The sequence below is a fragment of the Vipera berus genome (genome assembly GCF_964194415.1).
Source record: "Vipera berus genome assembly, chromosome: 10".
In the NCBI taxonomy this organism is placed as follows: domain Eukaryota; kingdom Metazoa; phylum Chordata; class Lepidosauria; order Squamata; family Viperidae; genus Vipera; species Vipera berus.
Window position 1 is genome coordinate 14526496 of NC_138213.1, and position 144179 is coordinate 14670674.

At 40.2% G+C, this 144179-nt stretch overlaps 2 protein-coding genes and 1 long non-coding RNA gene across 3 annotated transcripts; 2 read left to right on the forward strand and 1 right to left on the reverse strand.

Moving 5' to 3' along the window:
- Positions 1 to 8076: 8076 nt before the first annotated feature.
- MAF (MAF bZIP transcription factor) lies at positions 8077 to 28024 on the reverse strand (the record flags this gene model as incomplete). The annotated part of the gene is made up of 2 exons (XM_081335709.1): positions 25694 to 28024; positions 8077 to 8110 (listed from the first exon to the last, which is right to left on the reverse strand). Exons 1-2 carry the CDS (start codon positions 26875 to 26877, stop codon positions 8077 to 8079), a joined length of 1218 nt encoding a protein of 405 aa, XP_081191835.1. The 5' UTR covers positions 26878 to 28024.
- A 149-nt stretch (positions 28025 to 28173) lies between these two features.
- Positions 28174 to 43250, forward strand: LOC308672623 (uncharacterized protein; the record flags this gene model as incomplete). The annotated part of the gene is made up of 8 exons (XM_081335670.1): positions 28174 to 28246; positions 34947 to 35071; positions 35697 to 35827; positions 36718 to 36923; positions 37141 to 37207; positions 37797 to 37856; positions 42249 to 42266; positions 43093 to 43250. Exons 4-8 carry the CDS (start codon positions 36813 to 36815, stop codon positions 43248 to 43250), a joined length of 414 nt encoding a protein of 137 aa, XP_081191796.1. The 5' UTR covers positions 28174 to 28246; positions 34947 to 35071; positions 35697 to 35827; positions 36718 to 36812.
- Positions 43251 to 59633: 16383 nt separating this feature from the next.
- On the forward strand, positions 59634 to 64192 carry LOC308672657. The gene is made up of 3 exons (XR_014027465.1): positions 59634 to 60005; positions 63177 to 63273; positions 63930 to 64192. It is a non-coding gene; the product is annotated as an uncharacterized lncRNA (long non-coding RNA).
- Positions 64193 to 144179: the final 79987 nt, after the last annotated feature.

A 144179-nucleotide genomic window follows, 5' to 3' on the forward strand; every position in this document is an offset into this window, starting at 1 on the left:
TATTGTATTTACTAACTTATGAGAATCCAACCCAGGTTTGATCTAAAGTGTTGTTCTGAGTCAAATGCACCGAGATATACAACTGTCTTGTTTGGGCAAAGTTATTGCATTATGGATTAACAACATGTGTGCCCATGAATGTAAGAGAGATACACAGATTGGTCTGATCACACTATTCATTTCAACATATAGATAGACCCTGACTTATGATCACAACTTGAGACAGAACTTCCATTACTAAGCAACTCAGTCATTGTCATGTCTGGCTTTATGATCTTTTTGCCATGTTGTTAAGCGAATCACTGCTATTGTTAAGGGAATCACAGTGCCATTAAGTGAACTTGGCTTCCCCATTGACTTTGTTTATGAGAAGCCAACTGGGAAGATCATAAAGGATGATCACATCACCCCAGGATGTTGCTGGTTGCCAAATGTCCAAATTTTGATCATGTGTCCAAGGGAACACGACAGCAGTAAGTAAAAGGATTGGTTGTAAGTCACTGTTTTTTTAGGGCCATTGTAACTTCAAACGGTTTTTAAAGAAATGGCCATAGATAGAATAGAATAGAGCTGGAAGGTACCCTGGAGGTCATCTAGTCCAGCCCCCTGCTTGAGCAGGAGAAACTACACCATCTCGGAAAGGTGATTGTCTAGTCTTTTCTTAAAAACCTCTAGTGATTTCTGGTGGCAAGCTGTTACACTGGTTGATTGTCCTCACTGTCAGGAAGTTTCTCCTTAATTCCAGGTTGCTTCTCTCTTTGATCAGTTTCCAACCATTGTTTCTCGTCCCTTCCCTCTGGTGCTTTGGTGAACATCCCGGCTCCCTCTGCCTTGCGGCAGCCCTCAGATACTGCTATCATGTCTCCCCTAAGTTAAAAGCTACCTGTATCTGATAATAATTTAAGTCATCCTTTCAATTTTAATCCTTAATTTAGAAATTCAGTATTATCTTTAACTCAAAATCTCAAAACTGAATACTCGCATTGCTCTACTCTTTTCCCGACATTGCAACCCACGTGACAATTCATTATTATGTTTGATGTAGCCCTGTCCTGTAAAACATGGATGACTGGTTTTGTGCCAATATTTTCGAAGTAAAAGAAAACAAATCTAATTTTTTATTACTTTCTTCATCTTTTATCACATCACACTAATAACGGCTGAAATTGATCCTTTCCCCCTCACCCCCCCAAAAAATCTAAAGTATCAGCTACGCGATCTAAAAATTCCCTTCTTTTTAAAAAGTCATTTTGGTTGGAGAAGTTCAAGATGGGGAATTTTACCTACGAAAGCCCCAGGAGTATAAGAACTGGAGTTTTCATATCTCGGTTTATTATTCCTAATATTAGATTGAAACTTCCCCCACTTGTCGTTCTCTTTCTCAAATTCCCCACCTGACCTGATGTGTCTTTCCCCTGTTTCCACCTGTCAATCAGATTCGAGGCTGAAATTTGATTTCTCTCCCAACAATAACCTTATATGAAACATTACCATAAGGGTCAGCACAATTTGAACCTTTCTGTGCACGTTCATTAACACGTCCCAGGTCCAATATCTGTTTGTTTCCAAGTTACATGATTTTCTTTGCTGGAACCTCTTTGGCAACGCTTGCCGGTCAGCAATTGCTAAATCTGCTCTCAAAGGAGGAAGCAAAATGCCTTGGCCCCTTGTCTTCAAAAGGATTCTTTTCACGAGGGAAACTTTAGGATGGTAGGTCTTAGTGCTAAGGACTCCTCCCTTTCTAAAACATTAGAGAAATGTATGGATTTGGGTGAGGACAAACAATATATAATATAATGTGAGGGGTAGAAAAAAGATCAGTCAGTGCATCAATAAGATCTTCTGCACTCCCAGATTCAATGCTTATACATTTGACTAGACAACCCGTGTGCCCTGTTGGGTCATCATTTCTGAGATATTTCCTTACTTAAATGTAGAAACAGAAAAACCACAGGCGGTGGGGGGGGGAGGAAGCCGTGGGAGCAGGAGTGACTTCTGATTACCTGCCAATTTCCCCATTGAGTTTCCTTGAGGGAATCTGGCAGGAAGCAATGGAAATCCCCTCTCCTCTCCTCTCCTCTCCTCTCCTCTCCTCTCCTCTCCTCTCCTCTCCTCTCCTCTCCTCTCTTTGTCTAGGACTGCGGTGGTGAGCCTATGGGACGTGTGACACAGGTGGCACGCAGAGCCCTCTCTGTGGGCAAGTGCACGGTCACCCAAATCCTAGACCTTCAGCTATGTTTTATAAAACCTTTTCGCTTTAGGCCTCCGCCGCCATGTGCAAAAAAAAAAAAGGTCCAATCAATCAATTTCAACTTGCGGGGAAAAAATAAGATCTCACAAAGTTGGAATTGATTGATTGAACTTTTTTAGTCCCAACCAGTCTGCCGTTACCACCGCAGCCATGCCCACCCAATGGGCCATGCCCACCCAGCACCCGACGATACATAAGTGGGTTTTGGGTTGCAGTTTGGGCACTCGGTCTCTAAAAGGTTCGCCACCACTGGTCTAGGATAATGAAGAAGAGGCACACTATTGTCTTCCTCTGGAATGTCCTTTTTTGATTTCTCAGTCTTGGTAATGTTTTTGGAATTTCCTAGTGGTCTCCTTTCCAAGTACCAATCAGTCTGATCTTGCTTAGTGTTTTGAAATTGGGTGAGATCAGCTGGGTGAGAGCACTTAAGGCTGCTTGCATTAAAAAAAATGAATGCAATGTTTTTAAACATTTACAGGCTTATGTGGATCTTTTTGAATGGCACAGAGAAGGTACTATAGCAAAGATGAAGGGGAAAGTTAGTAAATTCAGTAGTTCTGGGAGGAACTATAGACTCTATAATTTTAAAGATATGCATCTAGTTCCTTCTGACCCCCATCATTAAACGTTAGAAAAGATTTAACAATTAAGATATAGGATATTTATATCACATATAGGATACTAAACATAAAAAAACATACTAAATAAATAACAGAAATAAAAATAAAGAATAAAGTTCTAAAGCCGTGATGGCGAACCTATGGCACGTGTGCCACAGGTGGCATGCAGAGCCCTCTCTGTGGGCACGTGTGCCATCGCCCCACTCCTGGGCCTTCAAGCTGGGTTTGATAAAACCTTTTCGCTTTAGGCCTCCACTGCAGTGTGCAAAAAAAAAGTTCAATCAATCAATTAATTTCAACTTCTCGCGGGAAAAAAAAGATCTTGCAAAGTTGGAATTGATTGATTGAACTTTTTAGTTCCACCCAGTCCGCTGTTACCACTGCAGCCACGCCCACCCAATGGGCCACGCCCACCTGGCACCTGAACGTACATAAGTGGGTTTTGGGTTACAGTTTGGGCATTCGGTCTCTAAAATGTTCGCCATCACTGTACTAAAGTATGCATGTGTGCTTCTTCCTGAGTAACCAGCAGCCCAGCAAGCCACATAACTATTTATTTAAAGAAAAACAGAAAACAGAATGTAAAAATCCAAGTAAAATCATATAGTGGAGGAGATGGAGAAAGAGAACTCTCTGTTTCTCTCCTTGTGTGTTTTCACACTGGGCCTGCCAAATTTTTCCTTCTAGAAGAGGAAGAGGAAGATGTAACAGCAACAACAATACTGCATCTGATTTTCAGTCTTGGGTAGAGCATACAGACAGACAGACTAACCCATAGGTTCCACAGGCTAAGAGCTGATTGATCTGGGGATCAAAAATACCCTTGAGAAATAAATGTTCCTTGCATGCAAAGTTCCTCTCTCTCTCTCTCTCTGTTTTTCTTTTGCTAGCATAAATCCACAAAAATTCAATACTATACATACATCTCTGTATTGGTAGAAACAGCAACTCCTGAATACACAATACACATGGGTAAACCGGCGGTGGGGCGGAGGGGGGAGGGTTCAGCTCACAATTAAGGTTGCAATCATTCAAATATATATCTGAAGTTATTACAATGGACACGTGGGAAAAGATCTGGGTGAGGAATGTAAAATTTACACAAGCTCAAAATTTAAGAGAGAACTTTTATAAAATGTTTTACTGTATAGATGGCATTTAGATCCTAAAAAGCTTGCAAGTATGTATCCGAACTATCAGCCCAAATGCTGGAGGTGTGGTGACGAAGATGCAACATATTTTCACATATGGTGGACTTGCAAAAAGGTTAAGGCCTTTTGGATAAAAATTTGGTGGAATATGCAGAAGATCTTCAAGCAAAAGATAAAGTTTTGTCCGCAATTCTTTCTGTTGGGTATAATTACAGAAACTACTGTTGTGGACACTAAGTTGATGTTGAATTTAATTACGGCAGCAAGACTCTTAATAGGTCAGTATTGGAAGAAGGAGGAACTGCCGACTATAGAAGAATGGACTTTAAAGGTTTCAGACCTGGCAGAGATGGCAAAGATATCGGCTTATTTGAAAGATCACTCGCAAGAACGTTACATTATGGAGTGGAGAAAATGGATTGAGTATATCCAGAACAAATACGGGACTAAAAAGTTTCATGTAGCATTTGAATAAGTCTTCCTTTTTTTTCTTTTTTCTTTTTTTATATTTAATAGTAATAGTGTTTGTAGTTATCCTATATGAGCTAGAGAGTGATAGATTTTAGAGTTTGTGGTTGTTAGCATTTGGATGTTTATGACTGTTTTTCTTCTTGTTTTTATACCCTGTACTTAGCTCTGGGAAGTCGGGGGGGGGGGGGAAGGGGGGAGGGGTAGGGAGGGATGGGTATGGGAGGGGGAGGGGGGATTGTTAAAGATAAAATGTATGTTAAAACTTTTCAATAATATATATATATATATATATATATATATATATATATATATATATATATATATATATATATATATATATATATATATATATCTGGAGGTCATCTCTCTCTCTCTCTCTCTCTCTCTCTCTCTCCATATTGATGCTCTCTATTATCCTTTCAAATAATTATCTCCCTTACATATTGCTTCACATGTATGTAATACTTTGTGGAGTTTCTCAGTCATCCAGGTCATGGTTGTCCGAAAGGTGCTTTTTCCAGAGGCAACTGGACTTGCTTTGCTTTTTCTTGAAGACATTTCGCTTCTCATCCAAGAAGCTTCTTCAGTTTTGGAGAACTGAAGAAGCTTCTTGGTTAAAAAGCGAAACTTCTTCAAGGAAAAACAAAGAAAGTCCAGTTGCCTCTTGAAAAAGCACTTTGGGGATAACACTTAGTCAGACAGCTTCCTGTATAGTCATCCCAAAGCAAAATACAAATAAGAGAAAGGGAGAAAAGGAGCTGAGGGATGATGATGTTGGGAAGGCAGCCAATATTTTAGGGCAAGGACCTGCCTTGAGGTCCTTGCCCTAAAATATTGGCTGCCTTCCCAACTGTATCTTGAGGGTACAGTCTAAAGTTAGTAAGCCACTTAATTAATATCTAGGCCAGGGGTAGGCAACCTTGGTTCTTTTATGACTCGTGGACTTCAACTCCCAGAATTCCTGAGCCAGCATGGAAACCATGGCTCAGCATGGAAACCTCCCTTTCTCATCAGCATGGCTGGCTCAGGAATTCTGGGAGTTGAAGTCCACGAGTCATAAAAGAGCCAAGGTTGCCTACCCCTGACCTAGGCATAACCTAGAATGCAAGTAGCTCTTTCTTCAACCTGTTAAATCTGCAACAGGAATATCCCAGTGACTGGATGCTGCCCTTTGACCAAGCTCTATGAATCAGGAGGAAAGGCACTGTATTAGACTTCCTTCCCAAGTAGGCCAAAGCAAGAGAAGCCGAACATTATCTGGGGAAGCAGAAAGACAAGCACAATCAAAATATTGCATGTAGACAACCCCCCTCATTAAACCTTAGAAAAGATTTCATGACTAAAATATAGGATAGGCAGTATATATCACATATAGGATGCAAATAAAGGTGGGATTAAAAAAAACCTGAATTTATTTATTTATTTATTTATTTATTTATTTATTTGTTTAGATTTATATACCACCCTTTTCCCGAAGGACTAAATAACAGAAATGAATGAATAAATAACAGAAATAAAATGAATAGTAAAAAAAAAATAAAGGACTAAAGAATGCATGTGTGCTTCTTCCTGAGTACCAACAGCCAGCAAGCTGGATTCTGGAATTACTTCCTACCACGGAAAGGGGGGAACAGAAGGAGAGAGAAAACACCAACCTTCATTTCAATATAGGGCACAGCAGTAAACTGAGCAACCCAGCTATTGAACGGAATTAGTGTTGTGATTCCGTGCCAGCCTGTGATCCCTGCAGCTGAGTCCAGGGAATCAGAGGAGGAGGAGGAGGGGCCTGGGAAGCCATCAGAGTCGGAGGAAGGCTCTGATGAGCCCCAGGACTTACAAACTGATGAAGAGGCTGACCCTTACACTCGTGCTCAGGCTGAGAACCAGCTGTGCTGGGAAGCTGAATCGGACTTGGAGGATGCACAGCTGGAGGACATTATAGACGCTCGTAAATGCAGACAGGCTACATGAGTAGGACAGAGGGAGGCAATGGGGTGGCTCAAAGGGAGGAGGAGAAGGCATTGAAAAGCCACGCCTTGGGGATGCATAACAAAAAGGGAATGTGTGGGCAGGGCTGGTTGCTGAAGGCAACCGTTTGCAAAGGACTCCAGTTTCAAGGGATTATGTTTTGTTTGCTTTGCCTGTGAACTATTTCCGGTTTGACTGGTGCTCCGTTTTGCTTTTGAATGTGTTCTGTTGCTTTTGCTTTTGGGACAATTATCAGGTCTGTAACTCAAATAAAAGGGGTTGGTTTTCCAGCCTACTTGTTAAAAGAGGGGTTTGTCTTTGTGAAGTAACAAAGAAGTATATAGGCTGGGACAGAACAATTAGGAACAACCTAATAATGATTCCACCATGCCTCTGGTTTGGATTGATCCTGGGCCACCTTCCTACAGATAGTTCTCAACTTACGACCATAACTGAGTCCAACATTTCCATCGTTAAGCAAGGCGGTTCTTAAGCTGCATTCTATGACCTTTTGGCCACTGTTTTTAAGCGAAACACTGCAGTTCTTAAGTGGACAACCGTTAAGCGAACTCTGGCTTCCCCCGTTGACTTTGCTTGTCAAAAGCCAGGTGGGAAGATTATGAATGGTGATCACATGATCCCGGGATGCTGCAACCGTCATAAGTACATGCCAGTTGCCAAGTGCCTGAATTTTGATCATGTGACCCATGGGGATGCTGCAACAGTTGTAAGGGTAAAAATTGCTCATAAGTTACTTTTTTCAGTGCTGTTGTAACTCCAAAGTCACCAAACAAACGATGGTAAGTTGAGGATTACTTATAGTTACTCTTCCTGCATTTTGCTGCCGTTCTGGGTCTTGGTGCAGTATTGCTTTTGCTGCAACATCATATGGGCCATGGGAGTTGACATATATGGTTAAATAAATAAAATTAAATTTCACATTATTCCCAGAGTTAATTCTGAAAGGTAACGTGTCTATACATGTGTGTATGTATGCCATCCTTACTTTTTATTTATTTATAGCAGACATGTCAAACACAAGGCCCGGGGGCCAGATCCGGCCCGCGAAGTGGTTTCATGCGGTCCGCGAAGCCATCCTGGAAACAGTGAGGGAACGGCCCCCACTGCCTTGGCCCTGGCCCAGAGACCCTCCTCCTGCCAGAGACCCTCAGATCTGTCCCACTCCTGCCCAGGCCCCCATAGGCACCCTTGATGCGAACGATGTAGAGCTGGCCACGCCCACCCAGTAGGCCACACGCACTCTAGCCATGCCCACCCAGTAGGCCACACCCACCCAGGCCACACCCACCTGGCCCCCTGAGGGCAACCGCAATGCTGATGCAGCCCTCAATGAAATTGAGTTTGACACCCCTGATTTATAGGGACTGTGTCACATACGACATTTGTAGAAGCTTGCAGATGTAACAGGATTTTTTTTTTTAGGGCATCTCTGAGAAACCAGCAAATTGATTGCATTAAAGTACAGAAAAAACATAAAGAGCTTCCCTTCCCCCACTGCTACACCCCCCCCCCCCGAGAAATAATACTAATAAGCAGAGGTTTGTAACAAAAATATAAAAGTATACCTTATCAGGCTCCAGGCAACAGGAAAGTCTCACATCACCGTTGTAGTCGATTCTCTTGGATACCTAATTTTGTAAAAAATAGATTGAAATAATAATAATTTAAAATGAACAATAATTTTTCAGACCAGAACATCCTAATTTTACCCAAAATAAATCCATCTTAAAACTGGCTATATTCTTAGATGCTGCCTTAATCATTCTTAGGTCCTTAGTTAGGACTTCAATTATTAGGTTTTCACCAGTCTTAGATTGTAACTTTCAGTATAGATTATCCAGACATCATCATAATAAATAAAATAAAAAGATGCATATAAAAGAAAAATAAATCCTGATTATTGTTGAATAAAAAATAAATCCTGATTCATTTAAAAAGAATCGAAACTAAACTTGGTTATTTTACACTCAGCAGAGCTCAGCTGCAGGGCAATCATTTTATTCCGTAGCAAACTTCATTCTTCCAGTGGGACTTCCTTAATGGCAAATATATTCAGCCTTGCAAATTTGGATTTCTGAATCTGTGTTTCAGAGAGGGAGGGAGGGAGCCACGGTTTTAAGTCACGCATACACAACCTCGCATTGAAAAGGAACTTTTCATTTATTTTATTTATTCCATTTCTATAGCTGTCCATCTCAATTCTCCGACTGAATTCCATCATCCCCAGTTACCAGCCCAACTGGATAGGAATTAGGCGTCTCTCATTTATTTTTGCCAAACACCAAATTGGAAAAGGCTACTATTAAAAACAAAACAAACCAAAACACAGGAATGGTACCCCCATTCATTGTGTTTTAATTAACAAAGATTTGGACATTCTTTACATAAACTGTCAAAACCTACAGATTTCTCTCTGAAATAAAGATAAAAAATAAAGATGAATGGAAGCATTGCTTTGGAAAGCTTGAGACAGAAAAACACAAGCAAAACAAAATATCACCCCAATCGTTTTCAAACACGAGGGCCACACAGATAAATTTTAGGTTTATTGTTTTTTTAAGGGTCATATCAGGTGGCGAAATATCTTTACCAAGTGACACAAAAGTTATGCAAAACGTCTAATTACATCTGTGCTTGTATGGCCTATTATTACTTTTCTCCTTTCCCAATAACAAAACGGCTATGTTAAACCGTTTCTCTTTTTTTACCATACTGTTTTTAATTGTAAAGGCTGGCCGAAGGCTGTAATAAAGATCTTTGATTGGAGATTAAAAAAGAAGCAACATTTATTTTAAAAAGCAGGGATTATCTGCAGGTATAAATAAGTCGAGAAGGCCACAATGGAGGGATTGGCATTCTACTTGGTTGGGTGTGCAGCCACTGTTTTGACTTTTTTGACCACATTTTGCAGAACATCCCGCCCACCCCCGCTGCTGCCAAAAAAATGAGCAAGGGAGAAGGGAAGCAGGTATACACTTTAATCCACGGGCCATAAAATGAAGCTTATTATCTTTTGCAAAGAATAAGCTACGCTGATGTAAAGGAGAGAAAGAACAAGAAAACCAGTGAGAAAACCAGGCTGGGGTGGGGGAGATGTACAGAATGACCTCCTGATAGAGTTTACAAGGATTTGTGAAGCAAACCAGAGATGGGAATAAAGCTAATGCACTCCTTTAAAACCCACACTGCATAACCTGTTTTACTCCAAAATAATCTTCCAGCCAAAACTGCTGTTCTGCAAAGAAACTAGGGATTGCAGCTGAAATCAGCATCTATTTAACGTTTCCCAATGAACTCAGTCACAAAACTGCTGTAAGCTGACCTAGCTGTAAATAAATCCAATTTGCGCAGTGTATAAGAGCAGAATGAGAAAAATCTACTTCTGGAGAGCATCTCTTGATTTTTTTAAAAAAAAATTAAAACCCAAACTGTACTGTTAGATCTAATTACCAAGTTTTTATTCAGCGCACGAAGATTGATTCTCTCCTTTAAAAAAATAACAACCTATCCGTGCATTTCTATATACAGACCTCTCTTAAACAGCAAAACTTCCTGGTTTAAAATATCTGAATGACTAATGAGAATCTCCAGGACTTTTTTTTTGTCTGCCTGCTTTATTTTTCATTTTAAGAAATGCAGTTTGGCGATACGGTCTCCTTAAATGTGATCTCTTGCATTTGGCTCAGGATCTTTTAAAGCAGATGATTCTTTCAGGCCTTGGGTGTCATTTCCCCCCCCCCCAAGGATGACCTTTGCTTTGATGCCAACTGGTAAATCCAGTGTATTATGGATGCATTTATTTGGAAGTGATAGGTATTCAGTTCTTACCACCGTTGTGTGAGGAGCATCCCATACATTGAAGTCAGCATCCTTTTATTATCTTTGGAGTATCAAGAGGATATTATTCCTATTCCAGCTTTACCACCACCACCACTCTAATGCTTATTCCTGCACGCGCAGCCAAGTTCAACAATTCAGTTAAAATTATTCAATGGTTGGGCATTAATAAACAGGAGTCCAGAAAGAGCCACCTCAACTCAACCTTAGAAAAAGCAGATTTATTAATTGAACACGACTGATTTATCCTTTTCTCTCCAGTGTCTCTTACCAATTTCACAGCATTGTTACATAAGCATATGATCAGAAAAGCCAGGAAAGTGTGCAGAAACTTCAATCTGGCATGTCACAAATGCCGTAGTTTAACAGATGTTACTTCTTGTGTTTCATATTCTCACTAAAAAAAAGATTTTACAATGAATTGTAACATTCATTTCACCCTTTTTATTTCTAAATTACAATATGTTACTTGATGGTTCAGAGTGAAACTGTATCCTTTTGTGCCAATGAAATAGTATCTCGAATTGCCAAGATGAAATTTAGGGCCAAGTCACTTCCACAAACACAGAATCCGGAGCAATTCTTCCACTAACAGAGAATACAGGCACTACTGAAACTCGGCTTAAATTGTCTATTGCGAATATTCAGTTAATGAACTACTTACTTCACAGTTCCATTTTTGTGATATGCTGTAAAACCTTAAGGTAATGGTCTGTTTGGGGGAAAGCATATCTATTAAATCCAAATTTTCATCCTATGCATCAATGCACATTATTTGTATAATGATATACAGATTGTGTAATTATTACAATTGACATAAATTGCCTGGACAATTTCAGATACATTGGATTTTGTCTAGCATTTTGGGGTGGACACAGGTAAGGAAATCCTCAACGTACGACCACAATTGAGCCCAAAATATGAGATGTTGGTAAGTGATATGTTGTTAACTGAATTCTGCACACTTTACCATCTTGCTTGCCACAGTTGTTACGTGAATCACTGCAGTTGTTAAATTAGTAAAATGAGTATAAAGTGAATCTGGGTTCCTCATCGACTTTGCTTGTCAGAAGATTGCCAAAGGTGATCACATGATCCTGGGAACTACAACTGTCATAAATATGAGCCAATGGCCAATCGTCTGAATTTTGATCATGTGGCCATGGGGATGCTACAACAGTTGTAAGTAGGAAAAATGGTCATAATTCACTTTCAGTGCTGTTGTAATTTTGAACAATCACCAAATGAATGGTTGTAAGTGAAGGACTACCTGAATAAATTGGATCTCTCTATCCAAAGTCTGGTAAATTAAATCCATTAAATCAAAGGCTTGTACATTTACAATGGCTGGTAATACAACCAAGAGATTGTAGCTGCAAAAATAAATTAGTTTGCTAATCTTTGAACATGTAAAAAAACAGGGGACAAAAATTTGTTATTGGAAGAGTTAATTTTGGCCTTATTAGCATAAAGGCATCAGGACCCTATGTTAAGTTTCAGTTAAGATGTATTGCTGAAACCTGTACACAAGAATCTAGTCAATGAGAGTCAGCACTAATTTGGTCCTAGATAAGAGTCAACAGAATTCAAGAGGAGTTGGACTTAAACCATCTGTGGGAAAATAGCAATTCTAGGCTGCATCCTCTCTTGACTCTGCTCCAAGGTTCTGCCTCTTCTTCTCTTACAGGCCTTAGAAATTATAGAGGGAATAAGGAATGGCCTTGAAGGATAGGATGAAGAGATGCCATCAAAGCAATGTTCAGATAAGTGGGGATTAAGCCCAGGCCAAGAACATAACTTGTGAAAAAGATCTCAGAAGCATTCTTTCCTAGTTCACTTGAAGATAGAGGGAGGGGGAAGCACATCCAGACTTGCATGATTCTGTTACTAGAGCTATTACTATAAAAAATAGCCCTGACCTAGATGGCATTGGGTTTCTTTATCTGGTCTACAGAACCATATTAAACAGACTACTATCTCAGATAGAAAAAATAAACTTACACCAGGACTTATTGATAGGTCTTGGGTTTTAATCAGAAACAATTAACTGCAAGCACCTGCAAGGATAGTTAAACTTCCTTCCAGCCTTCAGCCCAGTATTAAAAGATAGAACCCTTAGTGGATCGGGTCTAACCAAGTCATGACTAGCAATAGCACTTAGACCAGAGGTGTCAGACTGCCAGTCCATGGGCTGGATGCATCACAAGGAAACTGTGCCCACCCCATTGCTGGCAATGGGGAAAAAGTTCCGATACGTTGTGCGACGTATCTCATGACCTCAGGAGTTTGATATGTCTGATGTCGTCGACATATATACCACTTCAAGGTGCTTTACAGCACTCTCCAAGTGGTTTACAGAATCAACATATTGCCCGCAACAATCTGGGTCCTCATTTTACCAACTTTGAAAGGATGGAAGGTTGAGTCAATCTTGAGTTGGTCAGCATCGAACTCCTGTCCTACTACTAAAGGAAGGATTTCCTATGCTTCCTGCAGCACAGGAATTCCTTCCTTTAGAAGGACCTGCCCTCTTTACTCTACTGCAGGATCCAATCTGGATTGGTCACTGGGACCAGAGGTTTAGTCTTCTGAGCTTTTGGACTTGTGGCGGAGTCCATCCATCAGGGAACGTTTCTCTGGACAGAATTGAGAATGAAGTTCCCTGAGAAAGAGCTCCAGAATGAGTCCAAAAACTCAAAAGACTATACCTCTGATCCTGGTGACCAGCCCAGATTGGATCCTGCAACTTTATCCTGGGATACATATTTGCCTTCCTTCATGAGTTCCTCTACTAACTGGTTTCATTTTGCTGATTACTAGTTGGGTAGAGAAGAGGACCTCACTTGGCCAGTGTTAACCAGGTTTTTCCTGGTTAGTACTCCATGGAATCTTCAGAGCTATAGGCTAGGCTAGACAGGGCAAAGCCATTATATTGTCCCTAACAAAAATTGAATAGTCAGCAGGAGTTGAGCTTGTCTTAAACTTTAAAGAGACTTTGCTATTATTGGGAGGAATATACTCAACAGAGCTTCAAAAGGGATACACAGTTCTGTTTCCTCTTTTTTTGTAATTGTCAACCCAAGTAATATTTGTGTTGAAAAGCTGTTTGGTTTAGGTCCCTAAATTGTAGAAACTAACTTAAGAACAATTCAACTAATTTCTGGACTCAGTGAGGATTAGACTACAGCTCTCCCCTTTTAACAAATATAATTCACCGTCTTCTATAACACGGAAACTTTCATGTGCTTTGCTTGTTTACATTTGGCTTGGCGATCAAGGGCCAGTCTTATAATAAACCACGGTATATAGCACAGGAAGTTGTGTGAACTTAACCTGCTGGGGCTGAATCAAAAAGGGAGCATTAAAGAAACACAGATTAGCACCAACTGTGAACAGTGACCGACATTATCCCCCTGCCACTCATTTAAGTTTATTTATGCTAATTCACATCCATCAAAATTCATTTGAGGGGTGTAAAAATCCAGAGGAGGAGGAGCAATACCCTCGTGTTTGTTTTTTTTTACAAACATGTTAAAAATCGGTACAGAAGAAACAAAAAAATACCAGATATGTAGATCCATTAACCTCTTTGCCTATGGAGATTCTCAATCACCCAGGCCATTCAGGTCATCAGCCTGTTTATCTGAATTCATACATGCATAAGGAAATCACACGCACACGCACACAAACACACACAAACACACACACACACACACACACACACACACACACGGGCTGGATGGGTCTTGTTCCTAAGAATACCCCAATTCTTTTCAGCCTCTTAAGGGTCTGTCTAAAGTTTCCCGAAATTGCTATAGTACTCTTAAGGATTTATTTCAGGTAGTTCAAGTTGCTCTGCAGCCTCAAAACAAGTTTAAAAGCAGAGGAAGTGTATTTCGCGGCCGTGTGTGTGTGTGTGTGTGTGTGTGTGGGCATCTCTAGGCAAGCCCCTCCCCCCCCGCGGCGGGTGAAAAAACGCCCTGAATCTGGTTCAACCCGTGCCCTCCCCGCCCTTTCGCTCCAGAATGGCGCTGCGGATAAACTAGCCGGTCTCCGACTTAACTTCTGCTTTCTCGCGGAACTCCAGAGCCGCATGGCTGCTCCGGGTTTTATCCAGGGTCGCGGTTCCCTAAACCCAACAAACTTTCAGTGGAGCCGTAAAACAATTCCCAAGAAAGTCGGGGCTGCAATGCGGGTGGCTGCTTTGCGCTCAGCGCGCCTGCAAAGAAGGAGCCACTAAGATCCGCCCGCTGCGCGGACCTTTGCAGTTCGCCTCCAGTCTTCCTTGCCAGCCCCCTTCCTCGCGTCTGCCTGCCAGTGGCACCCCTGGTTCCCCCCCCCAAAAGATTAGCAAGGGTAGGGCGGCTAACGAGTCGGAAGTGAGGGTTGGTGGCGTGCGGCACCGGCCGCGCGATCCTCTGCGGTGCAGCCATTACACTGAATGCCGACTGTGGAGAAGCGGATGGGGAAGGGGGCTCTTCCCCCTTCGGTGGGTTGTTTTGGATCCTCCTCTGGCCAAAAGCAAAAGCGAAACGCGATCCTGAAGCCGAGCTTTGGTTTGATTAAGGATTGGGGTCTCTTATCTCTCGTGTTTTTTGGGGTTTTTTTGCATAGAGGCCCTGATCTGCACGCCCTTCTTGCCCGCTTTAGGTTAGTGGTGTTGGGAAAGGGAAGCTCCGAAAACCTATAAGTTCGGCCTTTCCAAAATCGGACGCTCTCCAAATGAACTACAAGTACCATCATCCTTACCAGGGAGACCATACTGGCTGGGAACTGTGGGAGTGGCATTCCCCAAACCCCTGCAGAAGATCCGTTTGGCGAGGTCTAATTTAGGACGAGCCCCCTTTAGAGATTTTTATTGACTCGCTCTCAAGCCGGTCCTGAGCGCATCTGGAGAAACTAGAAAATTTGGATATTTTGTACGTTTTTCTTCGCTCGACTTTGCCGCCTCCGAGGAAGATCCTCCAATTCAAACCACCCTGGGAGAAGCGAGTAAATCATGGAATATTTGTAATATGTTCATCGAGATCAATTTTGTCCTTTTATCTGGGATGAGGATCCCACCCAAGTAGAAAAATCTGCCTTCTCAAATCAGACATTTCTATCTAGCCGCTGGCGGGGGGGGAGGGGAGAGCGGTCAAGGGGGATCAAATTTTGCCTTGTTCGTATTTTGCTGGGAGGTGATACTTCACCATGAAAAATCTGGATGGAAAATCTGACACCAATGTTTAATGCCATTTCATTTTCTCGCTCTTTAAAATGTCAGCTGAAGGAAAGGCACGCCTTAGCTACATACATATGTGTGCACAAACACGCTCAGCGATGGAGAAAACACAAAGGCACTTTGTGTCTTTTCAAGCAAAGCTTTTCGGCCGAGGCGCCTTGCCCGCTTTTTCCAGGCCGTTGCTGCTCTGTGCTTCCCCAAATTTTACCTTCAGGATTTGCAGCTGGCTCCGAGTCCGGAGCGTGTAGTTCTCAACATGTGACAAGCCGGCCTAAAACTTTCAAACATCTGGAGGTGGAGAAGACTTGGCTGCTCGGGACACACACACACACAAACATACCCACAGAGAGAGGGGCGGGGGAAAACAGACCTTATAAGAAGAGAGTGTAAGTTTCTGGTATTATAACCAGAATGCGCTTCTGTCGCGTGTCCAGAGGCTGCATTCCAATCCTGAACGCACCTGTTGTAAAGCAACTTTCACTGAGTTTTCCAATAGACTTCGGATCAGGCCCTTTACGCTTAGTGTGACTTGCCTGAGAATTAACGGGTAATTCTAGAGATAACTGGACATGTGCGAAATAGATATGAAAAGATTCTGAAGTCCAGAAGTTTAGTGGACCTTCCCTGGAAAGTAACTTTCCCCGAATTGGCCCGTGAGATTAGGTCAACGCGCTTACTTTAGAGGCAAGTCTCGCTTTAGCCAGGAGGGCTTATCCCTGACAACTAATGAACTAACTAGCTGGCTTTCATACGCGGGGTAAATGGAGAGAGATTTATCTCCGAGCGAAATTTACTGTTGTTCCATTTTAAATATAACTAGCCCTGGGGAGTGGGAATGGATCAGATCGAACGCAGTGCGCGCCAAGCGATCCTATGCAACGTTCCTCGTGGCCAAGAAGATGCCCAATCCTAGGCAACGTCCCACACCAACCAGATCTTGAAATCGGCTTAGTTCTGCTGAAATTGCTGGCGGAGCAACGCGCGTGGTATAATTGCGTTGGCGTTAAGAGGCAGAGAGGTTGAGATTCTCGCGCTAAACGCCCCTTTTTCTACGCAGCGCCTGGGAAAGGAAGCCGGGCTGGAACTCACACAAGCTTGCTCCGGCGGAACCTCGGAGGGCGAACTGGTATCTACCGGCCAACGCTCCAAGCCCCAACCCTAGCCTGTTTTAGCGCTTGCTTAGTGCTCAGCCTAGTCCCCTCTCCCCTCTTTGACCGGAGCAAATGCATGCAAATAGATGGGCTCCCACTTTTTCACCTGGCCTGAGGGAGAAACGGAGTCGCAGAGGCTGGGGGGGGGGCTGTCCGCGTCTTTCGCACCTCCATACTCTGCCCCTGAGCCTATTTAACGGTTCTCGTTCTCTCTCTCTCTCTCTCTCTCTCTCTCTCTCTCTCTCTCTCTCTCTCTCTCTCTCTCTCTCTCTCTCTCTCTCTCTCTCTCTCTCTCTCTCTCTCTCTCTCTCTCTCTCTCTCTCTCTCTCTCTCTCACACACACACACACACACACACACACACACACACCACCACCCTCTCCGCCCGCCGACTTTGTGCGTTATTAAGCGCACCCCGGGCGCTGTTGGACATTTGCGGGAGGACCGTGCCAAGAGCCGAAAGTTTGATGTCCGCGCATAAATTCGACTTGGCAGAAGAGGGCACGAGATGAAAAAAAAAGAGGGGGGGAGTCTTCCCCCCAACCCCCCGCCGCCCACAAAAGCGAAGAGAAGACGGGAAAGTGCCATCTCCAAGTTAGGGAGGAGGTTCCGATAAATTGGGAACTGGGCTGTTTTCAAAGGTCCGGTTCCAACAGAGCGCCGAAGCTCTCCCGTGGGTCGTTTGTTTTAGGCTAAGCATCTCGTGTGAACCCATTCACTGGATCATGCTTGAAGAGTCATTAATGAGGGTCCTGACTAGCATTCGGATCACATTTATGTTAGCCCTGCGTTGAGGGTGTTCTGGAAAAGGGACGTTGTGGCGCCGGGGGTTGGGGAGGTGGGGAGGAGGTGGTGATGGTTTGCTTCGGAACGTGACTGTTTTTCGGGTGAAGGTGCATTAAGGAACAGGAACTCCGTGCTAAGCTCATTTGTAAGGGGTCCGTCCATAAACCACCCAGAAGCATAAACGGACCACACGGTCTAGCTTTGTACAACCGGGTGGACTAAAATGCGCGTGGCTGGTTTGGGGTTCAGAGTGTTGTGTGTGCGAAAGCCATATAGTCTCTGATTCAAAGTTCAATGATTCAGATGTTGGACAATGTCCAGGAAAACCTAGATTCAGATCCACCTTCAGCCAGCCAGGCTTCTTGGGTGACTGCCCAATTTATCCTACCCCACAGGGTTGGTTTGGGAAGAATCTGCCGAAGGGAGAACTAGCCTGAATTTCTAGAAGAAAGGTGGGGTAAGGAATCTAAATAAATAAACAGAGGGAGATTTTCCCCCCCCCTCTCCAGTTCTTTTTCTTAACGCAGAAAGGCATCCAAGGCCGGTGGATCGGAGCTGAACGGACACCCGAGCTTCGATTTTTCTCATGCCCAATTCATACGCCTCCTACTCGCTTCGCTTCACGCTTTGGTGAGGATGCGTGGGTACAGTCTCCCTGCGATGGGTGAAAGATCTGCCCGTGTGATTAAGGGAAGCGAGATCCTCCGATCCTAAACAGGAGAAGGAAAACAAATCTCACCCTTGCGCGGACTTTGAAGCCCGCGACGCCCCAGACCGCCTGCGCCAAGCGGTGTGAACCGCCCCACGCCCAAAACTTAAAACGCTCTGAAGGCGACGCGTTAAGGAGCTTGCTTAACATCGCCCTTCGGAGTAGACCACACCACAGGCTGGGTAGTCGAACCAGGAGCGTTGAGCAGGCTCTTTGCCCCGAAGAGGGAGGACTGAACGTGGCAAGTTCAGCTCCGAAGTCCTGCTTTCCTCGGCGGTGGTGTGGCTTTTCTCCGTATTGGGGAGGAAGAGGATGCTGACAGAGATGTTCTTGGCACAGCAGGGGTGAGGCCAGTTGCTTCGGGGGGGGCCCGTCCCTCTCTGTGGCCATCCTCTCAAAGACCGTTCTGCTTTGGGGAGAAATGTGGACTTTGGAAAACCTTTTTTCCCTTGGCTGGGAAAAATGCCTTAAAAATGAGCGTGGCCCTTTCAAATGAAAGCCAACCATTTGAGCAAAGCTCCTACAACTTTCTAACTGTCCCCAGGCCATTCTGAGAAATATAAAGGTTTCCTTTCCTTTCCTTTCTTACAAGAGCAGGCTTTTACATGAGTGTGAGTCAATACTGTACACTTTTGCTGTGCATAATCCTATCTGTGCGCCTTATTGGCTGCAACCAGAGAATGTGGCCGGTGGGCTAGATCTGATAGAAAGGATACTGGAAGACAAGCAAGAGTCTCCAGTCCTTGCACACGGGATGACTAATTCTTGGGTATGTCAAAGGAAGGAGCAAGGCAAAGGGGAAGAGGGCCTGGGGCCAGAAGTCCCAAGGAAGCTGGTGAAGGGGCCTTGCAGAAGCAGAGAAGAAAAGGTGAAGATGGAATTAGAAGTCTGCTCCACAGTTATAAATGAAGCCAGGAAGAGTTGGAAATAAGAAAAGAACTCTGGGAAAAGAGGATAAGTACTTAAGTTCTTTTGAAAAAAAAATAAAATAAAGACAAAATGCAGATAAGGTCCTTATTTGGTAACACAGGTTGAGTTGTAAAAACAAAAATAAAAGTTAGTAGGAAAGGAGAACATTCTGGAGGGGAACTGAGGAGAAGTCTGAATCCTCCTCCTCTTCCTCCTCCTCCTCCTCCCCCTCTCCCTCTACCTTATGAAAACCAGCATTTGATACACAGTGCTGTGTGGCTTACCTCTGAGTAAAAATGCCTAGGAGCACCCGGGTGGTTAAAAACACATAATTCAGATGGAGAAGGACAAAGGGGAAGAAGCTTCTCGGTACCCGCATACTGAACATCCATTGGTTCAGAAATAATTCCCACAAATGTTTGAAAACCATAGGATGTCAGCCAAGAAGAATTGGTCTGCTCTTCATATTTGTGTGTGTGTGTGTGTGTGTGTGTGTATGTGTATGTGTATGTGTATATGTATGTATGTATATGTGTTGGAGCACCCGGTCTACCAAATATAAAGCAGTCTGTTCTGTGTTTTCGCTCCAGTCTAGGAGCAACTTTTGCAGGCAGACGTCACTAGTGTGAACACTGTAAATTCAAAATTTTGTGACTGACAAAATTGGTCAGTCACAACATTTTGAATTTACATATGTACGTATGCATGTAGTGTCTATAAATGCCTATATGTATGTATATATTATGTATGTATATGTATGTGTGTGTATACACACACACTACACTACACACAAATATATGCTATACGTATTTATTATAATATAGGAGCACACACAAATTTAGATGCTGTGCTTTTCCCCACCGGCACTAACCCTCTACACACCCTGGTGACCTCTGTTCCCTCCTGGGTTGAGTTGCCTTCATCTCTTCCTCTGCTGATGGGGGAGGCAGGCTCATCCTTAGTTCAACCAGTTTTCCGGTTGCACTTTCTACAAGCAGCAAAGCAGCCTCAAGTAAAGAGTGTGTCAGCTGCTGAGGCTGGGAAGAGGAGCAAAGGAGACAGGAAACCAGGAGGGTAAATTTCAGGCCAGCTCATTTTTCCTATCCAGTCAAGGATGGGGGGGGGATCTTCCTGCAGTTCAGCCGTGGGGACAGGCCTGTAGAAAGAGGCGCATGCCTGTGCATGCACGCATCCAATCCAAGTCATAAAAAACTTGCATGGTGCAGGATGTGGTTAGCAAAAAAGCCTTCGATGATAAGGGCAAAGCAGAGAGATTAATCTCAATCTGCCCTTTGAGCTTTGTTTCTAGGGCCCTGGAACTTGGAGAAGAGGACTGCTGAACAAACCTGCAAGGAAAGGATCAGGCTGGAATGAGTCCTTCTGGCCAGACAGCAGTGTCAGGCACTGGAGGAAAAAAATAATAATGGGTGGAGGCCACTGTTCCATGCAGGGAGAGGATGGCGCTGGCAACAAAACATCATCAAAGGCTATGGCATTCTACTCACAAAATTGAGTTGATTTTTTTAGCTGCTGGATTCTGGGGAAAGCAGCGTGAACTGGGGAAGGGCTAGAGGGCATATTTTTATGACCTTCCCCAATCAGAACTCCCCTCTCCTTCACCTTCTTGAGGTACCTGCAGAGGTTTGGGTTACACTTTTGCACCAGCAGCCTTATCCTGCCAGCCCAAGCCTAACTCCCGGTGCCAGAGAGTCAGCAGAATCTAAAAAACCTCTCCTATTTTAGAAATGGGAACCAAGGCCTCCATTACAAATCTGCATTTTAAAAAAAAAGGGGAGAGAGAGAGAGAGAGAGAGAGAGAGCGAGAGAGAAAGGAAAGTTCTCTCTCTCTATTCTCCTTGTGAGAGGAAGGAACTGGGTGAGATCTTTCCTTCCTTTCACCTTTCTCCTTGAAAACTTTGCCCTGTGCTCAAGGTTGCCCATTCGAGGCCAAATGACAAAGCAAGCGCACTTTTCTATTTGCTTGCTTGACTTTCTTTTCTTTTCTTTTGGGTCATTTTCGGGAGAAACTGGCGGCTAGAAATTGGAATAGACGCCTCTGAGGCCAGCTTGATATTCAGAAGCAGCTTCGTAGTATAGGTTAAGCAAAACAAAGCTGGGCACTCTTCTGCAGAGAGACACCCAGCTCTTTCTTTGCACTACTATGCTAAGCAAGGCAGGGTTTCTGGAGAAGGGGAGGGGGGGGGCAACCTTTGGATATTGACCACGATTTTTATGCAAAGTGAACCTTAGCAAAGGCTGGGCTCGATGCAGAGCAGAGGTTCGTTTCTCTGCTTGCTCATCCTAGGGGGGGGGAGGGGGAGAGAAAGAGAAAAACTCAGAGCAAGCAGCAACCGCTAAGCAAAAAAACAAAAACAAAACACCAGTGCAATTTTGGAAAAGTGTAAACTTATGAAGTAGGGGAAGAGGAAGGGAGATACAAGGAAGGAGAAAGCCCTACTATCTTTATATAAGACAATCACTTTCGGATTTGGCCAATGGCAGGCCGTTTACCCACTGATTACATATTAACCTGTCTGGAGAATGTTGAAAGGAAACTATGCCCGATTTATATTGGAAGGTCAAGTTCTAAAGGACATGCCTATTACCAAGCAGGAAGAATGTGGCCCAGACTGTCAAAGGCAGGGGGGCGGGGGTGGGGGGATGGGGGGGTCCTCTGAACCTCTACGACCCCTTTCTCGTTTCCCAATCTCATAAACATGGGTTAGAGCTAAAAGAGGACTAGCTGCTGGTTCTCTTTCAGCTGGGTTGGCTGCAGGCTAGCTTCCTGTGCAGACAGAGCTAAAGTCAAAGCAAAAAGAATGAGAAATGAGATGCCTTTGCCCACCTTTGTACCAGACTGGGGGCATTGCTTTGTTTCAGAGCTTTAATGACCTTTGACCTTGTCCCTTTGACAGCCTTCAGAGTAGCATCTTGGAACCTCTAGAAATTGAGCTGTAAATTTAAAACAAGGTCTGGTTGGTTGTTGGTTGTTGTTGTTGTTTTTTTGACCTGCCCGCTTTTCACTAGTAAGATGCTAAATATATAAGATGCTAAAGTCTTAAAACTACATCCCTAAGAAGAAATTTGTTTCTCTCTCTCTCTCTCTCTCTCTCTCTCTCTCTCTCTCTCTCTCTCTCTCTCTCTCTCTCTCTCTCTCTCTCTCTCTCTCTCTCTCTCTCTCTCTCTCTCTTCTCCTGACTTGTTTTTTTGGGGGGATCTAGAAAGGGAATTTACTTCTCTCCTTGTATAAAATGGTATTATAGTCAAGTTATAGGAATGTTGCTGCCTTAATCATTTCATAGATTAAAGCAAAATTAGAGAAAGAAAGAAAAGCAAAAGAGTCCCAATCGGTTCGTTTTCTCCTTGAAAATAAGGTTTTGTGTTGTTTTTTTTAAAAAAAATATTGTATACATGCACTGCTTTTTTTTAAGTCTCCCTTCCTCTGAGGAAAAAAAAAATAAGTGGGACAAAATCTGGCTAGCAGAATGTCCCATACATAAATGAGAATAATACTTTCTTTTTGTTAAAAAAGAAAAAAAGAATTGAAACAGCTAAAGCTAAAATTAAGAAAGGTCAGCCTATGCTAGCCTGATGGAAGTTTTGACTTTTAAGCAGCCAGTCCTCATAGGCCTTACCTTGCTACAAGTTAAGGATTTCAGGGAAGAGGGAAGAATAGGAACCTGTTTCAAAGGAGGTTTACCATGGGTGTGTGTGTGTGCATGTGTAATTATGCAAGGGAAATTATGATTCTCTCTTCACAAATTTGAGATTCGTGGAATTTGTTTCACGATTCTTTGAATAGTTACAGCTTTAATCATCTGCCCTTGTAGCTTCAATCTAAAACAAATCAGTTATAACTAGTAATTCTTACAATATGTCTATATAGTGGACATAACGTCCTGGCTGCAAAATTCTTTACTTTCATTCCTTCAAAAAGCAGCTGAACTATTTGGAGAAGTGAGGGGGCTTGTTGTGTTTGAATGAGATTATTATTATTATTATTATTATTATTATTATTATTATTATTATTATTATTATTATTATTATTATTATTATTGAAATAATAATTAGTAAGAAACTCATAGGGCCCCTTTAAAATAATTACAAAACTTGGAAGAGTTAACACTGACAAATTAAGAAGTCTTTCCTTTTCATCTGCTTGGGAGAAAATGAAATAGGTTTTTTTTTAGAGAGCAGTTATATTTTACCTTATCAATTCTCAGCTCACACTTATTTAAATTATCTGCTCAGATTAACTTATCTAAACATCTGTCCCCCAAGATACTATGATTAAATATATACTTCAAAGCTATAAACTAATGAAACTCAGTACAGAATCAAAAATGCAGTTTATTATAGTAGAATATTCCTCCTTTTTGATATAACCATAGAAATGAAAAATGAAAGGAAAACACATAAGGAACATCACACATGATTAGTTGGTAACTTAAGATATAAAACAATTTTGCACAGCAAAATATGTCGAGGGGAAAAATAACTGACAAGATTTTTTTATATTTATTGTGGTATTTACTTTCCATTTTTTTTAAAAGACAGGAGTATCAGTCCCTGACAATAAAATTTGCTGATTAATGCCTTTAAAACTTTGTGAATTTGTGAAGTTACAGAAAATCCAGTTCTGCACCACAATACAACTGTAAAAAAATCTGCATTATTTAAAAAAACTGAGCAGTAATGCCATCTTTGTAAATGGTATTAGCATCCTAGACAAGTTTGCAATGGTTTATATTTTGCTTCAGGTTATATCTTAGTGCAATTCAGTCCCTAATATTTAAATCCCCTCCCAAAAAAAAACCCCAATGTTACATTTTGAACACAAAATAACCCTATTAATATAAACAGGGATACTCCCCTTTTAATACTTTGGTTTCCAAATACAGTTGGTGGCATAGCAAGATCTACACATACCCAACTTATAGTTAAGTTGCAATCACATGCTGCATAAGCTACTTTTTTTAAAAAAATGTCCCACTTTATATTCTACTCCTTTTAACATCACAACAGTGAACAATTTAGTGCACCATTTAAAAAAAGAGAGACCTACTTCTAAACAGACCTAACTTTTTTCAAATTATCTATAACATTCCTTTATCTGTTGCATACATTTGAACTGAACTAACAGACAATAAAAGCTTGAATTAAATTATATACCAGGATCCTATAGCATTGCACATTTGACAATGACCAAATGCAAAAAGGAACAAAAAAAGGGGGGGAGGGAGAAGGTAGATCATTCCAAAATAAATTTTAGACTGCTTTAAGCAACAATATCATGTAAAATCCAACAAATTGCAGCAATTTTTTTAGCATAAGTTTTAAAACTTCTTTCCAAAGTTCTTGTTTTCCTGTAATACTGTAATCACAATCCACTCTGCTGTTTTTGTTTTACACATGAGAGAGCGAGAAGAGATGTTTTTCAATTCATTAAAAAGAAGTCTGACGTTTGAGAGGGGGGGCCACTCAAAGCAGTTTCCAGAACAGATGCAAACTTGAATGGGTAAGGAAGACTCAAAAAGTTGCACTTTTTTGCTTTCAGTTCAAAAAAGTGGTGAAGAAATACAACTTAAAGAATGAATGACATGCCATTATATATATATCTCCAAAGTCCATATCCTAGCAAAAGGAAAAAAAAATCCGTACATGTCCAGCATGCAGGGCATTTATCAATATAATGTCTTTTTTTTTCCTCCCCATAGTCTTTTGAAATATTTATACAGTTAATTGATGCAAGACAAACTAGTAAGCGTAATAATGCATGAGATGAGGATGGGTTACTAAAAGCAGACTCAGTTCACTGTTTGGCAGCTTAAGGCCAAAGATCACATCATGAACACGTGAGAAGTTGATCAAGGCTCCATTGGGGCAGGTTGATATTCTCTAGGTTTAGTTCAACAACAGATGAAAATTCGGCAATCTGAAGTCTAAAATGTTCTTTAAATATTTCAGTAAAATGTCCTCGACATATGCCTGCATTCATAGGTATATGAACACAGGCATATCAATATGTATCTATCTATATCTAAAGTTCATACCCTACAGAAAGAATTCAGGGTGGCAAAATTCTTGTTTTGTATTTTGGATAGAGGAAAATTTAAAGAAAATGAAGTTTGAGCAAACTTCAGAGGAGTTGATGGAAGTTGGATTGAAGGCACAACACACACACACACACACAAGCTAATGGCTGGAGAGGGAGGGAAAGGTCAGGACCTTGTAAGGTTGACCCTCTGAGTCAGTCCATCTTAAAAAGTACCACCAAAAGTTGCATTGATTCTTTTAAACAGAATCTGATGATAACGGTGGCAAGTACTATTTGGATGGCCCAGGTTAACAATAATTAGCATGGGGACCAACTGACCGACCTCCTCCCCCCCATCCTCCAGCCTTAGGAACTTTTGCGCACGTGCCTACTCGCTCTGTGTGTGTGTGTGTGTGTGTGTGTGTGTGTGTGTTTTCGCGTGTGTGCTCTGAAGAGTGGCAAGGGGCTGTCAGGGCGAAGGGGGTTCGCGGGTCGGAGAATCGCAGGATGGGTAGGTTGGTGGGTAGGTGGGTAGGTGGGAGAGAAGACCACAACTCACATGAAAAATTCTGGAGAAGAGGGATTGTCGCTGCTGGATCCGTTTTCCCGGAACCCGCTGCTGACCAATTTCTCGTATTTTTCCTTGTAGGCGTCCCTCTCCCGGACCAGCCTGGAGATTTCCTGCTTCAGATGTTCCACTTGTTGGAGCAGCTGGTTCTTCTCGGATTCCAAGACGTGCCGCTGCTGGACCCGCTTGAAGCGGCAGGACTGCGCGTAGCCCCGGTTTTTCAGGGTCCGTCGTTTCTGTTTCAGCCGGATCACCTCTTCCTTGCTGACGCCCCGCAGCTGCCGGTTGAGTTCCCTCACCGACATGGTCACCAGCTGCTCGTCCGAGAAGCGGTCGTCGAAGTGCAAGCCGCCGCCGCCGCCCCCGTGGTGCTGGTGGTGGTGGAGACCCCCGCCGCCCACCCCGCCGCCGCCGCTGCCGCCACCGCTGCTGCTGGTGCTGCTGGCCGAAGACTGCACGCTGCCCGGCGGCTGCGGCTGCGGCTGATGGTGGTGGTGGTGGTGGCCCGCCGGGTGGTGGTGATGGTGGTGGTGGTAGTGGGGTGCGCCGCCGCCGCCGCCGCCGTTCTGCTGCTGCGCCGCCGCCGCCGCGATCACCGCCGACACAACGGCGGCAGCCGAGCCGATCTCGTCCGGCGGCATGGTTCCCCCCGAGCCGCCGCCGCCGCCGCCGCCTCCTCCTCCACCGCCGCCGCCTCCTCCACCGCCGCCGCCTCCTCCGCCGCCCACGGCCAGCTGCTGCCCTCTAGCATAGCCTTCGAAGCCGGCCGCCGCGGCCGCCGCGGCCGCCGCGCTCTGGAGCTGGTGGTGGCTGTTGTTGATCAGCGCTTCCACGGCGTCTTCCGGGCTGAAGCCCAAGGCCTCCGGGTTGAGCTGCTGCGGGTAGCCGGTCATCCAGTAATAGTCTTCCAAGTGAGTCTTTTGGTCACTGCCGCCGGAGCCCGGGCTGGGGGCCGAGAAGCTGGGCGAAGGGGGCACCGAGCTGCACGGCGTGCTCATCGGGGTGGAGGAGAGCGACCCCCCAGCGATCAAGCGGCCGCACTGGCTGATGATGCGGTCCGTCTCCACCGGCTCCTTTTTCACCTCGAACTTCATCAGATCGAAGTCATTAACATATTCCATGGCCAAGGGACTAGTGGGCAGGTCGGCGCTGTGCAGGGCCAGGTCCGAGGCCATCCTTTTGCCGCCACCGCCACCGCCGCCGCCCGTCCTCCAGAAAGGGTGAGCTCCCGGAGCCAGGGGGCTGCTCTGACTTGCCAACGGATGAGCCAGGTTGGCTGGTCGCCTCGCAGAAGTCGCGGGAAAGAAGCTGCCGTCCGGAGCTGCGCGCCGCTCCCTCGCCTCCGCCGACGCCTCCTCCTCCGCCGCCTGCCGCCTGAGCTCGCTCGCTCGCTCGCTCTGCCGGCGCCGAGGCGAGCCGGGATCAGCCGGCAGCAACAGCAGCAACAGCAGCAACAGCAGCAGCAGCAGCAGCGCCTGGCACCCGGGCTCGGGGGCTCCCTTGACAAAGAGCCGCTCGGCTGCAGCCGGCAACCCGCGAGCGGCAGTGCCTCGCTGCCGCCTCGCTCGTGCTATTTGCTCGCCTTTTGCATCCGGCCGCCTGGCTTTCTTTCGTTTTTCTTTCTCTCTTCCCTCCCTCCCTCCCCTCCTCTCTCTCTCTCTCTTTTCCCTCCCCTTTTCTCCTCTGCGCTCTCTCTCTCTCTCTCTCTCTGCAGTTTTATAGGGAAAGGTTACTTAGCAGTTCCTCGTTGAAAAGGGTTGTTTGGCTTTCTTGCCGTCTGTCTGTCTGTCTTTTTTTTTTTAAACACTTCGTGGTGTTTCTTCCCCTCTTTGCTTTCCCTCCTTTTCCGTGGCCGGAGTCCAAACGAAGAGAAAGAGTGAGTTTCAGCACCAAGGAAAGACAAAAAAGAAAAAAAAAGAAAAAAAAAGAAAAAGAACGCGGCTGGCGATTTAAAAAATAAATAAAAATAAGAGCAGGTAAGTCGCTAAATCGTATTTTTTTTCAAAAGGAGAAGAGCGTTTGGAAAGCGAGAGGGTCGGGGATCGGGGACCCTCCTCCCCAAGTTCTGGAAAGGGGAGAAAGAAAGATAAGGGGGGAAAAATAATAATAATAATAACCCCTAAGACTCCCGAGCTTCAGCGACCGGATGAAAAAATATTTTAAAGAGATGAACCGGGAGGACAGTTTAAAAGCATGGCTTTTTTTTATAGCGTGCCTGACGTCACACTCCTATCGGGACGCGACTCCAATCCGCGGCCGCGGAGCCGGCTCCTCATTAGCATAATAGTATAGAAACAAGGAAACTTTTCAAAGCTGTCAATCAGGAACCAATCAGCTGACTGTCAGCTGGGACCAAAACTTTTTAACTCTTTCGTAACCGAAAGCGCCGTTTCGGACTCATGGGCCGTCGGGGGGGGGAGAGATGGGGGGGGGTGGGGGAAAAGGAAAGAAAAAAGAGCGCGCGAATCCGAAAGCCATTAAATCCGCAAAATACTTCTGCTTAAGGCGCTCAAACTCTCCGAAAGAAAATGCGATCAACGATAGGTAAGGGTGCTCTGCGCGCCGTCTCTCACTTTCCTACGTGCGTTTCGGGCTTTTGTGGTTTTGGAAGGAGGTTCACGGCTGGCATGCATTGGTGTAGTCTACCGCGTTTGCAAATGTGGGGTACATATATTCGGGGCGGTGGGGTGTGTGTGTGTGTGTGTGTGTGTGTGTGTGTGTTTAACTCCCGGCTCTCCCTTCTCCTTCCCTTCTAAGCGTGTGAGTCTCTCTGTGTGTGAGAAAGTCAGGCAGCCTGGACGGCGAGCAGAGTGCGCGCAGATCCTCTCCCCCCCCCCAAGACTCGGTTTTAATATGTCCTGGAAATAGATCCCATCTTGAGAGTCTTCTTGCTACGGGGATCCAGAAGAGTGGAGTCCCAACCGGCTCTCTAGATACCACGAAGATAGATCTGCACATAGTTCAGCTTTTTTTTTTCCTAGAGGGACCGGGGGGGTGGGTGGTGGGTGGGAAGGAAGGGCAGGGTGCTTCAAACGCACCTAAAGCCTTTTGGGTCTAAAGGGAGCGAATCCGGAGTCTATTTCCGAGCGCAGCTCCGAACCGTGTGTTTTTTTTTGCACTCTTCAGCCGCGCATTCGGCCTTTGCTCGCCTCGGGCTTTTCCGAGTCCTGGACGCGGCGCCTCCGGGTCAAAGTTAGTTAAGTTTTATTTTATTTTTTAGCCCCGATCTCCCCCGCCCTCCTCCTCCGATCGATAGCTTCGCCAGAGGTCGGAAAGTGAAGGCAAGTGGCTTAATTGCTAGCTCTTCTTCCTAGCGCAATCGTTTTACTTTTTCCCTGTGGTTCGTGGAAAGATGTTTCCTAGATTTTAGGAAACGTTAAGTTTGAGGTGGCTTTTTCTTGGGGCGGGAGATGAGGGGGGGTGTTGGTGGTGGTGGAGAGAAGAGAATTAAAACCGAGTTAAGAACTTTTGCAAACTTCTGTTTTAATGCCACCGCGGTCTCGTTTGCAGAAGACGGGCGATCCCCGTTCAATTAATTATTTTAAAACCGTTGCGTGCGCTCTTTCTCGCTTCTCGGCGGCGAGGGCTTTTTTTTTAAAAAAAAAAAAATTAATAGCGAAAATAAAAGAACCGAGTTAAAACAAAATCCAGTTTAGTCGCGTTCCGTTTAAACCTCGACAGCGCCACCTTTCGCCCCACTTCAGTTTCATACTGAACCGCTTCCAATTTTCTAGACAGAAAAAAAGGCCATACTAGAAACGCGTTTAAGGGGGGAAGAAAAAAAGTCAAGAGCACGGCGGTCTGACATTAACTCTTTCGCGTCGGAGATGTTTTCGTGGCTTTGCCGGATCGTCTGTTTTGGGGTTGGATCTAACAACAGGGGTGTGTGTATGTGTGTGTGTGTTTTACATCGTTTCCTATCAATGTAATTTCTCCACTCTTCGGGCCCGGCCTGCAAGTGTATTTCTAGAAAGTAGGAATCAGAAGGGACTCTGTTCTTGTCAGTCTGGATACTTTGTGAAGTTGTGTGTATTTGTGATTCTCCTTCTCTCGAAGTAAGATAAGAGGAAAAATCTTTTAAAACTTCTAGCCTTGATTTCCAACTGACTTCATGACCGCATCAATAGGAATGGAAGTCACTGGTAATTTGGTGATAAATGATATGTCTTTAGTACGCAAGATTAAGTGTAGTGCTGTAAAGTTGTTTATCTGAAAAGTAATTCTCAGAAATCTGACTCTTGACACTTAGTCATATATTAAACCAGCCTTCTGAACATTGCACCCCAGAACATTGGCTTCAACAATTCCCCCCCTCCAAATTTCCTACTGAAACAGCCTTTGCCTAATGTTAAGGATCTGCTTGTAAAGACTTTGTCTCTCCTAGGAAGAGTTTGCCAATAGTCTCAAAATCTCAAATTGGAAAAAAAAACAACAACAAACCCAGGACTTTGTATGCCCTGACACTGCTCAGCCCTGACAGCAAGAATTCATACGATCAAGCTGTCTTAAGTGGTAACAAAGAACAGTTTGAAAGAGGTAGCTGGGCTGATGGATACATCACACATTGATTTGGGCAGCATCTGCATACTTGCAGATAACCAGAACACTTTACTGGAAACACCCCCCCAAAAAAGTGGTTTCCAGAGTAAATTCAAATCATGGAATTTATGGAAAGGTGAATATGATGCGCTCGGTTTGATTTAGAATGATAGGGAGGGTGTCAAAAGGAATTGGTCAGCCTAAACAGTCACTCATGCCTGTCTCGTACATCCTCCTTGTGCTTCCGAGCCTAGCACAATAGAGTTGTTTCATTTTCAAATTGTGAGGACAAATTAGGGATGTACTTTTTAAATAGTAGAAGTTACTTTTGGGGATGGACACTTGAAGGGGTCCCTTTGAATTAGATGCTTTCCCACTGAAGTATGCTACATGTACAAAATGAGGACTCCCCCCCCCTTTTCTCACCCCAGTTAGCTCTGAAGGATAAAACAGGGAATGCAAAACCACATCTGGCTAGCACAATCTGTGCTGAGATATGGCAGTGCAGTGGAGGGCTATAAACATGACTGAGCTCAAACCTCCGAAGTATTAAGACAAATTACTGGAGGTGCGTATTAGTCTTATTAACCTATTACAGATGAGGGAGCTGTCAAATATTGGCTGTTATGTAGCACAAACGGAGAGTAGTCTTCCTCCCTTCCCCCCCCTACTCTGTTCCTCTCACTTTTGGCAGGATTCTCCTGTAGTATTTAACTGCTCACAATTTGAGCATCTGAACAATTTCTAGGTAAGGCTGGACTTCTTCTGTAGCAACTGCACATTTTCATGTCCATTAGAAGTATCCAGACCACCAAAGCACCAACAGCTTAAATTCCTTCAGCCTGCTCACCACCAATTTGGGCTTTTGTTTCCATTTACTAGAGACTGGCTGATTCAATCAACTGCCTTTAATGTGCTCTGTACTTTTCAAGCATTTGGCCTTTGGGAGAACACGGAGGCTTTTGAAAGCTTCAGTTCAGAACAGTCTCCAAAATACATGTATGCTCACATGCAGATGCTCATAATTCCGTACAATAAGCACGGGCAGTGGATTTTGTACAGAGAAGCACCCTCGTCTTACACCACTGTCAGTGCAAAATTTTTTTTTTTTAAAAAGCAGCTCTCAAGTGTGTATTTTGGTGACTTGCTTGGCTGAGTAAACAAGCAGAAGGAAGACTTGCAAAAGGGGCTAGTAGAAGTCTTGTGAGTTATATTGACTTTGAGTGTCATTTGCTATGACTTAAACAAACTCATCTATCAAGGCCAACACATTAAGTACAGTTACCGCACCTTTTGTTTATCCAACGCCTTATTTTATGGTGCAGAACTGAGTGGTGTCCACTGAATTTAAGTATGAAAAGCCACCAAATTGATTTCCCAACACCGGGAGTGACAAAAGCTGAAGACATCAACTGCTCTTAGACACAAAGCTAGATAAATCCTTTGAACAGTGCTTCAGATCCGGGCCACAAATAACAAATCACTGTTAGGAGATTTATGGGAAAGAAATAATAGAATCAGATGAGATAATCTGATAGGGGTAAAATTGCTGAGGAAATGAGTCCTCCCTCACATCCATGTCTGTGAAGTAGCCCTGCGATAACGAGAAGTCATTACAAATAGGTGAATTATGATGGGAATAATCGTCCTTGTAATTCAATATTTATTCATTCTTCTTTTCTTTAAATAAGTAGCAGATGACCCCAAACAACGCTCTTTGAAAATGAGTATATATAACACACACACACACACACACGTTCCAACATATACATGCCTTTTATTGAATGCAATTTAGTATTTGTTTTACCTTATATTTTGGTTAATAACTAAATATTTTGTATTCAGATTTATGCACTACTTTAGGCCTGCAAACATATTCCTGTCTGATTAGCATAAATAGTCCCTTCATGAATTACTAACAAAGTTGATCTGAAAAATATTGGCGCATTATTTTATTAAGTGGAACGCAAACATATGTCCAATAAATTCTAGTTTGCTTCTGGCAGGAAGGGACAGACAGAGATCCAGGCAGTTTTATCTCACTGTGGCTAAGTGAGGAAAAAAAAAGATGAATTAATCTGTGTCTATGAACTTAATTTGTCTTGTCAACCTTTCTGTTTCTATTTAATAAATAGAAATATCCAGGTCAATTTAAGAATCAGTACAAGAAGAGATAGCATTCAAATACCTCTAGCAATTTCACCTGCTTAATTTCTTTTAAGGATTGCATCATATGGACATAAAATTTGACTTCTTAATTTTGTGGCTAATTCTGTTTCCTGTTTGGGTAAATTAGCAGCTTGGTTTCATTTTAGCAGATTGGGTTCAAACTGAATGGAAATCAAGGTAAATATCTATTCTATCTTCTTTCCTGATGCCCTCCGTTCGCTATGGTGTCAATTGTGCTTAAGTCCCACCGGATTTCATAAAAATCAAACATGCCTAATGTTTGTGACTCAAATCTAAGCAGTTCTGAAGAGTCTACATGGTCTGGAAGTTCCTTATCTCTGGTTTCTAAATCTTAGCAAATTAAACTGAAGCAAAAAAAATTAATCTCTGAAGATATCTAGAAACAGATCCCAGGAGTTTCAAGCATGGCTTACTTTTTGCCAGCTGCTTTAAAACAACTTGTGTGTCACTAAACAAAAGTTTCACAAGGTGGAGAGTAGAGTGGGTGTTGAGGGAGGGAAATTCAAACTGACCAATCAGTGTGTGCTCTGATTAGACTTCCTCCAGTTATCATAAAAGGTCTCTCTAACGTAGAACTAAATCCTAAATGAAGACAGTTTCAGATGAGTAAATTCTTTGATTAGGGAATAGGGAAGGAATGAAGAAAGGAAAGGTGGATTTGATGAAGTTTCCAGTCTAACAGAGTATTTTTCATGATGGGAAAGGGACAGTACCATAGTTAATTTTTCCCTTGCTTTTGCAGTTTGCTGTCATCCCCACCAAAGGCCTCTCTCTATTGGAAGATTAGGAAAACTGGGCTATTGAGTGCAGAGAACTAGAGCAATTGAAACAGATCATCTCCTTTCTTTCAGTGGAAATGTTCTGAGCAGTACTGGGAAATGTTCTTGTTAGTGGAATTCAATCCATTGTCTTTCAAGTCAATAGCAGAGATAAATGTAAGGCAAAGTAGAGCGCAAATATTAAAAAAGGATCAGTACTGAATCATAATCAGAAAAATATCCTGTATTTCCCCCCCCCATTTGTTGCATTTACTGAGTCTGAATCATTTTTATGCCTATAAATCTCCAGCTGTTAGAAAACTGTGTGTTTTGTAATTTCCTTTACAGGCGCAGAAACGTCTACCTAAAACAAAAAAATAAATTGTAAACATCATTTCCTTTCTCTCTCTCCCTCTCTGTCCATTACATCATTTCCAATTTTGTAAATAAAATTTCCCATAACTTCTTTTTTGAGGAAAACCTGGGTTATAAAACTTGGGATGATCACTAGATTTTTGAAAAAAAAATATCTAACTTTTTGCTTCTATGTAATACACGTTTGGGGGTTTGATGCCTCATCTAATCTTAACTAAATCTTTTGTTAGTGAAGAAAAGTTATCCTGTTTTAGTGTTGGGATACATTTTGTTTTAAAATAGGTTTGTTTTCACTCTGGAGTTTTGCTTATATATTCTATGGAATATGTATTTACTGCTCACCAAATGCCATTTCAGTTGTTGAATAATTTGTGTTATTTTTATGGAATCTCTGCTTTCTGTTTAAAATTAGGAAATGAGTGTTCTCGAATGTTTTTTCCCCCTTCTAAATAAAACATAAAGGATCATTAATAAAAAGGTATCACTAGAACACAGTGTAATCAAATAGAGAATGATTTGTCTCAGTCATGCTAGGATTCCTAAATGCCTGCATGTATTTCTGAACTATGAAAGAAAAAGAGAATCAATAAGAAGGCTATTTTGTCTTTTGAACATGGGCTAGAAATTATGATTCTAAACATATTCTTGCTAATATGTTAGACTTAGACATATTCCTGAACTATTGTTTGAGGAAAAATTCAGCAATTGGCAACTTTTCTTTATTCTGTGCAAGGAAAACAGCAAATCTGCAAATCAGAATGAAATGGGTAACAAATAGTCTCTGATTGCCAATTCTTATATAACATTTTCTGTGTATGAATTTTTTAAGACACAGTTTTTATTCTGTGGATTGTCCAGAAGTATGATGGATTGTGTGTCTTATCAATCAAATAAAATAAAACCAATAAAATCAGGCACAACCACTGAGGGACCACTTCCTTTTGTAGTCATGCTTGAATGTCTGAATGACTCCTTTGTGTAAATGCTACATTAAAGTGCAAGTGTTCATTGCACATCAGTCTACAGAACATCTATAACAAATCTAGCGCTAATTTCAGATCAAAGCTAAGTTTGGGAACAAATGCCAAATTTTAGAACCCAAGTAATGTATAAATTCACAATACATAAACTGTAGATTACAGAAGAGCTTATCTTACATATCACAGGTAAACATCAGAAATAAATATGCTATGAACAATTAGAATTAGAACTTCTCCTTGTGCGAATGTAAGAATGGAAAATGGGAATCTGCAGTTAAGTGAAATGAAAAATGCCTTTAAAACCTATCCTGTTTAACACAATTTCCCCCCACTCTAGACAATGTTGTTCGCTTTGGGTATATCTATATTGACCAGATTTCGTAATTTGTTTCCATATGCTAGAGCCCTGAAATTTCAGCAGGCAACTGAATGCATATAAACTCAAGGATTTATCAGCCAAAGATGCAATTTCAGCACCCTGTTTTACTTCCTGTTAGAACTAAATGTAAGGAGCATAACGTGAACAGGTAAGATTTTTATTTTATTTTTTTAAAAGAAATATCAGCAAAGTATTGAAATTTGTTTTCCAACTTCCCCAATTTTTTCTTCTCTTTAGAAACAGTTTTTGTTTCTATCCCTAATTTCCATAGTGCTTTACAACATAACTAGCCTACAGGGGTTTCTAAACTACAACTCCTAGAACTACAAATGTCTGGTAGAAGCCATGATGACATCATGTGCACCATGATGTCATTGTACAAATGGCATGAGTTAAGCTGCATCATGACAAAAGGTAGCAAATAATTTTCAGAACATAATTTGTATTAGCCATGCTGGCTTGGTTTGTGGGCCAAGAAACACATATGAAGTTACTTCTAAACAATTTCTTTCATATTAACCACCCATCTTATCACAAGATAACTCTGGGCTGTTTACAATATTAAAAAGGTAAAATTTTACAAAACCTTTACCCAATTGGAACTTGCTCCTTGCCTACAGACAAAAAAATTACCAAACTAAAGAGCCTACTTGCATCATTCAAGAGAATTTCTAGGGTGGAACTGTCTTAATTCTCTTTCTCCCAACCAACAACTATATCTAAGCTTCTTTGTCTCTTTATATTCTGTAATGCAAACCCTTCTGGGAATCCAGACTACAATCCACTACAGTGATATCTGAATAACCATAGTTTTCGATATTTGGACCACCAGAGTTTTCAGTCAATCAAGTCCTATCTCCGTACCTACTGACCTATCTACCTGGACCACCAGTGTTTTCTGTATGTAAGTCAGTCTGTTTGTAAGTCTGTCTCTCCATCTACCATCTGTCTATCTTTATTTGCTGTGTGTGTCTTTTAATACCATGTTCTATTATGGCAAGTTGGTGAAATATGCTGGCAGTTTTTAGTTTTCTATTACAGACTGCTCCATCACTGCAGTTTCTGAGATTCCCTGCATTTCCTAATGTGAAAAAGTTTCCTAGGAAGTGGACAAGCGGGAGGAGGATCTAAAAAAGCAAGATGAGATTTGTGGCAACTATGAAATTGCTCGTTTTGCACTTGTGTCCGTAGTGCAGGGTCAGGATTTACTTCCCGAAACCATATCTGCCATTTCAATAGTTTTTATCACTTGCTGCTGCTAGGAGGATTTTTCCCCCCTGGGAATTTCCCTTGCAATTGATTGGAAGTATAGGAAGCCAGGGGGCCAATGATCACAGATAGAAAGTTATGCATTGCAAGTGAGAATGGTAGAAGGCAGAACATTGAGTCCCACCCTTGAGGATGAACCCCCCCCAAAAGAGCTCCCCATTTGCAGGGCATGAGGGGAAGAGAAGTTCCATAGCAAGTTTATTTTCCATGAAAGGGGGAAAGGCAGAAAGAATTGATGGCGTAGTGGTGAACTTTGCTTCATGGCAAAGGGGGATATTTCTTTCACTGCATCGAGAGTAATTGGAATCAACACCCAGTTCCTGCAAAGCCATATTCTTGGTATTGGCAGGACACTCCAAACTGCTGTCCCTTCCTTAATAAGGGAAATAAACAGCCTTGTGTGTTTTCCTTCTGTTGCTTTGACAAAGTGAACTCCACATCCAGCAGTTGTCCTGAGTCTGATCTTCGGGTCAGAAGGACACAAGTTTTAATGGCCCCGGTGTTCCTTTTTTTCTTCTTCCCCAGATCCAACTGGGATGATTCACAGGCTTTTATCTTCCCGGTCACCTGTTTGGGGAACAATGGAATGATCAGGAGATCATCGTCTTCATGAGCTTTGGATGGGAAGTGTCAGCTTTACAGTCAATAGCACTTCCTCCCAGGTGGAAGAGTTCTGGAATTGTTTTCATGACTGCATCCACGAGGTTGGCTGGTTCGCTGCGGAAATGTATGTGAGTAACATATAAAGGTGGGCCAGCAGAAGACTACTGAGAAGTTGACCCAAGTTGATGCATGAAAGGAGGCTCTGCTGTGCAGGCCAGAGATTTTGTTATGTGCTTTATCACGGCATCACTTTTGGATGGGGGAATGAATCTGCAGAACATTTTTACTTTAACTGGGTGACTTAACTGGAAACCTAAAGTGATTGGTGTCCTTTGTTTCACATAGGAAATTGTGCTTCTGATGCCTGGCCAGTTGCTACTGAATTCTGATGGTACAATTGTAGGGATCGACGGTGAGCCTCTCAAAGCAGCTAAGCCATCCTAGAAGGCCCAATATGATTTAGAAGACAGCTAGAAATCTCTCTGCATATTTTTAAATTCAAGTGGCGGTAACATCCACACATCAGGAAGAAACTAAGGCAGAAAGAGAAGCAGACTGCCCAAACCTTGCTGAAATCTTCTTGAAGTAAACGAATCTCTTAGGGAGTACAAGTGGAGAGTAATGCAGGGGTGTAGAAAATACATTTTGGGTTTGTCATTTGACTATCTCTTTTGTGCATAGAGCTAAATGGATTTAAGAACAAATCTTCCTGTTTCTGAGGCACCCATTTTATCCCTTAAAACAGGGGTGTTCAAACTTGGCCCTTTTATGACTTGTGGACTTCAACTCCCAGAATTCCTCAGCCACCATGCCTGGCTGAGGAATTCTGGGAGTTGAAGTCCACAAGTCAGAATAGGGTCGAGTTTGAAGACCCTTGCCTTGAAATCTCTTGAGCCAATACCTTGGTTGCAACCAACTTTTTGAATTGCTGCCTCCAACATGCCGCCAAAAGCCGCCCACAGCCCCCAAACTAGCAGAAATAATGCTCCTCTGCCTTACAGGTAGTCCTCAACTTACGATGGCAATTGAAACAAGAATTTTCATTGCAAGGCGGTTGTTAAGTAAGTGACGTTCAATTTTATGACCAATTTTTTGCGACAATTAAATGATTCATGGCAGCTGTTAAATGATTTGTGCAGTCATTAAGACAGGGGGTCTTCAAACTTGGTCCTTTTATGACTTGTGGACTTCAACTCCCAGAATTCCTCAGCCAGCATGCCTGGCTGAGGAATTCTGGCAGTTGAAGTCCACAAGTCTTAAAAGGACCAAGTTTGAAGATCCCTGCATTAAATGAATCCATCTTCCATAATTGATTTTGCTTATTGGAATCCAGCTGGAAAGATTGCAAATGGCGATCATATATGACCCTGGGAAGCTGCAACTGTTGTAAATTCATATTGGTTGCCAAGCAGCCAAATTTTGATCACGTAACTATGGGGATGCTGTGATGTTTGTAAGCAAAAGGACTGGGTATAAGTCACTTTTTTCAATATTGTTGTAAGTTTGAATGGTTGCTAAAGAAATGATTGTATGTTGAGGACTACCTGTGTGGGATCTGCCACCTTGTGGGAAAACTGCTGAGTGTTGTGCAAAATCAAACATATTAAAAACAACAGATCCCAGAATAAAATTACATTAATACTTGCTACTGAGATATTGGTTATTTACTCTTTTTAAAATGCACAAGTTGACTTGTTGGGAAAAAATGAAAAGAAAAATGCATTTAAAACCTATTTAAAGGAGGGCTGTTGAAATATCCTGCTGAGTTCCTTGTAAGTGCCTTCACTAAAATCCAGCTTCCTAGTCGCAGCAATCTTACTCATATATTTGCAAACAAAGACGATAGCCCTGATTAGCTCTCCAGAAGAAATGATTTAGAGAATTCTCATCATTTCCAGATAGCATCTCATGGTGTTTCCCCCGTTTTTAGGAAATAAGAACAACATTGCCACATTAGAATCCATCCCAATAATGTTTTGAACCCTTGATCCAGTTCTAGGTACCACAGTGATCACACTTAAACTATCGATAACAAACTCAAAGTAGCTCAGGAAAGATTAAGGAAGTGAATTCTGTGAAGAACTGAGAGGAATGGGGACAATCAGCCTTAAGAAAATATGACTGGAAGTGGAGTAATAGAAGTATCTTACAGATAAAGGTCACGCTTCACAGGATGAAATAACAACTTTCTGCCTTACAGGAAGGCACATTCCAGTGGAAAGTTAGGAAAAAGTCTGTTAATTTTAATTTTAATTATTTGTTTAATTGTGGGCTAGTCTTATTTAATTCTATTTTAAAGTGTACTTATTTGTATTGTTTTAACTCGCCCTGTAAACCGCCCTGAGTCCTTCAGGAATAGGGCGGTATATAAAATCAATTAAATAATAAATAAATAATGACTGCGGCAACTAAAATACTGAGCCAGTTACAGAGAGTTCCTTGATTTAGAACCAAAATTGAGACTGAATTTTTCCATTGCTATGTAGGGCAGTTGTTAAATGAGTTTCCCCCCATTTTACAACCCTTTTTGCCATAGATGTTAAATGAATCTGGCTTCCCCATTGACCGAAGGACTTCAAACATTATGATGTGTAGAGGTTGCCTCTTTAAAAATAAGTTCATTGTAACCTTTCCTATTTCCTTAAGGAAGGATTGGCTGCTGGGTACAATTCAAATCCCTGTTTACTACTATATAGCCTTTCTTGGCTTAAAGCCTGGTTATTTAAGCGATTGCCCATGTTTTATAGTGTCTCCTCATCCAATATCATCCAATCTAGTGGATGTGCGCTCTCTCTCTCTCTCTCTCTCTCTCTCTCTCTCTCTCTCTCTCTCTCTCTCTCTCTCTCTCTCTCTCTCTCTCTCTCTCTCTCTCTCTCTCTCTGTATCATTGTTGACTCTTGACAACAATGGATAAGTCCCTGCAGTTTTTCAGATGTGGTTTGCCATTGCCTCCTTCCTAGGACTGAGAGAGAGTGACTGGCCCAGCTGCCTTTGCACCTAAGGTGCGATTAGAACTTGCAATCTCCTATTTTCTAGCCTGATACCCTGAAACACTACATCAAACTGGCTCTCACAGATAGTACCTGGCAGATTTTAAAGAAACTAAATAGAACTGCAATGTTTTGGAATATAAAAGAGAGAGATAGATGGAAAATTCATTGGTTTCAGAATGAAAAATGGAACCCTTGAACACATCTTCTTATATACCATAAGTGGAAAAAGGAATTGGCTCATAAATTATTCTTCACCTAGAAAGCATCCCATTTACAAGTTCAACTTTATTGGTCTAATTGAATTCCACATGTTTGGAAGAAAATGGGCAAAATATGCATCAAAATGTGATATAAGAATCTCTATTAAAATAATGTTAAGTTATATGATGTGTCATTTTCAATATGTAATAATTAAAAATGTACTCAGGGAAAAAAGAGAGGAGAAAGACAAATTGGGAGACACCCATACAATATTTCATAACCTCCCTCCTTCCAGCCTAACATAGCACAGCAAATTCTCTCATTAACTACTTCTGCTGAAGAAAGGAAGTAATTAGAGACAAAAGTGGAAAGCCTGGAGGTCTGCTTCATTTTTGCTTCAGAACAGAAATCACTTTCAGAAAAGATAAATCTGAGTTTCAGCAATAACATCCTTCATTTTAGAAAATATTTTTTAAGCAAAGCCAAAGCCATAGTAAATTATCATTTGCACAGCATCTTGGATCTGGTTACCATACAAATGTGTAGCGAGACATGAATCTAGCTCTTGTCTACAACTCTTTAAAGCCGCTGTATCTTCTCTCAAGATTGCATGGCTGCATTCACAGCCCTGAGCTACTCTGAAGCACCTTTCTGAAACTGAATCTTGAAATGGTGCAGCCCGGTCAAAAGTATCTATGAACTGCCTGAAGGATATCAAAGGGCCTTTTATGAAGCAATCAAGTGTATACAGGTAATTCTCGACTTAATGACCACAATTGGAAGCAGAATTTTAGGGTTATTACATTGGAGTTACACTACAGGTTTTGTACTTTGAGTTGTACTTAAAAGGGATCGGCGGAAAGTTTTGTACTTTCAGATTTGCAAGATGGATGTCAGCCCTCCCAGGTTAAGCAGACAGGGATCACGACTAGACAAAATAATTCTACTGTATTGTAAAACTACATTAACAGAATCTTGTGAGTCTGAAAGTACAAACTTCCTGCTTGATAATCGTGGCAGCGGCGGGGTGTGTGTGTGTGAATCCTTCCTAGGTTTTTTCCTTTGACATTAAGCCACTGGGGGCTCCTGCCTCTCTTTTCTGATTGTTTCTTAGGCTTCTTTCTCCAAAGTCATCTACACATTCCATTACAGGTGAGAATTCAACCATGTGACCATAGTCGTCATCTTTTTTTTTACTCCCCCTCACCTGTCCCTCTGTAGACGTTGCTTCTCCTTTTAGAAGCTGGTTGGCTTGTTGAATAGATGCTAGGATTCTAAAGGAAATACATCACTGATTTCAATGGCTGTTTCCTAAGCGATACCAAAACGGACTTTGCCCCAGTCTAGTTAGCAACTCTTTTCTCTAACTATGCACAGAAGAAGAAGAAGAAAAAATCTACCTGTGAAAGACACTTTCTACAAACAAGAGAAGATTTCTTAGGACCTGCCTTTCTGACTTCAACTAGCAAATCAGTTTAGATAGCTTGGACAGCTGCTGAACATGCACAGAAGTGTTTTCTTTTTATACTTTCCAACCGAACAGAATGTTGGAAATAAATTATGCAAAGGTTCTTATTATATATCTATATCCAGTGCTTTTTTTGTAAAAGAAAAAGGTGCCGGAACTCACACATGTCATACAACCCGCCTTGCCTACCCTATAAGGTTCCATCCAAAAAAGGTGCCGGAACTCCGTTCTGAGCGTTCTATGGCAAAAAAGCCCTGTCTATATCTATATCTATATCTATATCTATATCTATATCTATATCTATATCTATATCTATATCTATATCTATATCTATATCTATATCTATATCTATATCTATATCTATATCTATATCTATATCTCTATGTCTCTATATCTATCTATCTATCTATCTATCTATCTATCTATCTATCTATCTATCTATCTATCTATCTATCTATCATCTATCTATATTGCTTTACACCTTTTCTTTATTTTTCTGTTTTTTAAAAAAAAGTCTGTTCTATTTAATTAAATAAAGAGGAAAAAAGGGTGTTTAAGAACTTTGTCCATCTGTTTGACTTTCAGAGGATAGCTGTCCAAAAATGAAACCAAATTAGATCAAACTTTACAAATATGTTAGATCAGGTTCAGGGCTGTAGGCAAAAAAATAATAAAAATAAAAATCCCCAGAGTATTTTCTAAAGGAAAGGTAGTTGGATAGCTGATCATAAGACTTTTCATTTCTTCATTCTAAATCTGTCCCCTTTTCTCCCTGATAATGTGAACTACAGAGGAACTAATTTTAAGAGGTAAGAATAAATTCTGAAATACATTCTTTTCTTGTTTGTTTAAATCACTTAATTGATTCAATCTGACCATCCAAATCAGGTGGGATCATTTTTCCAAAGTGAATCAAAACTCCAAATTTTGCTCGACTCCCACTCTCTTAATATTTACGGATAATAAAGATTTCATGTCAGAGATGTTGACATTTAAAAAGCATCTCTGAGAGAAATTTATTGCAGATGGAATAATGGGAAAAATTTCATTAAAACATTTTTTTAGGAAATGCAAGTTAAAAAAATTATGCTCATTATAGCGAAGTGTGTACAAAAGCTTCTTACATTAGGGAAAGTTGTGAGAGAAAACAGATGGAGTTATTTTAAATGAATTTTTAACAACCTGTTTCAGAAAAGACAGCAGAAATAGTGCCTTAATAAGGTAGAGAGCACAATTATTTGGCTTTACCTTGATTCACACATTTTTATTGAATATGACACAGGGTGACAGAAAAGTTTCCAATAGGCCATTCTCCCATGTGAACAGGGGATAAAATTATTAAAAAGACCTGCAAACAAGGAGGGAGGGGGGAATTACTCAGGCCCCACCCGTAGAATATATCAGAAGTTTAGCTTAGCACTCAAGTGGGTCAGATAAATAATGGGGGAAAAAATCTATTATTTCATTCAAGGCAGTCAAACTAATAAGCTAAAATATAAATAAAACAAAATCAATATTCTGGTATCCTCCCCACACATCCCTTTTCCTGGGCTATTGATTTTACTGGATGAAATGCAATAAAAGGAAACATACAGATATATTTTTAGACCCTTTTCTCTCTTGTTCATTTCCTAGGGAGCTTTTTCACATCTGGAAATGTAGGCAATCTAAGAAACTGTGATGATGGAAGAGTCAGAGACAGTAAAATAAAAATTGCTGGCATATTTCATCAATTTGCCATCACTGAACATGCTTTGAAGACGTACATGTCAGCACACACCAAATCAAAATAGACAGATGGGCAGATGGACAGACAGACAGACGGATACTCTAGATCAGGGGTAAGCAACCTTGGCTCTTTTATGACTCGACTTCAACTCCCAGAATTCCTGAGCCAGGAATTCTGGGAGTTGAAGTCCACGAGTCATAAAAGAGCCAAGGTTGCCTACCCCTGCTCTAGATGATAGATAGATACGATAGATACGATAGATAGACAGACAGATTAGACAGACAGACAGACAACTATGGGATGATGTGAGTAGTAGTGTGCAACCCTCCTGAATTCTTAAAAAGACTCTCATTTAGAGAAATAGTGACATAACTCTTAGTAAGAACAAGGGTAAGATTAACCCAATTATGGAGTGTTGTCATAATCTTTGTGTTCAGTGTCTGCTTAAATAGCAAGCTGAGGACAACCAGAAGGAATAATTGTTGGGTTGGTGTTCTTTCAAATGTCTCAATTGAGCCACAGCAATGAAAGCTTCAGAAGAAATGATTATACTTCCACCCTCTCAGAAATCTTCATATTGTTTTAGCACCACAGATAAATATCACAATTTAGATTTAGAAGAGAGACAAAAAAGCAAAGATTCCATTTTCCACTGCCACCCAGATAATAGAAAAATGTGAGTTGGCATTTTTTTTTTGGCTAGAATTTTTTTTCCTCCTGTGACAGAGTCAAGGGCCAGAAAGTCAATGATTTCCCAGAATTACATGGATAACGTATAATAAGAAAGGTAAAGGTTGACCCATTGAGATGTTCAGATAACCCATTCTGGTCATTTTCAATAATATGTAACATGCAATTCTTAGGCTCGGAAAAGCTAACTAAATATTACATTCCCTAATTGCAATAATTAATGGGTGGAAAGGTTTTTCTAGGATACATTGGTAATCTGTTCCAGGGAAGGGTTTGCCATGAAAAAAAAAGATAAAAAGACGAAATAAGGTTTGAGATGGAGAGGGGAAAATCTTAAAATTGAATCACCTGATTCATTCAGTGCATTGAATCCAATGCCTTGGAAACTGGCGGATGCAGATACTTGCACCAAATCAGTCTGAATTTTTTACTCACATTGAATGATTGAAATGGCGATTCAAGTCAAATCTTTGATGTTTTTTTTATTTGCTCCCACACTTGATTAATTGGCCACTCATATTTCATAGTGTAATCATGGATACTCTGAGAAGAGTGATGGCCACAGATTGTCTGATGGCCACAGATTGCCCAAATTTGGTCTAGAAGTCAACTAGAAAGTTGTGTGTTCAAAATTAGGAAAGGAACCATTCCAAGCATAAAATACCCTGGTGTTGCTTGGGTGTTGCTTTGACAGTACTTAAAGTATCTTCTCCCTGGGAAATCAGGTTGTTTGTGTGAGTTTAAATATCTCATTGCTTTCAGGGCTATGGCCCTGTCTGGTGCAGTCAATTCTTCAGAGAAACAAGATGGAAGTCCAGAGTATTTGTAAACAGAATGTACTCCACTACAAAGTTTGCTATCAACACCTGGAAGCCCCAGAAGATAATTCCTAAGTACAAATTGCTTTTAATGCTAGACATCTGCCTGGTCAATGGGAAGATAAAACATTTAATGTTCCTTTCCTGGCATAAGAACACCAGTTGCAAAAAATTAAGGGACTCAGTGATCTTCAGAGTGATGGCCTTCATTCCAGTTAGTGCGGACATGTCAAACTCGCAATGTCACGTGATGTATTGTGGCTTTCCCCCCATTGCCGGCAATGGGGTGGGTGTGGTTTCAGTATGATGCATCCGGCCTGCGGGCTGGCAGTTTGACATGCCTGGGTTAGTGTGATCCAAATGTTAGCAATCATGGCTTTCCCAGCTAAGTATGTTGTGCAAAGACAGCCTTAATAGCTGAGAAAGGCTACCCTTATTGGTTCCTATTGCTAGACAGACCAACAAATTCAATGCAATAGGTTAAATGCACCAGGCAATGCACAAGACATATTCAAGTAAAGTTTCTGTTCTGAGCAATAGTTAGTAGTATAGTATAGAAATATAGATATAGGGCAGGGCAGTCTTCAGTACAGTTGTACAGAGAACTGGATTTCAGAGGGCAAAAATACCAGTATGACTTGAGCATACACAGGATAACAGAATTGTAAGGGGCACTGGAGGTCTTCTAGTCTAACCCCCTGTTCATGCAGGAAATCCTATTTCAGAAAACATGGTTGTCCAATCTCTTTTTAAAACTTCCAGTGTTGGAGCACCCACAAATTCCGGAGGCAAGCCATTTCATTGATGAATTGTTCTAACTGTCAGGAAATTTCTCCTTAGTTCTAGATTGCTTCTCTCTCTGGTTAGTTTCCATCCATTGCTTCTTGTCCTGCCTTCAGGTGCTTTGGAGAATAGGTGGAACCCTTCTTCTTTGTGGCAGCCCCTTCAATATTGGAACACCCCTAGTCCTATTTTTAATAAAGCTAGGCATAGTCAATCCAGCAATCATTCTTCATATATTTTATCTTCCAGTCCCCTAAACATCTTTGTTTCTCTTCTCTGCACTCTTTCTATAGTCTCAACACATTTTTTTTAATATTGTGGTGACCAAAATAATAAAAAAGGGGTTGAAACTCTAAAAAAGAGTCCTATTGGTAACCCTCAACTTACAACTGCAATTGAGATTGGAGTCTTGGTCATAGGACATGGTGGTCGTAAGTCAATATAGTCCTAAGATGAGGCACCTACATGACTGGATCTGATTTTATGACCATTTTTACAGTGGTTGTTAAGCAAATCACACAGTCATTAAGTGCAAAGTCATTCTCCAGAAGAGTTTTTCTTTTTTCTTTTCTGGAAACGGGCAAATAATGTAGTGAATTACAATTCTACTGTATTTGACTGTGGGATGCTGCAATTGTAAATGTGAACCAGTTGCCAAATACCTGAAATGCAGTCAGGTGATTGCAGGGGGAGGAGCATAACATTTTACAACTGCCAGAAGGTCATTGTAACTCTGAACAACCAGTTGTAAGTTAAGGGCTATCTGTACTTGTCAGGAACTCCTCAAAGCAGCCTTGTCTTTGCTGGGAATTCCAGTGACTGCCTCACCACTGTGGTGAAATCCTGGGGAAAATATATGTTAGGATTAAGGTGCCCCAGACAGATGCTATGCCCCAAATCCAGTTTAGCCCTTTGAATTCAGATCTCTGTAAAACCCTGGTAATCAGAGTTTAAAAGAAAGTGAAAAGCAAAGACCATCCTATTGGGAATAATAAGAAGTGAAAGCCAACACATCTGGTGTATCAGAATGATGGTAAATTCAGATGAAATATGAGCATGTACCATCCTTCTCAGAAATAGATAGTACTCCAGCAAATCAAATAAAAACAAAATTATGCCAGAAATATCTGGGGGACAATGTTAAGCAAATAGCGTATCACCACTGTTTTAACAATTTCCAGACTTAATCAGCTCTCTCTATACCACTCTCAGTGCAGCAAATGCCAATTCTTGCAAAGGCCAATTACACCATGGAGGTAATTGGCTGGGCATGTTTTGAGTAAATAGTTAACTCCGCTCACTTGGAAGAAGCGTTTATTGAAAAGTTTGCCTGCACATACAAATGCAAATGATATGTGAATGCTTGCCTTTCAAACAGGAGGGTAGACAAATGCTTGTCATTAGAAACATTTCCGTGCATTTATATTAGGCTGTCCTCTAAAAGACTTTTCAGACAAATATGTCATCAAGATATTCAAAACCATGTAATCTTATCCCAAGTTTCATCTATCAGCGGCACAGATTCAATCTCTCGCAGCTGTGTGTGTCAGAATATGCAGGCAGATTAGCCAGCTGATAGCGCAGAAGAAGGGAGGAGTGGGTGACAGGGAAGAAGCTTGTCTTTAACCTAATGAGAAATGCAATAGGAAGGAAGGAAGGAAGGAAGGAAGGAAGGAAGGAAGGAAGGAAGGAAGGAAGGAAGGATTCTAAATAGGACAGATGCAGTCACACAACCCATGTCACCCCTTGGTTATTTCCTTATGCAGAATTAAAAAAAAGGAAGCAAAGGAAGTCTCTGTCTGGCTATCCCTGAGCTAGAAGCTTTTATAGAAGTCAAAGAGGAACTTCTGACCTTCTCTGCATTTAGTGTTGTGGAAAGGTTTTGCCATTCAACTCTGGGATGGCAGGGCAATAGTTCTGTTGTTTGCTTGGCAAACCAGGCCGTAATTGTTCTCTGCAAAGATTACAGCTGGTTCAGGAAATATTGGCAGGATTGTTTATAAGCCATGATTTACAACATGAGCTACCAGGTCAACTCTGTCTGGATCAATGACTATTTAAGAAAAGCATGGCTTAGTATATTGTGGGAATTCCAGCCACTGCCACTTGTAGAACAGGGTTTGTCTATGGATTCGTATGATGGGTGAATCCAGTCCCTGTGGCTTGTTCAACAAGTCATAGTTGGAGGTTATTATGGCTTAATGCAAGAGAGAATCTATCTAACTGTGATCTCCTTGTAGAGTTATTCAATGAGTCTTTGCAGAATTTGTAGCTCTTCCCATTTTTGTTGCCTGCTGGGGAAAAAAAATCACTCCTAAAAACATTCCTTACTCCTTCTGGTGTGAAAGTAGCTTAATGAATTTGTAGTCTTTACATGCATAACTTTTTATATACTTGCCAAAGAAAACATCCTGCTCCTAAGTACAGGAGATGAGATTTTAATTCACAGAAAATTGTTGTGAAATGTGTCTGCCATTTAAGGGTTCAACAGGCACTGTTATTTAGATAAGTCAATGTCCACCAATTCATAAATCCCTTATTTCATTCTGAATACACATTTTTCACAAGAAGGTGTTTCCAAAGGAATTAGGGAACTGAGGAGGTCTCATTCCTTATGCCATCTCATAGAGAGGTGTCATATCAAGTTGAACACAACCAACGGGAAGCTAAAGAGAATTGCCCTATGGCCACTTGTTCCCCATGACAGAATGATATGGAGCATCAAGAAAAGTTAGGAAATAGGGTTTTTTTAAATGATTGGATTATTTGCTTAAAGGGAAAAGGGCCTCCAAATTCCTATTTTTCTGGTTCAAGAAGAATCTGGTCAGTTTTGGCTCCTAGGTAACTTCTGTCAGCACTTGAGAAAAAGTGATGTGGCACTAGCTTGGATTTGTGTTTTGAATCCACGATGTATGCTTAAGGGGATCATAGGCAATGTCAGCATGTCAGCAGGTAATGTCAACAGGTGCCAGGATCTTAACCCTGCTAAGACCTAGCTCTGATACCTTTTTTCTAGACTTTGTGCTCCAAACAATTCCACAGACCGAAAGCTAGATCCAAACACTGTATTACAATTTTCCCTCCATTTCAGTTTAGAAGATAACTGACGGTATAAAATCACTATTGACAATGATTTGGAAAGAACATTATGCACAATATATCTTTTCTTGAATTTTATTCCCGGTTGCGGGCATATGTAGGAGACTATTAATCCAATAGGTGAGCCCTAACTGAAATAATACTTCTGTGTGACTGCCCTTCACTCCATACCAGTTAAATTTAGCAGCTATGGTTACTATCAGAGTTAGATACTTCCTAAAGTTTTTGGATTCAGATAGATTAAATCTGTTATTTTAGCACTAGGCAGCCATTTATATGGAGTCCAGAATGTTGTCCAAAATGAACAGCAACCTCAATAAAAATTCTAAAGCTTGATGATCTCTTTGCCCTTCCTCCTTGCAATCAAATGGAATACCACTTGAAAACTATGGGCATTGACAAATCCCCATCAGTCAATTACAAAAGGCAGCTTTAATTGGAACAGTTTACATCCTGTGATGATACCTTTAATACCACAAAAGAACCAAATATATATCATCCCCTTGCGTAAATGAAGAAGTTGGGATGCCCAAATCCCCAGAGCCTAATGGATAATCTGAGTTTGGAAACTCTTTTTCAACTTAATTTTCCTTGTGGGGTTATCATGAGAATGAAATGGGGTGGTGGTGAAAAAAAAGAGTCTTGTGATCACATGAGAGACAAAAAAATCCCAACAAGTCTACCCTGAATTTCGATATGTGATTGGATTGCAATCTAAGCAAACTAAATATGCTTAGAAATGTGTTATAAACATAGTAAATGAGTGTGTGAGAGAGAATCATCACACACCACACACACACACACACAAACAAACAAACAAACATAGTATATAAAACAAACTGTAGTTCTGGTGGATCTTCCTCCCCCTCTGCAAAACACAAGAGATTTTGGCAAGAATTACCTCCAGAGGCTATGTGCATGCTTTTTTCTTTCTTTCTTTCTTTTTATTTTTTTAAAAAAACTCTTTAAAAGTATTTCATTCAAATGCTTTGTGTGTAACCTGGTTTAGAAGAGGTTATGTTTCGTGCTGAAAAGAGAGAGGAGGGTGGGGAAAGAAGGAAGATAGACGCTACGTGATAGAACGAGAGCCTGCAAATTCCTTTTTTCCACAGAGATGTTCTGTTTGTGCACAGCTTCAGAATGCACGGATGGGATTCTGACGGTCAGCCAAGGTCCGTCAGGTCAAATATCTACTTTTTGAAAAGGCCCTTGAGCACAAAATGCTGTAAAGAACCATTAATGTCTATCAGGAAATAGGCCATTAAAAAGGGAGAGAGAAGAGAGGGGGAGAGAGAGAAATGGCATGTCCAAATATTTATTTGTTGGTTAGGCCATAATGACTCCAGAACAGCTGTTAACTTCTGCACAAATACAAGTTAGATTTATATAGCTAAAATATTTAAAAGCAGAGGTGCCGTGATCAAACCCAGATTCTGCAAAAGGCATCGACAGATAATCAGGATGCTTTCTTTTCTCTTCTTGGAATTTTTAATGAAGGGCCAAACTCTGTATTCAGTTAACTGCATGCTTTATATCTGAGCAGCGAAAGCTAGGCCGGGCAACCCTTACAGGGCAGAAAGCTGTTGTTTTAGTATTATATGGGGTGAATACCTGGATAGAACTATTGATGAGGATTCAAAGATTGTATGCTGGGTGGAAAGTTTAAAAAATGCTGGAAGGAGCTAATGATTGACAAGAAAGTGACACTGATGTCTCCGTGTAGTTGTTGAGGTAGTGATCTCCATGATCACTGCTGGGCCACTGTTTCTCAGGGACAGCAATGTGTGGTATTTTTTCCTGCCTGCCCTCGAATGAGGGAAAGGTAACTTCTGCCCAACTTTTCTTGCAGTGTTCAAAATTGCACTGATTTCTGATCTATGCCTGCTCCAGCATGTAGAGATGTTGGCCTGCTCTGCTTTATTTCACAGTAGGCAAGATGCCTCCACTCCATGTGGCAACTATATTTTGGGCAAAATCCCTTCTCTTTCTCCTTCTCCTTCTCCTCCTCTTGGTGGGCTGACCCTGATTTTGCACATCATGTTGAACCATGGATCATAGTTTTTAAGCCACATACTAAACTAATGAAGCAATGCATGCCTTTCTGCACTCTGTGTGCCTGGTCAACAGTCAAAATGTGCGAAGGACCCCTCTGTTGTTTCCCTATAAACAGAAAAAGACCTAAACAATAGCCATTACTGTTTCTTCCTTTTTTACTTAGTGTTTTCGTCATCTGGTGGTATTATTGGATGGAGCAGAACACAAATTAACCTTTGAAGTTCAAAAGTCAGAGCAAGCATCGTCCGGCCCTTTTTCCATCTCTCTCCTAATCTTTGAATCATTCGGTCAGAATGTCTGGAGTCAAGGATTTTAGGCCCACCTTATCTTTGAATTTCCTGGCTTTTGTTCCCTGAGAGCATGACAATTGTCAGATTCTTAGTAGTGTGAGGATGCTCACATTTCCTTGAGACTTATTAAAACACACACACACACACACACACAGCTTCTTGGGAAGCTAGTCTGACACATCTTTGTCTATCTTTGCTTATATGGTTTCTTTTTGTGATTTTATAATGACATTCTTGTCACAGCAAAAGACAGAATGTGTTTTATTAACGCTCTCAACAATTCATAAATAATGTTAATATGGGCATTTTGATGGACATTACCTACCCACCCCCTCTGTGATTCACAGGTGAAAAATGAAATTCAAGGCATTTCATATTGTATTGCCCCTCCATTAACGGTCAAATTACCATAACCTTCTTGCCATAAAATGTGGCAGCCTCCTGTGCTCCTGCAACCCAACCTGCTCTTGTCTTTTTTCAAGATGTTCCACACTATTATCTTCCTCATTTTCCATCATCACGCCAAACATTTGGCAGTCACTGAAAAATGCTTTGTGCTCATTTGGGGAATATTTTTTTCCCTGCCAACCCCCTACAGTGTTCCTATTTTGGCAAAGCCTTCCAGCATGCTTATGTCTCCCTCTCTTTGTACTATCCATTATTTTAATTATGCAGCAGGCAGTTGATCCTTTGGAGTTCCCAGATTCTGGACATCTGATGAAATGAATTCCGAATCGTAAAACTTAATAGACATATCAGTCTTTCAAATATTCCTTTGGTATTGCAAAATGGCTTAACGGGGCCACTCCCTCTGGAAAGTTCTGCTACAAGTGTGGTTAACTCTTCCCTAGATGTTGCTGAACTTCAACATCTAGTCTCTCTGTGAAGCACACTGGAAGGTGTATTCAGTAACACGTGGAGGGTCACAGGTTTGCCCACTTCTGTTCTAGTATAGGATTGCCAGATAACTAAAAAGATAAATAAGGACAAGGCCAATTGCAGAGGTGGACAGACAGGGAGAAAGGAGTACACACTAACTGTTTAACCTTTTTGGCGTATGCAATAAGAATGCCAGTAAAAAAGCTGCAAAAGGGAAGAGAAAAAAGGAATGAGGAAGGGAGGGGAAGGGAGGGGAGAAGAGAAGAGAATCTAGGCCTATGTATATATATATATACAATTACTTTTTCCAGGGTCAGAAAGACTGATTTTTCAATCACAGGAATGTGCTGGAGCACTTTAGGAGGCAAAAACCTTCAGCATTCTCCATGTAACTTATTAAGGTCTTGTCAATTTCAGGCAGCATCACAAGTCAACAGGAGGGTACTGACCAGCTAATTAAAGTTACAGAGTTAAACCTATTATCTTGTAGGTAGAGCTTATTAGAAAAGTGCTAAGAGAAAAGCTGCTCAGGAAAAAAATACTTGAAAAGTCAACAATATTTGATTTAAGGATATGCCTGCCAGACGGGGACATAGAAAGCAGGAGATCATAGTTTAAGTCCGGTCTTAGCCATGAAAATCTGCTGGGTGAGTCTGAGCTAGTCACACTCTCTCAGCCTATCCCACAAGATTGTTGTGGAAAAATAGGAGGATGAAGAAGTGTTGGATATGTTTGCTGTCTTGAGTTATTTGTAAAAAATAATAAAGGCGGAGTACAAATAATAAAGACATAACAGCAGGCAACCCTATTCTAATATCACTGTGATACTCACTTGGGACCTTTATAGGTGTAATGAATTATCCATTTTGATGGTAAGTGCATGAATCTGCACTTTAGGAGGACCAAAATGTTGGTTTGTCTAATCTAGAACTTCTAAGTTGTGTTTTCAAGAATTGGTCAACCTGTACCCAGACATTATTAAACTGCACCTCTGAATAGACCCAGTTGGTTTACTGGATTGTTGTTACAAAGATTCTGAGGATGAACACTTTCCAAAATGCAATGAACTCTGTTTTACAGAGGGAAAAGATGCTGTATAGCTGGAGAGTAGCTAATGTAGTATTAATACCTACAAAGGGCCAAGATTTGATTTCAACAAGAAACTATTGGGTGATATCATTAATGAATAATGAGTATAAGTTGTTTACAATGATTTTGGCTGAAGGGCTCAAAATTATTTTTGCAAGAATTTATTCATGAAAATCAATGTGGGTTTTTACCTTGAAGACAGTTAAGGGCTAGAATTATGTGGAATATTTTGAAATATTTGGAGCAACATTATGAAAAACAAACTGCACAGATTTTCATAGATGCAGAGAAGGCCTTTGATCATTTAAATTGAGCTTTCCTGTTAAAAGTTTTGGAAAATATGTATTTTAGAGGGACTTTCATTAAATGTGTATAATTGATTTATATCTTGTAGAAATAATTATTAATGGTGAATTAACAAAACCCTTTGAGATACAAAAAGGGACAAGGACAAAGCAAGGATGTTCATTCTCTTCACTATTTTAGTATCGAAGAAAGATATAATTCAGTGTGAGAAAATTGTGGGAGTAAAGATTAAAACAGAAACCTAAAAGCTAAAGGGATTTGCTGAGAATTTGGTGCTGGAGGATCCTTAAAGAGAATAGAAACATTAATGGGAAAATTAAAACAATTTGCTATGCTAGCTCTTAAGTTTGCCTGTCATGTTATTATTAAAAATGAGAACCTATAGGGAAAAATGATTATAATTTGCAAGCCTATTTCAACATATAGTGGTAGACACAACTGAATGTGGTGAGATTTCAAACAATAAAAATATGAGTATTGCCTATTTGAAAAAAGGTGTCATTTTTCCTTTGTCCCGCACTAAGATATTTTAAAAAATAATAATACCAACAGTTTAAGAATTCTGAAGATCTAGTATGTTTGGATTTTTTTTAAAAAAAGAAAAGCAATTAGTGTTTTCTTCACTGTCCTGCTCACATGGATTTATTTATTAGTTTCCCAGGTCAGATGATACATTAATATGATTTGCCCAACAATTTTATTTATTTAATTTTTATAACTTTCTGACTTCCAGAGGAACCAGAAAGTATAGAAAACAATAAAAAATACCCCATAAAGGAATGAAACAGTCACCAATCCAAAATCTCCAATCAAAAAAGATAATTTTTTTTTTTGGTTTTACACAAAAGGAATTTCATAAAACATTTTCTTTTGGAGGGGAAAAAAACTAGGCTTAAAGGCAGCTATCTGAAAAATGCCTGGTTGAATTTATAGTTACCGCCGACCTTAATTTAAAGTCATAAAAAATGAAATGCCCATCTAGCCTGGGCATGAAGTAACCACATTAGTTAGCCTTTTGAAAAACAAGCTATGGAAAAATGTTTGGGAGGGCTTTCTAAATGCTAAGAAGAACAGGAAAAAAAAACCCCTCCAACATTTTCTACAAGAGAGTTTGATGATGAAAGCTACTGGTAATTGAAAAAAAATATTTAATACTAATTAACATGGGAAGCCTATAATATCTACTTATCTAAACTGCCGGGGAATTATCTGCTTTTCACCCCCTAACCTACCCCCTAATTTTCACCAAAAAACAAAGGTCAGGCTTTTGCTATACCAATTAGTTATTTTGCTGCAGTACAAAGAAGAGACACCATGGTTATAACAAGAATGAGAGAGGGGGAGAGAATCGGCAAATCTCCGACATTGTTTTAAAACAACAGATTTTAGGGTGTTTGATTTACCATTCATTCTTTGCAGCTGCTGCTTGGAAATAGGAAGCGTGCCAAAAAAAAGATACTGGGGTATTTTGGAAAAAAAAAGTACAGAAAATAAAGGGGGGAATAGAAAAAATAAAAGAGAAAGGGAAATCAGAGATGCTTGTAGATTTAACTAGATGTTGAAGTCAGCTTTGAAAAAATAAAGTTATAGGGCTATGTGATTTTTCTCCTTTCTCACCCATAAATACACATAGAAAAATTTTATTCCCAGTTTAATTTCCAAATTCCTTTGGGACTTAAAAATAGATTTTTATATAGTCACCTGTAGGGATTCTGGGTCACCACAGATACTATCAATACTTAGAAATAATCAGGTTTTTGATCATAGTAGGGGTAAGAAAATTGGGCAAAATCCAAGATGAATTTCTGATGCAGGTTTATGATCCAACTCTGATTTGGAAAATTTATGCAAATGAAACATTAGATAATGTTGCTACATATTTGAAGAACCTGTCTCAGTCAATACGGAGAAAACCAATGTAATTCATATCAACCACTAAAATCCAGTTTGATTTGGAATCAGATTTGATTCCAACTGAATTTTTGTACATCCTTAATTGGTAGCCCCACATGCAAACCAAGATTGTCTGTCCAGCATGCTATCTGGTAACCACAGTCTGATCAATTCATCCAACTTTTTAGATTGACCCAATAGAAAAAGGTAATGACTCTCTTGGGTCATGGTAAACCTTTGTTGACCACCTGACCACATCCATGTTGAGTTCTGCCCCATTCCCCATAAAACAGGGGTGAGTGAAAGTCTGACAAACTGCACTACAAAAATGGCTGCAATTCAATTATCTGATATTCATGTGGGTTCCCCCCCGCTCAGCTAAGCTTTTCATTTCTCATCCCTCCTTTAAAACTCCAGAATAGCCATCCTGAAGGTCCTATGTCTAAGTTACAGCCCTTCAAATTTATTTGTTTATTTGTAAAAAAATATTAACTGCCCATTTGCACACAGTCACTCTGTATGGTTTACAATATAATAAAATAATAAAACTGTGTAGTTTGTAATATAAATACAAAACTATAAATACTATAAAATCAGCCCTAGCTAAAAAAAAAGGGAGGCGGGGAGAGAATATGATGAGAAGGGGCGATCTGTGGTTAATCAACCAACACCCTCCCCCCCAACATGAAGCCATCTGCCGGCACCCCAAGCCAGGTCTTTAAGCTCTTATGGAAGGTCAGGAGCTGATCTTATTTTGCGGCGGGGGGGAAAGATTTCCAGAGGGCAGGAGCAATAGCCGAGAGGGCTCTTCTCCTGGACCCCACCAGATGGGGTAGCCCTGCCTCCAAATGATGCATACCACCGCCTTAAATGCTGAAATGCTGCAAATTTATTTTATTTTATTTATTTTAATCCCATTTATATCCTGCCCTTCTCCGAAGACTCAGGGCGGCTTACAAGCTTAGCAGTAGCCTTCATTCTATGTATATGCCTGCTTATTAGGGCTTTCACACACACCCCAAGCGGCATTATTACAAAGTCAGCTTATTGCCCCCAACAATCTGGGTCCTCATTTTACCTACCTCGGAAGGATGGAAGGCTGAGTCAACCTTGAGCCTGGTGGGACTCGAACCTGCACTGATTGCAGGCAGCTGGTGTTACTTAAGGAGGCATTAGCCCACTGCTCCACCAAGGCTCCTTGTGTTGAGGGATTACTAGCTCCTCTAATTAGGAAAAAGAAGTCAGTCCATGAATATTTAATCTATATTTTACAGCAAGTCCTCATTAAATCACGATCACTTGAAATGCTAATACCACTTTATAAAGCCTTGGTAAGGCCACACTTGGAATTCTGCATCCAGTTTTGGTCACCACGATGTAAAAAAGATCTTGAGACTCTAGAAAGAGTATAGAGAAGAGCAACAAAGATGATCAGGGGACTGGAGGCTAACACATATAAGGAACGGTTGCTAGAATTGGGTATGTGTAGTTTAATGAAAAGAAGGACTAGAGGTGACATGATAGCAGTGTTCCAATATCTGAGGGGTTGCCACAAAGAAGAGGGAGTCAAGCTATTCTCCAAAGCACCTGAAGGCAGGACAAGAATCAATGGATGGAAACTAACCAAATAGAGAAGCAACCTAGAACTAAGGAGGAATTTCCTGACAGTTAGAACAATTCATCAGTGGAACAACCTGTCTCCAGAAGCTGTGAATGCTCCAACACTGGAAGTTTTTTACGAAGAGACTGGACAGCCATTTGTCTGTAATGGTATAGGGTTTCCTGCCTGAGCAAGGGGTTGGACTAGATGGCCTCCAAGGTCCCTTCCAACATCATCATCATCATCATCATCATCATCATCATCATCATCATTATTATTATTATTATTATTATTATTATTATTATTATCCATATGAATCCTTTAATAAGCCTCACATCTTTGTTTTTCATTCTTCTCCAAGTTACAGTTTAAATGTTATGTCATTATATCTGAACTGGTCTGCAAGATAAAGTCCCATAACTGAAGTCGTAACCTCAATTGCCACATCAAGATCTTTGAGAGGGCTCCCCCTCAATGGGAAATGTTTTCAGTAAGTTTAAGACCAGGTGCAAAAGAAAGTTTCTGGGGTCAATGTATTTGTTTGTAATTAGGGAGGGCGTAACATTTTTCCCCCCATCTGAAATGTCTATTTTGAAAGTTCTACCAATTTAGAATGAGAACATCTCCTGACATTTTAATATGAAACAACTTCATTCATACTTTAAGAAAAAAGATCCTAACTGGGATGCAATTATTCCTCAATGTTCATGCTTCTCCAAATTTTCCGGGGCCACTTTGTAATTAAAAAAGAAGAAGATTTAGTTACAAATATTGAGGAAATAGCATGAAATGCACAAGTCAAGAAACAGTGATTGTGAGAAAGCTATTATATGGATATTCTGTACAAACTTCACAGACATATGCAACTTAGCGCAGATCGTATCATTCAAAAGAACCCATGCTTGAAAAAACTCAAGCTACCCAAAAGTTAATGCTTGATCCCTGTCTGACACTATACTGATGTATCTGTGTAATATTACTACTTCAAGCGAATCAATAAAATCATGACATGTGTACTATTACCATATATTAATTTAATATACTAAAAAGCTAATGTGTATTATTGCACAATATATTAATTCTACATTTTATTATCTCAGTGTTGAGGTTATTTTAATTAAAGTAGCTGGTCACTTATTCTTGCTAAATACCTTGTTTTTTTCAAATGTTACTTCAAAGGATGAGCAGTTGCAGAGTTCTCATACAGTTAAGAGTGATTTTATTACATTTTCAATTAAAGTGGTTATAAAAATGAAGAGAATGCGAAATCAGCTTTTAAAATGTGAGAATGAAGAGATTCAAATGGGATCACATTTTCCAGAATGTTACCCTTAGCTAAGAAATATGTTCGTGTCACACTACCTTTTGCGCAATGGAGGGTTCGTGCTTAAGTTCTGAAATTCTTAATTTTTAGAAACTCAGTAGTTAGCCCACTTTCATTTCCAGCCAGCTTAAGCCATGATTTGTTAAACAAGACACAACAGACTGAATACACACATCACCCAAATATTTTGCTTTGGGCTAAATTAGATTGGCTCAATTAGCAGTTAGCGTGCACTGTACTAAAAAAAAAATCCCCCCAAAAAACAAAACACCCACCCAATACAAACATTGATTTAGCAGGAGAACAAATGTTTAGGAAATTGTAATTAAAACCAGCAACTATGGGCACTTGGCAAAGCTTACCTCACTCTTTGTATTCATGCCGAGTAGAAGAAAGTCTGCATTGTATTGTATGGTGAAAATCATAAAAATCAACTGTTGGCATCTCCATGTAGGATTGGAAAATGCCCAAAGTAGGTTCTGTAGCCTGATTTCGTAACTTCCTATGAATTTTTTTGTTGTTATAACCACTTCGTGCTAATGCGCTTTGAGCATGAGGCCAGTGGCAAGAGTAAAAACAACAGGATTTTTCACTAGAAGCTTTGGGATTATGTCCACAAGGAGAGACCATCTGAACAGACAGGGGCGATTATTGCAAGAGATGCCTTCAAACAACACCACCTTTGGAGTGACCAATGAAGTCAGGTTATCCAGACTTCTTTCACCCAGATAAAGTCTGAGGTGGGACTCATACGAGCATCCCATCACTCTTACAGTATAGAGTCTACAGGCCTGGGACTTCTCAGTAGCTTCCCCATCTCAACCCAATGAGACTGGCCCACCCCATCCATGCCAGCAGAAGGGCATGCTGTGGGCCCCATTGGTCAAAGATTTTTTGGTGGGGTTCAGGAGAAGAGCCTTTTTGCCCTTTGCAACATCCTGTCCCTTCCCTCAAGGTGAAATCCTCACCCACCTTTCTGAACCAGGGCCTGAAGACCTGGTTCTGCCAGTTGGCCTGGAGCCTCAAAGGGGGTGTATCTGCTGGAGGTGGTGATGGATTAAGAGAAGACCCCCATCTCCCTCTGTGCACATCCCTTCCTCCTCAACTCTTTAAATGTAATTTTTACTGTTATTAGAAATATTTATTCTTCATGGCTTTAATGCCTTTTAACATTGTAAGCTGCCCAGAGGTGCCTTGAAGTGAAATTGGTGGCAAACAAATCTAAACAAATAAACATACAAACAAACGATACTAACTAGACCTGACTCTGTTTAAGTCCAAAACCAAGGCTAGACAATTTCAAAGGCTGAAGCTTCTCTCGTAGTAAAGCAATGCTGAACCAAAAGAGAGAGAGAATTACGTGGCAGTATAATGAGGAAGCAAACTGCAAACAACTATTTGACAGTCTAGATCTAGAATGTTGTAAAAATTTAATGAGATGGATACATTATTCATTCACACATTAAGGGGTCCATCCATAACGTACAAAAATGTACGGTCTGGTGCTAAAAAGATATTTAAATCTTTCCTGTAAATATCACTTCTCTCATTATTGGGAAATGAAGCATCAGTGGGACCATTGCCTCTGTCTGTGTATTTACAAAAAATGGCCAATGTGAGATTTAACAGAAATGATTGAAAGTTTTTTGGGGGGTTTTTTTTGGTCTATCCAAGCATAGTTTTCTAGGCTGATTTTAAATGCAGATTGGTAAAATGAATACATGTATCTTTGGACTGGATGTTTGGCATTATTTATGCTTACAACTAAATTTATTTCTTTTTTTCTGGGCTTTTTAGTAGAGCGCAAAAGGAGAACTTGGCTGGAAACATAACTCTGTTTGATGGAAAGAGTCTGGTTGTTTAAAAAAAGCGAATGCCCCTTCCTTGCCTTCCTGAAACTTTGGCATTGCAAATATAGCACAAAGGTGTGAGTGTCATCATGGATTTGACTCAGATGTGAGAGAATGGATTAGTTTTCCACTTGCACACACAAGTAAGATTTAAACATTTATGAGCCCACAAATTACACTGAAGGATTTACACCCATCCTTTCACCTCTGCTTGGATAGCTAGAAAGGTCTCCTGGTGACTACTATGGAACATTGTGTGCTGGAAATGAGAAGTAGCAGCACAGTTATTTTGTTGGTTTCTATCTGTTGGATTCATAGGACTTCATCCTCTGTCTCCTTGCACTTGAGCAATGAAATGATGGTCCAGTTCAAGGTTCTGGTTGTCACCATCAAAGCCCTACGTGGCTTGAGAGCAGGTTATTTGAAAGATCATCTTTTCCTAGTCACATCAAGCCAACCCACCACTGTGTGGAGGCAGAGAATGACCTACTAAGGAGGTCCACCTAGCAGGACCAAGAAGAAAGGCCTTCTCTGTGGTGGCTTCTTCCCTGTGGAACATCTTCCCCACAGAGATAATAATTGACGCTCCCTCTTTGACACTTTTTTCCAAGGCTCTGAAGACCTGGTTTTGCCAATGGACCTGGGCACTGCAGAATGGGATACAGCCCATCAAGTGGTTGATTCAATTGTTGTTGCCGGGGGGGGGCATTGTTATCTACTGTTCTTGCATTGGGTTTCACTGAGTCACAAAGTGAGTCACTGAGAGGGAGTTGGGTAGCCATATCAATTTTCTTAAATAAATAAATGCAAATTCTTAGGAAAATACAGCTATTATTATTTATGGGGATTGCTAGGTTGGACCTCTTTTTTGGTCAACCTATCCAGATTGAGGGGCAGCGTGGTGGCTTAGTGGCTAAGATGCTGAGCTTGTTGGCTGGAAGAGCCAGCAGGCCAGTTTCAAGACCTGAGCACCATGCAATGGGGTTAGCTCCCATTCTTGTCACAATGCCTGCCAACCTAGCAATTTGCAAGCATTCAGACGCAAGTAGATAAATAGATCCCACTTTAGTGGGAAGGTAACAGCATTACCTGAGTCATGCTGGCCACATATTTTTGGACAGTGAAGGCTCAATTGTCTTGAAATGGAGATGAGCACACACAGCCCCTTATAGTTGGCAATGGCTAGCAGAGTAAAATCCAGGCCGAGAGAAGGAATTTAATAAAGGTGAAGGCACCCACTTCTAAGCATGCAACGATGTGGTAGTAGAAATGTTTCAAAATGCAATTGTTATTTAATAAGCATTGGATTAAAAATATGATGTAATATCTCCTGATGCTCTAACATTGGCATAAGGCATATATCTCAGCTGCCTAACTGACAAGAGTCACAGATTTGAGATGCGACTGTGGACTATTTTTCAAAGTCTATTTTTGTCTGCAAACCTATATAGGTTTGATCTATTGTACCTTCATTTCTGCACATTGCCCCTTCAGTCCTGTGCATTTGATGTAGCTTTTGGGAAAAAAGAAGTCTTTCCTGCCCAAGCAATTATTTGGAGAAAGGGGGAGAAAAATAGAGGGGATTCCCTTTCCAACAATATTTCCCTTGCCACTTTTTTCTCTAGTCAATTTCACAAGTGGATTTTATCAGAAAATTGATCTTAATCCCCTCTAGTCAATCTCACAATGCCAGAGAAGAAACTCCACAGCTTAGTTTTCTTGTTTTATAAATAGCATGCTTCTTCCTCTAGCAGTATCCCCAAGTAAAACTGATAGGCCTGTAATTTCACGTATATTACAGTTGGCAGCCTTTGGAATCCACAAAAACCCTCAGAGAAAAATCTTGATTTCAAGAAAAGTCGTGTGAAGAGATATGAATTACATCTTTCATGAGCGAGGCAGTTGATTTATAGATATAGTAACAAGAATTGGAATAAGAATAGGATAGGCAGTAGATCTGATCTGTTGATCGTGTCTTTTTCTTTCTCCAGGACATCTGAAAATACCACTTCAATTCTTAAAGTAGTAATTCTCAACCTGGGCAACCTTTGTGTGGTTGGTTGAGGAATTCTGAAGTTCACATATCTTTAAGCTGCCAAGACTGAGAAACCTTGGTTTAAAGATTTGACATTTCCCAAACCAGGCAATATGCGCCATATATAATGTCAAGCACCCAGCTTCTTATGAAGTTTTCCCTCCAGTGCATTGCCTTTCCAATAAAATTAACAATGGAAAGTAATAATAATAAGTCGTGGGAACATAGGGTGGAAAAAGTTGTGGAGAATGAGAGGGTGAAGATCTTGTGGGACTTCCGAATACAGACAGATCGCCATTTGGAACACAACTTGCCAGATATTGTAGTCATAGAGAACCGAAGCGTACAGTTGATTGATATCGCTGTACCAGTAGATGCCAGAGTCGAAGAAAAAGAACTGAAAAAAATTACGAAATACCATGACCTGGCCATCGAAACTGTGCGATTATGGATGAAAAATGTAATAGTGATACCCATTATCATTGGGGCACTGGGAACTATGTCCAAAAACTTTGCAAAATACGTCAAGAAATTGCAGCTTCCTGCAATAACTCCAGCAAAGCTACCAAAAACTGCGCTACTCGGAACACCTTACATTTTAAGGAGATACCTGGTTGATACCTAGGATGTTGGCAGCAACTCGTGTCAACCATTAGTGCCAGTCAATTTGAGTGTTCAGTTGAATGAGTTTCATGTTTTATGAATAAAAGTTTAATAATAATAATAATAATAATAATAATAATAATAATAATAATAATAATAATAATAATAATAATAATAATAATAATATAATAGGCAGGAAACCCTATACCATTTCAGACAAATGGTTGTCCAGTCTCTTCTTTAAAACTTCCAGTGTTGGAGCCTTCACAGCTTCTGGAGGCAGGTTGTTCCACTGATTAATTGTTGTAACTCTTCTAACTAGATTTTCAAATTATATTTAAACAAGAACAATACTTATGTACAATTTGTTACCCATAAAGGAGAGTATTTGTAGCTCAGGGTTGAAATGGTACTCTCTGAGCTTGTTTGTTTTCTTGCAGATGTTTCATTATCCAAACTAGGTAACATCATCAAGTCCAGGGATGATGATGATGTTACTAGTTTGGGTAATGAAATGTCTGCAAGAAAACAACCAAGCAAATTTTTTTTTAATTTGTCCAAGCCATCACCAAGGCATGATTTACTATTTCCTCAGGCCCATCAGATTTCAAACAAACCTTCTTATATTGTGCTCCCTCTATTTTTATAAAATGTTCTTGCTGTTTGTCATCTATAGGTGCTGAAAGCTTCCATGGCGTGGCTGTCCTCTTAATTTCACAAAATCATAATGAGATCATATGAATAACTGTTTATTCTTCTGTCCAATGAAAGAGGTACAGTATATATGTAAGAAAGGGATATGTACACTCATATTTCTACAGTATAATGTTTATAGGAAGGTGCCAATAAATTTTAAGAAAGAAGGGAAAAATGATCCCTGGTTCCATTTAACAGAGAAGGGTTGCCCCACCTTTCTTGTTCCCAGTTCTCATTGGCCTGATTTCTTCATGAGGTTCTCCTTGGAACCAAACACTTGGTCAATTTCTGTCTGGCTTTGTGGTAGGTCTGGATCATAAGACTGATCTTCCAGGTAGGTCTGTCAGGAATTTAATCAGTCATTAAGTGTCCAGTTGTAAGTCAAGGCTTACCTGTAGTACGTATATAGCAGATGAGAAGCCTAAAAGTGAAAAAGTGGAGTGTAGAGTGTAGAGAGAATGGCTTTGAAGGATAGATAGAGGAAAGGTCTGTTACCATGGCAATGATCAGATGAACATGCCTTGAGCTCATGCCAAGAACGAGATTTATGAAAAGACCTCAAACAGGTACATCTAGTCACATGAAGGGAGGAGAGGAAACACATTCACACTTGCAAGATTCTGTTACTGTAACTATTACTGAAACTATAAAAATAGTTGTAGACCTAGGTGGTATCAAGTTTGGTCTGCCTTACAGAGCTGATATTATTCTTCAAATGTTTTCTCCATTGCAGCCTCCATCCATCCATCCATCCATCCATCCATCCATCCATCCATCCATCCATCCATCCATCCAACCAGCCTATCATCTATATCTCATACTGACGGATACCATAAATGGTTCTGAAAAATGTAGCAGTGGGCAGTGTCACCTGTCCTTTGTGGGAAATTAAAAAATAAATCAATTCCACCCACGAATGGATGGAAAAATGAAAATCCCAACTCCATTCACATGGTGTAGTAAGATGGAGGGTTTGTTGTCACTGTGTGTTGGGGGGTGGGTGGGAGCACAAAGGGAGGCTCAGCTAACCTCAGTGTATACATAGTTGTACTTCGACAATAAAGATTCATTCATTCATATATGATCCAATGCAGACTCTCATCCATTCCCCTCAATTTAAGTACTCCATTAACAAACAATTCAGTGCTTCTGTCTAGGAAGAGCAGAAGATCTTAGCTGGTATTTTGCAGAAGCTGAATTGCTGGGTGCTTTGTGCAATGTAAACCTCATTTAAAAAGGCATCTCAGTAGGAATCTAGAGTGGATCTATTGCAAAATCCATTTAATAGATCTGCCTATAAACAACATTTTGCTCTCTTCTGGTGCTCTTCCCTCTTACCCCCCCCCCCCGGGCTTGGCATGCTGCCTCTTCCCCGATGGCAGCTGTTTGTGCTTGAATAGTAAATCAAACATCCTCAAAACAATTGTCCCAAACTATTTCAGAGATTCCTTTTGGCTGTTCCTGTCCAATGGCTGACAGGAAATGTTGTGGAATCAATAGTTTCCACAAGGGTGCAAATGCCCACATACAGAGGCCACATACATGTGCATACCTTAATGCCTCCTTTTCCTCTAAGTAGTTATTCCCTAGTGTGCCAAATCGGAAGCAATATGCACATGCAGGTGCCTTAATATATTTTGCTAGAGAACATTTATTTTTCCTATTTGTTGTTGTTAGTTGCGAAGTCGTGTCCGACCCATCGCGACCCTATGGACAATGTTCCTCCAGGCCTTCCTGTCCTCTACCATCTTCTGGAGTCCATCTAAGCTCACGCCTACTGCTTCAGTGACTCCATCCAGCCACCTCCTTCTCTGTCGTCCTCTTCTTCTCTTGCCCTCAACCTTTCCCAGCATTAGGCTCTTCTCCAGTGAGTCCTTCCTTCTCATTAGGTGGCCAAAGTATCTGAGTTTCAATTTCAGGATCTGGCCTTCTAAAGAGCAGTCAGGGTTGATCCAGATTGTTGGGGGCAATAAGCTGACTTTGTAATAATGCCGCTTGGGGTGTGTGTGAAAGCCCTAACAAGCAGGCATATACATAGAATGAAGGCTACTGCTAAGCTTGTAAGCCACCCTGAGTCTTCGGAGAAGGGCGGGATATAAATGTAATAAAAATAAAAATAAATAAATAAAAAAAATCTCCTCTAGGACTGACTGGTTTGATCGCCTTGCAGTCCAAGGGACTCGCAGGAGTCTTCTCCAGCACCATAGTTCAAAGGCTTCAATTCTTTGGCGCTCAACCTTTCTTATGGTCCAGCTTTCACTGCCATACATTGCAATATTTTTTCTATAGAAATTAACAAAACGCCTAAATGAAATTGATTCATGATATAAAAATTTGGGGAGACAGTTTTTAAAAACAAACAAACAAACAAACAAACAGGATTGGCATTCCATGTAGCAAACCTTGTCCTATTCAGCGTCCACAACAGAAATTCAACAGTTGCGATGTGTATAACGGCTGAAGTCTAGGCCATGGCAATGTCACTGGTTTTCATGCCTTTTCAACAACTCACTCGAAATGCTAGACAATCTGCATGTGTTGTCATTCTTTCAGAGGTTTTCCTCAATACCGAATTTTGTGCCCAATTATCTCGAAGACCTTTTGCTCCTTTAAAATCAATTTAAATTTAACCAGCAAGATACCTGAACAAATAAAACAAGACACTTCTCAATGTAGGGTATCCAACTTGTATTTCCCAATATAGGGAGTCCTCGAGTTAGAACAGTTCATTTTTTAGTGGCCATTCAAAGTTACAACAGCATTGAAAAAATGACTTATGAATGTTTTTCAGTTACCACCTTTGTAGCATCCCCATGATCATATGATCAAAATTCAGACACTTGGCAACTGGTTCAAATTTATGAAGGTTGCAGGGGACATGTGATCATCTTTTGCAACCTTGTGACAAGTCAATGAGGAAGCCAACCATGATACTAACTTAACAACTGCCATGATTCACTTAACAACTGTGGTGAGAAAGGTCATAAAATGGGGCAAAATTAATTTAACAACTGTCTCGCTTAGCAAAGGAGCTTAGTTGTTGAGGACTACCTGTATTTCTACCCATTTCCCAATACAACCTTTTGATGTGAGAAAGATAAAAGTTGCTGAAGTCCATTCTCGTTGCCCATCCATGACATTACAGAGGCTATGTGGAACGCTGTATTCCATTCTCATGGCATTTTTTTCCTCCTTTTTTGCTCCATACTAAAGGATGAAGTTTAGATGATCCCCTTTCTCTACTTCCCTGGAAGTTAAAAGCTTCACCGCTTTCCTTTTTATTGCTTTTCAAATATTTGTGCTCAGGAACCCTTCCATAAGTACAAGTTGTAACTGACCCGCCTTTTTAGTTTTATCCACAGATGAACAATTTCTGAAGGCTGGCTTCCGATAATTTTTGTTGCTTTGGGATCGGCTGATGGTGAAAGATAAATGAAGTGACAACAAGCAAGGGATACGGGTATCTTTGCAGGGATCTTTTTTCCTTTTTCAAAAAAAACAACAACTCATTTTTCCTTTTCTTAAAACAAATAAATAAATAAATGAGAAGCGAGCACATTTTAAAATAAGGCTCTGCTCTAAAGCACGAAGATAACTTTGGGTTCTAGAAGTATTTGTTCATTCGTATCCTATCTTTATTATGTTTATAAATAATTCAGGGTGATGAACGTACCTAATCCTATTTTCCCCACAACAACCCTGTCAGGTGGGTTAGACTGAGAGAGAGGTACTGATCCAAGGTTACACAGTCAGTTTTCATGCCTTAGATGGAACTAGAACTCAGGGTCTCCTGGTGATTGACACAGAGTCGCCTAGATGGCCTTCATACCTAAAATGGGACTGTCACTGTCACAGTTTCCATCTTGGTGCCTTCTCCACTAGACCAAACTGATTCTAACATGATGGTTTAACTGCATCCCTGTGCTTTCTTTCAAAAGGAAGGAGAAAACTGACAGAAACAAACTGGGTTACTCAGACTTGTTCACAAAATGAGAACCAGCTTCACTCAGCTTTGTGAGGCTCTTTCATTCAAATAGACATCTACTGGCCCTGACGCCAGCAGTGCATAGCTGGGGTAATTCCTTAAGCAATCTGACCAGGTGAGGAATACCTCCTTTTTCCAAACCAGCAGGCAAATAAAAAGCAAGGAGCAGTCAGCAAATTGGACCTCAGTGGCCTGTGCAATAAATTACCAGTATAGTCCCATCAATTATTAACTTGGCTCAAACATATAACTTTGTGACAAACAAAACCCAGACATCATTGAGAGGGTTGTTTACAATAAAAGGTTACATATTAAAACACACTATAATCATAACCTTCGGCAAACACCCTTTCCCCTATACCCCCGGGGGGGGGGGAAATACAGAGGGTTTTTTTGCCATTCCTAATGATGTAGTTTGACAATGTTACCTGGAAAGTGCCACATTTAATAAGTCTCCTATTACAGGAGAGATAGCCTTGTCTACAGTAAAACAGAGCTGATGGATCCTCCCTGCTCATCCTCAAAGGCTCCATTGTCTTGTTTGGAGGCAGATGGTGGGTTAAACAACAGCGAAAGGCAATTCCTTGAGAACAAAATGTGAGATTTCATCTAAACCAGGGGCCATTACATTCCGTTTAGCTTTTGCTGAATCACAATATCATCTTGGGATACTGTGGATAACTGAGATAGTATGCGGCTTATAACCATTGTTTTGCTGCCAGCTGCAGATGGTTGTAAGGTGACCTGGTGGAGTAATAATGATGGAGAAGTCTAATGATGTTGAAAGAAAATTTATTAGAGGGGGATTTTGCTGGAAAATTCCTAAACATTGGTTTAGCTTCATTGATGAACATCCAAGACATGTTGCTTCCTATCCACAAGACTGAAGTTGTCAATAGAATAGAAGAGAAGAGAAGAGAAAAGAGAAGAGAAGAGAAGAGAAGAGAAGAGAAGAGAAGAGAAGAGAAGAGAAGAGAAGAGAAGAGAAGAGAAGAGAAGAGAAGCTGGAAGGGACCTTGAAGGTCTTCTAGTCCAGCCCCCTGCTCAAGCAGGAGAACCTATATCGTCTCAGACAGGTGATTGTCTAGTCTCTTCTTAAAAATCTCCAGTGATGGAGCGCCCACGATTTCTGGGGGTAAGCTGTTCCACTGGTTGATAGTCCACACTGTCAGGAAGTTTTTCCTTAATTCCAGGTTGCTTCTCTCTTTGATCAGTTTCCAACCCTTGTTTCTCGTCCTTCCCTCTGGTGCTTTGATGAACAACCTGTCCCCCTCTTCCTTGTGGCAGCCCCTCAGATACTGGAACGTTGCTATCATGTCTCCCCTATTTCTTCTTTTCTTTAGACTAGCCAAACCCAAGTTCCATAGCCGTTATTTGTATGTTTTAGTCTCCAGGCCTTTGATCATCTTAGTTGCTCTTCTTTGAATTTTTTTTCCAAACAATCAATATCTTTTTTTGTGATGTGGTGACCAAAATTGGCTGCATGGTGTTACTAAGGTTTTATAAAGTGGTACTAATACTTTGTAAGATTTTGATTCTATGCCAGAACCAGGACATATTTGCATGGGTTATTTTATTTATTTTTATTTATTACTTTGTATCCTGCTGTTACTATTCTTACAAATAACTCAAGGCTACATAGCTATTGAGTTTCAGAACTTTAACTCTGCAGTGCAGGGAGCCACAAATGGCACACTGGAGTGACAGATATGTCACTCCTAATTTAAATGTTTATAAGTGAAAGAGAAATTTTGAGGGAAACCAGAAAACTATCAAACATCACTGAAGAAACATCATAATTCAGAAGTTAATGATTATCCTGAATGCATGCCATTCCCAAATATCAGAGAAGTTCATTCATCATCCAAGATACTCAGTGTTGCAATCAGGAATTACAAGTAGTCCTTGAATTATAACAACTGAGGCAAAATTTTCTAAGCGAGACAGTTGTTAATTGAGTTTTACCCTATTTTACAACCATTCTTGCCAAAGCCGGCAAGTGAATCACTGCAGTGTTAGTAACACAGATGTTCAATAAATCTGGCTTCCTCATGAACATTGTTTATAAGAAAAAGAGGATCACATGACCCATAAAGTTGAACCAGTTGCCAAGCATCCAAATTTTGATCATGTGATCATAGGGATGCTGCAACAGTTGTAAGTGTGAAAAACGGTAACTTTGAATGCTCGCTAAATGAACTGTTATAAGTTGAGGATTACCAGTACTAATAGGAGCTTTTTCTAATGTTCAAAAGGACTCATATGCACAACATGCTTCCTGCCAATAAAACATCACATAATAATAATAACAACAACAACAACAACAACAACAACAACAACAACAACAACAACAACAACAACAACAACAACAATAATAATAATAATAATAATAATAATAATAATAATAATAATATTGGAAGGGACCTTGAAGGTCATGTAGTCCAATCCCCTGCTCAGTTCCTTCCCAAGCAACTGTTCACTGTAAGAATATTTCAGGCAGAAATCCAAATACAGACAGTCCTTGACTTATGACCACAATTGAGCATCAAATTTCTGTTGCTAAGTAAGACATTTGTTATGTTAATTAATTAATTAATTAATTAATTAATTAATTACTTTATTGATTAGCCCATGGGCCATATCAAGGTGCAGAGTTCCAAACACACGTTATACTAAAATGCAGGAAAAAACAATTTAAAATGGAATTGGTTAAAATACAGTTTAAAATGAAATGAAAGACAATTTAAAATGAAATTGGGATAAAATACATTTTTAAAATGAAATTAGAATCAAATGCAGCAATTTAATATGTAGATAGATAAAATATGATAAAATTATATTTCACCATCGCCCCTACAATCTACCCCAATCAGTCTCACATACAAATAGAGAAGTACTGTGGAGTAAATTGACATCTCTTAAAATAGAACCTAGACTTTGATTAAAGCTTTGATTAAAGCCCTTTACACAAGTACCTGTTTGAAGGTGTGGTATGTGGTTAATGGGGCCCTGACTAACAGGATTCACACAAATAAAGGGGTAAGACAAGGGTGTATCCTGGCGCCATTATTATTTAATCTATACATTAATGACCTGCCAGGGTTAATGAAGGATCCCATGGTACATATTGCTGATGATCCTAAACACATACTGTAACAGCTTACTCTATGCCGATGATATGATCCTATTATCGTATTCACAAGTAGGATTACGCAGGCTATTAAGAAGGTTTAGCTCCTATTGCCAGGACAACTCCCTAACCATCAGTAAATCTAAATAAAAAATCATGGTGTTTGGAAGACATCATGAGAGACATAGCTGGCAATTTGATGGTCAACCAATTCAGCAGGTTAACACCTTTGTATACTTAGGCATAACGTTTTCCAAGACTGGATCTTGGGCTTGCCATCATCAATGGAACACACTCAGAGCAAAGGCTTGCTTGAATCTATTGCTTAAATTAAAGAATCATAGTTATCCAGGGTCCCTTGTCCCATTAATCAGAGTATATAATGCTAAGGTTACTCCTCTGCTCTTGTATGGAGCAGACGTTTGGGGTACATACTCAATTACAACACTAGAACAAATGCAGTCCCAGCACCTGAGATGTATTTTGGGCATAGATCTAAGAATATCTGCTGCAGCAGTTAGAGTTGAACTGGGAATCTATATACGTTTGTTAAGTGAAACTTGCCCCACTTTATGATCTTTCTTGCCATGGCTGTTAAGTGAATCACTGCAGTTCTTAAATTAGTAAAACAGTTGTTAGGTTACTCCGGCTTCCTCAGTGACTTTGCTTGTCAGAAGGTTGCAAAATGTAATCACATGACCCAAGGCACTGCAACCATCATAAATATGAACCAGTTGCCAAGTGTCGTAATTTTAATCATTGGGGATGTTGCAATGGTCATATGCGTGAAAAATGACCATAAGTCCCCCTTTTTTCCAGGGCCACTGTAACTTTGAACGGTCAGTAAATGAACTGTAGTAAGTCAAGGACTGCCTGTATGGTTCCATCTTATGACCCTTTTATAAAGGAAACCATGTTTTTGCGGTGTAGAACTCAGCTTGAGCAAGGAAAAAAAATGTGAGAAGAAAGATTGCTGAGCTTAAAGCATAGCTCTTCTTACATATGGTAGTTGAGCAATGGAAAACATGTGCCTATAAGGAAAAAAATAAAATAAAAACTATGACAGGCACTTCCAGAGCCCTTCTGTCCAACATCAGCTCCATTGCAAACACTCATACACACACCCCATAAATCCGACACATTATAAGTACAGTTTGTGATGCTCATTATGAGTTCAGAAGAGTTCAAAATTTATGCATGCTCTGATAGATTCAAGATGGAATGGCCAATGCATTTTCTCACATCGCACCTAGTTTGGTACATATCTTCACCATACTATGTCCCTCTTAAGACACAAGTTACATAATGCATACTTAAACCATAATGAATGGATTACTCTGCAGAACAGGGGTGGGTGTGACTGAACATTACTGTAGCTTGACATCCATAACTTGAATCATCTTTTCCAGAACAGAAACAGAATCTTGTGGTTTGCTTTTTTAAGCAGTTGTGCTTGAAATCTCCAACCACGTTATCATAAACTTTTTTCAGTTACAGAGATTTCTGTACAAAATCTATCTGCCTGTTTTGTGCATGTCTGTCTGCATTTACATTTACACCACAGAACACCCCATCCATACACAATATGAATGGGGTTGCATTGTACCATAAGTTATGACGATATCAGTGTTGCCTTTTAAAAATCCTCGCATGAATCCCCCTAATTTCCTTTCTCATTCTGTTATGGTTATAACATTTCACAACCGTAAACAAATCCAGATGCATTAAATGCCATCACACATTTAATCTAATATGTGGTCATCATGCATCTAACTTTCCAGGTTTTCCAGAGAATGTTGAGAAATAGCTTTACGTGTTGGTTTAAAAGCTTTTCTCTTGATCAATGCTTCACAATCTTGGCAAGCTTAAGATGGGTGGACTTCAACTCCCAGAAGTCCCCAGCCAGCCCAACTTACCCTTGCTGGGAATTGAAGTCCAGCCATCCTAAACTTGCCAAAGTTGAGAAAAACACTGTTCTAAACAATATCTGTTCCCATTCCATGCATCCCAGAACAGAAGAAAGGGAAATTGGAAAGAATGGATAATATAGAAATATAGAAAACAGTGACTCGCTTTGTGACTCAGTGAAATCCAATGCAAGAACAGTAGATAACAGTAGATAACAATGCCACCCACCCACCCACCCCGGCAACAACAATCGAATCAACCACTTGATGGGCTGTATCCCATTCTGCATTGCCCAGGTCCATTGGCAAAACCAGGTCTTCAGAGCCTTGGAAAAAAGTGTCAAAGAGGGAGCATCAATTATTATCTCTGTGGGGAAGATGTTCCACAGGGAAGAAGCCACCACAGAGAAGGCCTTTCTTCTTGGTCCTGCTAGGTGGATCTCCTTAGTAGGTCATTCTCTGCCTCCACACAGTGGTGGGTTGGCTTGATGTGACTAGGAAAAGATGGTCTTTCAAATAACCTGCTCTCAAGCTTGAAACTAACTACATTTCATGTTTTTAAAATATAATTCAAATTTCTGAAGGAGAAACTCAATAGGTTGTCTTTTTCTTTGTTAAAAATCAGCCACACTGGGGATTCAGAGCAGAGATCGCCTTATCTAAATGTTGCTTGAGATCTCTGCACAAATCCAAAATCACAGATGCTCTGCTCTTTAGTTCTTCTCTTTCTTTTTCACATTTGTCTTTGTTCCATGACGCTTCTTCATTTCACTTGATAAAAATCCGTGTGATTAATTTCTGAAATGCTTCTGAGCGTCTCTGTTTAATGAACACTGCAAGTTACATTAAAATTAATGTATTAATTTAATTAAGGAATTGCATGTTTGCGTTCTTTGTGATTATTTTTATTGCCCTGGCAATCAATGGACTTGAAAGTCTCATAACTGGCATTATTTCAAAAAACATCCCTAAATCCACCTCTCAAGTTAACTGTTGTTCAGTTATTCCCTTTTATTAGAAATTCAAGGGAGGGATGACCAATTTAGGGAAACATCCTGAAACGTAAACAAGAGCAATACATCTGCACAGTTAAGGGGATCCTCACTTTACAATATGTGCCAGAGACAATTCATGTACAATAACAATCTGTCCCCAACTGTATAAATACTACCTTTTCTGGGCACAACACACATGTAAATTGTGCATATGTGCGAAGTGTGGGGCTGGGATATTGGAAGGAAGGAATGATTATGATTGATGAATACTGTTATGTATTGGGCTTGTGATGTCACACCATGTGCATTGCTGGAGCAGCTAATGGCTCTCCAGCAACCTAGACAAGCCGTTTCTGGTCCTGCAATTGGTTAGCCCCAGGTGGCAAGAGTGGGTTCAAACCTATTGGCTGCCGCCTAGGGGCTAGACTATATATTGTGGCTGGTTGCGGCCCAAGTTCCAGTACAGTTCCAGCAAGAATAAAAGTATGAGTTATCCTGTATTCAGCCTCATGTCATCATTCCTGCAACCAAGAGCCCACGACTTAACAGATACCACAACTACTTTCTTATTTCAGCTTCTCAGTAGCCTCTAGAGGAGCTGTGCCTTACACTTTCCTTTAAATTGGAGGTGGGGACGACTGCTTATTGATCCTGCAGTGAACAGGAGGAAAAAAATTGGTTTTGTGGAAAAGCGCTAATTTCCAGCATAGCTCTGGCCTGAACTTAGAACACCAGTGCTTTGCATTGTATGACTCTAACTTAAGAGTATTTATACTGTAGACCAGGGGTCCCCAAACCCCAGTCCATGGACCAGTACTGGGTGGTGGCATGCCAGCAACTGGGCCACACAAACAAGCAAAGCTCTATCTGCAGGATGCAGGCAGCACACAAAACCAAGCAACCTCCATTCCATGGAAAAACCTCTCTCCACGTAACCAGTCCCTGTTGCCCAAAAGGTTGGGGACCTATGATGTAGAGTAGACCAATATTTCTCAACCTTGGCAATGTTAAGATGTGTGGATTTCAGTTCCCAGAAGGCCGCAGCCTATACTGCTGTAGACGTTAAATCCTTCACATGTAGGGGGACACTCTTAGATTGAGTTCTGACTATAGGCATTCCTCAAATTATGACCACAGTTGAGTCCAATATTTCAGTTGTTAACTAAAAACAGCTGTTAAGTGGATTTTGCCTCAGTTTACAAGCCTTTCTTGCCACAGTTGTTAAGTGAATGACTGCAGACTTAAATTAGTAATACAGTTATTAAGCAAACTAATGGGGAAACTGGATTTTCTTGTCAGAAGTTCACAAAAGATGGTCACATGATTCTGGGACACTGCAAACCATTATAAATATGAGTCAGTTGTTAAGCATCTGAATTTGATCACATAGCCACAGGCATGTTGCAATGGTTCTAAGTGTGAAAAACGGTCATAAGTAACTTTTTTTCCAATGTTGTGGTAACTTCGAATGTCACCAAGTGATCTGTTGTAAGTCAAAGACTATTGTGTCTGTACAAGTTTAATATGCAGCTTCGGAGAGGTGCCTGTCTTAGACCAGGGAAATAAAAAAAGGCATTTCAAGTAGAAAACAACAAAATTAGTTAAGCTGGGGTGCAACCTTGTAGAAGATGCAATGCCTACATGGAGGAATCTAGTGAGGTGCAGATTTGCTGTTTTCCAGAGAAGTTTCTTTGCTTGCCTGTGTGCCAAGGAAAGAGATATTTCCAAGATCTCTTAATTCTCTCATCCAAAAGGAACAAACTCTATAATGCTAACTCCCAGGACCCTTCAGTGCTCAGGAGATGCAAAGTGGGGTGTGCATATAGCAATATATAATTTGTGTTTGTATGTATGTTGTACGTTGTGTATCAGGCGTTCACTGGCTCCATGGAAGAGTGTGCAATCAAACTTGCCATAAGACAGTAGTTCTTGATTGTCATCAGCTGTAGCTCATTATTCTCTCAAGGCTTCCTTGTGTCAATCGATAGGAAACAATGTGTAATCACTTTCCATTGATTGCAAATCAGTTTGCATAGACTCACATTGGAGTCCTTGACAGGATAACAAGCAATGCCTTGTTGCCCGTTTTAGGGGCCAAGTGGCCAATATGCCATCATCTGACAGCCCTTTTCCTGCCTGGCACTTGGAAACAAAACAGGCTTTTGAAATGGGAGAGGCAATGTTGTGGCAATGACACAACCAGTGGAAGATCAATTTCTACTTTGCCTTAAATGGATTGCTTCATACAGGGGCAAGCATGTGGCAGAGCTGTCAATAACCTGTCAGGTTGAGCCCTGAGGTCCGCTTCCTTCAGGCAGAGTTATTTCTGAGTGGTTTTTTCCCCCAATTGTTGTTTGTCTATAGACAGAATCTTGCCAGATTGAAGCAACTATCAGCATAACCGTAGATATTATCTGTGAACTGTTAGGGATGGGCAGTCTTAACCCTCTTCCTGCTTACCAAAAATTCTGAGATCTGCTGCCTCTTTGCCCACTGGGAAATAGTCTTTCCCTCCTGGGCCTCCAGATTACCTACCACCACAGTAGCCCTCTAAAGCTGGGTCATACTAATAATGACAACCAGTGAGACACAGCCATGTTAGGACAGGGGAAAAGTCACAAAGAAGCAAACAGCAAGGAATTGGACCAAATTCTGAATCAGATGCAGAGCAAAGATTGTTTCCTTGTTCTGCAATATGTCGAAACTCACATTGAAGCATTTCATATGTGCGTTTTATCATTAAATGTGCAGACATAGCTGATGTACTGTACAATCTGAAGTGTTTCACTTCCTCTGGCTTTTTATGAGTGGAGACAAGCCAGAATAAGCCAGATAGATAACCCTGACAGTACTGGCCTTTTGTAAGGCACTGAAGATCTGGCTCATCGCTTGGTATTAGGCTTAGCTGTTATGTTAGCCTGTCTTTAAAGGGGTGATTAGGCAAATGTTTGAATGGCTTTGGGTACAACGTGTTGCCTTTATTTGACATTCTGTTTGTTGTTTTTAATCTGATGTTAGCCTTCCCGGAGTCTTATTTGAGAGTTGGTTGGCCATATAAATTGAATCAATCAATCTACCCAGCCAATATCCCTGGGCATAATCTTTAATTAGCAATAATTTTAAAATGGCGTAGGGGAGGAAATATGAAAGTCATGGCACAAAAGATTTAGATCAAAGACTGTGACAGAAAAACACAGTTGAAGTCCTTTGAAAATCCAGAAAATAGATAAACATATATCTCCAGAAGTTACTACTGAAATTTCAACCAAAGCAAATTTCTTAATAATTGTAAATAATCCAGCAAAACTTCCAAGGGATATGCAGAAAAATAAAAACTGAAGCAGCATTTTGTAAAGGGAATGTAGCTGTTTTCCCCATGCTGTTTTGGATTAGACCAATGATTGTCACTAAAATAGTCTGTGTGTATAGTATAAATATGGTCCTTGTATATATTTTTAAAAATCAAATGTTTATGTTTGGTTTAGGAACTTGAAGGAATTTCCTTGACAAAGGTATGTCATGAAAACATATTGTAGATGAAATTTTAGCACTGGTAGTCCTTGACGTAAAACCCTTCATTTTGTGTTTAGTTTAAAGCAGGGGTTCCCAACCAGGGGTGCGAGACAATATTCCACGGGGTGCAAAAACTTAGGTTTTCAAAATTATACTGTATGTGCATATTTCGTTGCCATTATTTCAAACTTTTGTAAGGGGTGCAAAAATACATCAGAAGGATTCTAGGGGTGTGGGGTATAGAAAAGGTTGGGAGCCGCTGGTTTAAAGTTACAATGACAGTGGAAAAAAGTGACATATAGCTGTTTTTCACCTTTATGATCATTGTGATCATTGCAGCATCCTCAATGGTCATGTGATCCAAATTTGGACACTTGGGAACTGGCATGTATTTGTGACAGCTGCAGTGTCCCCTGGTCATGTGATCACATTTTGTGACCTTCGGTCTTCAGTGGGGAAGACGGATTCGCTTAGGAACGGTGTTACTAACTTAAACAACTACAATGATTCACTTGGCAATTGTGGCAAGAAAGCTTGTAAAATGAGGCAAAACTCGATTAACAACTGCCTCACTTATAAAAAGAGGTTTGGGGCTGAATTGCGATCGTAAGTTTAGGATTACCTGTATATTCTTTGGCATCCCTTTAAATACTGTGAATTTAAAGTCCAGGTAGGATTTACTGCGGCTGCAGTACAATACATAAAACTACGGATGGCTGCATATGATTTTCACCTCTGTTGGCTGAAGAATTTCTATTCCAAGTATATAACTTTAAAATGTTTCTATTTCCAATTCAGCAGGCGTATACTTACGATGGATTGATCAGTACATTCTCATCTTATCTGAAGTTAAAACTGTGTTCAGGAAGTTTTACTGACAGCATTGCAGATGTTTTAATTAATTATTTTAAAATAATTTTTTTTTGGAGTTTTGAATATGACATTTAACTAAAAGAATTTATAAATGCCACCGCTCTAGCAGAGTTGTGACTGGCTGATTTTGGAGTTAAGGATGGAAGGAAAAAAGAAATGCTCCCGAGAACCAAAAAAAAAAAAAAAGGAAATATGAGAAGAGCCAGGAAAATATTACAGAATGAAAAAAAAGGAGACATGGCTAATAATTAAAAGCACTTGGTGCTTTTGTCAATTTTTCTCTGGGTGCTTCCATTAATGATCCTTAGACTGTTAAAGTACAACCTCTTTGTAATCATCCTAGTAATATCAGTAACAGCTTCTCTGCAAGATGAGACATCATTAAGAAGGGAAAACATCTGAATTGCCTGTTGTAGATCTTTTAGGAATTTATTCTACGAATAAGGATGGGAAGCCAAACACTTTAGGAAATTCTGTTTACTCCTTTTCTTCATGTTAAACAAAGATCAGTCCAAGAGGCTGAGGATACATTGCTTTACCTTACTTGAAATCCTAAAATAATTTCATTTTTTTTGAAGGGAACATGGTGAAATGTTGATACACAGGTTTGGGGCTACTCAGCTCCTAAGTACCTGATCTCCTCCCTCAACCATGCATGAAAAGAAACATATAGGTGGTCCTCGACTCACAATCAGAATTGGACCCTAAAGTTCTGTTCTGTGGCTAAGTGAGGCATTTGTTAAGTGAGTTTTGCCCCATTTTAACAACCTTTCTTGCCGCAGTTGTTAAGTGAATCACTGAAATTAAGTTAGTAATACAGTTGTTAAATGAAACTCGCTTTCCCATTTGACTTTGCTGGTCACAAAAGGTGATCTCGTGACCCTGGACACTGCAACCGTCCTAAGTATGAGTCAGTTGCCTACTGTCTGGATTTTGATCATGTGACCCTGGGGATGTTGCCGTGGTCATAAGTCTCATTTTTCCAGTGCCATTGTAACTTTGAATGGCCACTAAATCAACTGTTGGAAGTCGGAGGTTACTTGCAGTTTGAAATGAAAGATGTTTGGCAAATTCTATGATGACAGCTAGATATATTACAATACCACTACGGTGGGAAGGGAACAGCGTCTAGTCATGCTGGCCACGTGACCACGGAGACGTCCTCGGACAAGCTCTGGCTCTTCGGCTTTGAAACGGAGATGAGCACCAGCCCCTAGAGTTGAAAACGACTAGCACGCATGTGCGGGGGAACCTTTACCTTTATAATAAATATATAATGATATGGTATTATATATATATATATGTATATGTATATGTATATGTATATGTATATGTATATGTATATGTATATGTATATGTATATGTATATGTATATGTATATGTATATGTATATGTATATGTATATGTATATGTAGGGACGCGGTGGCTCAGTAGGTTAGGACGCTGAGCTTGTTGATCAGAAGGTCGGCAGTTTGGCGGGTCGAATCCCGAGTGCCGCGGAACAGAGTGAGCGCCTGTTACTCGTCCCAGCTTCTGCCAACCTAGCAGTTCGAAAGCACGTAAAAATGCAAGTAGAAAAATAGGGACCACTACGGTGGGAAGGTAACAGCGTTCCGTGCGCCTTTGGCGTCTAGTCATGCCGGCCACATGACCACGGAGACGTCCTCGGACAAGCGCTGGCTCTTCGGCTATGAAACGGAGATGAGCACCGGCCCCTAGAGTTGGAAACGACTAGCACGCATGTGCGGGGGAACCTTTACCTTTACCGTATATGTATATTTTATTTATTTATTTTTATTACATTTATATCCCGCCCTTCTCCAAAGACTCAGGGCGGCTTACAAGCTTAGCAGTATATGTATATGTATATGTATATGTATATGTATATGTATATGTATATGTATATGTATATGTATATGTATATGTATATGTATATGTATATGTATATGTGTATGTGTATGTGTATATGTATGTATATATATGTATATGTATATGTATATGTATATGTATATGTGTATGTATGTATGTATGTATGATTGATATATGATATGGTAAAAACAATAGCAGAAGAAATATAAAAGAGAAGAACTACTATTCAGTGACAGCTTATGCTTTGCACGACAGTCTCAGAATCTCTAGGTAGGGCTGTGAAAGAAGCAACCTGAAAAGCATCCAAGAATCCAAACATCACCACTAGTTGATTTAGATTCGAAGTAGGGAACCTGGTTGCAGGTCCTCCCATTACTGAAGTTATGAGGTGTTGTCATGCTCCAAAAACCAAGAAACATATGCTGAGCTTCTTCTAAGCAGCTTCCTTTAGTGTTCCTCACTTATAAACAGAAATTTTGCCAAACTAAAGCAGACTATTTGCCCTATTACCAATATTCTCTGAGAACTATTAAGGGAGGAGTTATTTTAACTCTCTCACACAAACTTCATTGTCTTTTGTGCCTCTGGAATCTTCCTTCTGGGATTAATGGACTATATTCCATCACAGGTGTTGATCAGCGGTGACCCCGTTCTGTGGAACAAGTTCCTTTCCAAAGCTGCTGATGGTTCATCTCGGCTGATATTTTGCCACAAAGCCAAAACATTCTTATTTTTATTCATTACTTATTTATTTGTATCCCGCCTTTATTTTTACAAATAACTCAAGGTGGTGAGCCTATCCATCACACTTCCTTCTCCTTATTTTCCCCAGAACAACAACCCTGTGGTGTGTGTTAGGCTGAGTGTGTGTATGACTGACCCAAGGTCAGCCAGCTGGCTTTCATGGATAAGGCAGGACTAGAACTCACAATCTCCAAGTTTCTAGCCTGTGTCTTAACCACTAGATCCAACTGGCTGAAGATAATTTAAACAATGGCTCAGAAATCTTTGCACGAAAGAAGTCCATTGGTAGAAGTGCAGCAAAATCTTGGAAGTTAAAAAGTCCCTTAAAAAAGCTAAAAATGAAAAACAAAGAAAGGATAGTAATATATGCAATTAAGAGAGAGGGACAGAAGTAGAAATAATGATAACAATAATGATAATAATAAAGTTGGAGGGGACTTTGGAGGTCATCTAGTCCAACCCCCTGCTCAGTCAGGAAACCCTATACCGTTTCAGACAAATGGGTATCCAGTCTCTTCTTAAAAACTTCCAGTGTTGGAGCATTCACAGCTTCTGGAGGCAGGTTGTTCCACTGATCAATTGTTTTAAATGTCAGGAAATTTCTCCTTAGTTCTAGGTTGCTTTTCTCTCAACCAAAATCATTTGGTTGACCATGTCACAAAAATACTTGTTTGTATTTTCTCTTGCTGGCTCAAGACTTTGTAAATGAATGACCCAATTTGAAGTCATCATGTAGGACAAATTTCCATAACACAAGACATATCCCATTCTCTCCCACAGCTTTGTAAATGAAGGATGAGGGAAGGGTCACTGCTGGGAAGCAAAGGGTGGCTCTTTGGCTATGTGATCAATTCATGAGGTCAGCTGGGAATTTGGCAGCTGGTTGGAATTCCTTTCCAAGTTGTGCAAGTGTATTGCACCTCCCTCCTGGGCAGGGGAGGATCCCCATTTCATGAAATTTGCTTTTTTGGGGAGAGAACATTTCCATAGACTGAATTACAGTCCAAGCCAGGAATTAACTCTTTGGGACTGAGATGGGGGAGGTATGGTCTATGTTGAGCAATGAGATGGCTGAGTTACAGGACTGTAAATCTGCCAGTGTTGGCAGACAATGGTTATGAGATGGGTTTGTCAGCACTGCTGAAGACAGGGATGATTTATCTCTCCATTGTCGGCTGTAGGCAAGGGCCAGATACAAAACTTTACATTGCTTGTGTTGCATGTCCACAAGCTGGACTTAAATCAGCCTTTTAATACAGTGCAAATAAATTGCTAAGAGGGCTGATGGGCTATGCCTCCTTTACCAGAATGGGTGTATACCCTTCACTAATATACTGATGTTTATATATTGCACACTTGTATTCTGTCCTTCTTCCAGGGTGACACTGATACTATTTTCACTGTTTTATCCTGACTGCAACTTTTCCAGGAAGGTTGAAAAGTTGAGAGAGCAAGGTTAGCCCAAAATCATGGAGTAGAATTAATGATGTAGGCAGTGCTTTTTTTGTAAAAGAAAAAGGTGCCGGAACTCACACATGTTATACAACCCACCTTGCCTACCCTACAAGGTTCCATCCAAAAAAGGTACCGGAACTCCGTTCTGAGCGTTCAATGAGAAAAAAAGCCCTGGATGTAGGAATAATTTAAAACCTGGTTCTCTCCCTTGTTTAACACAATTATAGTCCTTTAGCTATTTACCAAGAGGTTTGATATTTCACACCCTGCAATAAATTTATGATGCTTCTCCATAGCAGTTGGTTCAGCATTGTGGCTTGGACCTTCAAGTTCAAATCCCAATCTTTTGCTAATCTTCTTCACTGATTTAGGCAAGTCACCATCTCAACCTTAGTCCCTCTACTGCAGGGGTGTCAAACTCACAACGTCACATGACGTGTCATGATGTATGGTGACTTTTTTCCCATTGCTGGCAATGGGGTGGGTGTGGTTTTGCTATGATGTGTCCGGCCCATAGGCTGGCAGTTTGACACCCCTTCTCTACTGTAAAAGAGCTGGGTGATAAATAGGACTGTCACTGCCTGGTAATTTCTACCCATCTGAGTCCATCAGACAGGAGAGGGATGCTTTGGGTCCCATTCCCTAAAGAATACTGACAAGAGAATCCTAGTGGACAATCACTCAAATATGAGCCAGTCGTGTGCTGCAGCTGCCAAAAAAACCAACACTGCTAGGCTGCATTAACAGAGGGACAGAATCAAGATCACAGGAAGTATTAATACCACTTTACAATGCCTTAGTAATTGGAATACTGCATCCGGTTTTGGTCACCACGATGTAAAAAAGATGTTGAGACTCTAGAAAGAGTACAGAGAACAGCAACAAAGATGATTCAGGGACTGGAGGCTAAAACATATAAGGAACGGTTGCTGGAATTGGGAATGTTTAGTTTAATAAAGAGAAGGATGAGGGGTAACATGATAGCAGTGTTCCAGTATCTCAGGGGCTGCCCCAAAGAAGAGGGAGTTAAGGTATTTTCCAAAGCGACTGAAGGCAGGACGAGAAGCAACGGATGGAAACTAACCAAGGAGAGAATCAACCTAGAACTAAGGAGAAATTTCCTGACAGTTAGAACAATTAAACAGTGGAACAACCTGCCTCCAGATGCTGTGAATGCTCCAACACTGGAAGTTTTTAAGAAGAGACTGGACAGCCATTTGTCTGAAATGGTATGGGGTTTCCTGACTGAGCAGGGGGTTGGACTAGATGGCCTCCAAGGTCCCTTCCAACTTTATTATTATTATTAAACCATTCTGCCATGGTGCCTGCCTGTGGATTAGCTCTGACCCTACTAGCCTTTTGCATAGCCATGAAAACATGTTTTATGCCCAAGCCTGAAGCCTGATGCTTGGCAGCAATCTGTTTTTATTAATTTTTTTGCACTATATGTAACAGAATAACAAAGTTGGAAGGGACTGTGGAAGTCTTCTAGTCCAAGTCCCTGCTCAAACAGGAGACCCTGTACTATTTTTAGAAAAAATAGTTGTCCAATGTTTTCTTAAAAACCTCCACAATTTCTGGAGGCAAGTCGTTCCACTGATTAATGGTTCTCACTGTCAGGAAGTTTCTCCTTAGTTCCAGGTTGCTTCTCTCCTTGGTTAGTTTCCATCCGTTGCTTCTTGTCCTGACTTCAGGTGCTTTGGAGAATAACTTGACTCCCTCTTCTTTGGGGCAGCCCCTGAGATATTGGAAGACTGTTCTCATGTCACCCTTTGTCCTTCTTTTCATTAAACTAACCATACCCAATTCCTGCAATGATTCTTCAAATGTTTTAGTTTCCAGTACTCTAAGCTGGGTATCATCAGCATACAATTAAAATGAATATTATTTGGAAAGCAGCTTTCCAAAACTAAAGGAGGAGAGGGAGAAGGATTAAAGAATAAGAGTGGCAAAGATTAATGACTTTCAGGTCCTGTCTTAGCCTATATAATGCCACATATTCTAAAAAGGGCAATAGGAATAATAATGGATAAAGAAAAAATCTTGGGTGTTTCATTTGAACAAAAATATTCAGAATTGCTGCTGGCAGTAATTAGCTAGAGCAGGGATCTCCAAACTTGGCAACTTTAAGACTTGTAGACTTCAAATCCCAGAATTCCTCAGCCAGCCACATACTAAACAACTTTAAATGAGCCTGCAGCCATTGTCTTAGCATGTTGCATGAAGCAGCCCATTGCACTATGCTTGACTGTTGGATCTAATAGGCTGTGTGAAAACAGGAATCGTGTTTGTTTAACCTGGCTTAAGTCTTAACATGTTGGGTGAAGCTACATAATATGTGGCACCTTCAAATCACTCTGTTAAGCTTTCCGCTAAGCTGCCATCTTTTACAACTTCCAGAACTTCTAGCCAGCATAGGGCACTGGCAAAAACAACGCAAAAACAAAACAAAATAACAACCCTGTATATTTTCACCACACATAAGTAAACAGGAACATGCTTGAAATTGCAACGGCCATTCAGTTACTAGGAATTTTGGTCAAAAGCTCATACAACTTTGAAGAAAGGAATTGGGAAGAATGTGAATTTAAAAAAGGAAGAAAAAGAATTCTGATGATGTGTATACTGGCTCTCGATAAAAGCAGAGACTTCAGATATGCAGAATGAATTGGAGCATTTTGTGTCCCTGTGCACAACTTTTATTTGGAGAGTAAATGAGATCCTTAGCAGAGACTGTTGTGATACATTCCATGGACAGCTGAAGCAGGAATGTTAGAAACAAATTGCTAAACTACATCAGGAGACAGAGAAGTGGGGGGAGCTTCCATTGATAAGACCCACAACTTTCTAGGAATAGTTTTTAACTGAACAATAATAGCAAAACCTTACTCCAGATCAAATCAGTGATCATTTAACTGTGATCATGACAGTGGTCATTAACCAGCCCCAAACAAATCAAACAATAAAGTACACAAGCTTCACTTAACATTCAAAGGCCTTTAGCAATAAAAAGGTAAATCAGTACACAATTTAGGACTGAGAATAAGCCATATCTATTACACCAGAAGGGACGCGGTGGCTCAGTGGGTTAGGATGCTGAGCTTGTCGATCAGAAGGTCGGCAGTTTGGCGGGTCGAATCCCAAGTGCCACATAACAGAGTGAGCGACTGTTACTCATCCCAGCTTCTGCCAACCTAGCAGTTCGGAAGCATGTAAAAATGCAAGTAGAAGGTGGGAAGGTAACAGCGTTCCATGCATGTTTGGCGTCTAGTCATGCCGGCCACATGACCACGGAGACGTCCTCGGACAAGCGCTGGCTCTTTGGCTTTGAAACGGAGATGAGCACCAGCCCCTAGAGTTGGAAACGACTAGCACGCATGTGCAGGGGAACCTTTACCTTTACCTTTATTACACCATAATCAGGCAAGTTCAATTGCTTTTGGCCAACGTGAGCCTTATTTTGCAGAGCCTGGTTACATTACACAGTTTCAGGGTTGGTGATAGATAGCTATGTTGGGTAGTAACCCCTATAAACATTCAGATGTTGAGTGATAAGAATATCTACTTGGGCTCTACAAAATTCCCTATAGAGCCAACAATGGAGAAGTCGGACTCAATCAATTCCATATGTTCTGCCATAGGACATACTCATTATGGGCATATTTCCTTTATCTACCTTTCAGTAACATCAAAGCCTAAGCATTGCACAACACATGGAGAAAGTCTTTCTCTAGTTGTTGGCATCCACTTGCATAACATTTACTCCAGCTTATCCTAAGATCAAATTTAAGGGTGCAAAAGGATTCTACTAATAATTTACCTGGATGCCTTCTATTTCTACTGGACCTCATTGTGGCCCAAATATGACAGTAGCAAAAATCTGCCTAGTGTTCATTTCACCTTAGCCACAAAACCTGGATTTGGACATCTGAAACAAAAAATCAGAAGTTGATAGGCTGTGGCAGGTAGACAAGTAGGATTATGGAAATAGGGTGACTGTCATTTTTTTTAAAAAAAGGACTATATAAAGACTATATAAATTAGAATCATAGAATCATAGACTCATAGGCTGGAAGGTCTTCTAGTCCAATCTGCTGGCCAAGGCAGGAGACCATATTGTATCCTGGACAAATAGCTGTTCATTTTTTTCTTCTATACCTTCAGTGATGGAGCACTCACAACGTTGGGAAGCAAGCTGTTCCACTGATTAACTTTTCTTACTCTCAGGAAATTTCTCCTTGCTTCTAGGTTGGATCTCTCTTTAAGAAGCTTCCACTTCTACTTGTCCCGCCCTCTGTTCTTTAGAGAAAAAGTCAAACCCCCTCCTCCTTCTGACAGCCCCTCAAATGAATGAAGGCTACTGCTAAGCTTGTAAGCCGCCCTGAGTCTTCGGAGAAGGGCGGGATATAAATGGAATTAAAATAAATAAATAAAATAAATAAATACTGGAAGACAGCTATCATGTCACCACTAATCCTTCCCCCCCATTAGGATAGACATACTAGTCAACAAAGACATTTAGAGAAAAATTATTTCAATTTATTTGCATATCCTTGATCAGGACCCATCACACAGACAACAGAGATAACTTTTGTCAACATCAACAGCAATAGCACTTAGACTTATATATTGCTCCTTAGTGCTTTACTCTCCAAGCACCATGGAAGGATGGAAAGCTGAGTCAATCTTGATCCAGTCAGGTTTGAACTCCTGGCTGTGGGCAGAATTAGGCTGCAATACTGCATTCTAACCACTGTGCCACCATGGCTCAGACTATCCCTTTTGGGATTCAGTAGCCAACAAGTCAACTTATTAGCCCATTAACATATCTGGCAGTCCATACTGCCATTGCATTCTTTACTATGGTACTTGTCCATTCATAAAAACTTTTGCTTGTTTAAAAGCTTGTTTGCGTCAGAAGCATCATAATTAAAATCAGGCATATTGTATGACATAAAATTTCAAATATAAGATAGAAGATTAAAATATGCACACATTAAACAGATCTTGCCCAGAAACTAGCAACATTGTGTTCTGTTGTGTTGCCATGAGATCCTTAAGTGTACATTGATGGGACACAAAGGACAGGTATGTGTTGCTATCTGCATTGCACCACACTTGCAAAGAACAGAAGACGCTAGGTAGCCCCATTTGTTCAGAATGTCTCTGGGTCTTGTTATATCCATGCACAGTCCATTCTAAGCATTACAAGTTTAGAACAGTAGGTGGAAGAAGGAATGAATATCTGCTGTTGTAGAAGGTAAACATTAGTACTAATGAGAAGGGGAATTAAGCATCTGTCCATGGACACTGCCTCAATTGCAGTGCTAACATTGATTAGAGATTCAGAAACCAAGCATATCACACACAGTGCCAGATCTGACCAGGGGTGTCTCTTACACATAAATACAGACATCTCTATCAATACTTAATGCTGGAAGAGCAGGATCCTCAGACCAACTGCAAATTAACTTAGTCATATGAGTTAGATAGTCTTAAGTCTGAATCACCAGATGATGCAGCTCATTAGATCAACCACAAACTGCTCAAACTGTGAAATCAAATGAAGATCAGAACTTTTAGAGGTCTGAATGGAAGGGTGATGCCTCTTTTTCATTTAATGGTGGCTTAACTGGAGACTGAAATCAGCCCTTTGAGCTGATTAAGTGAAACAGAAAATCAGTCCAGCAGCTTCATCATCTTCTTGGCAAGCCACCATGATGATGATAAAAACTTTGAAGCACTTTCCTTTGGTTCCTAATATCTTAACAACATTTGTCATACTACTATAATAGACTGATGGGAACAAATGAAAAGCTAAATCAGAAGTCAGAAGTCAAACTCATTTTTCTCTCTCTTTGATATGTTCATTTTTTAGTTGTAGAGAGAATTTATAATACAGACTGCTGCAAAGCCCATCTTTTCAGTTCCTGGAAATTCTGTATCATTTTTTTTTGCCCATGTAAACTAAACTTGAGATATCAATGGATGAAAGAAAGAAAGAAAGAAAGAAAGAAAGAAAGAAAGAGAGAGAGAGAGAGAGAGAGAGAGAGAGAGAAAGAAAAAGAAAGAAAGAAAAAGAAAGAAAGAATATAAAAAACCAATTCAAGCCTTTTCTCCAAAAGAACATTTCCTCATACACATGACTGCTTTCCAGTATCCCTACAGTGTTTTGAAACACTGTTTTATAGATCTTCAGTGATTATATGCTGGATGTAACTAACAATTATATTATTTTAAAGGTAAAGGTAAAGGTTCCCCCGCACATGCATGCTAGTCATTTCCAACTCTAGGGGCCGGTGCTCATCTCCGTTTCAAAGCCAAAGAGCCAGCGCTTGTCTGAGGATGTCTCCGTGGTCATGTGGCTGGCATGACTAGACACCAAAGGCGCATGGAACGCTGTTACCTTCCCACCGCAGTGGTCCCTATTTTTCTACTTGCATTTTTACGTGCTTTCGAACTGCTAGGTTGGCAGAAGCTGGGACGAGTAACAGGCACTCACTCTGTTATGCGGCACTCGGGATTCGACCCGCCAAACTGCCGACCATCTGATCGACAAGCTCAGTGTCCTAACTCACTGAGCTACCGCGTTTTACGTTCTTGCTAATTGTATCCATAGAGCAACTGGAATTTCTTCTACGGCTAACAAGAAACATTTATGGCAAATACAGGGACCAGTGGAGATAAAGCAATTGGTACAAAACAGGATGCTTAAGTATCATAAAAACAGCCAGGATCCAAACAGGTGCGAGATAAAGCAATATAAATAAACTGCTCTGTATGCAGCGCAGATTTGTGTAAAAAATAAATAAGAATTGGATGAAATCACTTTGCTCCTATCCAGAGGAAAATTTAACAAAGCCATTCCTTGTGTCGGCTAATTAGTTCCAACAGCTGGGAAAACATTTCTCAAGTGGAAACTTAAAAAAAAAAAGTTAAAAGTTGTTCTATGAAAATGAAAAACAAAGATGTGATCAGATATACAAAATGCTTCAGGGACTCTAAGTTGTAGTTACTCTAGCTATTTCCTAACATTTCCAATGACCACACTCCAAGTACTTTAAAATCAACCTTTCCATCCTTTGCTTATCTCTCTCCATGTCTGGCTAGGTTACCTAGGGTTTTAGCACTATTTACTAAAAACATTTTCTGCCTGAATCCACAAGGTGACCCTGGTTGAGTTGACCCTTAAAAAGTTATGGCATCTGTTCTTGTTTTTTGAGATCAACACAATGATCTTCAAATCAGACCATTCCCCTCCACGGTGTGGGAGGGCCAACCCAACATTTATGGAGCAAAAAGTAAACAGAATGGGAACAACCCTTTTGCATTTTGGGCTTGAAATGAAATCATGATCACCTTCACTTCAGCCAACATGACATGACAAGAATCGGAAATGGTTTGCCAAGAGAGGCTACACATCCCTACAATTCTTCATCTAGGCATCAGAGACGATGAAAGCAGGACCCAACCAAACATCCTGACTCTTTACAAGCCAACCTTGTTGCAACTGAAAAGGAAAACAGAAACAAAATCTCTACTCAAGGGCATCCTTGCTCACACAGCCTGGGCAACTGCAAGCTGAAAAGGGAGAGCTGCAAAGCTGTCAAGCCACCATTCCTTTTAAACCATGAGAAATTCAAGAGCTGTGAAGAGAGGGAAGACCAAAACTGCCTCCAATGCAAAATGCTGCAAGAGGAAATATTAGCTCTGCGGAGAGTTAGGTTCCAGTTGAGCAATAAATAAATTCAGTTTTCCATCACTGTTGGTATCATGGGAATGCAAAAGTAAACAACAACAACCTGATAGCCACACCTTCTTCACTTTCTTAAAGGGCTGGTTAAATGACAAGTCTGAAAGGAATGGATAATGTAAGAAAGAAATTCTTATCTTCAACATTATTCAAACAGTGTAGCCTTCCTTTCTAAAGTGAACCAGGTTTAATTCCTACCTGCTGCGGTGTCAAGGGCTGTCTCCACGTCTGAAGGGAGCACCTTTTCATTAATTCAAGTACAGCAATAAGGGTCAAGGATAGGCCTTGAGATACTCATCTGCAAAAAAAAAAAAAAAGGAAGAAAGAAAAATGAAAATGCCTATGATGGCCCTTGTTCACTCATAAGGTATTTTATTTATGTCTTTATTTATGTCTTTATTTATTTATTGTTTATTTAGCGTACGGCATATCGTTCATGGACTAGCAATATATATTAACATTTCACCTAGATTAGTAGAACACAATAAAATATAAATCTTTAAAAAGATCAAATATCAATGTTTAGGCCATCCAATCACTGAAACGCAGCATTGTTTATGTTAAAAAAATATATCAGATACTGGACCGGTAGATGCCCTCAGCTTTCAGCCGGTCATGATGTGATCTACAATTTGATGTGGGAACTCCATAGTCACACCGAGGAGAGGATACTGTGCCCCATTTATACAGAGAGTCCTGTCAGACACTGTGTGAGGTGCGAATTCTGTTCAGGATTGTCCATGGCTGATGTGGTAGTTTGAAGCCAGGCACCATTTTTGTGAGGTCATTTATATACGTTTGGGCATTTAGCAACCTATTTGGCTTTTCCACCAGAAATCGATGTTAAAGTTGTTGGGCAGATGTGCAAGTGCCAGTGGGGGGGGGGCTTCCGTCAGATTTGTAAGGAAAAGGGCCACATTTACAACTGATGAACAGAGAAAACCATACAGAAGAACATTTGGACAACAGGTTTTAAAAAAACCAGAAGCACTGGTTGATTTGACACATTGTTTCAATATCATGCTAAACCATAAACCATGGCTTGCAAGCCACAAAAGCTATCTTCATACTTCACACTAAACCAGAACCATAGAAAGCTATAGCTTAATGTGATGTATGTAATAGTTAAGAAACTATTTTGAAAGCCGTCCATCATTTGCTCTCCTTCAGACAAGCCAACTGTTCCAAATATCCCCATATCTGAAGAGAACAACTGCCCACCAAGCCAAATGGCCTTATTACCTCAGAAGCTCTCAGAGTTAAAGGCCTTAGGAAACTTACCAGGTGAGAGTATTTCAATGATGGACCCCAGCAGGAAAATCAGTTGCTTTTAATATTTGTAGATCTCCTTGAAATCATTGATAAAGGTTGACACATAAAGGTTTCCAATATAACTTACAAAACAGTCCAGGAGCTAGGTCTGTGGATGTACATTTTAATTTCCCACAGTGCTCTGGGGGGACTTTTAATAACACCTGTCATTGATTAGCTCTGCTGGGTGAATGGAGAAGCATACTTTTTGTTCTCCAAAAAAGATTTAAAGGAACCTCATGCTCACAAATTCATAGATGAACAATGCATAGATGAACAACGTGTATCAGTCTGACTGGCTGAATAAAAGCAATTAAAACATTAAAGACTTGGCTCTTTGAGCTCTCTGACCCAGGCTGAGAATTTTAACTGGGGTTTTATTTTCAGGGATAATTTAATCTTTTAATTCTCTTTTAACTTTGTATTTTATATTGGTGTGATTTTAAAATGCCCTGTAAACCGCCCTGAGTCCTTCGGGAAAGGGCGGTATATAAATCTAATAAAATCTAAATCTAAATCTAAAAGAAAATTTAAAACTTTTTTTTTTTAAAAAAGAAGTATTAGATGCATTAAGAACATATCAGGAGAAGCAGGGTAAAACCAAGTTCAGTAGATATTTAAAAACATCTACATTTCATGACAGGACCTTTTCTTAACAGTTTACAGCCAATGGTGTTATGTCTATATATTGATAAGCCTTATGTTGATTCTTTTTATCTTTTTTTATCCAACCACCTTTGCTATTGGTCAAAGGCCAACATTTAGCTTAACTTTCCCAGAATTATACTTGTCTTTGGAAAAACGTTACTCCACTCACAATTCCCTTCCTGTCATAGGGTGGATTGGGGAGGTGTTGAAATTACCCAGAAATTCATACGTCACATAACACATTATTATAGTATCATATAGTATAGCTTAATTTTCCATGGGAACATTGTATCCTATGGCTCACCCTTTATGGTTTAACATGTAGTGCAAAAATCTAAGCATCTTAAAGCAAATTGTGATTAAGAAAAATAAGGCCTAACTAGATTTCTGAAACCAGCCATTGTCAACCCATCCAGATGTCACACGAAAACATCATTCAGGACGTTTTGCTGTGTCTCTAAGATTTTGTCCTTCTTTCTTCTTCGATATGGCTGCATGGAATAATTCAGGAGAACCCGGATCCATTTAGTGCTTCCATTTCTGCCTCCAGTGAATTTGATAGTTTATCCAGCCTGCTGAGTTTTGGTTAGCATCAATAATGGCTTGCGTGAAATAAGCTACCTCTGTATCGGAGATTATGAATATGATTTATTTAAATAAGTCATTCTTGACATTTGCTACAATTTAGGATTGTTTGAAAGGGGATGCAAAAAAAAAAGGAATGGCTGAGATTAGTTATGAGTCATGGTTATGAAAGCCCTTTCTCCTGCTAGAGCACAAGAGTCACCATGTGTGAGTTTATTTATTTAGAAAATTTATATAGCGGCCTACTTGCTCATAGTGGCTCTAGGTGGCTTAAAGCAATAAAACACATTGTAGAAAAAAATAAAATAAGAAGCAGTGACAACACACAGTCTTTTGGTGGGCTCCATCACACTCTGGGTTCCTCACGTCTGCTGGCAAAGTCTTTAGGGTGAACCTTTTAGAGACCGAGTGCCCAAACTGCAACCCCAAACCCACTTATGTATCATCGGGTGCCGGGTGGGCATGGCCCATTGGGTGGGCATGGCCCATTGTGTGGGTGTGGCCAATTGGGGGCATGGCCCATTAGGTGGGTGTGGCCAATTTGGGGCATGGCCCATTGGGTTGGCGTAGCTTCGGTGGTAATGGCAGATTGGGTGGGACTAAAAAATTTAATCAATCAATTCTAACTTTGCAAGATCTTTTTTTTTCCCATGAGAAGTTGAAATTGATTGATTGATTGAACCTTTTTTTTTTTGCACACGGCGGCGGAGGCCTAAAGCAAAAAGGGTTTATAGGACTGGGGTGATGGCATGCGTGGTCACACAGAGGGCTCTGCGTGCTGCCTGTGGCACGCGTGCCATAGGTTCGCCACCATGGTTATAGAGTATCAAAGGGGTCCAGTCTAATTTCTGAAGGGATGGTTTCCAAAAGGGAGGGAGCCATCATGGAGAAGTCCCTTCTTCTAGGTCCCGCCAGGTGTACCACCTTAGAAGACGGGACCCACAACATTCCTTGCTTTCTTGCTCTAGTGATTATGTAGAGGTGACCAGTGAGAGATGATCCCTCAGATAACCTGGTCACAAACCATGAAGGGCTTTAAAGGGGACAACCAGCACCTTGAACTGCACCCAGAAGCAAATCGGCAACCAATGCAGCTCCCCGCAGGAGAGGTGAGACATGTGCATACTGAGGTCTGCACAAAACCATGAAGGCTGCTATATTTTGAAGTAACTGGAGCTTCTGGATGAAGCCCCATGTAAATCATGTTGCAATAGTCAAGACTAAATAGTCAAGAGTTGGATGGCCATATAAATACGTACAATGAATTAAAAAAGTGGAAACATTGCTGTCCTGTATAGCATGCCCACCAAGCAATGATAGGACTATTGACCTGTGCTACTGGTTGATAATGCCATTTTCTCTGCTGTGTCTCAATTCAAGTCTTCCACCATCCAACTTCTTTAAATCTCCACTTCATCCCCAAAGTTGGGATGTGGCTGCTTACTGAATCACATCCAGGTCATGCTAAAGTACAGTTTAGATGAGGAATACACAGGACTTTTGTGTATGAACACACACATATTCTACAATGTCTTGAGGAGAAAAATGCAACAACTCAGAAGTTATTTTCCTCCATTAAACAATAGAGAGTTTCCAGATGAGAAATTACTTGCAAAAATCAAGCTTGGGGTATGGGTGGGAAGCTGTTCCAAAGTCTTGAGCACAGCAATGTCTCTTTGTTCAGTTATTATTTCAGTTGTTTCTATGTAAATAATAATTATTAATAAACACACTTTATTCCTTTTTTCCAGAAAGTGCCCAAGGTGTGTAAAAATAATTAGAATCAATAAAAGAGTGAAATGAATGATAATAACAGCATGGCACACAGGATGACCTAACACGGCAGAGTGTTAATAAAACATACAGAACAAATGTCACAATTACCTATGGAGCAGCAAATAATAATATCCAACTGGTTTGCAGGGCAATGATACTAATGGGACACGTCAAGAGTGCTGAACTGTTTCCTGCTGATTTTGTGGCAGAATAGGTCAGTCTGCCTCAACTTGGAACCTTCCAGATAAGTCATAACTAAAACTCTCAGAATTCTTAGCAGGTGTTGGATGCAGCTTCTAACAATCATAGTCCTACTTTATTTACTTTCATTTGCAAAGTCTCTTACCACCAAATATCAACTCTGCTAACATTAGGAATCACACTTAACAACAATTTGTTTAGTGACCGTTCAAGTTACAACAGCTCTGAAAAAAAGCGACTTATGACCATTTTTCTAACCCTGACAACCGTCGCAGCATCCTCATGGTCACATGATCAAAATGTGGATGCTTGGGAACTGGTTCATATTTATGACGGTTACAGTACCCAGCGGTCATGTGATCAGCTTTTGCATCCTTTTAACAAGCAAAGTCAATGGGGGAACCAGATTCACTTAACTATTTAATTTAACAACTGCCATGATTCACTTAACAACTGTGGCAAGAAAGGTCATAAAGTGGGGCAAAACTCACTTAACAAATGTCTCACTTAGCAACATCAACTTTGGGCTCAATTGTGGTCGTACATTGAGGACAACCTGCATACTACATTGAAGATTCTGGTCTCTATCCAGCTAACCCACTCCCAGCCTCTCCCCAGAAGTCTTGGGACACTAAGAATCTGCAAAAATGTTTTAGGAATGTGTTTGCAAGAACATCCCCAAAGGATGATGCTGTTTACAAAGATGGTGGTTAAAACATGAAGAGAGTAGAGTGTTTTTCTGCTGTTTATTAACTTCAGCTAACCATTGACAGACATGATAAAACATCCTTTTATATGTTACCAATAAAGCAAAATGAACTCCAACCGGGGATTGTATTATGAGCTACACATTGGTTTCATTTAGAGCATCAGACAGTTTATTCTTTTTTTTTAATTCCTTCCTGTAAAAGTATTATGCATAGGCCCCATTCTTATCTGATCGTTCTTTTAATGTTTTTCATTAGGAAACCACAGTTAATTTTAGATAATAGTTGCAGATAATCACAAATTTGTGTGTTTCGCGAATGTCTTAGATCTGGGGTTGGGGACTGGGGAAAGACACGCCATTTGGAAAAGAGGCTTTTTGACTCCTTTGTTTTAATTTGCAGCTCCAGGGTGAGTGCGGGTGTTCTCGTCAAACGAATCCTCACGCCATAGACATTCAGTCTCCTCATCTCAGAACTGAACGAAAGTCCCTGCCTATTTACTCATCTCTTGTTTAAGTTCCATACCCTGTAATAGTCCAGTGGTTAACCATCAGGTGTGCCAAAAAAAGATGGCAGACAGTGAGATTTGAGAGATAAGGTTTTCAAGGTTGGGCCAAATGGCATAATGGTGGAGGTGGTGGTGGCAGCAGGGGTGGAAACCTTGAGTCCTACTTCCTGAAGTTCTTGGAGTATTGCAAAGGGTGGAATGCCTGTTGTCACCTTATCTCTGGCCCTTTGTTGTAGCACTGGAATTTGGTGGTGTTCCGTCTTCTTTTTTTTATGCAAAGCATAAAGTAGGTGATGAAGTTTTTGGGGAGGCTTATCCTGAGCAATCAGAAATGGCAGCAGAGAAGCTGAACCATTCAACCCTACCCAGTCTCATTATGTAAGGTTGGCCTCTCCTTCAAAGCCCTCGTTATAGTATATTAAGGAATGGGTGTCTGATTCTGGTTGGAGTTATCTACGCAGGAACGCTTAGCACTTAGGAAGGGGAGAAAGAGGGAAAAACCCTTACCCTTTTGGTACTGGAATTAAAGTTAGATTCCAACTGGTGTTAAATACCTGCCTGTTTTCCACCATCAGACAAAAAATGTCTGTTCCTTACTTTCTCCAAAATCTGGCAAATTATTTGGTTGCATTCGGAGGTATCGCCTGCACATTCCACTGAGGGTGGTCCTAGAAATCTGCCCAGGTCTGGAGGTACCTTTTAAAGCAGGGGTCTTCAAACTTGGCCCTTTTGTGACTTGTAGTCTTCAACTCTCAGAATTCCTCAGACAGGCACGCTGGCTGAGGAATTCTGGGAGTTGAAGTCCACAAGTCATAAAAGGGCCACGTTTGAAGACCCCTGATGCAAAGGGTTAACAAGAAAGCATGCTTGGAGTAGAAGTGTAAAGGTCCAGGAGCCAGGATCTGAGATGAGGAGGGTTTGAGATGGGAAGCCATCTAATCTAAATGAGTCAATGAGGCTGATTTACAACTGGAATTGAGGCCAGAATATCCTTTACTACGTTTTTATGTGAGTCATGCCTGACTCTGTCATCTTTTTTTTGCAATTGTGAATCAAATCATTGTGGTTGTTAAGTGACATGGTTATTAAGCAAAGCTAGCTTCCCCCATTGACTTTGCTTGTTGGCAGCCAACTGGGAAGGTTACAAATGGTGAACCCATGACCCTGGGATGCTGCAAGTGTTGTAAATACATGTCAAGCACCCCCAATTTTGATCACATGACTGTGGGGATGTCACAAAGGTCATAAGTGTGAGCACCAGGTATTAAGTCACTTTTTCCAGCACTTTTGTAACTTGGAATAGGGTCACCAAACAAATGGTTTCAAGTTGAGGACTACTGGTAAATAGTTTTTCTACGGAGATGGATTCTCCCCTGCCTCTGGGACCCCTGCCTTTGGGGGCCACACTAAGTGGAATGTGCAGGCAATACCCCCAAATAGTCTGGCAAATTTTGGAGAAAGTAAGGAACAGACATTTTTTGTCTGATGGGGGAAAACAGGCAGGTATCTAACTTCACAGTTAGAATCTAACTTCAATTTCATTTGGGCCCTTCAATATTTCTCTTATAGAAAGGGAATGTATTTTTCCCCCAAAATCTGTTTTGCCTAAGCTGAACAAAAAAAGCAAAAAAAAAAAAAAGATGTATACCTCTTTCCACGCTCATCTGATTTGCCTTACTCCTAGGAACTCCTGATAATTGACCAGATAAACTTTCCTCCTGAAGGCAAAACCCACAAAAGTGTGGGGCAGTTGCTAACTTGCTGGTCCAGGTTCAGTTCCCACTCAGCCCTCAAAACTCCCTCGGTGACTCTGGGCTAGTCCCTATTTCTCAGCCCAACCTATCTCATAGGATTGTTGGGGAGGAGGAGGAGGAGGAGGGAGTAACTATTACCTTGAGCTCCAGGACAAAAGACAAGATACAAATCTAGCAAAAAAAAAAAGACACAACACCCCACAAATATAGTTTAAGCAAAAGTAATAATGTAATAATGTAATAATGCCGCTTGGGGGGGGGGCGAAAGCCCTAATAAGAAGGCATATACATAGAATGAAGGCTATTGCTAAGCACATTGGTTTGTGCTTAAATTGTAAGCCGCCCTGAGTCTTCGGGGAAAGGCGGGATATAAATGGGATTAAAATAAAATAAATTAAAAAATAAATAAAAAAGTCAAATGGCTGAACAGCTAATGAAGTCCTGCAAATAGGATTTTTAGGCAGAAGCAATTGAATAGGTAGAGCAATATGCAAATTGATATATTCACTAGAGTTAGGATTGTGCCTGGCTGGGGAGAATGTTTTTGAGAAAGCTAACCTGTAAACAGCTGGCAGGACATTCAATATTTAGTCAACTCTCATTGTCTAATAGTGTATGTATTCTCTTGATAGTCCCATGTCTGTGCAGATATGGAGGGTCAAGGCAAGTTCCCTTAAGTCACTTCCACCTATTCTCTGGGACTTGTAGAAAAGCTATATCTTGGCTAGAGGCGAAAGGGTGATGCCTGCTCCTTTTTCCTCTAGCTCCTCTCTACTTATCTCACTTTTCTTTCCTCTGTTATGTTTATTTCCCCCTACTGTCCTTGCCTGGGGCCAAAATGAAGTATTAGGCATCCACTCACAGATCTAATTCTGACTGAATTCTCACTCGCCAAGGCTGAAATTTAGGTCTAATTCCTTTTTGGGTTGTTTCTCCCTGTGTGAAGGCTAAATGTATAGACTGTGTGGCTTGCCCTTGCCTTCTGAATCATCCTACACTAAACGTGACATTTGTAGAAGGAGAGAAATATGCAAGGAATGTGCATGGACACTCCAGTTGATTTAGTCCAAAGAACAAGAAGCCTGTGTGCATGGACTTCCATGGATTTGGGAACTAATAGAATTTGGATCACTAATATTGCCCATATTTTGCACAGCAAATTTTTTTTTGTCAAGTGGCAGCACATAGAACATTTTATGATCTTGGCATAGATCATGCTCTATATAAACAATTCTATGGCCTGACAGTGTGAAGTCAAGGTTAGAATATTTACTCTCCATGAACTTGAATTTTAGTCCATTGTATAGATCAGTCTTTCTCACTCCAAGCAACATTAAGGTGGGAGGACCTCAGCTTCCAGATTCTGGGAATTGAAGTCCATCCATCTTAAAGTGACTGAGGTGGAGAAACACTGATATAGATGACTTGAAGAAGGTGGCTAAGATAAACAGAGATCTTTTCAAGCCTGACTTTGTAACTTGATACTATAGTCTAGAGCAGGGGTGTCAACTGCTAGCCCAGGGGCCGGATGCGTTATGCCAAAACCGCACCCACCCCAGCTCCGGCATTGGAGAAAAAGTTGTGATACGTCGTGACACGTCATGTGACATGGCAAGTTTGACACCCCTGGTCTAGAGTCTAGAAATCAAGTTCATGTTATGACCTGCACATATTTACTCTTTGCTCTGACTTACTTTTGTTTTATTTACTCTGGACATGGGAATGAGTGCAGTGAAACTCTATTCTCTACCTAATCAAAGACAGATCAAAAATGTATTCTGGATCTAGATGCTGATGTATCTGTGTCATACGTTCAGGAAAATTGAGAAATAAAGTCAGAAACCAAAACCAAAACCAGTCAAAATCATTGGAGGCAAATCATGAATGTGAGAATTTTACAATTTGCATACCGTGTACTTCCTAAAATATTAATAAACCCACCCTCCATCTTAACAAGCACTCCACATAAAATCTACGTTCCAGAGGTAAAGCCATTTACAGTCCAAGCACAGCTTCATGGTCTTTAATATTTAGTGTTTCTTATGGCATAAGCTTTGAAAGTCAACACATGCAGTCCTTGACTTACAACAATTCATTTAGTCACTGTTCAAAGTTACAATGGCACTGTGACTATTTTTCACACTTATGACCGTTGATGCATCCCCAGGGTCACTTGATTTACATTCAGATGCTTTGACAACTGACTCACATTTATAACAGTTGCAGTGTCCTGGAGTCATGTGATCCCTTTGGTGAACTTCTGACAAGCAAAGTTAATAGGGAATCCACATTCACTTAACAATCATGTTACTGATTTAAGAACTTGCACTGATTCATTAAACAAATGTGGTGAAAAAAGTCATAAAATGGGGCAAAACTCACTTTTTAAAAAATTATTTTAATTCCATTTATATCCCGCCCTTCTCCGAAGACTCAGGGTGGCTTACAAGCTTAGCAATAGCCTTCATTCTATGTATATGCCTGCTTATTAGGGCTTTCGCCCCGCCCCCCCCAGCGGCATTATTACAAAGTCAGCTTAATTGCCCCCAACAATCTGGGTCCTCATTTTACCTACCTGGGAAGGATGGAAGGCTGAGTCAACCTTGAGCCTGGTGGGATGCGAACCTGCACTAATTGCAGGCAGCTGGTGTTACTTAAGGAGGCATTAGCCCACTGCTCCACCAAGGCTCTTAACAAATTTCTCACTTAACAACATAAATTTTGGGCTCAATTGCAGTCGTAAGTTGAGGACTACCTGTAGTGACATATAGCCATGAAAGCCATCATTTTGATTGATATTAGCTGTGCAAATGATGCAAGGAAGAATGCAGAATAAAAATAATTAAAAGCAATAATATCCACATGGTAGGAAGAAAGCAAGATGGCAAGGCAGACAACCTGGGTCTGGGGTGAGGATGAGGATGATAAAAGACAAGAACAGAAATGGGGAAGAAGGTGAAATCTGACAGTAAATATAATAGAGTATCAGCAGTAATTCGTTCCACTCTAACCTGAGCAGGAGGGAAGAGGCATATTCTGCATTTGAGATGTCACCACCCAACTAACTTCAGGAGTTGCTGAATAAGAAATTAATCAGATGTTAACTGTTATTCTTGGCAAGTTCATGTGTTGTTTTATTTACACCTACAGTTTACCTTCCCCAACCCAGCTGGACTCTAACCAGGCTTTGCCTGCATGAAGAATAATCATGGATGATGGGAAGGGTAATCCAAAACATCTGGAGAAGAGATTGATATGAAGACTAAATTTGAATTGAACGAGAGATTACAGCTTTCAGGACAATTAAGATTGTCTGGAATTCCAAATACTTAGAAGAAGGAAAAAAAGTCGGAGCGATTTATAGTCATTCTAATGCATGTCCAAAATCCCTTTACAGCTCCGAGGTTTACAATTTGCCTTTGATTCAGCCTTGCATTTATTTCCTTTGTGTAGCTTCAGTATAATTGCAACATGTTAATGAAAATTGCAAAAATGTGTCCTGCTTCCCAAAGGCAGCCCAGTTTAACGTGTTTTTGGCTTCTCTGCTCTAAACAAGACACTGATTAGCTAGTAATCAGCCAGTGATTAGCAGAAACAAGCCGGTCACTTGGAGTTCAGCCTGCATATTGTTTGCTTCAAGTCAATGGAATGCTATAGCCTGGACCAGACGAATAGATATGATTGTCCACTGTAAACACTGAATTCAGCATATTTGTTCTGGAAAATTAATTTTGATCAATAATAACAACAACAATAACCAAGACAATATGCACACACAACCTAAAACCTTGATTTTTTTGGCCCCCAGAGATCTCTAAATGTAATTAAATTACAATGCAAACCAGAGAAGGATCATGTTGAATTTTTAATTAATTGTTAATGCAATTAACAAGAACAATTTTTATCCTGATTCCATCAGCTACTTTTCTGGAGAAGAGCCTCCCGCTGTTACAATTCTCAAGAGTCAAGAGTTGCCTTGGCCCACAAAATTTGGACAGCTTTCTCTAAAATTCCCAGAGAGTTTACAGCACTTCCAGTTCAGTTTAGTCAAGGATAAATACTGACAAATGAACGATAAAGCTTGACTTTTTCAGTTTTATTTAAAAATCCACCTCTGCTGCCCTGCCGCAATTCATTAAATAAGTAAGAAGCAGTTTATTCAGTGGTGGGATTCAGCCGGTTCGCACCACTTCGGCAGAACTGGTAGCTAATTATCTGATATCAGTTTTGTAGAGTGGACACATTCATCTGTATTTCTCATTCTATTTATTGGACGGTACAGACAGTCCTTGTTCATAACAGGTTGTTTAGTGACTGAAGTTACAACAGCGCTGGAAAAAGCAAATTATGACCGTTTTTCATGCTTATGACCATTGCAAATTCCCCAGGGTCACATGATCAAAATTCAGATTGCTTGGCAACTGGCATGTACTTGTGACGGTTGCAGTGTCCTGGGGTCATGTGATTTCTCCCTTTGACAACTTCTGACAAGCAAAGTCAATGGGGGAAGCCATATTCAGTCAACAGCCAACTTACTGACTTAACAACTATAGTGAGTCACGTAACAACTGTGGTAAGGAAGGTCATAAAATGGGGCAAAATTCATCTAACAAGTGTCTTGCTTAGTAACATAAATTTTGGGTTCAGTTGTGCCTGTAAGTTGAGGAGTACCTGTATTTATCTTTTAGATTTATATCTCGTTTTCCTTTTAGGTAATCAAGATGGGATATGTAGAGTTCCCTCCTCCATTTTTTTCCCCTGAGGCTGAGCTGAGAGAGAGAGTGACTGCCTCAAAATTACCAAGTGAATTTTCATGGCTAAAGTTGGATTTGTTCTTTCTTTCTTTTTTCTTTTTTTCATTTTAGATATAGTTATCTGTTAAGGTTTTAATGTTTCAATGCTTTAAGCCGCCTAGAGTTGTTCCAATGTGAGATGGGTGGCAAATAAATTTAATAAATAATAAATAAAATATTCTATCCCTTGTTCACACTTTTTGGTAATGGTTATCAGTAATTGAAAAATATGGTGAATTTAGGTTGGTTTTAGGTTTTTTTTTAAATAGATATCTACATCCATTCGTTAACTCATTCCGTATGAATGCTGGTTCTTGTTCAACCTTTGTCGCTCAGTAATTGCTGAACAGCAGGGGTATGCAAATCACCCCAATTTGGTTTGAATAGCCAATTTACGTTGACTTAAATTAATCTGAATAAATGTATTTAAATTTCAATATTTTTTTCTGTGCAGAAAAAATATACATTTCCATAGAGGTCGAAAGGCTTGGGAATTGCCTTCTTATTGAATCTCTGAATCAAATTGTCACATTGCCCTAGAGAAGCCTAAATTTAATGACTTCTACATCCCATTTCAAAGAATGTCTGGTTGGAGAAGCTATTTTTAATAATTTGTATTACAAAGCACTATACTGTAATTACTGTAGAATGACAACTGTATTACCCCAAAGAACCTTAGAAGCAACTCATCCTTTCTGCTTGGTTGATAACCTAAATGAAAAAATTGCAGGATTGGTTTTTCAGTCTTCAACATTTTTCCATCTAAAAGAACCAGCTGTATTATTATCAAATCTAGAGCTTTTCCTTGAAATTTAGTGTGGCCCTTTGAATAGTAGCAGGAGGTCCACAAATAAACAGGGCCAGATAATTCTTGTAAATTGCTAGTATCTTTCCATGCAAGATTCCATGCTCAAAATTGGACTGCTATTTGTTTGTTTGTTTGATTGATTGATTTCTATAGCCACCCATCTCACAAAATGACAGCTCACAATTCAAGACATATTATAATTTTAAAAGCAATAAAAAACTCTAAAAAGCATTAAAACAGTAAAAATATTAAAACATCTAATTCTAAGTACCAGTATCAAGATACCAGAGAGAAAGGTTTCTTTCAAGCTGCTACTACCAGGGCTCTTCAAACTTGGCCCTTTTATGACTTGTGGAATTCAACTCCCAGAATTCCTCAGCCAGGCATACCCCTGTGCCACCCCTGTGCTACCACTATTTATTCTATGTTTAGCTGCACTAGGTAGACTAGAGTAGGAAATCAGTTTCATAGTAAGCTACTCTGAGTTAGTAAGGATTATAGATGAGTGTAATAGATGAGTTTGAATTATAGACAAGTTAGTATAGGGTTCTGAGTTCTTTCTGCTTTATTTAGTCGCATTCTTTTTACACAAACCGCCAAGTCGACGTTAATCCCTTGATTTCCAACTAGTTGAGACATTTTTAACTATTGGAGCTGACTGCTGCTGCCAGAAATACAGATTGCTAAATCCATGGACAGTTTATTCCTTAGAAAAGTCAGGGTCTGAAGGCTATAAACTCATGAGCTTTGGAACTCAGCTACATAATGTACTTTCTTTTAAAAGATATGCCTTTCCTGATGTATTTTATCAGTTATTGGCTTTCCTCTGTTCCTGTTTCATAACAGGAACAACATCAACAAGGTTAACAACAACAAAACAGTCTGATTTAGGTTATGCTGCTCAAAATGGCATTTTTCTACTTTCTTGAAGGAACCTCCCAAAAGGACCATGGGAAAGATGAGAACACTAAATTGTCTGTATGTATGCAAGACTTGAGGTCTCTATTGCAATTCAATTCTGAATAAAAATAAAGAATTTTGAGTTGGGCTTGGCTCCTAAACAGTAAATGGATACCTAATGCCCTTCCCTCTAGAGGCTAGGTTTAATCCTGCCTTCTGGAATGACCTAGATTTTTTTCCCTCCTGAATGAGAAACCATCAAATCTTATTTTGATCAATGATTAATAAATTACTTAAAAGCATAATTAAAAACAGAAAATTATAGTGTTCAGATTTGCATCAGCTATTGCCTCATTTCCACTGGGGCAACGAAAAATTGAACTACCATATAGATGATAGATATGTTTTATACCTGAGAGAAAGAAGTTCATATAATAATTATCAGTTCTTCCTGGGTATTGACACAGCAGGAGTAAAATACAATTATTCCAAATATCCTTGGAGAAGTAACAATATAGTAGTATGGGATGAACTGTTTCTTTCTCCCTGGATCCCCGGGGCCAAGTGCTCATAGTCAAAATATCTACTCTGCAAAAGTGCAAAGGCAAGGAGATTATGTCTGGCCCTGAAAACTACTGCCCTCAATTGGGTAAGGTCAAAAGAATCAAGATGATGTTCATCCTGATGTCCAGGATGCCATAAGATCTTCTGCCTTGAGTGGGGGTTGGACTAGAAGACCTCCAATGCCCATTCCAGCACTCTGATTCTATGATGTTGCAATCAAAACTCTGACTCTAAGGAACTGACTATTGTGGCTGCCATCTTGACTTTTCTACCCTATCCTTGCTGAAAATCTTCCCATGAATTTAATGAGTGAAAGTGAGGCCTAAATTCAAAGATGACCCAATCAATTCCAGCTCACACCAAATAGACAGAATCTTGCCAGACTAAAGCTATAAGCTCCTAACTAATAAATATACCCTGGGAGATTCTAGGACATGGATATCCTGAATCTTTTCCTCCCTGTCACATCCAGTTCAGGATTGCACAGTCTCTTGGTTTGGGCTTCTTTCTGGAATGTGCTATTTCCTCCCACTCTTTCTTCAGTTGCACATTCCATCACACTGAAGAGGAATATGAATCTAGGTGAATAACTGTAATGTAGGGATGGTCATCTTGGAGATGTCCAAATTCCTGTGACTCCTACCAGCCCTTCCAGAATAGCCATTGGTCAGGCACCAGTTGAGGAATTTTTGCAAGAACATAAACTCTCTCCTTGTCTCTAACTAAATACCACACTGGTTCTTGCCCCATAAAAGTGGAATTACAAAATGGAAGGCATGTTAGAATTGGTAAGCAAAGCACACAAAAGCTTGGTTTTGTGGAATTCTTTCCACTTCATTCCCAGGAGTTATAGGATATTTTTGCATTTTCTTCTGGGTAACAAAGTAGGGTGTTGGGTTGGTGGATATTTATCTGGGAACTCCAAGATAGGCTACATACATTCCACTCAAGGTCACATGACCAAGAGGGAGGAGGAGCTTAGAGTGGAGCAGTCAGCAGTATTTGGAGATACCTCTCTCATAGGTAGACAGGGAAAAATTTCCTAGTATATTTTTCTTTGTAGACCCCACCTGGATCCAACTCTTCTTCCCAACTCTGTTTTTGAGTTTTTGGTGAAATATCCTTTTGATGGGCAAACAGACAGGAGGAAGAGTCCCAAACTCTTAAAGAATGAATGAATATACTGAAAGTTGCATTCTAAGCCTTCCTGATTCCCTCCCAATTACCTTTTTCCTCCAGATGAACAAGGTTAAACCTTGTTTTAAACTTTGCATGACTCCTAAAGAAACTACAAGTTCTATTCCATGTGTTTATTACACTTGATTCATTGATGTGATTAAAGGAGGCTTTTGAGGCAGAAATTCCAGCAGGCTGTTCCTCGTACGTACATATCTGGATCACCACACATTTAAATATAACAAGGAAATCATGTTACACTCTTAACAAGATAGGAAAAGTGCAGAATATGGCATCTGGGATGCCTTCTAATTTTTTTAAAAATAGACTCCAATTGGAGTCACCTGAACTGAAGCGGGAAGAGAAGGGTGTTAAAATAGAGTTGTCGCCATCATTCTGAGCTGTGGTAATGCATGAGGGATGATTTCTTTCCAATCACTACTTTTGAGCATTTTCTAACTTGAAGCTCTCTATTGCTGGAAATAAGGGCATTTTGGAAATCGCATCTGAAAACCTTAGCATTTGGAACAAATAAGCAGATAATGATTCATTAACCAGCTCCTTTTCCCGGACTGATCAACGTTACTTGGACCATCCATATTATCTGGAAAACTAAAAAAAGCGAGAACTTGTTCATTCCTCCATAAAAGGAGATGAAAGCTGTTCTCAGGAGTGATTAAGTAACAACAACACACTTGATCTTAACTAAAAGACTGAGAGGCAACCCATAAATAGGAATATATAGGTCTAATTTTTAGAGGTGCTTCTCCCAAAGCTTCATGGTTGGTGGAGTGGATAACCATCTCTAATAAGAGTGCATCATCCTTTAATCAAGCTTGTGCTTCATCAGAACATAAAGGTAAAGGTTCCCCCGCACATGCGTGCTAGTTGTTTCCGACTCTAGGGGCCGGTGCTCATCTCCGTTTCAAAGCCGAAGAGCCAGCGCTTGTCCGAGGACGTCTCCGTGGTCATGTGGCCGGCATGACTAGATGCCAAAGGCGCACGGAACGCTGTTACCTTCCCACTGTAGTGGTCCCTATTTTTCTACTTGCATTTTTACGTGCTTTCGAACTGCTAGGTTGGCAGAAGCTGGGACGAGTAACAGGTGCTCACTCTGTTACGCGGCATTCAGGATTCAACCCACCAAACTGCCGACCATCTGATCGACAAGCTCAGCGTCCTAACCCACTGACCCACCACATTCTGAAAATCTGAAAATAAATCATATATAATGTGATAAAGTATAATGGTTTAGGAGACCATTGTGGGAATAGTTAGCTGCACGTTTCTCTGTTATCTGTAGAAAAAAAACACACCCGTCTTCACAGGAAGTTGTTAGATAAATAGCCAAGAAGTTTCCATCTGAAAGGACCACATGATAGATCAGTTTTAAACAGGGAGTAGTTCACTTGCTGGAGTCCTTATAACCCAATCCTTTCATCTCAGTCTTGCTAAAAAGAGGTCTGTGAAAATCATCTTCGGGAAATAATCATGGTTTAGTTTTACAGAGTGAGCCTGACATGTGCCTCTCAGAATAGGAGTTCCCAATGCCAAGTGGCATACCAGGAAATCACCCTCCTCCTTTTACACATTTCACTAATGTTACTCTCTATTTGTACTCCAGTAGTACATGATAATAAGAAGAGATGCTGGATCTTGACTATAGAAGGCCCCCGGGGTATTTAATGTACTTACAGAAACATGTCCAACAAGTCCAACTTCTCTGGTGTCCCTGTAAGCTGCAACTATTTAATATATTTAAAAGGAAACTGCTGAAAGCAGTTTTCCTGTACCAAGGAAAAACGGCAACCTACCCTATGTGAAATGAAGGGGGAAAAGGGGCAGTCAGACTTGTCAAACTGGAACAGTGCTGGAGGAAACAAGAGCTAGCTAGTGTTAAAATACCTAGTAATGTGGAACGCAAGGAGGGCACTTGCCTACAAAGTTGTCAAGAGTCTTGGACATGACTAAATGGTTAGAGCCACAACAATGGCGTGGGAGGCATTTGGAGAGTACTTGCAAAGTGGACTGTCTGGTTTGAGCATCAAAGCTGCTGTAATTCCTTAAGGGTTAGATAAGATAAAGGTGAGATAAGATAAGAACCTTTATTGTCACTTTTTTCTGTGAACACACTGGCACACATTAAAAAAAATGAAATTCTGATGCCTGCTCTCGAAATTATACACACACACACACACAGACACATACACACACACACACACATCCATACATGCACACACATATACATATGCTATACAAACACATATTAGTCACAGTCCATTTTGAATACATAGCGGAAAGTTAACAAGAGTTAACAAGGTTGATGCTATATAGTATAAAGCTATTACAGAATCTAGTTGTTCTGCTTCGGATACTTCGAAGCCTTCTCCCAGAAGGTAACAGAGAAAAGTGGTCATGGAGAGAATGTCTAACGTCCCTCACAATCCTATGTACTCTGGTCAAGCATCACCTATATCAGCAGCTCCCGCACCCCTAAAATGCTTCTGATATATTCTTGCACCCCTTACAAAAGTTCTAAATAACGGCAACAAATTATGCATATAAAGTATAACTTTGAAAACCCAAGTTTTTGCACCCCCTGGAATATTTGTCTCACACCCCCAGGGGGTGTGAGCACCTCTGGTTGGAAACCCCTGACCTATATGCTATGTGCTAGATCAGGGGTCAGCAACCTGAAACAGTGAAAGAGCCACTCGGAACCGGTTCCCTCACAAAAGGAAAAACTGGGAGCCGCAAAAAAATGTGTGCGCATGCGCGTACATGCGTGCATGCGCAGAACAGGGTTTGACTGAAGAGTGGAGCCAAGGCGAGATATGCACCTACCCTGCATATTTGAATTGATAGGTTGAACTATTTTAGTCCCACCTTTTTTTTGGGGGGGACTGCACATGGCAGAGGACTGGGAGCCGCAGGAGACGGCTGAAAGAGCCGCATGCGGCTCCGGAGCCGCGGGTTGCAGACCTGTGTGCTAGATAGAAGAAAGTGAACATCCAATATTTTTGTTCTGCTGTCCTCACCACTCTGCACAGCCTAAATTTTCTTTTGGCCTTCTTGCACCTTATGAACCTGAGCACATGCACAGAAGTTATTTCTGCCAGGAAGTCCTCTGCAAATAATTTAGGCAACTGTATTCATTACTAAGAGAAAGCTCAGGGGGACCAGGATCAATTCTCTGTTCCCATAACTCTAAAGGTTCCTCAATTCTAAAAGGGGTGAGCAAGAGGCAGCTTTCAAGTATTTTAATTAAAAATGTGTAATAGTTGAAGAAGCTAGCATGGTAGCTCAGACGTAGAACACAACAGAACAGAACAGAACAGAACAGAATAGAATAGAATAGAATAGAATAGAATAGAATAGAATAGAATAGAATAGAATAGAATAGAATAGAATAGAATAGAATAGAATAGAATAGAACAGAACAGAATAGAACAGAATAGAGTAGAATAGAAGCTGGAAGGGTCCAAAACATGGATATTCAGACCCTGATGCCAAATGGCAACCTTTCTCTGGCCAAAGCACATTCTTCAAAACTATTTTAGGAGCTTCAGTGGCATGATTAAGATGTTGGAATTGGACCTGAGAAACCAAGAATCAATTCCTCATTCAGCCAGGGAACTCGGGAGGTGTCACAGGGCCAGTCACCATCAGCTCAACCTTTCTCACAGGTTTTTTGTTGAGCTGATAAAATGATCTGCCTTCTCATCTCAAGAGAAAAATTGGGCTGCAAGCACAGTCATAAATAAAGAAATAGTTGAAATATGATTCTGGTTTATCCCTGCCTTAAAGGGAAGAGGGGCTGGTTATGTAACAGGATGTCACAGGATGACCTAGGACTATAGAAAGCCATTTGAGTCAGTTTTGGGGAGATGGGTGGCTATAAAAAAACAGTTAAATAAAGAAATAAAATCAGAGTAAACCACATTTAGACTAGAGATACCTTGATTCCTTATGAAGCTGCTTAAAAGGCTCAGGTTTCCCTCTAATTCAGCAGATTATACCAACTACAAGATACCCCAAGATCAAGAAAGTTTATATCTCCACTTTCTTCTCTGCTATTATCCTCTCTGAAATTATCCACGATCCATTTGATGCTATAATACTTAACTGCCTGTTCTATAAGCATCCACGATCCGGTTGTTGATCTTCAAACCTTTGTAACCCATCGGGAAGATTTGTACTATGGCCTAAAGTGAATGGCTTTGAGAAGACAATTACAGCAGCAATTGTTATGGAAACGACTAAGAGATCACGAGTTAACTGAACTGAGCATGTTAACCTAAATTAGAAAAGATTGTTGTCTTGTTTAATGGAGAAAATACATCTCCAGATTGGCCAGAAGTCATTAATGAAAAGAGCAACTTGAAATTGAAATAATTAAACCGTAGTCATAAGGAAGCTTGAGAGAAACCAGGTCAACATATGGTTGCAAGGTGTAATTACAAGCTAGCTTAAAAGGAAGCAACATATCTTTATTACTTTCAGAAACCCATTTAAAGGAAGGATGGAACTCTCATTTCAGCAGAGTTGGGTGTGAAATCAACTAGATCACAACAGAAACGGCTGCTTGGAAGATTTCCAAAGAAATACATACTTTAGGCAGACTGATGTTGCTGATAAGCTTAGTCAAAGATAGAGTTGTTTAGAATATGTTGAGACTCTCCAGAATCACAAATTTAAATAGATGTGGATAGATGTCTGGATTACTCATAGGAAGTCTTTGGCATTTTTCAGACAATACTGCATTAATCAGTATGGCACATATTCCTTAAGGAAATAGCAAAGAAAGATGTTGGATTCTCTCAGCTGTAGCTGAGAAATTCCAGAAGATTTTTTGAAGCACACTTTGTAAATGTCTTCATCTAAAGCAGGGGTGTCCAACTTTGGCAACTTTAAGACTTTGGCTGGGGAATCCTGGGAGTTGAAATACACGAGTCTTAAAGTTGTCAAGGATGGACCTAAAGGATTATTGCTCCTGATTCATGATTGGAATATGAATATTAGATTAATCTGCAACCCCCAGTTCTTCACATACTGTTGTAGGAAAGGAGTTCCTGGAATGAATTATGCAAATCTTCCCAATTATACAAATACAGCTTGATTTTGGGAGGAGGGGACACAATTGAATTAATTAACTCATCTGATTGATTGGCTGGGATGCAAGCTCCATTTAGTGCATTTGAAGGAGCTGTAGTTTATTTTGGAGAATGTCAGCCATTAATGCCAAGTATTACCACAGAGGGGAAAAAGGGGGAAGATGGAAGCCTTATAGCATTTTTAGAGTCATAAGGACAAAAGGGAAAAAATATATATATTATTTTTGCACTCAATTGTGGTTGAAGAAATATATGTACAATACATACATACATACAATGCACAGACACACACAGACACACACACACACACACACGTGTGTGTGTGTGTGTGTGTGTGCATCCTTGATCACAATTGAGGTGCAAAATTTATGCCATTCTGTTTTGGGAGTTGTAAAAAGGTAAAGGTAAAGGTTCCCCCGCACATGCGTGCTAGTCGTTTCCGACTCTAGGGGCCAGTGCTCATCTCCGTTTCAAAGCCAAAGAGCCAGCGCTTGTCCGAGGACGTCTCCGTGGTCATGTGGCCGACATGACTAGACGCCAAAGGCGCACGGAACGCTGTTACCTTCTCACCATAGCGGTCCCTATTTTTCTACTTGTGTTTTTACGTGCTTTCGAACTGCTAGGTTGGCAGAAGCTGGGACGAGTAACAGGCGCTCACTCTGTTACGCGGCACTCGGGATTTGACCCGCCAAACTGCCGACCTTCTGAGTTGTAGCAGCCCCTCAAATATTGGAACATTGCTATCATGTCACCCCCACACCCCCACACACAGAGTCCTTCTTTTCGCTAGACTAGACATACCCAATTCTTGCAACTGTTATTCATATGTTTTAGCCTCCAGCCCCCTAATCATCTTTGTTCCTCTTCTCTGCAGTCTTTCTAGAATCTATTGTTAAAGCTGGACAGTTGTTAAGTGAATTTTACCCCATTTTATTACCTTTCTTGCCACAGTTGTTAAGTGAATCACTACAGGTGCTAAGTGAGCAACAGGGTTGTTAACTGAATCAGGCTTCAAATTTTGATCACACGACTGTGGGGATGCTGCAATGCTCATAGGTCACTTTTTCCAGTGCTGATGTAACTTTGAATGTTCACTAAATGTTTGAATGTTTATAAGTCAAGGAATATGTGTGTGTGTGTAATAAACATCACACCAAAAGTTACTCATGGGAGCAAATTTGTAAATATATATAACCTTTTCAAGTGAATAAAAAGATGGTAAAGCTTTGTAGAGAACAGTAGCTGATGTTTCCCAGAAGCATTCTTTTGTAAAAACAGTGTCATGCCCTATAATCTCATTGGGACAATCTGGTTTTCTAAAGCCCAACATTTTACTATACTTAAGTCTTGTGGTTTATTATAAAGTGTATCATAGCTAGTTTATAATTACTTTTGAAGAAAATTGCAGAGGAACTGGAACTTCAGTCTCACTCCAACAGGTACATTATTAAGGAAAATTAAGGAATTTCTCCCAGGAAAGTCTTCAGAGCAATCTAATTGAGTCCAATGTACTCAAGTAAACTAGTTGAAAATTTGTCTGCGCAAATGTTCTACCTTTTGTGGGAAAATAGCGTTGATTAAAAAAAAATCAAATCAATAGAAGTTAAGGAATTGAGGTCAAAAATAAACGTAGACGATAAAATGGAATCCATTTCTTGGATTACCAATTATACAAATGTAATCAGGGCAATTTCTGCTCAGCTTGCTGGTAAAGGAGCTAGAAATACCTCTAGCTGATTCTAGGAAAAGACTAAACTTCAATTTCGGTTTGGTTATCTTTCCTCCCTACTTAAGGATTATTTTTTCAGCATTCATTTCAATTTATTAGATGCCTGCGAACATTCTTAAGCCTTTCTACTTCCTCTAATAAACATGTTTCTAATTTACATATTTTAAAGCAATTTATACAGTATATATGTTGTACTGTGCATTTTTCTTTGCTCGATGGTGCTACAAAACTCAAAAAAGTTACATATTACAAGATCCTTCTGTTTTATTTTTATTTGTTTTTATGTATATTTGCATAGCCACCCAGAAACTGACAGCATGCAACACTTAATTAAAGAAACAGTACATGTAGCATACAAAACATACATATAAAACAATGATAATTCTATTTATTACTCAGTACTCAGTCTTAATTGATTAAAGTGGTCTATCAATATTGCAAAACAAATACAAAAATATCAACATAACTGTTCTCTAGTTTATACTTTGCTTTAAGATGTCAGACTTGTTTAGCATACTGAAGATCTAGTTATGGACCAGAAAGCTTGAAAGCTTTGGTCAATAGCCATGATATCAGAATGAAAACTGTGTTAAAAACACTTTGGTCTCTAGGAAAAAGCATTAGATAACTAGGATATCATCAATCAATCAATCATCATCATCATCCATCGTTTCAAGAACAAGAATTCTATGAATGGATTATAACATTTTCAGGAATAAAGTATATCCACATTAACATGCAGATCAAATGATTTTCTGTCCACCACTCCAGATATTACTACAAAATTAGGAACAGGAAATAGAAGTGCATGACACTTTCTTTCCTATTTTCCTAAGGTTTTAAGTGGGTGTAATATTTAAAGTTAGGCAGAGATACTGGGTTCTACTGTGAATTAGATGAGATTCTTAAGCGGTTTCCACTTGCCTTCAGTCTGATCGAAGTTGGTGACTGCCCATCACAAAGCTTATCAATCCTAAGCACCTTAGAAATCTCTTAGACCACATTCTCTTCTCAGGAAAGAAAAAGGAAGATATGAGACTCTAGAACTGGAACCGTAAACTTTTATAATAAAATCCCTGAAGTATCCTACCATCCATAGTTGGCCATTCAGGAAAAAAAATCAAGATTATTCAACGAAACCATACTGTACAGATCACGCTCTATTCTAGATTGCATGGATCCTTGGTTGTGAAAACAGGGAGCAAGCACATTCCAGACAAATAATGTTTCCCTTATTGCTTCTTTGCTTACAAATCTCTTAAGGTTATTGTGAAATATATTCTTATTTTTGTTTAGAAAATCATGTTTGCTCATCCAGAAATACATTCTCTCTCTCTCTCTCTCTCTCTCTCTCTCTCTCTCTCTCTCTCTCTCTCTCTCTCTCTCTCTCTCTCTCTCTCTTTAATGGTCTTCACTTCTAATATTTATCATAGCAGAATATCAGCCTTTAAGATGCTTTGGGACTACCTGAAGGCCATCTGGTGGGAAACTAGTGGACTTCTTTAGGCAGTTGGTTAACAGACTGCTGGGCCAGATGGATCAGGAATCCAATCCAGAAGTAGTACTGCTTATGTTCTTATTGTCTTAAGCAGTTTCACATAGGGACATAGGCCAGGCCAACATTAGAACTGGCTTAGATCTTCAAATTTTGAATATATGAATTTGTGTTGGTGGTAGTTAGTTAATATCATCTCCTTTTCTATAACAGCTTATTATGACTAGGTAAAGGTAAAGGTTCCCCCGCACATGCGTGCTAGTCGTTTCCAACTCTAGGGGCCGGTGCTCATCTCCGTTTCAAAGCCGAAGAGCCAGTGCTTGTCCGAGGACGTCTCCGTGGTCATGTGGCCGGCATGACTAGATGCCAAAGGCGCATGGAACGCTGTTACATTCCCACCATAGTGGTCCCTATTTTTCTACTTGCATTTTTACGTGCTTTCGAACTGCTAGGTTGGCAGAAGCTGGGACAAGTAACAGGCGCTCACTCTGTTACGTGGCACTCGGGATTTGACCCGCCAAACTGCAGACATTCTGATCGACAAGCTCAGCGTCCTAACCCACTGAGCCACCGCGTCCCTTTTATTATGACTACCTGCCTCTAAAAAACTCTCCTTCTTACCATAAAATCCTAGTCTCTTAGTAATCTAGGTCAGTTACCGGAAGGCCCTGAAGAGGCTAATCAAGCTTGGTCAGACCTGAATAGGAACTTATGAATCAACTTTGGAGAGAAAGGTGTGAAAGTTCCACTTAAAAAGTTATGGAGAAGGAGAAAGAAGAGGAAGTACATGCCACTTGTACTTCCTGTTTCCCATCATTACAACCTGCCTAAAGCCATACCTGGATCTTAGGTCTTGCAAGCCATATCATTTAAGAAAGTAGACATGAGTGATGCAGCAGCTCAAATACCACCCAATTATCTTAATTAATACTAACTAGGGTACAAAGGTGGGGCAACCAAATTGGCTGCTTTGATCTTTAAAGTTCAGGACAGCCCTGGTCCAATTTAACTTTAATGGATGATAATATTACATAGCAAATCAAAAGCGAGGGTAACATTGACCAGAAGAAAGACAAAATGAAGAGATCACTATTTAAAGCCTTGGGGAAGGAGATTAGCTGGAAGACTGAGTGTCTCCTTCTAAGCAGGGTGCGTTTGTGTCTTTGGCTTACCTGTTTTTTAAGTAAAGCCATACATTACGCACCCTTAAGGAAATTAATTTACATGAATTCTGATGTAAACTGGCCTCATTCATACTTCTAGACCAGGGGTAGGCAACCTTGGCTCTTTTATGACTCGTGGACTTCAACTCCCAGAATTCCTGAGCCAGCCACACTGAAGGGAAAGGGAGAGGTTTCCAAGCTGAGCCATGCTGGCTCAGGAATTCTGGGAGTCCACGAGTCATAAAAGAGCCAAGGTTGCCTACCCCTGCTCTAGACTATAGGCTGCGATATGGAATAAGTCCCCTTAAGATATCACATGTCTCTGGGCATTACGATCAGCAAAGAACCCAAAGTGCATTTTTAAATATAGATATTTTAAGGTTAAAAAAGAGGAAAGTTCTTTAACTAAGTAGCTTGGGAAAGTGCATTTGTAAAAATATGGGCTCAGACATGCCTTTATTTTCAAATGTGAATTTTGGGCAGATTCACGATGGAAACCGTGAGAAATTCACACAGGGCGGAAATGGATTTATCGGTTCATTCTAATCATGGTAAGAGGAAATAGCAAAAACTCAGAGAGAAAACATAAAATTTAATAATATCACATGTGGTCTACTATGAAGAAAAATAGTTGTCACCAAATTAAGCTTTGTTTTAGAAACCAGCTTTAGATCTAAACAGAATGAAATTAGCATCTTAAGGGTTAAAATTATTCTAGAAGGAAGAGGAAGGAGGTTTCTTGACTCTTCTGCTTTTGCAAAAAAAAGAAAAAGTATTTTGCACATAATGAAATACAGGATGAACAAGGAAAACATGCCACCAAAGAGTTGTTTGTTAACCCTCAAGGTGTATTTTGTTACTCATTTTTAACATTCATCACTCATTATTCAAACAGTAACTAACTTCATAAAAATAGGAAAGGAAGGAAGCAAGCAAGCAAGCAAGCAAGGAAAGAAGGAAGGAAATCATTATATAATTTAAAATCTAGGCTGTGAAAGATAATAAATAGAATGGACAGAAGATGCACCTCAGTATAATTTAGCACTATGTGGATTCAGTTTGTATTCAAGAAGCTTAGGATAGTAATATAATTCCTCTAGAGCTTAGCAAAAGGTAAAGATAAAGATTTTCCCTGTCCAGTTGTGTTTCACTCTAGGTGCTTTTCTCCATTTCTTAGCTGACGGAGCCAGTATTATTTGAAGACACTTCCATGGTCATGTGGCCAACTTGATTATATACTGAGGGACATGGAACACTGTTATCTTCTCACTGAAGTGGTACCTATTTATCTACTTGCATTTGCATGCTTTTGAACTGCTCGGTGGCCAGGACCTGGGACAGGTAACTGACCCCATCGTACAGCCCTTGGGTCTCGAACCTGGGCTGTCAGCTTTCCAGAGCTTAGCAATGATACTCTAATTTTGTGATCCAGTTTAATGGTTTTCTTTCAATGTAATCATGTGTAGGTCTTGCACATAGGAGTAAAGGGGTAAAAGGCTGTGTTGAACTTCCCTAGCCTTCTGTTCAGTCTATAAGCAGGAGTGCTGTTTCCATGAATTATAACATCAATGCTCCATGAGTTTCTAAGGACTGAATATAGCATGTTTGGTAGAGCCAAATAACAAAATCACTTTTATTTATTTATTTTTTTAAAAAGATCAACCAAAACCAATGTGTTGCTTCAATAGAATTTTGTTCCTCCTTGTTCCTCCAGTAGTGCTAGCCACAGCAGACTTTATCCTTCTTGCTTTTTATGGTCAACATTTTGGTTGAATGTGGCTGTGATGAATTCATTCTTACATCTGTCCATGAATGAATAAGATTCTAGAAAATCCAGAGAAATATAATTAAATGATTTTGTACCAGGAGGAAGTAGGAAATTTCTGAAATAACATTTCAGAATAGCCCAGAAATAGTGTTTGCAATGTGTTCTCCAAAACTGCCATCAATGGGAATTCCTTTTCAAATTCTAATGAAGCAAAACTTGAAATGTGCTTAGTAATTTTAGGGGAAAAAATTGGTGTATAGAAGCTCTGTTTGCTGTGCAACTTGCCAAGATAACAACAGAAAATAAGTCCCTTTATCTATGAAATTGTCCATAATTGACAGTTGCCTATTTGAATCAATTATAAAAATACCATGGCTTCCCTTTGCCTCTTCTTTCCTTGATGGGATGAATAGATTGATAAAATTATCCAGATGAGAATCACTGTGGGCTGGGAGATTTAGAGAAAATAAAAACAGAATTGAGAATTTAACAAGGGACAACAAAGAATGAAGATGAGGGAACTGCCACATCAATAGGAAGCAGAGGGTGGCTGTTGTAAACCATTTGTGTGAATAGACTTCTAATCAAGCAGACAAAAGACCACTTATGTTTGAGCATAATACAAGCCAGAACCAATGAGGCAGAAGTTTGATGGACAAATGACCTGAAAAGTAAAGTTTACTATAATAGGGTGCAGGAGGGCTCTCTTTAGGATTGAAGGATGGAACCATTTAGTCTGGTCTTCATTACAACATCCTGGTCCTCTATTCTAATCAATCTATAGATTTAAAAAAGTTGAGTTTATGTTAGTAAGTTATTCTGGGGTTCATGCAGTTTCTCCTGTGAAAACTGTTGCACACAGACATTATCATCAGAAATAATGAAAGCCAAGTTTGATATTACTATCCAAATAAATGAGATGCTGCTAGATACATGGATTTGCTAAATGGGTTTGCACTTGGACAATGCAGACAATGCCCTATTATAAATTCCATGGGTCTCTCTTCCCATTATGGCACTCATTTTATTCTAAACTCCCCTCTTTTAATTATCTCTCATTTTCCATTCCCCCTTGCCCCTCCCCTGTTTCCACATTTATGGGAAAATATAGCAAAGAAACTAATTAAGAAATAAAGATTTTGGTTCTCTGCGCTTATGCTCCCCCCCTTTCTAATAAAATATTAAAGCTAAATTGAATTTAATTTAACATGATGACTGTTTAACCTTAGTAGTCATCAGTTCCTTGCAGTTACTTCCAAGATGTTTCTCCCCCATGAACCCCTAAACAGAAAAGCTTAAACATATTTGGCACTTAACCAACATGTTCTGGCACTCCGACTGTGGGTTATAATTCCAGAGTCACTGGCGAAGTCATTAAGGAAAAGCTATTTTACAGTCCTCTCTCACACACTCTGTAAGACTCTGTGTGTGTGTGTGTGTGTGTGTGTGTGTGTGTTCACTTATAAGAAAACAGATGGAGAAAAACGTATCTGCAACTAAGACTTGCTCAAGTCTAATTTATTCTAGGGAAAAGCAAAAGCAAGCTGAGAACTTGACAAAGCCAAATCCCATGATGGCATTGCTTGCAAATTACATGAAGACAAAAGAGCACTTCTTGGTTCAGTCTCAACCTGAGCATCTCAGTGATTTGGAAATGACTGCAAATTGACATTTCCAGATCAACTCACTGGGAAAACATCTCTGCATATCAAACGGGGCATTATATGTTTTCTTTTGCTTCCTTCTGACCAAGATAAGTAAGAAATTTGCAAATTGGGTAATCTTGGGCCAGTCTCTCTCCCTCCCTCCCCCCTCTCAGGTGCAAATTTATAGATAGGTCCAAGAAAGCTCAGAGAGCATCAAGGACCCCATAGATACTTTATTACTGATCATGTATGTTGCCAGAATCTCTGCCTTCCATTGGGAAATGGCAGATATAGACCTGAGGGTTTGATCTCAGATATTTCATTTCCCAAAGAAACTCTAAAGTGGGATGTTTCTTTTCTCTCCCTAGTGGGGATCGTTCTCCTTCAGCTGGTGGTTCACCCACACTCTGTCACTGAAGAAAGAAAGAAATGCAAACAATGTGGTTTAGAAAACCTTGTGGATTTGTCCAGGCAGTCAAGTCTGACTCGAAGGGAAACAAACAAACAAACAAACAAACAAACAAACAAATTGTTGTTAGCTGCGAAGTCGTGTCCGACCCATCGCGACCCTATGGACAACGTTCCTCCAGGCCTTCCTGTCCTCTACCATCTTCTGGAGTCCATTTAGGCTCACGCCTACTGCTTCAGTGACTCCATCCAGCCACCTCATTCTCTGTCATCCCCTTCTTTTCTTGCCCTCAACCTTTCCCAGCATTAGGCTCTTCTCCAGTGAGTCCTTCCTTCTCATGAGGTGGCCAAAGTATTTGAGTTTCAACTTCAGGATCTGGCCTTCTAAAGAGCAGTTAGGGCTGATCTCCTCTAGGACTGACCGGTTTGATCGCCTTGCAGTCCAAGGGACTCGCAGGAGTCTTCTCCAGCACCATAGTTCAAAGGCCTCAATTCTTTGGCGCTCAGCCTTTTTTATGGTCCAACTTTCTCTGCCATACATTGCAACTGGGAAGACCATAGCCTTGACTATACGCACTTTTGTTGACAGGATGATGTCTCTGCTTTTTAGTATGCTGTCTAGATTTGCCATGGCTTTCCTCCCGAGGAGCAAGCGTCTTTTAATTTCTTGGCTACAGTCCCCATCTGCAGTGATCTTGGAGCCCAGGAAAATAAAATCTGTCACTACCTCCATTTCTTCCCCATCTATTTGCCAGGAATTGAGAGGGTCGGATGCCATGATCTTGGTTTTCTTAATGTGTTGTTTCAACCCAACTTTTGCTGCTGCTGCTGTTGTTGTTGTTGTTGTTAATTGCGAAGTCATGTCCGACCCATCGCAACCCCATGGACAATGTTCCTCCAGGCCTTCCTTTCCTCTACCATCTTCTGGAGTCCATTTAAGCTCACGCCTACTGCTTCAGTGACTCCATCCAGCCACCTCATTCTCCGTCGTCCCCTTCTTCTATTGCCCTCAATCTTTCCCAGCATTAGGCTCTTCTCCAGTGAGTCCTTCCTTCTCATTAGGTGACCAAAGTATTTGCGTTTCAACTTCAGGATCTGGCCTTCTAAAGAGCAGTCAGGGTTGATCTCCTCTAGGAAAATAAAAAAAAATATTTTAAAAAATGTCTCGCAACTCTTCCCCCCCTTTTTTATTGTCAGACCAGATTTGGGTAGGGGGATAGATTGTAGAGCTGAATTAATTTTATCTCATAATTTTTAATGATAAACACATCACATTAGAATAATACAAACATTATTGTGCAAATTACATTGTAGTCCAAATTAATAGCCTGCATTATATTTACTGGATAGGATGGATAAAGGTCGTGTAGGAGGGGATTCATATTATGGTCCCTGATTAATCATACTTCATTAGTGCAGTCAGGAAACCATAAAACAAAATTACATTTATGAATCAATTGCTGAAGGAAGCTAGAGCTGAGAGCTAGACGATAAAAAATGATTCCTTCTCTTTACTCCTCTTCCTAGACCAATGCTATCAGAACACTCTGCAATTAACCACAGAAAAAGCAGATAGAGATGATAAGAGATTAAGGTTTCCATTTGCATATATACTTATCTTGTTCTAAGTTTCAGTGAACTCAGTGGAGGAAGGTTAAGGAGGAACATTTCTTGAAAATTACACCTTGTATCTGTTGTACAGTCTTCAGAATAATGATATCATCAGAACAGGACTAGGGGCAAATTTCTGCTTATTGAACTAGGGAAAGCCCAGATGTGCCAGCTTTAGATTCTGGAAATGACTGAATCATTTTTTTTATTACAACCTAAACAGTCCTTCTCTCCTGCCTGTCCCAGCTGTGAAGTTCAAGGCTAAGAAAACTCAGTGGCATCAAGATTAAACCTGGCCATGGAAGAACTCCATTTTGATATTTCTTGGTGATTTGAGACTGATCTCAGAATCTGGTCAAAGGGGACTTGGTTTTTAAACTCAAGAATATAATAGCATTTATTGATGCTTTTTGCATACGTGGGAGATGTGGAGTATAGTGTCCAGCAGATTTGGCTGCTGTCATATGATATAAGATTGGACAATAAAAAATTACAGCAAATGCCACAGTCTTTAGGAGATAAGTGAGATCCTAACTGGGAAGCACATTTAAGGTCTAACTGAGACATTAGGTGGAAATCCCAGCTGGATGAGAAGCTGAGAAATATTCAGTAATATTGGTAGTCCTTGCCTTATGAACACAATTGGGACTATAACTTCCATTGCTAAGTGAGGCATCATTAAGCGAGTCATCATACATCTGTGCTCTATTTACAATCTTTTAGCCACAACTGTTAAGTGAATCATGTGGTTGTTAAATGAATCCAGCCTCCCCTGATGATTCTGCTTGTGAGAAGTCAGCTGGGAAGTTCACAAATGGTGATGACTCTGGGATGCCTCAGTTGTTGTAAATACATTCCAGTTTCCAAGAGACCAAATCATGATCACATGATGGTAGGGATACTGCAGTGGTTGTAAATGCGAGGATCAGTTATAAATTACTTGTTTTTCAGCACCATCATAACTTTGAACTGCTAAAGGAATGGTTGTAAGTCAAAGATTGCCTATACCTCCTTTTCTATGTTCTGGAAGCCTTGATCGCATGCTACTTTGATCTTAGTCTGGAGGCTGGACTAAAACTGAATTTTAAGAATAGCTGATACACCAGGCTCTTCCTGTACTTTGGAAATTCAATTCCACCAGGCTATAAAAAAGGGAAGATTTATGACAGGGGTGTCAAACTGCTAGCCCGCGGTCTGGATGCATCATGGTAAAACTGCGCCTACCCCATTGCTGGCAATGGAAAAAAAGTCACGATACATTGCAACACGTCACGTGATGCTGCAAGTTTGACACCCCTGATTTATGACTTCATATAATAATACAAATCCAGAGTTGGAAGGGACTGTGTAGGCCTTCGGGTCTAACTCCCTGTTCAAGCAGAAGACCCTACACCAGGGGTAGGCAACCTTGGCTCTTTTATGACTCGTCGACTTCAACTCCCGGAATTCCTGAGTCAGCCATGCTGAAATCCACAAGTCATAAAAGAGCCACAGTTGCCTACCCCTGCCCTACACCATTCTGGACAAATGGCTGTCCTATCTCTTGTTGAAAATCTCCAGTGATGAAGCAGATACAACTTCAGGAAGCAAACCGGTTCACTATCAAGAAATTTCTCTTTAGTTATAGGTTGGATCTCTGTTTAATGATCCTCCACCTGTTATTTTTTGTCCTGCCTTCAGGTGTTTTGTAGATTAAGTCAATCCTCTCTTCTCTGTGACAGTTCCTCAAATATTGGAAGACTGCTAGTCCTTCTCTTTGTTAGGCTAGACATATCTCACCCCAATGGCTTTGCATTTCAGTGGCCACTTCTGCATCACTAAAAGAAGCACTGTATCCTAATCATTCACTGCTCTGACAGAGGTAAAGGCTCCGGTAAGAGTAAAGGAGGAGGACTGTGTCTGTATATACACTGTGAATGGTGTGTTAACAGCAGATTGGTATACACGTATTGCTCCCCAGATGTGGAACTGATAACTGTTATATGTAGGCCTTTCTATCTGCCTAGAGAAATTACTGTGGTAATTATTATAGCTGTTTATGTTCCACCTGATGCCAAATGTCAACATGGCACTTTCTAAGCTGTATGACGTCATCACCAGGCAGCAGCAAAGTCACCCAGAGGGCGCTCTTGTCGTGGCTGGGGACTTCAATCAAGCTTGTCTGAAGACAGTTCTCCCCAAGTTTGTACAGTATGTGCAAGTTTCCACCAGAGGGAAGAACACTTTGGACCATGTGTATTCCAATCTGAAGCAGGCATACAGAGCTTTCCCTCTTCCCCACCTGGGTACATCCGACCATCTTTCACTCCTGTTGTGCCCAAAGTATGTTCCTCTCAGGAAAAGGACTCAGGCAGTCACAAAAAGGGTCAGAACCTGTCCAGTGGGTGCTCTCAGTCAGTTGCAGGACTGCTTTGAAACCACTGACTGGAGTGTATTTGAAGAACAAGATCTAAATTCATATACAGATGCCGTACTCTCTTATATTAGAACATGCACTCATAGTGTAACAACGGATAAGTGCATTAGAGTTTACGGGAACTGTAAACCCTGGATGACTGCAGAGATACGAACACTCCTGAGAGCCTGGGATTCTGCCTTTAAGGCAGGGGAAAGGGACGCATACAGAGAGGGCAAATCTCAGAAGAGGCATTAGGATGGCAAAACAACAATACAAACAAAAAGTGGAGAACCAATTAGCAGATAACAATCTGAGGCAAGTATGGCAGGGACTGCAGCACTTAACCAACTATAAGGGCAGCACGAGGAGCATGGCAAACACCGATGCCTCGTTGGCTGAGGAGCTGAATATCTTCTTCACCCACTACGAGGTTAAAAGACCAGACCCCGTAGCCTCTGCTGGCCGGCCTTCTGACTCTCAGCCACTCACCCTGTGTGAACACCAAGTGAGAGCTGTATTGAAGGCTGTGAATCCCAGCAAAGCCACAGGCCCAGATGGGGTGCTGGGGATAGTGGTCAGGAATTGTGCCGACCAATTAGCAGGGGTCCTGACAAGGATTTTTAACATCTCCTTGCAAACGACATGTGTACCATCGTGCTTGAAAGCAGCTACCATTGTCCCAGTCCCCAGGAAAACTGCAGTTGAGTGCCTGAATGACTACAGACCTATTGCATTAACATCTGTAGTCATGAAATGCTTCAAAAGATTGGTTCTCCAACATCTTAGGACATGCCTCTCACTGGACTTTGATAAACATCAATTTGCTTACAGGGAAAATAGGTCGACAGATGATGCCATAGCTACTGCTTTACACTCTGTAGCAAGTCATCTCAAGAAACCTGGAAGTTATGTCAGGATGCTTTTTGTTGACTACAGCTCGGCTTTTAACACCATTTTGCTGAGCATTCTCATTGAGAAGCTGACTGACTTGAAATTCTCCCCCGCCATCTGCGATTGGATTCAAGACTTTCTTAGGGACCGGTTACAAACAGTGAGGGTCAGGTCTGCTTTGTCCACCTCCCTGAAGCTTTGCACCGGCACACCACAAGGCTGTGTGCTTAGCCCCTACCTGTACTCTTTATACACATACGATTGTGTATCATCTGACCCATCCACTGTGATAATCAAGTTTGCAGATGATACAACTGTGGTGGGTCTTATTACAGGTGGGGATGAGACAGCATACAGGGCGGAGGTACAAAAACTATCCATATGGTGTAGTAACAAAAACTTGCACCTAAACATCGGTAAGACAAAAGAGATGGTGTTAAGACTACAAGAGAAAAAAGGAGGAACCTGCCCCACTTTACATCGGGGAGGACTGTGTGGAGGGAGTTTCCTCCTTTAAATTTCTGGGAGTCTACCTCTGTGAAGATCTGACCTGGAAAGTTAACACAACCCAGGTGGCTAGAAAGGCCCAACAGAGGCTTCACTTTCTTAGGGTCTTGCGGAAGAACAGGGTAGAACAACGGCTAATGACCCTCTTTTAGTGGTCTACTATAGAGAGCATCCTCTCGTATGGTATTGTGGTTTGGTATGCTGGTCTGACAGCCGCGGACAGGAAAGTATTACAGAGGGTAGTGAACACAGCACAAGACATTGTGGGCTGTCCCCTGACACCACTGGATGACATCGCCAGGGCTCGTTGCCTTGGAAGAGTGAGGAAAATTCTCAGGGATGACTCACACCCTGGACGGTATCTCTTTACTCTCCTACCATCGGGTAGGAGATATAGGAGTATAGCCAGCCGTACCAACAGGCTGAAAAACAGCTTTTATCTGTGGGCTGTTAGGCTTTTGAATGGGATATAATCTCTGTGAACTTATGCAGAATGGACTTGGGAGGCCGGTGTGTGGTGTAGTTGGTTCACATGGTGTGGTAGGATGGAGGGTTTGTTGTCACTGTGTGTTGGGGGGAGGGAGCACGAGGAGAGGCTCAGCTAATCTCAATGTACACATGTTGTACTTTGACAATAAAGGTTTATTATTATTATTATTATTATTATTATTATTATTATTATTATTATTATTATTTCCACCAAATATGCCTGTACAGAAATAATTACTGTAATTTAAATAGAATGACACTAGAGTGGGCAATCCCATGTGCTTACTGGCTACCAGCGGGTAACTTTGTTGCCCTGACCTTCTTAAGCATCTACTCTATACCATTTGTTAGAGTAACATTGACGACTGTTTAATTCAGGGTTAAACTGTCTTCAGCCTCTGTCTCTGTTTTGCTTAGGAAGTTTAGCCATTTCTTTAGTAGGAGAATCCAAAGCATCTCAGATTATCTGGAAGCCGTTGACAAGAAAAGCAATCCTTTATCAAATCAACTTCACTCTTTAAGTTCTTAGGTATGATGTTGTGTTTAATCTCAAAGCCCTTTTTATTTTTTTATTTTTTCTTGCCTTAAAATTGTCAAACTTCCATCCCTTAATGTTTTGGCAAACTTCATTCACCGTTCTCCATCTGATGAACAAAGATCCTTGTTTCTTTCTTTTTTTTTAGGTGTAATGTTTGGGTGCATGCTCTTAGTTTTGCTACTGTACGTCACTGTTTCTCCCTGTTCTTTTTAAAATGTGTCATCGTAATACATGAAGCATTGGCCTCCTCGCAGTTTGTCAGGCTAGATCAGGCTGTATCTTGTCACATCCAGGAACAAATGAAGGCAATGTGACTGAGTTGCAGATATATATCACAAGCCATTATAAAGTTAATAAAAAACTTTCTTTGATGGAGAGTGCATTTGATGTGTTCTCTGAATGAGTTTTGGATCGTGTTGTCCTCTTTCCTCCCAAGTTAGAGTTGCCAAATCTTTTAAAATTTAAATTTATAAAGCTGGTTGAATTCCTTTTACTGAAGCTTGCCTGCATCAAAAAAAAGTATCTCTTCCATATTTTTTTTTGCTTTTCTTTCTCCCTACTGAGTAAGATTCATGCAACTGTTGTTAAGGACCATGCAAATAAACAAAATAAAATTCTAATGAAGATTATGTTATAATAAAAACCATATCACCGTATTAAGATGCATTAATATTAATGAGGTTATCAAAGCTTCTTATTTATATCTGGATTAATTGACTTGGCAATTGGCTTAGGGAGTGTGGGAAAAAGGAATATGCAAGTGGATCCTAGATAACACTACTCTTGGTCAACCTTTTGAAGAAAAGTTTTACCAGATGCAAAGATGGGTATTTGGCTTATTTCTCCTGCTTTTATATTAAGTAAGTAAGTAGACCAAATCACATCATTTTCACTGGAAAACACATCCCAGAAAACAGAAACGTGCAGATTTGGTCAATACCAATCTAAGTACAGCTTTAGAAAGTGTGAATGAGATTTTTTTTAAAAAAATATAGACATAATGAATTTCCTTGCAGTAGTAATCCAGAAATTGAAAGAATTATTTCAATGTAGTTTTAATGTATGAATTTTGTTTGCTAATGTAGGCATTTTTGTGTCTAATTTTTCCCAGGAATTTCTCTCATGTAAGGCAGACTTTTGTGTACTTTTCTAAAATACTCCCTTTTAATTATTTTCTCCAATGTACTGTACATCCTTTTCAACACATTTTTAAATGAACTGGAAAAGACATGCCAGAAATCAGAAAAGTGCAGATTTGGTCAATACCAATCTAAGTACAGATTTAGAAAGTGTGAATGAGATAATTTTTTTTAAAAAAATAGACCTAATGAATTTTCTCACAATAGTAACTCAGGAATTGAAAGATTTATTTTTAACCATCCACACTAATCTGATCTTTACCTCTTTTTGCAGTTGTGCATTCATCTTTGGGGAGAGAGATTTAGTATACAAAACTAGCACACGAGATTTTTGTGAACAACTCTTAGTGGAAAGGAGGAATATAAATGGAACACATAAATACATAAATAAGGGACACTGAGCTTGTTGCTGACAATGGGGTAGGAGCAGTATGGGAAAGCAACAATTTAGTGCAAAAAAATGAATTACTATTCTCTCCAGCAACTCAGAATTTTATAGAGAAAAGCTATCATGGATTGTCATGACCTCTGCCACTGCTACTGGACAAGCAGCACAATCTTTAAACTAGGATTCACTGAATACACATCAGTGGCTACGTGTATACCTCTGACTTAACCATGCTTTCCAAAAGCACACAGGTAGGTTTGCATAGCATGCTAAGCCCAAGGAAATCACATTATGGGTTAGCACAAAGTATGATCCCTAATAGTAATCAAATCTGTGATCTCTTTCTCTCTCTCTTTCACACACACACATAGACACACAAAATATCCAAAGTATTTTTGCTTTCATCACCACCCTTGATGCCTTTTTAATTTTTTCTGATTGAGAGGGTTTTATCTATATCTATCTATCTATCTATCTATCTATCTATCTATCTATCTATCTATCTATCTATCTATCTATCCATCCATCCATCCATCATCTATCATCTATCTATCTATCTATCTATCTATCTATCTATCTATCTATCTATCTATCTATCTATCTATCTATCTATCTATCTATCCATCCATCCATCCATCCATCCATCCATCCATCCATCCATCCATCCATCCATCTATCTATCTATCTATCTATCTATCTATCTATCTATCTATCTATCTATCTATCTATCTATCTATCTATCTATCTATCCCACCAGGCAACTCTTACTGCAAAGCACCATTAACAGTTGGTTTGAACCCGCTTCTCCGTTGATTGAGAACCATGGAGGCAAAGAACAGCTGCTTGTATAAATTGGACAAATTCCTGAATAGCAGGTGCACATGTGCATGCATCTCAGCCTGGATGGGGATCCCTTACATTGGGGGTCTTCAACCTTGGCACTTTTATGACTTGTGGACTTCAACTCCCAGAATTCCTCAGCCAGCATGCCTGGCTGAAGAATTCTGGGAGTTGAAGTCCACAAGTCATAAAAGGACCAAGTTTGAAGACCCCTATCTTACATAGTTGTTACTTCAGAAGGATGGATTCTATTTCAAATTTTCCTCCTTAATGGAACTCTTTGCCTGGCGAGAAAAAACAATGAAAGAAGTTGGAGAAGATGGGAAATTGCAAATTTAAAGTTTTCATATAAAACAGGGTATTGCACAATTAAAAGGCTCATCTGAATGTATCATTATCTTTTTTTTAATGTAACTCACACGTTACGGGTGAAAAGCAATCTGAAATTTAGTTCTAAATTAATAAGTCAAGTAAAAATCCTGTAGGAAGCATTTTAGATTAGGCTGCTTTTGAAACATGTTTTGCTTCCCACAGTATTTATGCTATGCTAACTCTTCGTAATTGAAGTTTTGGGTGATGTTGTATAAAGTACAATTATAGTTAATGCAACATACCTCTTTTGCTCAATATATATAGCTTGCAAACGTGTGAAATGGCCACAACTTTCATTTGGCCAGCTAGTTGACTGGAGACAGGAATAAGACAGATATCTCAAGAGGTGTTCCATTAGGTGAATTTACTGTGCTCAGTGATTAATTATAACCTTAATAATTCACTCCCATTGCCACAGGCCCAAAGCTGCTATTACTCACAATGTAAATACCAGTCTCTTTCTCACAGGAGATGCAACACCAAGAGTGTGTAATAGTGAAAAACCCTTGGAATGCATTCTGTGAAGTTCTTGTTAACACAAGTTTTGAAGATCTGACGACAGATCAGAGCCACTCAAAATGGAGGCCCAATGGTAGACTTAATTTACATGGAATAGATACAATTTGGAGCTTTTCCAGGTAGGACCAGAAAGGCCCCCTGTTTGAAATAGCTCATGTCCACTCAATGTAAAGAACACTCAATTGCATATATTAGTGAGGCATCTGGATGGACACAGTCCATATATTGTAATTGGCTAGATGTTGACCTAACATGCCATATATGACTCCAGTCAATTGTGGTTTACTTCACAAACTGTTGGCTAAGCAAGCAATGGTTGAACATGATTTGGGAGCCATATCTATATTTTGTAATCGATGGTCTTCAAGATCTAAAAAGAGGAAGACCAGGTCACTGTTATCAGTGATCACAATAAACAGAGCCATGGTCATAGGACACGCATCCACTAGTCCTTTCCCCACTTCAGATTCAGACACATCAGTGACTCCTGTAGATTTTTTAAACAGTAACACTCAAGGATAATTCAGAAAAGTATGTCAACCTCCTGTTCATTTGAAATTTGGGCACTGTTATTCAGAAAAATCAAGCAGCCTAAGGAAGAACATGCAACTTCACATTCATTCATTTGTAGGAAATACTTTTCATAAATGAGCTGATGCACCATTGTTTGAGATAGCAAAGACAAGGAGGCTAGGTGGAATCTGTGAGATAGTAATTTTCCTGTTATTTTATGGTTGTTCTACAGTAGTGCAATCTTGAGACCATTTCCACACTATCAATGCCATGCTATCCCTTTCTCAGCTATCAATCATCTTTGATGTAACCCATGTTTCTCAGCCTTAGTCATTTTAAGATTTGTGGACTTCAACTCCCAGAATTTTAGGAATTGAAGTCCACACATTTTAAGTCACCAAGGTTGAGAAACACTGGTATAACCTAACCTTGAAGGTGATTTAAGATAGCTTCAACTACTGATGAATTTCACATGGTTGGCAAGTATTTTTATTTATTTATTTATTTTATTTTAATTCCATTTATATCCCGCCCTTCTCCGAAGATTCAGGGCGGCTTACAAGCTTAGCAGTTTTCCACATATATTAATTTCCTTAGAATAAAGGACTACTACGTGTGAACTTCAAACATTCAGATGGACATGAGATGGCAGTAAGAATAATTTTCACAATGTTGGCTAGTATCTAGTAGTCATCTGACGTTCTGTACTCTAGATACAATAGCCCCATTCTCTGAATGAGGTCAGTCAGCATACTGTTCTCAGACTTCTAACCTCATATCCTCATACATTTAATGTCTGTTGCCTGCACCATTGTATTTCCTAGCTTCATATACAAGAGCAAAGCTTCAAACAAGATAAATATATGCATATGTGTAGATCATTATCATATTTAATTTCTTGTGGGTGTGGATATTTAAGCATCCCTCTCTCTGGCTTGAACTATTTTATGAATGAGTCTACTACAGTAACCCATAACTCTGGTCCCAAAACAAGATAAAATCTTGATGCAAGGGTAGAGGAACTGGGTTGAAAACTCTAGAGTTACAGAAAGATCTCTTTGATGCTATCTACCATAGAAGCTATCTAGATTTTCAAAACCTAGATCTAGAAACTCAGTATAGGGTAAAGTTTGCTAGAAAATAGAAAGAGCTGAGATATTATCCCTTCCTGATTATGAATATTTCCAAAACAATCACAGCTCTGATAGTTTGAGTTGAGAAATAGATGTGCAAAGCAGTTCTGATTTCTATGCTTTCTTCATTGCCATAACTGCAGTTGTGAGATAGAAAAAAAACCTTCGATCATTTCCATTTTAGATCCTATTTGAGAAGTTTGTGAGCCACAATTGCATTGTAAGCTAAAGAACAATAGAAATGTTGGAGAACTTTAAGACATGACATCCAAAATTTAGCACAGAACAATTGTAGCTTACATATGGTCAACAACAATACTCCCTTAACAGAAGGTGAGGTAATGGAGTACAATCCATTAATGTTCACTTATTATTATACAATGGCACCTTGGTACTCAACTGCTTTGAAACTCATCGAATTTGGTACTCAGCATATTTTGATGTGAAAATTTGGTACTCATTGTTTGTTTGGTACTCAGCACACAAGCTAGACGTTGCCAGTGTCAGCTGCCTTGTGGCATCACTATATTGTTCCTTATTGGAAAAAATGGTTTGGTACTCATTGTTTTTGGTATTCATTGTGCTTCCCAGAACCAATTAACAATGAGTACCAAGGTACCACTGTATACATGTATTATGTTGTCTGCCACCTCTTCCATCACTCAAGAAATGAGACTGAAATTTTTCTACACTGGGGCAGGACATTTCTATTGCAGCCCAAATCCCATTTTTTTGGCCCTCAGTTTCATCATCTAGATCAGGGGTTCCCAATCAGGGGTGCTTGTACCCCCCTGGGGGTGCGAGACGATATCCCAAGGTGTGCAAAAACTTGGGTTTAGAAGTTTCAAAATTACAATGCATATGCATAATTTGTAAGGGGTGCGAGAATATATCAGAAGCCTTCCAGGGGTGATGGGTATAGAAAAGGTTGGGAACCGCTGCCCTAGATGCTGAAGGATAAAGGATGATGAGGACTTGATGCAGGAGGTGTGAAAGATGTAAAAATGAATTTTGGTGGCTGCAGAGCTTCCATGATATTTCAATCTACATAACCTACCTAAAATTAAGTCTCATTTAATTCCATGTAGTTACACCTTTGCACAGATACACACAAGATGGAGCAGCTAGTATATTAATCTCTAAAGAAAGGAAGCTGAATCTGAAATATACAGACACATTGGCTGAGTTTTCTTATATGTTAGACTAGTTGTTGGGTTTTTAAGGTTCAGCACCTGGTGAGGAACACTGCCATTCTCTTAGGCCATTGTTAGAAGAATATTCTATTCTATTCTATTCTATTCTATTCTATTCTATTCTATTCTATTCTATTCTATTCTATTCTATTCTATTCTATTCTATTCTATTCTATTCTATTCTATTCTATTCTATTCTATTCTATTCTATTCTATTCTATTCTATTCTATTCTATTCTATTCTATTCTATTCTATTCTATTCTATTCCTAGGCCATTGTTATGGAATTCAACTATAGAATGGTTTTTCAATTTGGTATTGTATGAGAATCCTACCACTGGGTTTCATTAAATCTGATTTTAGGATTAAAAGAAAGCTGTTGCTGTAAAGACAACTAAAACGTTGCCACAAAAGGCAAACCAGGACATTGCTTTCTATCAGGAACAGGTGCTAGAAAAGAAATAGTTCTTGTTGAATCGGAGACAGCAAGGATCAAATGTATGGACTTGTACCAATCTCAACCCCAAGAATCTTTCTGCTAAACTTTCAAGTTCTCTCCAAGTTCTTCCAGATGTTTTTGTCTGAGCATGATCAGTCCTACATACAATTTCTCCTGTAGGCCAAATTAGACAGCAAATTTAGGTGAGAAGGCCTCATTGCCAAGAAGTTCGCATTTCAAGTGGGAAGTCTTCCGATATGGAATCTGCCTAAGGCTTTGGGATCTGGTGGTGCACTCAGGCTCACAGCCAGATTTCCTACAGCGAAAGAGCTTTCAGGTGATTCCAAGGAGGGAAGCGGGAAAGTCAAAGCAGGACAACAAGGCATGAAACACCAAAAGGACAATTCCCATCATGCCCAGATAGCATGGTTAATTGTTAGTTCTCATGGAGTTTGTAGTTTGTAATCCATTTTGTGTAAAGGTAAAGGTAAAGGTTCCCCTGCACATGCGTGCTAGTCGTTTCCAACTCTAGGGGCTGGTGCTCATCTCCGTTTCAAAGCCGAAGAGCCAGTGCTTGTCCAAGGACGTCTTCCGTGGTCATGTGGCTGGCATGACTAGACGCCAAAGGCACACGGAACGCTGTTACCTTCCCACCGTAGTGGTCCCTATTTTTCTACTTGCCTTTTTATGTGCTTTCGAACTGCTAGGTTGGCAGAAGCTGGGATGAGTAACAGACGCTCACTCTGTTACGTGGCACTCAGGATTCAACCTGCCAAACTGCCGACCTTCTGATCGACAAGCTCAGCGTCCTAACCCATTGAGCCACCGCGTCCCTATTGTGAGATCTCATGGAGTTTGTAGTTTGTAATCCATTTTGTGTACTTGTAGTCTAAGACGTTAAAGAAACATGGGGGAATTCTAGAACCTGCGCATTCTTGCCTGTATGTTCTGCTGGGCTGAATTTCAGCACCAGGCCATTGCTAGGAAATAACCTAGCAATTTTATATCTTATTCCCCCCATAGAAAACAACAAGAAGGGAGCATGTATGCCATAGACATTGAAATAAATACCAATGAAAGTTGGCACCAAATTATAATTTAACTTGATTGTACCCTGTTTCTGCTGTCTGTCTGTTTATCCATATTTTCCCCGTCCCACCTGTTTCTTGGCTGTTGTAGGCATGGTTTTAGCACAGTTTTTAGTAACACATTAATGTTGGGTCATTTTAGTCTTTTTAATTATTTTTCAACTGTTTCTATAATTTGTAAGCTTCCCAGTCACCTTGTAGAGAAGATGGTGACATAGACATTTAATAAATAAAGAAATAAAAATAAATAAATATCCATCCATCCATCCATCCATCCATCCATCCTTCTTTTTACCCAGCTAGGTGGCAGTGCAGAGCTTGCTTTGCCCAATCTGAAAAAAAAAACAAAGCTGGACTTTCAAAAACAGGTGGATAAGAGACCACCTGAAAACCTTTCAGTGGCAAACTACACTGGGATTTTTTTTAAAAAAAAATCCATTTTGTTCCCATGAAAGCTATTTTAATGTATCACAAGTAACCGAGCTCACTCATAGAAGATTTTAACTTTTTTTTACATCTTAATAATTGAGTGTAATTCATCAGAGTCAATTTGAATCACATTTAAATGCAAATTAAATTAATTTAGATGTACTTTTTGTTCTGCTTTCCCATCTCCACCTTCTTCTGTATCAACCACTTTTTAAAGGACAGCCTCTGCATGCTATCCCAAGAACAAGGGTGGTCCCTAACCTGAAAACGTTGTTCATCCCAATTTAAGGTAGTCCTTGACTCACACATTTGTTTAGTGACTGTTCGAAGTTACAACGGCACTGAAAAAAGTGACTTATGACCGTTTTTCACGCTTATGATGGTTGCAGCATCCCCATGGTCATGTGATCAAAATTCAGAAGCTTGGCAATTAACTCATGTTTACGACATTTGCAGTATCCTGGGGTCACGTGATCCCCTTTTCTGACCTTCCAACAAACAAAGTCAGTGGGGAAGCCAGATTCATTTAAAAACCACATTACTAGCTTTAAAAACTGTGTCCAGAAACGTCGTAAAATGGGGTAAAACTCATTCAACAAATGTCTCACTTAACAACAGAAATTTAGGGCTGAATTGTGGTTATAAGCCAAGGACTACCTGTAAATCCTCCTTGTTCTACACCCATTCTCCTGTCAGACACACAGCATTCCCTATTACTGCAGTCAAAATGCTATCTTTAATTGCCTGGCTTTCTGTCCAGGCTGGGAAAGGACTCCTTGCTTTTTCAACTAACACAAATATTTGTTTCCATTTTCCAGAAATAAGATGGCAGGTGGTTTAAGTTTTAAGCAAGATTTTCTCTGCTTCCCCTTTTCATTACAGTTGACATGCTGGAGCCTGAGTTTTGTAACAGACTTGTAGCCTATGGCATCAGACAGGGGAGATGAAATTTAGAGCAAACATACACAAAAGAACATGCACAAAACATTGAGTTGACAGCTTGCTGAGGTAGCCTTTTTTTTTTTTGTCAAAGTTGCTCTAGCGTAATCGCCACACATTGTTGTACAATAGTTGACATAGCTCTGTTGTGATGTGATGGAATGAAATAACCATTCAGTATTTGCAATTGTCCATGATTTACTCTGAGCAGGGGAGAAAGAAAAACCTCAGTCCTAACAGGTGTTTTAGTGAACCAGTGGAAAAAACTTGATTCTTATCTGTCATTTGTAAATATTTTTGCTATTTATTATATAGTGTTATAATATTTTTATAGCAACCTGGCATGATCTCCTGTATTTGAATTAGACAAGTCTCTTTTCTGTTACCATAGATTGGCTTGGGAAATGTTGTAGTGGCTGAGGACCATCCGTAATGTTTTGGTGGGAGTGGGGGACAAAAGCTAGATATGGTGAAGCCGTAAAGAAGGCAAAGTACCATTATTTACTTAACATCTCTAAAGAATCATAGAATCATAGGGCTGGAAGGGATCTTGGAGGTCTTATAGTCCAACTCCCTGACCATGGCAGGAGAACTTTATTTAATTTTCTTCTTTAAGTTTGGAATAGCTACACTTGTTGCACTTACTTTCCCATTGTAACAAACTTTACTACTGATCCTTATGCTGAGGAGATTTTCAAAGGTTCTCCCGAGCGAGTCCCCAATTGTCAGTATGTGAACGGAGACAGATTTCTGCGAGATGTCTAGATAAAAAGGGAACACATATACATACCATCATACCTTCCCCCCAACTGCCAACAACAAACATGAATATTGGTGAACTATTGCAACAGAACTCTGATTTTTTTTCAAGAACTACCACTTGAATTGGTGATTAATTTCAGGGTTTAATATTGCTTAGTGCTATGATTAGCTCTTGGAAATCTCTGCAAACCCTTGGTCATATAAGTGATGTCTCCATTTTGGCCTCCGTCTTATAATCTTACAATAAGTTTTGTAATGCTGAATAATCATAATTAAGTCAATATCAAGCAAGATTAGAAAATATATGTGGGGTTTTTTTTGAACAAAACTTCATATGTAGCCAACATTGGTTGGTAGTTGGGCCCACATTCAAAGCATGTTTCAATGGCAAAGGAGGCATTATAGTTGTTGGCTTATAGAAAATGGGTTCTGTTATCATTCTTTACTTCTATGTGTGTTTCTCTTCTTCTGCATTGCGTTAACATAGAAGAACAGAAGAATTAGGACTTTAGGTCTTAATGATGATATGGTCCACATTGAAACTTTGTGCTTTGTATAATAAGTGAACTCATCCACTATGGGCTTTTTAAATTAAACCGAACAGAAATGACCATTCGAAATATTTGTATAGAGACATGGGATGGGACATTTCTTACAATTTCTTCATAAGGTGGAATATTTCTCCAACAATATATCAAGAGTAACCTTAAGCAATACAGCTTGCATCATGTACTGAAAAAAGCCAATAGAAAGAATTCCCTCACAAAGTCTGATCTTCTGATTCTGAAGAGGACTGTGAACAATGGCTGAGATGATCATTCAGTAGGACAAAAAGAGCCTTTGTCCACTACTTTTGGCCATCTCATAACTGAATAAGAGCAAGAACATTACTTTTCTTCCATTAGATCTTCTCTGCAATAATTTCTTATATAAATTCTCCTTCATCAGTCTGACTGAGGCCAAGTAGAAAATAACAAAGGATAATTTCTCTACCTCTTGTGAATAGGCTGTGGGAAAACAAATTGGTCTTTTAGAGCTAAGCAGTTGCAGTGTTATATAGGAATATCTATTAAGCCGAAGAGGCACCATTATAATGATCAGAGGAAGTGGCTGTTTCTTGAGCTAAAGTTAACAAGTGAGCCAATGAACTATAATATGGGGGAGAATCTGCCTCTATCTTTGCCACCATCTTACATGTTAGTTATGTATAAAGATCTCCACATTTATAAGTCATAAAGATCTATCCTGGCACTGTGACTTAATAGTCCATGAATAAAGTCTCTCCTCAAAGTATGGGAACTACCTTTGCCTGTCAATCCTGCCATTCTTAATTGGTAGAAATTTACATTTTTAATTTAATTACATTTTTAATTTAATCTTTCAAGGTTGCTCTACACCACCCAAGAGTATTGACAGCCGACAATGAGGAGACAAAAGGAAAATCTTCTGGGAGGAATTTTTTTGGCAATGCACAGGCGAACAAACATATACTATGGTTATACCATGAGAGGACCATCAAAACCATACGTGCATCTCTGTTTCCTATTGATTAGAAGATAGAGTTTTTCTTCTATTGGTCAGAATCGCTTCTGAGAGATAGCAAGGAAAAATCTACAATTACACCTGCTTCATCTGAAGATGTGAAGAGAGCTGATACATAAACTAATGGTAAATCCAGAGGAACAATTATATCCCTCCTTGCCTGTAAGTTCAAATCTCCCAAAGAGCACTGCCTAACACAGACTTCTTTAAATTGCTGATCCATTTTGGATATATTTTTATATCACCAAAATGGCCATATAATAATTGTGAAATTATTATTATTAATCAATCCAAGTTGGGAAGCAATGCCATAGAGAAAGATAACAAGATGAGAAAGTAGCCATATGCATGATAAGGTTTTCTTTAATGCAGATTCCTCGTGCAATTTCTGTCTTGGAATATTATATTCTTGCATTCAGGCCCCATTACTTTCAATCTATTTTAAGAGTACTGTGTTCTAAGGGAACACCTGCTGCCGGCATCAACTTCCCATCGTCCTGTGCGCTCCCACAGGGAGGGCCTTCTTAGGGTACCGCCGGTTAAGGAATGCCGGTGGGTTATCCCCAGGGGAAGGGCGTTCTCTGTGGGCGCGCTGGCCCTTTGGAACCAGCTTCCCACGGAGCTTAGGACCGCCCCCGACCTTCACTCATTTCGTAGGGACTTGAAAACTTGGTTTTTTGAGTTGTCTGGCCCAGACTGAGGGGTTTTAATTATTTAATTAATGGGGTTTTAGTTAAGTTCAGGGATTAATTTAATCTTAGTTTTAATTGTTTTTAATTGTATATGATGTATTTTAACTTTTAATTTTCCCTGTAAACCGCCCTGAGTCCTACGGGAATAGGGCGGTATATAAATTTAAATATAAATAAATTAATTAATTAAGCATTATTCCTCAGAATTATTTTTTGAAAGTTCATGAAACATATAAAGTTATTGTCCTTCTATGTAGAATTGTGCATATGTATGTGTGTGTAATGGAATGTATGTGTGTGTGTGTGTGTGTGTATACATAATGGATGACCAGGAGGAATGAAGAATGGGATTGTTTCCCAATCAGACAAGAAAGGGAGGGCAGTGGTGGGATTCAAATATGTGAACCACCAGTTCTCTGTGTGGATGCCAGTTCCAGAAGTCCAGTCTGGGCTTGGGCAACAAAAAAATAGCTGCCGGTTCTGCCAAATTGGTGCAAACTGGCTGAATTCCACCACTGGGGAGGAGGCCTCAGTTGCTTGATGGTCAAAGCAAGAAACTGAGAATGGGCCTGACCTAATGGGTCAGACGGTTAAAAGTGGTGGTGGGCAGTTTGTACTTTCAGACGTGCAAGATTAATGCCAGTCCACTAAGGTAAAGCAGACAGGACTGGCAAACATGAATAATAAGCAAATCAAGTAAGTCAGACAGGAAATTCTAATTTAGCTAATTCTACTTTGTTGTAAGATTATATTAATAGAATCCTGCAAGTCTGAAGGTATAAGTGTCCTGCTGTCACTTTTAACTGCCTATTCCTTTAGGGCAGACCCTCCCAAGTTTATTTTTCTGACCATTAAGCAATTGTGGATTCCTGCCTCTCTTCTCCAATTGTTTTTTAGCCAGCATCTCTTCCTATTTTTCTACACATCATCTACACATTCTCTCTCTCTCTGATCCTCCTTTATTTTCCATTTATTTGATAATTAAATATCAAATTAGTTTTGTTAGTCATTCATAAAAAGCCAATTTATTTCCTTTGATATGAATTTTGGTGCTTTTCAATGACTTTGATCCTCAAAGCCGTAGATGTTTTCTCAAAATATTCTAAGCTTAATTAGTAGAACCCTTGGTTATTATTTTATTATTTTTTGCGGGGGGAGGGTTGGCTTTGTACAAATTGTGAAAATCCAACTCATTTGGTTGGTTATGATTTAATATATGGTGTTCCCCCGACCTCAGGGGGAACTCCAAAATCAGGTTAAGTGTGTTTAACTCTTTCAGTCATCATGTTAGTCACATTTATTTTTTTGCCTATTTTCTACTACTCTTTCTTTGCCACATTCTTTATGCAATACTCACCAGGACGGCATGCCAAAGAGAAAAGCCAATAAGCCAAAGGGGAAAAGCCCAATTCTTATTCTAGACACAATTTATAAATTCACTTTGCTTAAATTACTAAGTAGAGCCATTTTGCATTTTGGATCTTATTTTTATATTGGCATCTTCCTGAGGACAAAAAGTTAGTTTAGCGCGGGGGGGAAAAATAGATTAGAATGCACTGCTTTCCACAAGCTAGCTTCGATCACCTGGACACTGAATGATGAGTAGAGGGAATGAGAAAAATAAAGAAATAGAAGGGAGAAAATGCACTTATCAATATAAAACGGGAATTTTAAAAAAGGAAATTTCTTTCTTGTTTTTACACTTTAATTTTTTTTTAAAAAAACCCCTCCATGATAAGAATTCTTTTCCCCTTTAGGCTTTTGAAGAAACACATCTGATATTCCTCTGACTGCTTTTCATTTTCTTAGTGCTAAAGGACAGATGAGGAGTTGGAATAGAAATGGTTTTTATGGAATGGAGGAGGAGGAGGAGGAGGAGGAAAGAAAGAGGAGCACATTTAAAATCATCTGCAAATATCAAAATGTGTCCTTTCATTCCAAAATTTTTTTTCTTCCTATTAATGTTAGGTTGAACACAATTCACCTCCCTCCTTCTCTCTTTCCCTCCCTTTCACACACACATACACACACACACACACACACACACTTGCTCATTGCAATCTCTCTCTCTCTCTCTCTCTCTCTCTCCTCCTCACTCTTACACACATTTACAAATCTCTTTCTTTCTGTGTCTCTTTCACACATACACACTTGCGCATTGCAAAACCAGCTGGATCCATGTCCTGGCTGAGGAGCAGAATGATAGTTTGAATGGCAGAGAACCACCCCCTCCCCCAGTTCACTGAGTTGGTAAAGTTATTTAAAACCAGGAGCAGGATGAAGATGACAAATGGGGCAGTGCTGGGCATGACCCACCAATACCTTAAGGCTGTGCAAACAGAAAGAGAAAAAAACAGAATAAGTCTGACAGGGTAATGATCTACAATAGCCTCATTCCCTCAAGGTTAAAATGTCTGTGTGTGTGTGTGTGTGTGTGTGTGTGTGTGTGAGAGAGAGAGAGAGAGAGAGAGAGAGAGAGAGAGAGAGAGAGAGAGAGAGAGAGAGAGAGAGAGAGAGAGAGAGAGAGAGAAAACGCAGGTCAAACCCTTTTTCTGAGGTTCTTCTCTTCTGCCTTTGGCAAAAGTGGGCACTTAGATTTGTTTGCACAAACTTGACTTCAGAGTTTATTTATATTAGCAAGCAGGAGAAGCAAGTCTTTCTTACAGAGTGGGGGAAAAAAAAGATGGACTTGGTCTTTGCTGTAAGGGTGGGGTCCAAAGGGAGTTCTAACCAGCCATTGGGCCATCTGCTTAGCAACAGGACTCTGAAGGAAAAAAAAGATAACAGAGTTGGGGGCAATTGCTGGGAGCAGAAAGGCCAAGCAGAGCATTTATACAATTGGGCTTCATTCCAGCCTCTTAGTGCCAAGTGCAGAACTTTGCTTCCAAAAAACAAACAAACAAACAAGGACACTTTTACAATGTGTCCTGCCTCCTCTTCCTCCCTCTTCCTCTTCCTCTTCCTTCTCTTGGCTGTGAAAAGGATGCAGGATTGTTTTTCAAGTTATGACTGTTTTCTTCCTAATGTGAAGCAATGGCTTATAAGACCTCCCATCCCCCAACCTCTCATAGGATTCCTGGCAGGAATTCTGGCAAAGAGGCAGTGGGCACTACAGAAACCTAGATTAATTTACAGGTGTTGTGATCCCTAAGGGGCATGAGCCCTTTATACAGTACCTGAAGGAATAACTTTCCACCTATGTTATAAAATCTAGGAAGCCCCATCATTTGAAAAAGTTTATTGTGGGCACTAACTCAGAAGGCTGCCTAGTTGGAATATATGATAAAAAGATGTTCCTTTTTTAGATAGCTTTATTAGGTTTTTTTTAATACTAAAAAGATTTAAAAAAAACCCTAACAAACACTAATTATTGAGAGAACAGGAAGAAAAAGGAGAGAACCAAGGCAAAATTACAGACAGCAAAAAATAAAATAAAATAAATGATTTCTGATTTTGTTTTATAACAGTTATAAGTATAAACTTAAACTGAGCTTTCTCTAAGGTTACAACATTAGTTTCATTTTTCTCTATGATAAACTATTTTTTTCAAATAATCAAACTCATATGTACGGAAAAAAGCCAGCAAGTTCCAACATCTTCACCATCCACTCTTCCATTGTAGATACTGAGAAATCTTTCCACCATCGTGCAAATAAAAATCCTCCTCCTAGAACTTACACCTGTGTTGCAGCATCAAGTTCCCTTCGTCCTGTGCGCTCCCACAGGGAGGGTCTTTTCAGGGTGCCGCGGGTAAAAGATTGCCGATGGATAACAGCCAGGGGGAGGGCCTTCTCTGTGGGTGCGCCTGCCCTCTGGAACCAGCTGCCCATGGAGCTTAGGACTGCCCCCGACCTCTGTTCATTCCGCCGGGACCTGAAGACCTGGCTCTTCGAGCTCTCCGGCCCAGGCTGAGAATTTTTAACTGGGGTTTTATTTTCAGGGATAATTTAATCTTTTTAAATTGTTTTTTAACTTTTGTATTTTGTATTGGTTTGGTTTTTAAATACCCTTTAAACCGCCCTGAGTCCTTCGGGAAAGGGCGGTATATAAATCTAATAAAATAAAATAAATAAAAATAAATCCCCCTAATCACATGATCAAAATTTGGATTCTTGGCAACCGACTCACATTTATGACGCTTGCAGTGTCCCAGGATCATGCGATAACCTTTAGCAACTGTCTGACAAGCAAAGTCAATGGAGCAGCAAGGCTCACTGAAGAACTGTGTTACTAACTGCAGTGATCCACTTAACAATTGTAGCAAGAAAAGTTGTAAAACTGGGCAAAATTTACTTAACTCTCTTGCTTAGCAACAGAAATTTTGGGCCCAAATGTGGCCATCAGTTGAGGACTACTTGTTAGTCTCCAAGATGGCATAACTAGAAATAAGCTAAATTCCTAAGCAAACAGTGCCTAAGCAAATAAGCAACAAACTTATTTTAAGGCCATTTGAGGAATTCTATTTTTATAATTCTTAAGACGAATCAACTGATTCTCACCTTTCAAATTAATGTACGCATTAAAGCTTTTCTTTCTTTTTTTTACACTTTTCAGGTGTTGCTAGGATAAAGAAAATAGATCAATGTCTACTTTCAAACATGCCAATGAAAATAAATTTAGGAATGTGTATTTTGACAGCATAATTTTTTCCCCTCCAAATTGGGAAAAAAAAGTATGTGGGGATCGCTCAAGGCAGAAATAGGAAAGGACAGTTATCAGTGACTTTGTAAATGTCACATGAGCTAAAAATAGATTAAAAACCAAGCCAATATTATGTTAATTACCTAGTGTGCAGCTCATCATCTGCTTTTTATTTGCCGTGACTTTTGCTCATGTACGTTCATGAAGCTCTTTGTTTGTTTGTTTAATTATTCTGTTTATTAAACTTGTTATATCATTGGCAACCAAAGTGGGCCTGCAGAATTCTGAACTGAAGGAGCTAGAGAGAATATTAGAATACCAAATGTTGATCTCTATTGGACTTTCACCTTCTTATTCAAGTGGGTAAAAGAAAAATTAAATTTGGCTCAATCTAGAATCTCGTCTCGTTGACTGGTGGGCCTTACATCACTTATTAATTGGCTTCTTCCTGATCTAGTTTAATAGACTGCCCCAAAGAATGCAGTATTGCAGGATAACAATGCCCATAGCCCAGAGTTCAATCCTGATGGGCTCAAAGTTGACTCAGCCTTCCATCCTTCTGAGTTCAATAAAATTAGGACCCCAGATTGTTGGGGGCAATAGGCTGACTTTGTAAATCATTCAGAAAGTGCTGTAAAGCACCGTGGAGTGGTATATAAGTCTAAATGCTATTGCTATTTTCTGAAATCCTCGACAGAAGTCTTTCTCGTTATCTACTACCTTATCCTTTAATTAGAGATGACCGTGATTGAATCAAGAACCTTCTGCATTCTCAGTTTGTGTCCTACAAAGAAATTATAGTCCTGCTTCTTATGCTGTGATTGATGAGCATTGGCTCACTGTCTATTAATTGGTTATTTCTCAGCATAAAAGCCTAAACTGTGAACTGTCAGAAACCTGGATGGTAAAAATCATATAGAAGGGAGATATGCAAAATTCTTTATGCCAGCATTTACTATTCACTAGGCAACCTGTGATCCATTTGGTGATCATTTCAGAGATATTACCTTATCTAACAGAATGGCCAAGGTCAAAAGCAGTGGGAGTAGGACGTCCAAGTTCCTGCTGGCTTGACTGTCCCCTGAGAAGCTGATGGTGGGACCAATCCACCCAGCCTCCAGAAGGCTAGGGCAAAACTGGTCTACCTGGTCTCCAGCAGCTGAAGGTGTAGATAGTCTAAGGACTAGGACTAGGGCAGGACAGAGCTACTGAACCTCTGAGTAGCAACACAGTAGCATGGCAGCACTGAAGGGACCACAAATTTGCCAAATTTCAATCCCACAGGAGACATGTCTCCTGGATTTTGGACACATTCTGTAAGTTAGCCCACTTATGGTAAAGGTGAAGGTTCCCACACACATGCGTGCTAGTCGTTTCCGACTCTAGGGGTCGGTGCTCATCTCCATTTCAAAGCCAAAGAGCCAGCGCTTGTCCAAGGACGTCTCCGTGGTCAGGTGGCCGGCATGACTAGATGCCAAAGGCTCACGGAACGCTGTTACCTTCCCACCATAGTGGTCCCTATTTTTCTACTTGCATTTTTACGTGCTTTCGAATTGCTAGGTTGGCAGAAGCTGGGATGAGAAACAGGAGCTCACTCTGTTATGTGGCACTCGGGATTCGACCCACCAAACTGCCGACCTTCTGATCGACAAGCTCAGCGTCCTAACCCACTGAGCCACCGCGTCTTAGTTCAAAAGTGGCTCCCCTGTAATGCCCTCTTTCACTGCTTAGTTACAGACACAAGAGTTGGCGTAAATTAATAAATGTTTGACTTGCTGAAGACATGAAGGAACCATATATGGCAGCGTGGTTTCCCAATATACATAAAAAAATGTGCACCTATTGTGGGAAATACAAATATTTCTATTTGACAGACATGCTCTGCCATGTTTCTGAGTCTGTTTTCCAATAATTCCGAAGAAGGACTACTACACTTTATCAAGTGGGTATAAATGTACTGCTGCATCGATGAAGAGTGAGCTGTTCAAGAGACTTTGCTGACTCAGGCCTGGAAGCATGATTGCCCCGATAATCCCATGGGGTGTCAAACCCTGTCTTGTTGATAACATCTACCAGTCTTTGCTTTTGTGTCATCTTTGTTTGATCACAGCCCTATTCCCTGAACACCAGTGGAGAAAACTCATATTGCAGTGCTTTCTGTTTGAACTCATGTTTCTAAATGGATGAAAAATTTTCAGCAGAGTTAAATTCTGTAGAAGGAAGGTCATCTTCATTAATCAGCTGAAGGTGTTAATACATGTTCTGTCTTGAATAAGCCATCGCATTATGAAAAGTCACATAGAGAACACGATAGAAAGGCATTTCCTTTCATGATAGGCTGCATTTATACAAAACACCCTAGTTAAATTTTTAATCTTTGTTATCTCACAAGTATCTCTTAAGCTTCTTTTCGGTAATTTATTAACAACCTATACAAATGTTTCATCAAAGAGAGGCCTAAATTGCATCAATATTTCCTCATGTATGCCACGTTTTACTTTATAGTAACTGATGAAGATCAATCACATACATTTCTCAGTCATATATCTGGGACCATTTTGTTAATTAATACTTGATACAAATCTGTGATTAAAAACTTAACTAGATCTGTAATTAGGTTTATAAATACACTTACAAGGATT